The sequence below is a fragment of the Myxine glutinosa genome, chromosome 9 (genome assembly GCF_964187855.1).
Source record: "Myxine glutinosa chromosome 9, kmMyxGlut1.1, whole genome shotgun sequence".
Lineage (NCBI taxonomy): Eukaryota > Metazoa > Chordata > Myxini > Myxiniformes > Myxinidae > Myxine > Myxine glutinosa.
Genome location: NC_136269.1, coordinates 137,906,383 through 138,026,382, shown reverse-complemented (window position 1 = coordinate 138,026,382; position 120,000 = coordinate 137,906,383). Strand labels below are relative to the sequence as shown.

Genomic DNA, 120,000 nt, shown 5'->3' with positions numbered 1-120,000 from the left:
CGCTTTGTTGCGTAGGCGTGGCCGATGTGAGACGAGCGGAGCTGAGCGCGTTACGAGCTGACCGCCATTACGGTACGTAATTCGATTTCTTATGCGCATTATTTCTCCCAATTCAGTCAGAGCGAAGGGCGGAAGCGAAGAGCGTTGTTTTTTTTGTTTACGGGCGTACGGGCGGGGTAGAGCGTACGGGTAGCGTTTTTTTTTTTTTTGGCAAGGAACGGGCACCCACGTACGGGCAATGCCCTAGTATAACAAATATCATGAAACATTTACATTTTGTAGTCCATTGTATAATTTAAATAAACATAAATGCAAATTTCGCATGTGGAAAAAGTAAGTACACCCCTACATTTATCACGACTTCAAATACCTAAAATTAGAATCAGGTGCACCAGCTCAGGTGCAAATGATTAGAACATCGTTAGAGAGGATCTTGGAGGAACCTGTCTTATTTAAACCTCAGACATTTAGTTTGGTTTGCTCTTTGTTGTTGAAGTGTGCGGCGTCACCATGCCTAGATCAAAAGAGCTCTCTGAGGCCTTCAGAAAGAAGGTTATGGATGCCTACGAGTCTGGAAAGGGATTTAAAAAGATCTCCAATCAATTTGAAATCGATCATTCGACTGTCCGGAAGATCATCTACAAGTGGAGAAGATTCCAAACAACTGCCAACTTGTTCAGGCCAGGCCGCCCCAGCAAGTTCAGCCCGAGAGCAGACCGCAAGATGCTGAAAGAAGTCTCTAAGAACCCCAGAATGACATCACGGGACCTACAGGTAGCTCTTGCCACTGTTGATGTCAAAGTGCACGAGTCTACCATTAGAAAGAGGCTGCACAAATTTGATCTACATGGGAGGTGTGCCAGGAGGAAACCTTTGCTGTCCAGAAAGAACATCAGGGCAAGACTAAAGTTTGTAAATGAACACCTAGGCAAAGACCAGAACTTCTGGAACAATGTGCTCTGGGCAGATGAGTCAAAGTTAGAGCTATTTGGCCAAAGTACCAGAAAACATGTTTGGCGAAAACCAAAGACACCATTTGACCACAAGAACCTGATACCAACTGTAAAGCATGGTGGTGGAAATATTATGGCTTGGGGCAGCTTTGCTGCATCAGGGCCTGGGCAGCCCACCATCATGGAATCCACTATGAATTCTTCATTGTACCAGAGGGTGCTTGAGGATAATGTGAGGCCATCTGTCGGAGAGTTGAAGCTCAACCGAAGGTGGACCTTGCAACATGACAATGACCCTAAACATACCAGTAAATCCACCAAGGAATGGCTGAAAAGAAAGAAATGGAGGGTTCTGGAATTGCCAAGTTAAAGCCCGGATCTAAATCCCATCGAGATGTTGTGGGGGGATTTGAAACGAGCTGTGCATGCAAGAAACCCCTCAAACATCGCACAGCTGAAAGAATTCTGCATGGAGGAGTGGGCAAAAATTTCTCCCAGTCGATGTCAGAGACTGGCAGACAGTTATAAGAAACGCCCACTTGAGGCTGTTTCTGCCAAAGGGGGCAATACCACCCATTAGAGCCAAGGGTGTACTTACTTTTTCCACATGCCAAACTTGCATTTATGTTCATTTAAATTATATAATGGACTACAAAATGTAAATGTTTCATGATATTTGTTATATTATATCACCTTTATCTATCAATATTGTTGAAATGAAGATCAAATAGCTGTATGTTGAAATATGTTAAAAAATTCAAAACTTTACATGGGGTGTACTTACTTTTTCACGTGACTGTATACATACACACCCATACACACACATACACACACATATACACACATATACATACATACACACACATTCATACATACATACACACACATACACATACACATACACACATATACATACACACATATACATACATACATACATACACACACATACACACACATACACACATATACATACATACATACACACACATACACACACACACACACACACACACACATACACACATACATACATACATACACACATATACATACATCCACACATAGATCGATATATCATGGTGTCACGGGTTGGCGAGGTCGATCATGGTGACACGGGTGTGCGAGAATCGATCATGGCATGACGGGTGCAGGACATAGCTCCAAATAAATAAACAAACTAGATTCTACTCATAGAATACATAGTCCACAACTCTTCTGTTTAAGGTTTTCTTTTTCTTTGATCCAATGTGCATGCCAGACCACGTGATCGATGATGTCATCTTTATCAAACCGTATTTCCCATGGGTACTTGATCAATTATTAAAGATTCGTATTGATCGTCGAAGCGGTTAATCCCACTCTCTCTCTTCAATCCCACTCCTCCCTCCAGGTCTTTAAAACAGCTGTTCACCAACATCTCTTATCTTTCCCCTTCCAAAACCTTGATCTTATCTACCCCCGTTAATACACCCCAGATCCACTCTTTCAATCTCCGACTGCATTCCTGAAATTCCTAGTTGTCAATTTGTTTTATACTCAGTTCCCCTTCCCCTCTTCCTCCCCCCCAGCTCTCTCCTTTTAACAGATCTCCCGATGTCCCTGTTCTCTGCTGTTTTACTTGTGTGCTTCCCTCTCTCTCCCCATATTGTCTCCTCCTCCCTTTATTATGTTTGATGTGTCCGTTTATGTTTTTTGTGTTTTATGTGCTAATGTGTGTTTAATGTCCTCGCTCTTACACGAGCCTCGATCTTGCAGACAAAAAGCAAAACCAAAAAAATAACCGGTTTCAGAGAAGAGGATTTAAAAAGATTTTTGCTTAGATCCAATATGGCTGCCACACCACGTAACTGATGACATCATAATTTACCTTCCCCAATATAATTGTTGCGTAATTTCAATCTGATCGGACGAAGCGTTGCACTTGTCAAATTATGACGTCATAATTATGGCACCAATGACGTCATCGTTAACAACACTTATTCCCCATGCGGAGTTCTTTACAATGAGCCACGTTTCAATTTTTTCCATGGAGCGGTTTCGGAGATATGGAAGTGACCCGTCTGTCAACATTCGCTGGCAGACATTAAAGATCGCAAGTTGCTCATGAAGAGTGGGCGTGTTATCGCCGGCACCCTAAAAAGAATTACAAATTCCTGCCGTAACCAGCAGATGGCATAGCATCAGTGGCACAGCTACATCCTCCGCAGCCAATGATGTTAACCCCACAGCCTCGTGCTACATAAGAAGGAACAAAACGAGAAAGACGTCATGCAGAGCACGATACTTGCAAAATGCACCCCACGCCAAAATAAAAAGTGGACATGGATACATCAAATGGTCCATTTCATTAAGATTAAAATTGACCATCTTAATCAAAGCTCGGGTCAATCGGATTAAAGTTGATTTTTCAGATGAAAATTGATGATTTTAGAAGTTTGACCTTGAGTTGACCTTTGACCTTTTGACCTCAAACATAGTTGCTTTTCCAATTCCATGATGTACTATGCAATTGCTCTTTAATTTTTAAGGTTAATCAGATGAAAATTGATGATTTTAGATTGACCTTAATTTGACCTTTGACCTCAAAAAAGTTGGTTTCCCCATTTAGTAACCCCATATGCAAATGTTCGATTTTCAAGTCAATCAGATGAAAAATGACAATTTTAGAACTTTGACCTCAAGATGACCTTTGACCTGAAAATCAATAGGGTTCTTCCTTATGACCAACTGTGCCATTTGGTGAAGTTTCGTGAAGATCGGTTTAAAATTGTGACCTGTAGGCAAGTATAAGTGAGCAGACAGACAAACACACAAACCGGAGTTATCAACATACTTGCAAAAAAAAAAAATGTTGCCAAGTAATAACGCACAAGACCAATCAATATACGAGAAAAATCTTCGATTTTCCAAGTAATAACTTTGTGGGCTTCTCAACTTTAACATCCTGGACCGACCAAATTGCAAACCTGCTCCAAAGCCAGTTGCAGACCAGGCATTCTCCATCAATCCTTGGAAACATTTGAACTATTCAAAGTTGACGAGGCGTTTATCTGTAGTAAAGTGGGAGTACTGAAATTCCCCGTGGAATGGTGCCCCAAGCATCACATCCGTCTTCCCTGGATTCCAAATTCCCAACATCAATCGGCATTTCCAGTGATGAGGCCGAAGCACCACGTCTGTCTCGCATGACACGCAATTGGTGGTCACTCTGGTTCTTGCCAACTTTCCTTCAATCTAGATTCCTCTTCTCTCCTCTGACCGTCCCCAATAATTTCAGAAGGGACACATTCCTCACCCCCTCCACCACCTTCCTTTCTCTTTCTACTTCAACTTCAAAATTCCAGGCCATCGCCACACCTCATCTGTTCTCCTGCAAGTGGAACCGCTTTCCCGAGTCCATTCAAAGCCACTCTTCCCTACAGGGTGTCAAGCAGGTTGTGTACCATCATCTCACAACATCCCCCACCTGTACCCATGGTCCCACCATCTCACAACATTCCCCATCGGTACCCATGATCCCAACATCTCACAACATCTCCCATCTGTACCCATGATCCCACCATCTCACAACATCCCCCATCTGTACCCATGGTCCCACCATCTCACAACATCCCCCATCTGTACCCATGATCCCACCATCTCACAACATCCCCCACCTGTACCCATGGTCCCAACATCTCACAACATCCCCCACCTGTACCCATGATCCCACCATCTCACAACATCCCCCACCTGTACCCACGATCCCACAACATCCCCCATCTGTACCCATGATCCCACCATCTCACAACATCCCCCATCTGTACCCATGGTCCCACCATCTCACAACATCCCCCATCTGTACCCACGATCCCACCATCTCGCAACATCCCCCACCTGTACCCACGATCCCGCAACATCCCCCACCTGTACCCACGATCCCACCATCTCGCAACATCCCCCACCTGTACCCATGATCCCACCATATAACATTCCCCATCCGTACCCATGATCCCACCATATCACAACATCTCCCTTCCGTACCCATGATCCCACCATCTCACAACATCCCCCATCCATTCTCATGATGTTGTCTACCCCCCTTAACCAACCCCCTTATTTGCTGGTTCCTGTGTTTTCTCACTCTTTTCCTTGCTTGGTGTCCGGTTGTTTCCCCACTTTAGCAGCATCAGTTCCTATACCCCTCGTCAGCCTCCTCTTCCATGAACTTCATCCTTGTGAACATAAACATAGGGGCAATACCCCTGGCACTCACCTGGTAAAATAAACAGTACACTGCACTGACGAAAAGTATTTTAAACCAATTTCAATGATTGCTAGAAGACAGAGCAGCATGTAGAATCATATGCACATGATCATAAGACTTTAAACAAACAAAAAAATTCCAATTTTGGGGGCAACCCCCGCCTCCCTCCCCCAATCCCGTATACCTCCTCAGACACCAATTTTTCTAATGCCTTGAACAAACATTGGTACATCACGGGTGATGAAGTTTGTGGTGAAGTTTCATCGAAATTTCATGTGTAGTTTCTGAGAAGAGAGCAAATACCTATTTAGGGGGGCAACCCCCCCTTAAACTCCCAAAGGGGCAGATTTTTTTTTAATTCCAAGAACAAACATGGGCACAGCACGGGTGGTGAAGGTTGTGGTCAAGTTTAATCGAAATTGTTTGTGTAGTTTCAGAGAAGAAAGCAAATTGGTACTCTGACAAACCCGACGTGATCTGCTTAACAGAAACTTTCCTCCTTCATGATGTCTGATTCCTTGGTATCTCTCCCAGGTTACTCCCTCCTCCGGCCGGTATGATAGACCTGAGCCTCGTCCTGGACGTGGGGTTGCTATCTTTATCAAAAACTCTCTTCCTCACTCGCCCTGCACTGCCCTCTCTCCACCTCACCCCCAGGAATACCTTTGGCTACGGCTTCCCCTTCGCTCCCACCTCTTGTTCATATGTGTGCTGTACCGTCCACCAAACAGTGATGACTCCATCTACATCTCGCTGTCTGACAATATGGACCAACTTCTATCTACCCATCCCAACTCTCTCTTCCTCATATGTGGTGATTTCAATTGTCACCATGCCAGTTGGCTGGGTGTGGGTACCTCTCTCACCAGCCATGGCTCTTCAGCAAAGGACTTCTGAGACTCACTGGGACTGACACAATCTGTCAATTTCCCGACCCGGATCTCAATCAACGGAGCATCTTCTCTTCTGGACTTGGTTATGACTAACTTCCCTGAAATTGTCTGCTGCTCTTCTTCTGCTCCAATCGGCTCATCTGATCATGTGCTTGTTAAAGTGGCCATCTCTCTGACCATTCTCAGAGAGCCTCCTCAGCGTCGACGAGTCTGGCATTTCACTCAGGCCAACTGGCACGGTCTTCAAGCAGCCATCAATCATCTGGACTGGTCTCCCATCTCTACCGCCTCTGACATCAACTCATCCTGGGAATTCTTCTAAAGTAAATTGCTCTCTCTCATGCACAGATTTATCCCATCTCGTCTTAAGTTGTCATACCCTTCCTCCCGTCCATGGTACACGGCATCTTGTGGTGAGGCTGTTGCCCAGAAACAACTTGCTTTCGTCTCCTGGAAAGCAACTCCAACAGAAGGAAATCTCATTTGCTTTCACAAAGCCCGAAACAAGTGTGTGTCCACCCTCAGGAGAGCCAGGAAACAATATCTCTCCGTTCTCAAGACCGAACTCTCTTATCTGTCTCCCTCTTCCAAATCCTGGTGGCGTCTGGTCAAATCCGTTTCTGGTGTTTGTTCCCCTTCCATCCCCTCCCTTACCTCAAACGGCTACACAGCTGACTCCGCACATGAAAAAGCTGAATGCCTCAACTCTGTTTGCCTCTAAATCTTGTGTCCCAAACCCATCCCTCTCTGTACCCACCGTACCCAGCTGCTCCTGGACTCTGTGTCCTTTCCTCCTGACAAGGTGGAAAAGTTTCTGTCAACCCTCGACTCTGATTCTGCAACTGGACCTGACGGCATCAGTCCATGGGTCCTAAAATCCTGTTCTTCCGCTCTTTCACTCCCTCTCTCTGTTCTCTTCACCCTCTCTTTTGCTCAAGATCATCTGCCATCTGCTTGGAAATCAGCCAACATCACCGCTTTGCACAAAAAAGGTGCAAAAACAGATCCTAGCAACTACAGACCAATCAGCCTTATCCCAATTATCAGCAAAGTCATTGAATCCATCATTGCTTCAGATATGAAATCTTTCCTCTTCTCCAATGGCTTGATCTCTGATCATCAATTTGGTTTCAACCTGGTCACTCTACTCTGGACATGCTGCTTCTGCTTTCTCAACAATGGATGGAGGTCCTCAATGCCAAATAGGAAATTAGAGCTGTCTCCCTTGACATATCACGTGCCTTCGATACGGTCTGGCACCCCGCTCTGCTCACCAAACTCTCCTCCTTTGGTATCCATGGAAATCTCCACGCATGGCTGGCGGACTTCCTCTCTAGTCATAGTCAACGTGTGGCCCTGAATGGGTTTCTCTCATCTCCTCTTCCTGTTCAGGCTGGAGTTCCCTAAGGCAGTGTTCTGGGCCCTGTGCTTTTTCTGGTCTTCATCAATGATCTCTCTGACTCTCTTGAAAATCCTCTCTATCTCTTTGCTGATGACTCTACTCTCTGTCGCTCCATTCCTCATCCCTCAGATCGGCAGTCTGTAGCCTCCTCAATCTCTGCAGACCTGGACAAAATCACAGACTGGGCAAACAAGTGGAACATGTCTTTCAATCCTGACAAATCTCACACTCTTACAATGTCTCTCCGAAAAGACCGACTGGACAACCCTCCCATCCACTTTCTGAATAATCCTCTCCAAGAAGTTCTGTCACTCAAGCTTTTGGGTCTCACTATCTGCCATGATCTTTCCTGGGAAAACCACATTTCAAATCTGGCCTCCAAAGCCAGTCGCCGACTGGGCATCCTCCGTCGTGCGAAGTCCTTCCTTGGCACACCTGAGCTCCTCACCACATACAAGGCTTTCATCCGCAGCTCAATGGAATACTGCTCTCCCCTCTGGGCTGGTGCTCCTGCCTCACACCTAGCTCGTCTTCACGCTGTTGAAACCAAAGCGTTCAGAATCATTGGAATCTCCCGCGTTCAGAATCATTGGAATCCAAGGGCCTTTCACTCACTCACCGCAGGCAGGTGGGTGGTCTTTCCGTCTTCTACCGACTCCTCTCTGGCCTTGCCCCCCCAGCTCTCTCTGGGCTCTGTCCCCCAAATATTCCTACAGGTCGCACAAGATCTGCCTGCAACCCTCTTATGGTTAAACTGCCAAAATCAAGACTCTCTGCTCAACTTCACTCCTTCATTCCACTTTTCTCCTGCCTCTGGAACAAACTCCCTCACTCTCTTCAATCCCACTCCACCCTCCAGGTCTTTAAAACAGCTGTTCACCACCATCTCTTATCTTCCCCCATCCATAAACTTGATCTTTTCTACCCCCGCCAATTTCACCCCAAATCCACTTTTTTGAAATACCAACTTCTGTCCTGGAAGTCCTTGGTGTCCTTGTGTTTTATACTTCTCCCCCCTTCCCACGCCTCCTCCCCCCAAGCCCTCTCCCTCTCACACATCTCCATGCTCTCAAATGTTATGTTTGTGTGCTTCCCCTTCTCTCCCCATCTTGTCTTCCGCTCCCTCTTTTTATATATTTTGTTTGTCTGGTTGATTTGTTTGTGAAATAAATGTTCGCTCTTTCGCGAGACTCGATTCAGTATACAAAAAAAAGAAAAGAAAAAAAAGAAAAGAATTTGGCCCCGTAGACTCCCTTACTTTGGGGGGTTAAACCTGGACTCACTTTGGCCCCGTAGACTCCCTTATACTTCGATTTTCTTAGTGCTGTGACCAAACTTCGGTACATCATGGGGAATGAAGGTTGTGGTCAAGTTTCATCGAAATAGTGTTTGTAGTTTCAGAGTAAAAAGCTAATTCCTATTTTGGGGGGTCAAATCTGGATCCACTTTGACCCCGGTAAACCCCCTTAGACCCCGATTTTTTTTTAATGCCGTGAACAAACTTTACTCACAACACAACAAATATCATTTGTGCCAAGTTTGGTCACAATCCCATCAGCGGTTTCGGAGAAGAAGTTGCAAGTGTTTACGGACGGACGGACGGACGGACAACGCGTCATCGCATAAGCTCCCCTGACCTTCGTTCCAGGTGAGCTAAAAAGAAAGAAATACTCCTAAGATTATTTAATTTTGTTTATTAATAAAAGTTCAGTTCAAATTTGAAGGAGAATTCCTGCCATGTTGTTGTTGACATAATGAAGTGCGGTGCAGGAAAGTTGAAGACACCAAAAACATTTTATTATTATTTAATTTCTATTGCAATCCTTGCGAGAAAACAAAGAAAGTTCACCGTAACGCACAGTTCACCTGAAAAGCCCCAATGTACATCGGCGAAAGTTCAAAATGTCAATTATGATGTGCGGCGTGTCTACGAGCATTCTGTCAGGGGCGTCCACATGACTCGGGCCTTCCCGCAAGGCAATTCAAAATGGCGATCCAAAAATAAAAGGACGGGCTACAAAGCGCACGGTGCGCGTCGCAATCATTCTTCTCTTTGTACATACTTGCGGGTCGAGTTCACGAAGAATTGAAGGACACAACGCCTTGCACGCGGACGGGTGCGTGTACGTCATCACATCTTTACGGTCGCAAGGCCCCGTCACTACAAGCCCTCACGTATTGCATTGCGAATTAAAGTGACATGTCCAACTTTTCCTACATCAATAATCTGCTCGATTGGTACCAACGCCGTGGAAAATTACGATTTATGGCACCCCAGATGATTATATGCACCGGTGTTATAGATCAAACCAACCCCCAAAGCTACTGCAGTCTCTCTTATACCAGGCACTCGTATCTCAGCGATTCCTATACAAATTAGCTTTGTTGCTCCATTTTAAAATAGCTCGTCTCCACAAATGGCATCTGTGTTGTCGGCAGCGCATGTCCGCTCATGGGTCAGGTGAAAGGGCAGGTCGGTGTCCTCCATCTCGATGTACGCTTCGTCGATGTACCCGAAAAGGGAATGAGAGGCCTGACGATCCGGCGACAGGAGCAACTCGACGGTTTCTTTCCAGTGCTCAAAGCAAATGGACGAACTCTGTGGGGAGGAGGTCGGCAGGGAGGAGAGATAAAAAGGGTCAAAATCAAGTTATTTAAAATTAAAAAACTCATACGAACTTACATTTCTGATTAAAAACAAACAAACAAAACAAGAAATAAGTCGTGCCTAGCACGATATGTGTGAAATCCCTAAAATAAGTTGTTGGCCTATGTTGCCCTCAAAAATACTTGGTGGTTGAATTGTGACCAGATATGCAAATCCTCTTCAAATTTCAAGTTAATTAGATGAAAATTGAGGATTTTAGAAATTTGGCCTATGTTGACCTTTTGGCCTATGTTGACCTTTTGGCCTATGTTGACCTTTTGGCCTATGTTGCCCTCAAAAATACTTGGTGGTTGAATTCAGTGACCAGATATGCAAATCCTCTTCAAATGTCAAGGCAATCGGATGAAAATTGAAGATTTTAGAAATTCGACAAAGTTGGTGACCTTTTGGCCAATGTTGACCGATTCACCTTTTGACCCCAAAACAATAGGCTTCTTGCTCATGACCAACTCCACCATTTGGTAAAGTTTCGTGAAGGTCGGGTGAAAATTGTGACCTGTAGGCGACCGACAGTCAAACAGACAGTCAAACAGACAGACAGTCAAACAGACAGACAGTCAAGCAGACAGACAGTCAAGCAGACAGACAGTCAAGCAGACAGACAGTCAAGCAGACAGACAGTCAAACAGACAGACAGTCAAACAGACAGACAGAATAACACACAATACCAACTAATATGCTTGAAAAATCTTTGATTTTCGCAAGTAACAAATAAGACGTCGTGCATTACTTGCAAAATCCATCCCCTCCTCCCACCCCAGGAAAACAGATGCCATGGTGACATCAAATTGTCCATTTCATTAACATTAAAATTGATGATGTTAATCATAGCTCGGGTCAATCAGATGAAAATTGATGATTTTAGAAGTTTGACCTCAAGATGACCTTTGACGTCAAAATCCCCCCAAAAAATCTTCCTTATGACCAACTCCACCATTTGGTGAAGTTTCGTGAAAATCGGTTTAAAATTGTGACCTGTAGGCAATTGACAGACAAACAAACAAACAAGAAGCCGTTATGCGGAGCATGATACTTGCAAAATCCGCCCCCACCCCCCCAAGAAAAAAAATTCCATTGATACAGCAAATTGTCCATTTCATCAAGATAAAAATTGGCAATCTTGATCAAAGCTCGGGTCAACAGGAAGAAAAGTGACGATTTTTCAGATGAAAAATGATGATTTTGTAAGGTTGACCTTGAGTTGACCTTTGACCTTTTGACCTAAAAAATAGTTAGTTTCCCTATTTAGTGACTCAATGTGCAAATGCTGTTCAATTTTCAAGTCAATCGGATGAAAATTGAGGATTTTAAAAACTTGGCCTATGTTGACCTCAAAAATAGTTGGTGGTTGAATTCAGTGACCATATATGTAAATCCTCTTAGAATTTCAAGTCAATCAAATGAAAATTGGTGATTTTTGAAATTCGGCCGATGTTGACCTTTTGGCCTATGTTCACCTAAAATATAATTTGTGGTTGAATCCAGTGACTAGATATATGCAAGTCATCTTCAAATTTCAAGTCAATCGGATGAAAATTGAGGATTTTAGAAATTTGGCAAAGTTGGTGACCTTTGGCCTATGTTGACATTTTGACCTTTTGACCCCAAAAACAATTGGCTTCTCAATTGGGACGACCTATACAACTTGGTGAAGCTTCGTGACGATCGGTTTAGAATTGTGACCTGTAGGCCGGTGACAAACAAACAGACAGACAGACAGAACCAGAAACGCAACCGACCAATATACTTGAAAAATCTTCGATTTTGCAAGTAACAGACAGACAGACAGAGAATAACGCACAAGACCAACCAATATAGTTGAAAAATCTTACATTTTGGAAGTAAAAAAAATAAAAAAATAAAACCAACAAATATTCTCTGAACATCTTACTCCTCCTGCAAGTCATGCGTTATCATGCCAAAATGTGTTCTCATCAAGTCACCTGTCAATCAGATAATGTGTCATCATCAAATCATATGATGACAACTTTCGATAGCCATGCCCCAAGATCTTGCAAACAGACTTCAACAACAACATGTGTGAGCTCAAGAAGTGAGGAAGTCAAATCACGCACATTTCCCCAGTTTTCGTTCACAGTGATCTTCACAGATAAAATCTGTCTGGTTGAGTATGATATATAATCTGAAACCAAAATACCACCATTGATATGATATCCCTAGCCGACGAAACACGCCCAACGTCCGACGTATTGAAATAGACTGATCCAACTAACCATAAACATTTCAGGACGTTATTAGTTATGGGGATTAGTTTTGGAAAAGTGGAACAAAACTTCAAATAGCCCCCCTCCAGGCTTCCCCCCCTTCCTTCCCACCCCCCCCCCCCCCCCTGACAATTTAACATCCTTCCTCCCTCTGTGCTATTCTAGAAGTTCCAATATGCCTTCTTAGAGTCAGAAAAATGATTGAATATCATATGTGCATGTGCGAAAGTAACAACTATACACAAAGAATTAAGTTAAGCACCCCTACACAAAGAATTAAGTTAAGCACCCCCTAATATATATTCTTTGTGTATATGTATACATTGGCATATATTCTAAGGTATGTGAGATCAAATAATGATTGGTATGACATTAGCAATTATCCATTGATGAAATGCAGATGAGTGCACGCATCTGTGACGCCCATCGCTCGTGCAGCACGTGTTATCATCCACGTGGTCGTGATTTTCTGTAAATGCACTATCATCACGGGTTATTGCAAGTCACGCCTGAGCTCGTGTGGGGGTTACATGGTCATTTTCTCGTAATGGTGGCTCGTAGACGGTTGGCGGACGGAGAAAGATGGCGGATAATAGGCATGATCGAGTCCGGAATGTCCAGAAAAGCTGTAGCTCGAACGTTTGGTTACCACCATTCGGTGATCAGTCGGTTGGTGCAGAAACACCAGGAAACGGATGCGGTGAAGGACCGCCCAAGGTCTGGAAGACCTCGCGTGACAACAGTCCACCAAGATAGAGCGCTTTTGAGACTGGTGCGACGATATCCCTTCGCCTCGAGCCATTTCCTGAAGGACAACTGGCTGCCCAACAGAAGGCTATGTCACCGTACCATGAGGAACCGCCTGAAATCGGCCGGTTTAAGGTCAAGACGAGTGATCAAGCGTCCAAGGCTACTCGAACGACATCAGAGGGAGCGTTTGGCATGGTGCCTAGCGCGACGTGGATGGAACATCCGGTCTTGGAGGCGAGTTCATTGGTCGGATGAAAGCCGGTTCTTGCTGTACGTGACAGATGGGCGTGTTCGGGTGTGGCGCCACAAAAACACCGCGTATGCACCTAAAAACATTCAACCAACGGTACCCTTTGGTGGTGGCTCGATTATGGTCTGGGGATGCTTCTCCCATGACTGTAAATTGGACCTGATAACTGTGCGAGGTAACCTCAACGGAGAGCGATATGCCGAGGAAATCCTGAATACCACCGTAATCCCGCACTTCGATGACCACACCCTCGCCAGCAGACCCATCTTCATGGATGACAACGCCAGGCCTCACCGTGCGAGACGCGTCCGAGCCTTGCTGGAGCAAGGTGCTGTGACAACCATCCCCTGGCCTGCGTACAGTCCTGACCTGAACCCCCTCGAGCACGTTTGGGACATGTTGGGACGACAAATTGCGAAGATGGTCCCTCCAATAGCCAATCTGGATGAATTGGAACGTGCATTACATCGGGAATGGAACAACCTGCCACAGCAACGTATACGACGGCTTACAGGGTCTATGAGACGTAGGGTTGAGTCAGTGATCCGATCACGTGGGTCCTACACACGTTATTGACGCAAAGATCGCTAGAGGTCTTCTCAGAACAATGACTGTACGTTAGAAAACATAAACGTCATCCACACTGTCCGTGATGGACCTATAGCTCCATACTTAAATTGAGGTGAAAATATGCCTAAAATTCCCAAAAAATTTCACCTTAAATTATTCAGAATAAAATATTGAAAACGGCATGATTGTTATGTTTTTATGTGACCATAATATCACTTCTCCAGAAAATATAGCAATATCATGGGTATATTACACTGTTTTGACGACAACAGACTTGTAATGTGCGAGGTTGTAAAAAAACGGGGGGGGTGCTTAACTTAATTCTTTGTGTATATATATTGATCCCTCCTTCCCTCCCGCCCCCCACCCTCCCTCACACTTGGTGTGTGATTTTGAAGGCGATTGGTTACACCTGAGCTGATATACAATCCCTATTATAAGGGAGGTGGCTATTATAAGGGAGGTGAATATCCAACCAAGATATTCTAGTTTTGTACTTTTAATTAATTTTCAGAAATTTGTAAAATTTGTTTTTCACTTGGAAGTTGTCGGTTACGATGTGTTCGGATGGACTGGAAAGGTGGAAAAAGACTGATTTAATGAATCTTAATTCCAGGCTATAAAGTAACATAAGGTGAAAATTTTGAAAGGGGGTGTAGACTTTCTATAGGCACCGTGTATGTATGTGTATGTGTGTATATATATATATATATATATATACTTGGCATTTAATATGGAATATTTTTTTTGTGGGGGTGAACTTACTTTTCAAGATGACTTAGAACCAAAAGTTGAAATTATTCTAGATTTTGTTAATGTGACCTTTAAAAGAAACAAAAAGCACATTTGACATTTCGAAACAAATAAATTGATCCTTGAAAGTGATGTAAACTGATATCAAACTCAATTCATGGAGAGTATTGTGTTAAAGTTCCGGGTTCGGTTGCGAGAGTACGCTGGCGTTGCATATTCGCCGCTTCTCCGACTGGATGGATGTACAGGGTCTGCTTCTACTTTTCTGACCTGACATCTCACACCTGTCCTGCCTTTTCACACCCGCACGTGCCGCGTGTTCTCCGGCTGGATAACGGAATCTGCTTTTGATGGTACGGAATACGGAATCGAAAGGCCCGCTCCCGTTGTTTGTGGCCGTGGCCTTGTTTGCCGGTGGCCTTGTGGTCTTGGTGGCCTTGTTTGCCGCTGTGGTCTTGATTAGCGGCTGCAGTCGTTTGCCGCTGCGTTTGCCGCTTTGCCTCCTCGACCTTGGCCTCGTACTCGTCCCTTCGCTCCTGCCTGGCATGGCTCTGAAGTACTCCGCCGCAAGGCTTCTTCTGCTCAATACCCGCTCCACCCCATCATGCATCTCTGCCATCAAATCAAATGGACTCCTCCGACGACCCAGGTACATTCACCGTGGCTCCGGTCACAAGTTTGTTTATTTGCAATCAGGTCACTCCATCCCCGTCCTCTGGTCGGCTCAGCGCACTCTCACTCTTCGTCCCAGCGCACCTGGTCACAGCAACCCACACGATCGCACCTCCTGCCTACGAACCCTGGCTAAATCACCTGAATTCATCCCTGCTGTTCAAAACAACATCAAGCTCACCCTGTTCAACACCCGGTCCCTCAACAATAAATGCCTCATCCTGAACGAATACATCCTGGATAACAAACTGGACTTTCTCTGTCTCACCGAAACCTGGCAACAACCTCTGGACTACTACACACTCAACCTCACCACACCCAATGGATATTCCTACGTCAATAAACCACGCTCGGAGGGCCGAGGTGGTGGAATTGCCGTTATCCACCGTCAAGACATCAAGACCAACCTCATCTCCATCTCATCTGCTCCATCATTTGAACACCTGGCTTTAAAACTCTCTGGTCACACGCAGTCAGTCATGGCTGTCGTCTACCGCCCTCCCAAACCACACCCATCATTCCTGTCTGACTTCTCCTACTTTCTGACCCAGCTATGTTCCCTCTCCCCCTCAATCCTCCTCCTTGGTGATTTCAATATCCACATGGACTCCACTGACTCCACAATAACCACTGACTTCACTGATTTACTCACCTGCTTTAACCTCACTCAACATGTCGACTTTCCTACCCATATCCGTGGTCACATTTTGGACCTTGTCTGCTCCACTGGATTAAATTTGCACCATCTCTATGGCTCCGACCTCACCCTCTCTGACCACTTAGCCATCACTCTGACCATCAACATCCCCGCCCCAACACCAAGGCATTATCGCACAATCAACTTCCGTAAGCTAAACGCTCTTTCACCTACCTCATTCTCATCCACCCTCTCTGAAAAAATGTCCACTTCTCCCTTCATTGACCTCCACACCCCTTCCGACCTCACTGACTACTACAACCACACTCTCTCCTCCTGCCTTGACCAGCTTGCGCCTGTAAAAACCAAAACAGTTTCTTTCACCCATTCTGCTCCCTGGTTTACCCCTGAACTCCACCTGATGAAAACTCGTGCTCGCCAACTTGAAAGACTCCGCAATAAAACGGGTCTCACAGTTCACTCCCAAGCCTACAAGGACCACATACAACACTACAAAGATGCCCTCTCCCGCGCCCGCCCTGCCTACTACTCTCAAATTATCCACTCTGGCTCCGGAAACCCAAAAGCACTCTTCTCGACAATAAACAAACTCCTCCGCCCCCTGAACACCACCACCCAGTCATTCACAGTAGACAACTGCATCTCCTTCCTCTCTTTCTTCCAACGCAAAATTGACAACATCTACAACAGCTTGACCACCGCCGCACCCGCTCCCCCTCCAACCACCTGCCCCCCCTTGTCCTGCCATCCCCTGTCTCGGTTCTCCCCAATCTCTCCTACTGACCTCTCTGAACTCCTCATAGGAATGAAAACTGCCACCTGCACTCTTGACCCCATCCCCTCCAGCTTTGTCAAGGCCTCCCTCCCTGCTCTCTCTCCACTTATCATTGCAACAATAAACTCCTCCCTGTCTACAGGCATCGTCCCACCTTCCCTCAAAATTGCTGCTGTTACCCCCATTCTAAAAAAACCTGGTCTAAACCCTGACACCCTAAACAACTTCAGACCCATCTCCAACCTACCCTTTCTGTCAAAAGTTTTGGAACGCGCTGTAGCCACTCAACTCAAACATCATCTCTCTGCCAATAACCTGTATGAAACATTCCAATCCGGATTCCGCTCCAACCACAGTACTGAAACTGCTCTCCTCAAAATCACCAACGACCTTCTCCTCTCCTCTGACGCTGGCAACCTCAACATTCTCGTCCTCCTCGACCTCAGCGCTGCCTTTGACACCATCGATCACACTATCTTCCTCACCCGACTTGAATCCACCTTTAACGTCACCGGCACTGCCCTCTCTTGGATTAAATCATACCTCTCTGACAGATGCCAGTTCATCTCCATCAATAACTGCAAATCCCCCACTGCTCCCCTCCCCCAAGGTGTCCCCCAAGGTTCAGTTCTTGGCCCCCTCCTCTTCATCCTTTACCTGTCCCCGCTCGGTCACTTAATCCGCCGTCATGGTCTCCAATTCCACTGCTTCGCCGATGACATCCAGCTTTTCATCTCCACCAAGTCCGTCTCCACCGACACCCACTCTATCCTGACAAACTGCATCACTGAAATAAAATCCTGGCTTCAAATCAACTTCCTCAAGCTTAACTGTGATAAATCTGAAGTAATCATCATTGGCCCAAAAACGCTCACAAAATCCACCCATAACTTTGCCCTCAACATCGACGGTATCCCAGTATCCACCTCCCCTCACATCCGGAATCTTGGCGTCATCTTTGACCAAACCCTTTCCTTCGACAAATACACTAAACAGATCACAAAGTCAGCCTTCTTTCACCTGAAAAACATTGCCCGTCTCCGCTCATCCCTCTCCTCCACGGCTGCAGAAACCCTCATCCACGCCTTCATCACCTCCCGTCTGGACTACTGCAATAGCCTCCTCTATGGTTCACCCTCAAAAATCACCAATAAACTCCAATACATTCAGAACTCCGCTGCCCGTCTACTCACTCATTCCCGGACCCGTGACCACATCACCCCCGTCCTTTACAAGCTTCACTGGCTCCCCATCCCCCAGAGAATCCAGTACAAAATCCTCCTCTTGACATACAAAGCCCTCCATAACCTGGCCCCATCCTACCTGGCTGACCTCCTCTCCAGACACACTCCCACCCGCAACCTCCGCTCTGCTGGTACCAACCTCCTGACCCCCTCCATCCGGACCAAATTCAGATCCTGGGGGGACAGGGCCTTCTCCATCGCTGCTCCCACCCTCTGGAACTCACTACCTCACACCATCAGAGACTCCTCCTCACTCACCACATTCAAAACATCACTAAAGACCCACCTGTTCAACGCTGCATTCAACATTCAACCCACAGCATTTAACCCCTGACTATCTCTTCTCCTTCTCCCTCCTTTTGCTTTAAATATTTCCCTATTGATTCTTGTCTTTTTGCAATTGTTGTTTTCATGTATTGTTATGCATTATGTTTTCCACTCTGTCAAAGCGCCTTTGGGCTTCTGGAAAAGCGCTATACAAAATAAATGAATTATTATTATTATTATTATTATTAAACTTCTGTACGTTTTCCAGAAGTATCTCTTTATTTTGCACATTAGCCAAAATGTTTTTACAAAAACAAAAGTTAAATTACGACTGGGATTACGGACAGTAAAATTACAGTTCAGTACTTCGTGTAACCCCCACGAGCATTCAGGAGAGCACGTACACATTGAGGCATGCTGTTCACGAGATTTGCCAAGGTTTGGACAGGAATCGCTTGCCATGCAGTGACAATAGCCTGCTGCAATTCACGCACAGAGGTCGGCTGCTGGTCCAAGTTGTCGATTTGATGCGTTAATTTTGCCCACAAGTTCTCTATCGGATTCATATCCGGGGACATGGCAGGCCACTCCATATGCTCTACACCACGGTCAGCAAGAAAGTGTTGGATCATGCGAGCACGATGAGGCCGTGCATTGTCATCTTGGAAGACAGAGTTTCCTCGAAAGGCTGCACGAGCAAATGGAAGCAATGTTTCTTCCAGAATGGCCCTGTACTTGAACTGGTTCAGGTTTCCATTCAGAACAACCAGGTCAGTTTTGCCCCCTGCATGAAAAGCAGCCCAAACGGTCACCCCACCACCTCCAGCTTGGACTCCTGGCACTATACAATCTTTGTTGTAAGCTTCATGCACTTGTCTGCGCACTCGGATGCGGCCATCTTGACGATAGACCAGAAATCTAGACTCGTCACTGAAGATCACATGATTCCAGTGTCCTGGCTGCCATTGACGGTGCTCTCTGGCCCACTGCAATCGGCGCTGGCGGTGTTGTCTGGTCAGGCGTGGCTTTCTCAGGGGACGCCTGGCACGATAGCCTGCTTGAACCAGTCGTTGGTTGACTAGCCTTCTGGATACAGGCACATTTGTCAGTTGCTGCCACTCAGCCCTAAGCCGATTAACTGACTTGGTACGGCCATTGCGGACTAACCGGTGCAGCTGGCGATCATCCCTCCTTGTGGTTCTGCGGGGACGTCCTGGCCTCCGTATTGGAGTAGGGACACCCCTCTGAGCATTTCGTTTCAGGATCTTTGACACCTGACCTTGAGCGATGCCATACTGCCGAGCAATAGCACGCTGTTTCATGCCGTAATTTCGTAAAGCCACCACTCCATGACAAACAGCATTGTCGAGTTGACGGACCATCTCCAGAGGAAGCGGCAATAACTTTTGGAGACATGCAGCAGTTGTTTTCCAATAATACAGAACGCAACAACCCTTGTATACCTGACTGTGAAGCCAATCATCAAATGCACCTGTCCGTACATTTTGCCACGCCACCTGTGATATAATCCTGTTGTTGACTTCTTGCTGCGACAGACAAATCAGTGACATGGTTCTTTTAACAAATAAATCACCAAATTGTAAAATAAACTCACCAGATTGATATACCGAGTTAAGAAAGTAAACCCAAGTCAAGAAAAAAAAAAAAAAATCCATATTAAATGCCAAGTCTGTGTGTGTGTGTATATATATATATATTGTTACGTGGTCCCCTCGGTGAATACCTGGTCTCGGTGACCCCCGGACCGTGAGAGGAACTTCGCCAGAAAGCTGTATTATATATGCGCTTTCGCCACGCAATCCATATGAATTTCACCCAAGAGACAACTGATGTTCAAGGATATATTTCAATGGTAATGATACCATACAATTTCAATGACACAACCACGGAGATTTTCCCCGAGCAATCAACAATACACAACCATCAACAATTCCCAATCCACAATCAATTCCCTATGATTAAGATGGCCATCTTATATATGTGTGTCCCGGTGAGTACTCACGACCCCCTTTTGGTCTCGGTCCCGCACAATGTCTCTGGGCCCCCCCTGACCAAGATGATGGTCGGCGTCGCCGCACTCGGGCGGTTGAACGAACCCCGGGTGGACGTGTTTCCACCGGGCAGGTATCGTACCGCTACCAGGCACCCCGGCTGCAGCCCCTCGTGGCCACGCGAAGCGGATACGGGAAAGCAAGCCAAAAGCCCCACGCCGCTTGCAAGGCGTGTTAGGCCCCCACGGGCGACCCGTACGCGTCTTTTAGACGGTGTCGCGAACGGCGCCAAACGCTGGGTCGGTGCACGGCCACACGACAGTTTGACGTCCACCGGGCAGGTATCCGTCCCGGTAACTCCTCTCGCCAGACAGGCTCGGGAACGCCGCTTTTCCACACGGCTCAATCAATCCCCCCTTTTCGTCGGAGCCGGGCGAGGAAAGAGAAGAATACTCGTCCCTTTTCTTCCTCGTGTCCCTTCCTCTTCCGTTTCCGGTCACTTCCGTTTCCGGCCACTTTTCAGCAGGGCTCCTGACCCTCCAACCACAACAACCCTTAATCTACTAAACATGGATAAGCAAAGACCTGAATGGTAATTCACATACATTCACATAAATATGTAACACTCCCCCCCTTCAAGAAAGAAAGTTTGAACCCAGCGAAAACTTTCTTTGCCGGCCAATTTGGAGAAACAAACCAGATAACTCAACCCCCCCACATTATCAGTTCCCCCCGGGCACAGTTATTACTTAAAAATAAAGCAACCAAAATTTCACCACCACCCCTCCAGATTACTCACTCTGGACTAAGCACCAGCAACGACATTGTCCCTGCCAAATCAAACTCCATCTCATGACCCTCTGACTTTGACCGTCAGTTTCTTGTGAATGAAGGTTAAGGGGTTGATCAAAGATCCAAAGTTAAGCCACTCGATAGCACTTTTTCCGGGAGGCCAAGCCGAGTATTCACTACATGGATGCCTTTAGGAACGGAGAGTTCACGGTTAGTCCGTGCAGGAAAGTTCTCTACATGGGCGCCTTGAGGAACGTGGAGTTCACGGTTAGTCCGTGCATGAAAGTTCACTACATGGACGCCTTTAGGAACGGCGTTCACGGTTAATCCGTGTAGGAATCTTGGCTCGGCGGCTCCGCCGCATTCAGTGCTTCAACTTCTCAGAACTTCCCTAATACTTAGGGTGGGACCACTTGTCCCTGTAGTCCCCTGAATAGCGGTCTCCTTCTCGGCCACTACTTTGCCAATCCTTCCTTCGGGAGCGGCCGTAACTCAGGGAGCCTCCATAATAATATTGATTGCGGCCACCACCAAAACTACCGCCCAGTTGTCCTCTCCTGTAGACCTCTCGACGCCTACGAAATGCCTTCCCTACTGTTATGGTCCGACCCTCCAAATCCTTGCCATTCCAATTCTTCTCTGCCTCTCTGGCGTCTTTTGTGCTGGCAAACGTGACAAAGCCGAACCCTCTTGACTGTTGCGTTTCCCAGTCTCTTACCAACCGCACTTCCACCAGCGGCCCATATCTGTTGAAGACAGAGGTCAGAACTTCTTCCTCTGTTTTGAAGTTCAGTCCCCCTACAAATAACTTGGCCCTTTTGTCGCCATCCCGAGCTGGTGTGGCGTTATTTTCCCTGCTGGGCTCTTTACCAACCCTCAGGTTACCATAAACTTGACCCCCGGCCAAATCATTCCCGATAACCACAGATACACCCTCTACAGGAAGCGTGGCTTGTAAACCGACGGTGACCGGTCCTGACACCAAATCGGACTCCAAATGGATGACATGAAGGGGAGCACTAACACCGCCCCCGATCCCCTGTAAACGAACACTATCCCCCTTTGCCGTCTCCTCGGACCATGGCAAAATGCCTTCAAGCATTAAAGATTGATGTGCCCCTGTGTCCCTCAATATCCTAACCGGTTTCCGGTTAGTCGAGGCTCCATCCCGTGACACAAACCCCTCTGAAATAAATGGTTGGTAACCCTTTTGATGGCGATTTCTCACAATGGCCATTGCGTTTGGAGTCGTAGTAGTCGGACTCCGCTCTGGGTCTTCGCTTTTCATGCGGTAACAACTGGACATCAAGTGTCCAGGTTTCTTGCAAAAAGCGCAAGTAGGCCCGGAGGAAAAACTCGTGGTCTGCCTCGGGCCCCCCGAACTATAAGTTTGTCTTGGGCCCGCATCCCTCTGATTTCGAACAGGTGGGGTATCATAGTTGTCCCCATAATCATCTCGAGGCCGCCGCCATGTATGGTCGTTCTCCGCACCTGCTGTTCCATAACTCCCCTGCTGAAGTCTAGGCGAGGAGTTAGGTTTGTGGACCCCTATTCGGTGGGTTAAAGCATAATCATCTGCCATGGTGGCTGCGTCCCACAACTTTGGCACTTTCTTTTCCTGCAGGTACACTTTGATGTCGTCGTGGACACACTGCTGGAATTCCTCCACCAGGATCAAGTCCCGCAATGTTTCGAAGTCTTTCCCGACTCCTTTTGACTCACACCACCGATCAAACATGTTTTCTTTCACTCTGGCAAACTCCACATGGGTCTCACTCTCCCTCTTCCTGGCATTCCTGAATTTTTGCCTGTAAGCTTCCGGAACCAACTCATACGCTTTGAGGATGTGCGTCTTCAGTACCTCATAATCTGCACATTGGTCCATTGGTAGCGCTGAATAAATTTCCTGAGCTTTCCCCACCAGCACACTTTGCACGAGTATGGTCCAGGCCTCCTCCGGCCAGTTTAATTGTCGAGCCACTTTCTCAAAGTGTGGAAAAAAATTCGCGACTTCTTTTTCACTGAACGGTGGAACCAGCCTCACATGTCTGCCCACATCCCAGGTTTTCTGGTTAGGTGTCGACCCCGTCAGCAAGGGTGGTGCCTCTCCCCGTTCTCTCATTAACTCCAGCTCCTTGAATTTGATTTCTTGCTGAAGCTCCATGTCACGTTCCTTTAATTCCCTTTCCGCTTTTCTCTCCTCTGCTTCGAGGTCCCTTGCAGCTCTCCTCTCCTCCGCTTTTCTCCCTTCTAACCTTTCCTGGAGTTCTCGTTCCACTCTCCTTTCCTCTGCTTCTGCTTTCCTTTCTTCTTCTTTTAACCTTTCCTGGAGTTCTCGTTCCACTCTCCTTTCCTCTGCTTGCTTCTCTTCTCTCCTCTCTTCTGCTTTCCTTTCCTCTTCTGCTCTTTCCTTTTCTGCTTTCCTTTCTTCTTCTTTAATCCGTTCCTGGCTCCGTAATTGCAACTCCAGTTTCCGGAGCTCAACATCTTCTGGTTCTTCGGGTAGCCACTCCCAGGCTAACTCGTCCCATGTTCCTAATCCCACCATAGATTGTATCACCGTGGCCTGCAACTCTGCCTTCCTCAAATTAGTTCGGACCTCCAAGTTAAAATGTTTGGCCAATTTCAAGAGGTCCGACTTTAGCAACGCTCGGAACTGTGCCTCACTTGGGGTTACCACAAAGTTCTGTGCCACAAACGCCATGGTGCCTATCGTTAACACCTGTTAACCTTCACCCAAGACTTTACCCCAATTTCTCAAAAAAATATTTACCAATTAATAATTAATTAATAAATTTTAATTAATAAAAAATTATTATTTTATTATGTTATACAATTTTAGATCCCGGACGTAGACCCAATTGCGAAACCGCAAATCGTAATTTGGACGAGCCCCCAATTCTGTTACGTGGTCCCCTCGGTGAATACCTGGTCTCGGTGACCCCCGGACCGTGAGAGGAACTTCGCCAGAAAGCTGTATTATATATGCGCTTTCGCCACGCAATCCATATGAATTTCACCCAAGAGACAACTGATGTTCAAGGATATATTTCAATGGTAATGATACCATACAATTTCAATGACACAACCACGGAGATTTTCCCCGAGCAATCAACAATACACAACCATCAACAATTCCCAATCCACAATCAATTCCCTATGATTAAGATGGCCATCTTATATATGTGTGTCCCGGTGAGTACTCACGACCCCCTTTTGGTCTCGGTCCCGCACAATGTCTCTGGGCCCCCCCTGACCAAGATGATGGTCGGCGTCGCCGCACTCGGGCGGTTGAACGAACCCCGGGTGGACGTGTTTCCACCGGGCAGGTATCGTACCGCTACCAGGCACCCCGGCTGCAGCCCCTCGTGGCCACGCGAAGCGGATACGGGAAAGCAAGCCAAAAGCCCCACGCCGCTTGCAAGGCGTGTTAGGCCCCCACGGGCGACCCGTACGCGTCTTTTAGACGGTGTCGCGAACGGCGCCAAACGCTGGGTCGGTGCACGGCCACACGACAGTTTGAAGTCCACCGGGCAGGTATCCGTCCCGGTAACTCCTCTCGCCAGACAGGCTCGGGAACGCCGCTTTTCCACACGGCTCAATCAATCCCCCCTTTTCGTCGGAGCCGGGCGAGGAAAGAGAAGAATACTCGTCCCTTTTCTTCCTCGTGTCCCTTCCTCTTCCGTTTCCGGTCACTTCCGTTTCCAGCCACTTTTCAGCAGGGCTCCTGACCCTCCAACTACAACAACCCTTAATCTACTAAACATGGATAAGCAAAGACCTGAATGGTAATTCACATACATTCACATAAATATGTAACAATATACATATATATATATATATATATATATATATATATATATATATATATATATATATATATATATATATATATATATATATATATATATATATATATATATATATATATATATATGTATATATATATATATATATATATACAGTGAAACCTTGACTTACGAGTGCACCAACTTACGAGTTTTCCGAGATACGAGCCGTCGCTCGGGCGGTTTTTTGCTTTGAGATGCGAGCCGAGATCTGAGTTACGAGCTTACGCCACCCGCCACCAGGTGGCCCAACGAGCGTTCCGGTCACGTGGTTATCTTGCCGTGCAAGCATCTCTGCCGTATATCGCTGCTGCTTTGTTTTCGCATGTTGGTTATTTTGGAAAATTTCTTAGTTTTAACCATGGGTCCTAAGAAATTGAGTGCCAAGGGCAGTACTGAGAAGAAGAAGAGGCTGATGTGCTTGGATATAAAACATGCAATCGTCGAAAAACATGAGCGAGGTGTGCGTGTTGTCGACTTGGCGAGGCAGTATGATCGTAGTACTTCTACGATATGTACGATTTTGAAGCAGAAGGAGTCGATAAAGGCTATAACGCCAGCCAAGGGCGTTACCATTATTTCAAAGCTCCGGACCTCTATCCATGAAGAGATGGAGAATTTTCGAAACATTTTGAAAGGGAGGAAGAAACAAACCTCGTTGGACAGGTTTTTATTGAAACGCCCTGCAAGTGACAGCGAGGAAAGTGTGGCGAAAAGGGCAAAAGTTATCTCCTCCACCTCCGCCAGCATCTTCGTCTGATCTTCAAGGTAAATACACTGTAGCGCGATGCTGCGCGCGCTAATGCTTACGCAAGGAGCAAGCGGACAACGCGGTTCATACAAGTCTTTATTCAAACTGCAGCACTAAGCTGCTCAAGGCTGCGCGCCCCGTCTATATCCTGAGGCCACGCCTCTCTCCCCGGCGTGGCCCACCCCCACTTGGTGTGCGGGGTGATGTCACCACGTCAGTGCTTTCGTGTCCGCCACAACACTTAATAAAACCAGTTTATTTCTTTACATTGAAGGAGTCTGGACTCCAGCAGAATACGGATAAAAGGATGGCAAGGCACAAACTCGTCCGAGAAGATGTTTATTCGTAAAACCAACTCGGGAACACTAAAAAGCCCGTTTATCGGGCTGCCTTATAAAGCAAAACCAAAATCCCAAACCGAAACCGAAAGCCACGCCTCTCAAGCGAGGCGTGCTTCGTGGTCACGTGATCCACAGGTGTAGCTCATTATACCCGCACGCGCGGGACGCTTTGGCGGTCACGTGACCAGCCACTCTGGCGCCGGGGATCCCCGCCGGTGACGTCACCGGCTGGAGCAAGGAGATTCTGATGCCGGTCTTGCTTGGGGGACCCATGGGTCGCTACAACATTCTCTTTTATTATGAACAGTATATACGAGGTCGTGCTTGTTTATACATTATTTGTTATTTATAAAGTACCTTTTTCTTATTTAAAAACACGTAACAAAAAAAATTGGTGTGGTTTTTTGGGGGCTGGAACGGATTAATAGCATTTCAATGCCTTTTAATGGGGAAATTCAATTTGAGAAACGAGCAAATTGAGTTACGAGCTCGGTCACAGAACGAATTAAACTCGTAAGTCAAGGTTTCACTGTATGTATGTATGTATGTGTATGTGTATGTGTATATATATATATATATATATATATATATATATATATATATATATATATATATATATATATATATATATATATATATATATATATATATATATATATACACACAAAGACATCCAGGTTGGCCAAGCATTTATAAGATGTGTTGATGTGAAGAGCAAAGGCAAGTCGAGAGATTCGAAAAGGCCTTACGTTCTCTAAAGACGTGCTGTCCTTGTCCTTGCTGAGGTAGTGAGATTTCCAAAATCTCAGCAAACTGTGGAAGTTCCCAAGTATATATCCTGGCTTGTTCTGCGCATATTCCTTTTCTCGCAGGGCGTTCAGGTATACCGGAAGCTCACCTTTACGCGACGCCAGCATGAGGAACACGAGGCTGGTGTTGAGACAACTCACATTCTCCTGTTCACCACACGTAACAACAATTGCAAATGCTATTAAAACGTGGGGAAAAAAGAAAATCACTTTATCGTGCTGGGCAAAAGGTGGGATTGGCAATGACTGTTTGGCTCATGACGTTCTGCACTTGTACCTGTTTTATAAAGCAGCACATGAAAACAAGCAAGCATATTCACATGACGGAGCGCACCGTCCAGAGTGGGCAAATCGAGCTGCAGATCCCATTTGCATGAGGACACAATCGGTGTGTTCACTCATTTTAAATCTCAATGACTCAGGTAAAGGTCACCATGTTATTCTACGGCAACAGCTCTGCCAACCAGAAGACGCCCAACGAGGAGCTACCTTGTACAGTAATACCCCGGTTTACGTTATCACATTATTAATACCACTTCTCAATCTGCGTCCCCTCAACTCGCACTTACGTCATTTTAAAAGCCAAATCTTTTCTTCGAGCGTTTTCAGAACTTACAAGACCGATAAAGACATCAAAATACATTGCCAAATACCAAATTGGGAGATTGTAAATCGCCAAAGGAACTACTGTACTTTACTTTGTACATCTACAGTAAAGTATGTAAAACGTAAAAATGTGAAACGTACGCTAGTGTAGATTGGCTAAGAGGCATTTGTAAAATTGTTACCCAAAAAGTGAAATTAGATGTTTTTCATCGAATGGATGCCGGTGAACCGGTTATCTTATTATAATTCACCAAATGTCCGTCCGTCCATCTGTCTGTCTGTCCGTTCGAAGGTACCGCAAAAACGGCTGAATCGATCGCAACGATATTTTGGGTGGGTAATCCTAGGACCCCCTGGAGTAAAATAGGCTATATTGTTTTTCCAATTTTCCAGTTTTTCCAAACACGATGGAATAATATTTATCGACCGATCGATCAATCGAATATTTACCATTATTTATTTACCGATGGAATAATATTGAGGAAGTTAGGAGTGGAGGAATGGTTGATCAGAGTAGTGATGGCAATGTACAAAAGAGCGCGCACAGCTGTAAGAACGAAGGACGGGAACAGTGGTGAGTTTGAGGTGAAGGTGGGAGTGCATCAGGGGTCGGTACTAAGTCCACTACTATTTGTAGCTGTGATGGAGGTGCTAGCTCAGAACGTAAAGGAGGGTTTACCGTGGGAGTTGTTGTATGCAGATGATCTGGTGTTGATTGCAGAAAGTATGGATGGACTGAAGGAGAAGATGAACAAGTGGAAGGAATGTATGGAGACAAAAGGTCTGAAGGTGAATATCGGAAAAACGAAGGTGATGGCAAGTGGTAAAGCATGTGGTGAGGTGGAAAGAACTGGGAAGTGGCCGTGTGCTGTGTTGCAGGAAGGGTGTCGGAGTGAATTCCATTCAATGTACAATGTGCACTGAGTGGGTTCATCAAAAATGTAGTGGTTTGAGAGGGTCATTAACCAGTGTGGCAGCTATATTCAAGTGTAAGGTGTGCACAGACTCAGAGGGAGCTGCAGATGGAGGAAATGTTGAGTTGGATCTTGGAGATGGCATGAAGCTGGAAGGTGTGAAAACATTTTGTTACCTCGGAGACATGCTGAATGGAGATGGTGGATCAGACTCGGCAACGGTTGCTCGAGTGAGATGTGCATGGAAGAAGTTTCGGGAACTGAGTGGCGTGCTGACGAGGAGGCGCGTGTCGTTGAAGCTGAAGGGAAAGGTGTATGCTGCATGTGTGAGAGGTGTTATGATTTATGGGAGTGAGAGATGGGTAATGAACGTAGAGCAGCAACGAAGGCTGGAAAGGGTGGAAATGCGAATGGTTCGGTGGATGTGTGGAGTATCGTTGAGAGAGCGGAAGACAAATGATAAATTGCGAAAGATGATGGGAATAGAGCCTGTGATGGATGCGGTGAAGAGCAACAGGTTGAGATGGTTTGGTCATGTGTTGAGGAAGGATGAAAGTGACTGGTTGAGAAGAGTGATGGAAATGAACGTAGAAGGAAGTAGAGGACGGGGAAGACCGAGAAAGACTTGGCTAAAGATGGTCGAAGAAGAAATGCGGGCGAGGGGGTTAACAAGGGGAGATACAGAAAATAGGGCAAAATGGAGAACATTGTCACGGGGACCGCAAGGCTAACCCCCGCTCTTGCAGGGAAGATGGCCTTAAAATGCCTGTTGTTGTTATTGTTGTTGATATGAACAGTGATGTGGCTTTTGTTGAAATTCTACGTACCAGGAGAGAGTAGATCAACTCCTGATGAACTCTTCCAATATAAACGTGCGGCTCCGAAGTAAACACGGCAGCGTGTGCAAAGCGACTGGGAAACAGGTGTAGCGGCCGCTTCCGTTTTGCAGAATTCAATCATTTTTAAAAATGAGCGCCATGCACTGATGTTTATATGAATCGTTTAAAATAAAAAAAGCCTTCAATTTCTGATATTTTTCCTTTTCATTTGGGCTTCACAATTGAAGTCCCGCCCATAGGGCGGGTAACGTTGCTAGTTAATGTAATCGGCTTATTCAGTTTGCCTCCGACTACGATGGTACCATCTACAAAAATGCCGACGTTTATTGAAGGAGGAAGGATAAAGGGCATCACCAACTTTGACCGCTTCCTCAACAGGTTTATTTTCATATAAATACTAGCAAAGGTACCCGGTATTTCCGAGCAATGTAGCGCCCCTCCTTCCACCCCATCCCCTCCCTCCTCCCAACCCATCCCCCCTCCCTCCGGACTGACGGGAATTCTAAGGGGGTGGGCAGAGAAAAAGAGGGGAAAGAGAGAGGGAGAGAGAGAGAGGAGGGAGGAAGAGCGAGGAGGAGTGTGTGAGTGAGGAGAGGGGTGATGAGGAGGGAGCGAGGAAGCGGTGGTGAAGGCAAAGGTACCCGGCAAAGCCGGGTCCCTTCTCCCACCTCTCCCTCTCTTCTCCCACCGCACTCCCACTCCTTCTCCTTCTCCTCCCTCCTCCCTCCTCCCAAAGGAATCCCAGCCGCCCCCCTCCCAGAGAGAGAGAGAGAGAAAGAGAGAGAGAGAAAGAGAGAGAGAGGGATTCAGATGAGATCCGGAGGGAGAGAGGTGAGAGACAGCAGTCAGAGTGGGTAGGAGGTGAGGGGGGTTGAGAGAGAGGAGGAGAGAGAGAGAAGAAGGGTGGGAGAGCGACACCTCACGACATGTCACTACACTGTACACTCCAGGAGGGAGGAGGGGTGCGATGAGGAAGGGTGGGAGTGAGAGAAAGAGAGAGAGAGTGAGGAGGGGAGAGAGGAAGGAGAGGGGAAGTGAAGAGTTGGAGGGGAGAGAGGGGAGGGAGGGGTAACAAGGATGGGGTGGGGCAGAGAGAAAGAGGTGGGAAAGAGGTGGGAAAGAGAAGGGGGCGAGGAAGAGGGGGAGAGAGAGAGGGGAGAGGGAGAGAGAATCCAGCAGATGTGACGCCCAATTTAATGTCCACCACCCTGCCTGTGAAACACCAGGATGACAGTTTATAGCTGGGTCGGAATTCTAATCAAGGCTAAATGTCTGAGAGTGAGCGTGTATACATCTCGGCCATGGTGTGGGGATTAATTACTTTGTAACCACTGAAAACATTTTTCAATTTTCTCTTGAACTCGTAGTTCACTTGTCCCATTGCTTTGCTCATTCTAATCCTAATTTATTTTGCTTTCCTAGCTCCAGGGATGTCCCCACGGAGAACCAAACTGCAGTGTCGCCATAGAAACTTGCATAGATCGAAGCTTGTAGAGTGCTAGAAAAGTGGCTTAAGCACTCAAGCAAGCACTACAACGAAACGGTCCACCCATTGGTTAGCTGAATATGGAGAAGGAGGAATCTTTTTAAGTTTTATGGCATTTTCAGAGCCGCAATGCTCCACATACGCCACGTGCCAAGCCCAGACATAACAGGTGAACGAAGGAGCCTTTATGCAATCCATAATACTATATGGATTTCCCCCTCTCTTAAAAATCTCAACCGGTTTGCAGAGTCGGGAATGCTTCTGGTTCAAATGGCCGAAAATGGTCGGCAGATCCGACATGCCAATCCCCACCTATTTAATACTTTGAAATAGATGCAATCTGTGTCTGTCATATAAACGGAATTTTAAAAACAGATGGTTCAAATCTTCGGGTTTCCTACAAGTATCGTAGGTCCCAGTGGAGCGACACTATATTCTATGGAGGTATAAGTTAAGACGACAGAGCAGGAGGGATGACAGCCTTTCTTAAATATATACGCTTAAACAAATAAGTTTATACGCTCAATTATAAGAATTGGTATTTTCTTGTAATTTTCAGATTTCACTCCAGATTTTGCAGGTTATTTCGTCCACCAGGTCTGATACTCAAATCAGAAGTCAGATTTCGATTATATACTTTAACCCGTGAGAGGCCATCATGGAAAATCACATTATATAAAGCATAACATCGCTCCAAGCTCCTAATTTGAAAACTAGCACCTACAAAAGCGACGTATACAGCGATTCGTAGGTATGAAGATCAGACATTCAATGACGTGTGAAGAAAGTGAAAAAAAAAAAAATTTGAGCACTTAATTCTGCAGAAACCATGGCGGTTATGCTCCAAGGCAAAGTGTATTTGAGGAGGTGGAAACAAAGCTCAAGACCCCTGCGAGGTATAGCGGGCTGACCAAGGATAAAGCCTGTTTTTGTTTTAATTTAATAATCCAGTTAATTATCTTCAAAAGGGTGTTTAATGTTATTCAAACACCCAATTTCCATTCATGCACTCCTTTCGAGTTACCTTAGTTTGCATGCAAAGTTTCGGGCCTCTATGTTTCATGGATTTAGAGTTATGGAGTTATGGAGGACGGACGCGCACACACACACACACACACACACACACACACACACAATTGTAGATGCCAGGTAATTGGTTTTCACCCCTCAGACCAATGGGGTATTGTCGTCATGGATGTCGTCCGGGCGGGCGGGCAGGCGTCCGTCAACTTTTGGTTTCTGTCAATTTCAAGAACGGCTTGTCCGATTAAATCAATTTTTGCAGTGTGTGTTGGGGTTGAGTAGGGGAAGGTTCCTTTCGAAAATGGGCGCGCTGCGATTTTCAATATGGCCGCCACGGCAGCCATCTTGAAATTGGTTTCCATCAATTTCGAGCAGAATGGCTTGTCCGATTAAATCCATGTTTGCAGTGTGTGTTGGGGTTGAGTAGAGGAAGGTGCCTTTTGAAAATGGGTGCGCTGCGATTTTCAATATGGCCGCCACGGTTTCCTTTCAACATGCATGGGCTGAGGGGTTTCGCCCGCCTTGCGGTGCTATTTATTTTATATGCATGTGTACTTGAATATAACCGTCATTGATAAAAAAAGATCAATATCGGTAAAAAGCGAAATATAATGCATCCCCCGCTTATTCCATTAATTACTATGAGAATAAATCTTTGATTTACGTCATTTCGATATTTGTCGCACTCCTCAGGAACGCATCACCGATATAAACTGGGGTCGTGCAGTATTATTAATTCTGCACAACGAAAAAAATTTAACACCATTTAAACAGGTTACCTTTTTAAGCTCGGAATCGTTTAGCACGGCAGACTCAAAGAGTCACAAGCTAAACATTCAATGGAGATCAAAATGAATGAATGAATGAATGATCGTTTTTTAAGGCCATTTTTTCCCCGCTACAGCAGGGGTTAGCCTTGCGGGCTCCATGACCTCATGGTTCCCTTTTTGAGGCAATGTTTTTACGACCGGATGCCAACCCTTAGTCACCACTTACGATGCGCAGGGATACGGTGTACCTATTCTAAATCAGGGTACACACCGGGATCATCCATCCCAGCAAGCTGGTACTCAATTTGCCGACCTCGGAAGGATGACAGGCTGAGTCAACCCCCCTGGCGTTAGTTCAGCGATCGACTGGGATTCGAACTCAGGATCCTAGGATCCCAAGCCAGCACCCTAACCACTAAGCCAACACCAAGCTAAATGGAGATCAAAATGAAAGACATTTCCCTAACTGACTTATAATTCCTAATGATGGCACAGGGACAGCAGTGAAAGTTAAAATTCCGAAGGGAAAAGTTCAAGTCCGCAAATTGGCATAATTGTGCACCTGACACGTCTGCGTATTACGATTACTCTGATTGGGACGAAGACGAGCGATCAAAAGATTTCTCCAGAAGAGCTAACCTGTGTGAGGATCTCCACTCGGACAATTCCAATGAGCCTGATGAGGAAGGACAGTTGGTTGTCGATGCTTGCCATGAACGTCAGCAGTCGACAGGAGGTCATGACGTCAAACACTGCACACAAGCGACATATCCGACGATGAGGACAAACTACAGATCGCCCAATTTGCATCAATATATGACTGCGCTGCCGCGCAGTCGTAGTCCAAAATGCTTTAAAACCGACGTTCTGTACTTCACCTTCAAAATTGTCCAACTTGCCCAGGAAGCGTTCGAGAGAGAGTGCCACGCAGCGGATAAACATGTTGGAATCCACCAAGGAACTGTTCAACTGTTGCATGAACACGCCAAACTGCAAATACGAGTGAAAAGTACCGTTTGCATGCGTAGTCATGTTCGTGATACACCACCATGCATACAAAGATGGAAATTAAGACTCTCAAGCGTTTTCCTTTGATCAAAGGGGACAAACAAATACAACAGCAACCAACAAACCAAAACAATACGAACAATGCAAGCGAGTAAGTGAAGAGCTTCACTTTGCTGTTGTTGGGGTTCTTGTTGTGGGTCGATTTTTTAAACAGCTGCCACACCACACCCATATCTGTCGCTCGACTTCACCCACCTTTGTACAGAGACAAAATTATATGGCTGCCATATTGTTTCCTGGTGTGCCTAACGCAGGCCTGCAGGCCACTTATACACTGCCTGGGTTTGTTGTGTCATATTTCCATTGGCTTCGTTTGGGCCGTGCGTTATTGACAATGAGTGACTAACGTGGAAGGAAAAGACGTCCAAAGCGTTCGGAATCCGAGTCAATTCTTTATCCCAACCACTACCAACCAAAGCTGCTCGTCTCACTTCCGGTTGCATACGGTTCCGGAATACCCTCGATCATCTCGAACTGAAGCATATTTACATATTAAAACATGAAAGACAAAATGATGACGCTACAGGACCCTGGGAAATCGAATCATATGTCAACAGTAAGGTTTCATCAAGCCCGTCGGAACTAATGGTGAGGTGTCAGGCTAATTATTTAACAGTGTATTAAATGTGTTTCCCAATCGTGCTGTTCATCTCTTAAGAGAGCTTTAAATGCGCATTTCCCAGTCGGCCCGTTACCGGATTTTGTTGCAGGTTGTGTGACCACAGTGCGGTCATTCTTGTTTGTATACAAAGTAAAGGCTCGTGGAAGAGGTAGAACACTGAACATATCAGGACAGGACAGAGACAGAGACAGAGACAGAGACAGAGAGAGAGAGAGAGAGAGAGAGACAGCAGCAGGGTTGAAGGACAAAATAGAGAGAGACTTGGACAAATGAGGGAAGTGTGGAAGCACACGAGGTAGACAAGATGGATAAGGCAGCAAACCCTCAGGAAGGAAAAACTGGAAATTTGGAAGGTGGGATTGTGGTGAAAAGGGGATGGGGGTTAACGGGGATAGAAAATATCGTGGTTTGGGATGGGTGACGACTTGGCGTTCCGATTAATGGCTGCACGCAAATGTTCTCTTCCAATAAGAAAGTCCATGGTTATGATTGAAATAGTCAAATACAACTGGTGTACAGGTATAAAAGCAGATTCACTGTGAATACACGTCTCACCCTCTCTTCCGTAGCTACGCACTTGTAGAACTTCCGGAAGGCTTTCACGTTGAACTTCATGAGCTCACCGAGCAGGTCGAAGTTGCTCTGCAGGATGTCCCTTTTGCAGGATTCGTTGTCTATGATGCACGAGACGATGTGCTGAGTGTACATAGGAAAAGGAAGGGTGGGGAGGAAGTACAGAGACTATTTTACAAAACGTGGCACAATAATCGAATGTGTAGATGTTTTTTAACAAGCTACCGAATGAAACATTCGTCTCTAACTTCGACCCTTTAGTCTTTGTGATCAAACACAGACTCTGTACATGTGTTTCACCGTTTTTAACTCTTGAACCAGTGGCACATCTTTCAATCAATCACTCACACAATACCTGGATACAAAATACTACTTAGATGCTCGGACCGACAATGTCACAACGTGCTCTCCCCAAAGCCATGAGGAAGTGATGATCGTTTTACATAACATCAACTGCGTTTCCACTCACAGTGTCGATAGCCATGTTTTGCACAACCCCCCAGCAGACCTCAACAACATACTAAGATACGGTGTCCTGCTTCAAGGACAAACGGAAGCATGGTTAAATTACACAGCCTCAAAACGACCAAAACAGTGGTTAAATAAATGGACGTTGCACGTACCTCCAGCAATCCCAAATTCAGGAGAAACATCTGGTCCACAAAGGAGGTTTCCCCCCTGAGGAAACTCTCCACAGCTCGAGCCAACCAAAACCTGTCAGGGTGAGCCAGCACAGTTCTGTAGTGTACAAGTTGGGTGCGTGATAAACCTTAAGCTTTTACCTATTAGGCAACACTTCCGCTGGAAAATCGAACTTATGAGAGCAGATTGGGAGAGGGAAGGGGAGCAGGGGAGCAAGATGAGAGAGGGAGGAGGGGAAAGCACAGGTGGAGAATGTGCGGCGTTGGGTTTTTTTTTTTTACCTGATATGCCTCCACCATACTCACACCTTCACAACCCCTACTCCACCACTTCTCTTCTTACCTGTCTTGACCAAACCCACCCTCATCAATAGGTCCTAACGATTCCTCACTTCCCCCATCATGTACCTGCATTCCATCCTCATTTACAAAAACCATAATTCCTTTTTAAAATAAATCTGCATTGGACACAAACGATCTTCCAACTTCGACTTCTTCCTCTTTTACCTCTAATTTCCAGGATTTGAGAACATTCTAATGCCAATTATCTTCTGGAGTACATACACCTGAATTTCCTTTTGGAACCCTCCCAGTCGGATTTACATAGCACTGAGACTGCCCATCTGAAGGTCACAGACGACCAAGTGCCGTTAGACTCCAAATGCTTCTGCCCTATAAGTTGCTTTTGACACAGACGACAACACTTGACCATCACCAGTTCTGTTCTTCAATTAATTATTTAAATATTATATTACAGATTGTGTATCCACTGCAAACAATGGCGGCTATCAATTGTTCATCAAACCCACTTCATCTACCTGTCAATGCTCCTCAAGGATCTCTCATTGATCCGTTCTTGCTCTACAGGCACTTGGTACAATTTTATGGAATTTCAGCATTAGCTTCCATGTCCATAGTGATGATATCCAGAACTACTGTCCATTGAATCTAATGAAGTACTTGATCACTTCAACAACTTTGAAGTCTTGTCTCAGAAATTCAAAAACAGGATGTCCAAGAATACTCTCGAACTCCCAAGACCGACACGCTTTTCCCTGGCCCTTCAACAAGCTTCAACCACAGACTAAAACTACAGGATCGCTTACTGATGTCTGCCTCCACAGTGTAAAATTTAGATGAGGACAACGATCCCAAATTCTTCCTGTATTCCACACAAGCTGAAATCCATAAATCGATATATGTGATGTTTAGGTTACCGCAACTCACTGTTAGCAGGCGGTACCTGCCTCTCAAGCGCTTGTAACTCATTCAGAATATGGCAACCAGATTTGTAGTTAAAACTCTTAAATTTGATTTAATCCCTCCAAATCTAAAATAACAAGCATTCTGAATATTGCGCTGCAATACATGTCCCCTACCGGCAGTCTGTCGTCTGGAAAACTGTTGGGGAAATTACCAAGAGTTATTTACCCACAGGTTCTGAATCGTTCCCAATCGCTAATTACCTCAGGATGGGCTCACCTGTGATTCACACTCGGGACTTCGATTTATACACCTTGCAGACAGGTCAGCAGAAGCACGAGAAAATAAGTTGTTGATAAAGAACCTTTCAAGTTGCTAAATATCAGTAATTTATTATATTTTCCGGTTCACGATCAATGATCGATGTGTGTATATATATATATATATATATGTTGCTCGGCTTGGCTCCGCACCTCACGAAAGCGCGCGCTGTATCATGCTTTTGACGTTCGCGAGACGAGGCTGAGGGCGCGCGGTGCGGCTTGAGGAGAACTCAAGAATAAACAAGAGATATCCATTTTTAAAATATTTTCGTTTAATTAACGATATCTGCCAAATCACGTGCCCTATCGCAAATTCCAAAAGGACATTTTAGTCGACTGACATGCTGAACAGATCTGTGAAGTTTCCCCTTGATTGGATCAAAAATGACAGAGGAGCTCGGTTTTAAAGGTTCATGCTTAAAAACGTCATAACTCTGAAACCATGCGACGCATGACGTATGACGTATGACTTTTTTGTTCGTCATGGGTATGCGATTCTGCCTGCAAAGTTTGGCTTCGATCTGTTCAGCCGTTGCAGAGAAAAAGGGGTTTTCGTGTTTTCACAAAAAAACAATATGGAGGGCGAACCACGTGACCTGTGACGTCATAATTACCATTAAAATATTCTACAGACCTAGTCCCCCCTATGGTGAATATTTGATCTCAATCAGTCCTATTATTGCAGAGAAAATCTTTTTTAAAGGAAATTAAAACTTAAAATGGCACTGAGTTAAGGATCAGAATTATCAGAATTCCCAAAGTTCAAAGTGCCATAACTTTGTCGAAAATGATCGAAACGTCGTGAAGTTCGAACTCGATCTGTAACTAATCATGAGGAAACCATGTGCCAAGTTTGAAATCATTAGCATTAAGAGTTTAGAAAAAAAGTCCGGAAAACTGTTCTTTGCGTGATGGACTGACAGACGGACAGACTGACGGACGGAGGGACGGCGTGCAAACCTATAGTCCCCTCCGGTGTACACCGGTAGGGGACTAAAAATAAGCTTCCTGGCTCCCAATATACCTTTCCAGACACTTAGGACCTTCCCCTTTTCAAAAAGCCAATGTTTTACTTCCTCAGAAACTCTAAGACTATTCTCTCTTTCTTCACTTTTCTATCAATGCAGATCTTTTATTTAAGGCCTGGCCTCGATGAGGACAATATAGTCCAAGAATGGAGCCTTCAACATAAAAAAAAAAAAAAAACACCGATGTATTTACTCAAAGATATTGCTGAAATCCTACTGTGTGAAAATAAATTAGTTCCTGCCCACATCATCATACCTCACAACCCTGGAAGAACTCAACGTTCCAACAACAGGGAATCTCCTGGCAATTCCTTGCATTCGGATAAAGACTTTTCGCGACAGAATTCTTCAGACACTCTCCTCAACTGTGGAACTCTCTGCCTTTTAAAATTCGCAGTCTCATCAATCCGGTTATTCAAAAACCCAACTTTTCACCAGTGCTTCTTCTTGACTTCCGCTCTAATCTCTTTCGTTTTTTTTTTTTGTTTTTTTTTGTATACTGAATCGAGGCTCGTGAAAGAAGCACCTGAGATTTTACTTCGAAATAAAAATGCATACAAAGAAATTGACGGATTGAAGTTTGAACACTTTGTGCAAACTCGTTACACATTTGCTCACTTACAACTATGAAGAAATCGTGCAAATACAAAATGGTCGCGTTCTTTAGAATCAGAGGCATTGTCCCATACTGTATTGATGATATCTACACTCAAACTCTGAGCTCACCTGAAAGCAGAACTCGGCGGCTTGTTCTTCATCACCTCAATCAGTTTTTTAAGGAGTCCTTTCTCCCCTCGACAAACAAGCAGCCTGAAAATAATCACAACTCGAACGACATGCACACAGAACAGGCAGCGACAATTAAATGATAAAAGGCCCAACATGATATTGAGATGCCAAAGTAAATGCTTTACCTGTCAATGTCTTGGAGAGCCTTGGATTCAGGGATGTTCTCACTAGCAGCGATCGTACTCAGCTCGGAAAGTTCCTCCTTGTTTAACAGCAAGTACTTATTCCTGACACACAAACACGGGATGTGAGAGCCTAGAATACGTAAAAACAGCCGACTTTTTCGAATTATATTGTTACGTGGAAGGAGGGAGGGGGTCCATAGCTAGAGTATGGTAAGTGTAACATGGTCCATGCATTTCGAGGTTTATAGATTTCAAGGATTGCTATGTTTCTTGTAAAATGTGACACTAAGGGGCAGCATATGTAATTTGTAGACGGAGCAGACAGAGTAAGGTTGTAAAATGTCTGACCTTAGGTCAGGTGAGCAATTGGAAGTCTCAAGGCATATAGAAGCAGCTCATTAGGACAGTCACAATCTGTCTGGCCAATGCGTGCAAGCCATGAAATTGGCTGTGGAGCCCGAAAGAAGACAGGAAGACCATTTTTTATTGGGCATGATTTTCCACATGATTTTGCGTGCCCCCTCATTCCTGTCTGTGCCAGTTGATCGCTTCGTTCTTACCGTTTGTGATAGCGTCTCGTCAACCCTCTTCCTTGTAATTTTCTTTATAATAAACACCTTTATAATTATAAGAAACATCTTCCTGCCCTTTGCTTCTTGTGCGCTTTCCGCCACCCATTTCGGTTTTCATTGAATGATCCTTGGGGAATGATAACCACAAGTTAAAATAACTGAATGCAGTAAGAGATTGTTTCCCAAATCCGCAGAGGCATTTCCTCAGATAGCAACGCTCTTTTTCTTGACATTTTACCTCAGTTCATTCATCTATGCAGCTTTGCACACATTTACACGGCCTTGGTGTATAGTTTCAGCACCCTGGACAGATCAGGAAGCATCCCGTAACGCCATCAGCTCACTCACCCCTGGAACGAGGCATTCCAACCCCTGGAACGAGGAACGGGGCACGCAGACCAACGCGTGGGACGGACGCAGCCGAAGGAGATGAGAGGCATAGGTTCAAGTATGAGCTGAGGTCACGATCGCTTCCACAGAAGCAGTCGAAGGTTCGCTGGTGGTGGGGCAGCGTTTCAGATCCCCTGCTGTGTCTTTCATCGCCTCATTTCTTTCTTCCTCGAATCAAGATATCTGTCATTCTGTCCTTCCTTCATTCGGGTGTCCAAGATCCATTTTTCGTGCGCAGGCACTAAGTGAATGCTCCAAGTTTTGCCGTGTGGTAATGTCTGCCAAGTCCTAATATAAAATGTACATGTGTGTATAATGTGCTCGTGTAATTTCATGTATGATTTCGCTCACTATTTTCTGAGGTAACGATTCCCTTCTGCTTTTTTCTCTCGTTTGCGTTTCTCGTCATCATTCCCTTAATCATTTCCCTTGCTGTGTAATAAATTTATCCTGCTTGGGGTTGGTCCGAATAGTGTTCCCAATGGACAACTGGTCCAAATTACCAATGGTAATGGTAGCCCACGTAAGGTGGCACGTGGCGTGAGTTCGCTTGGCCGAATAATCAACTCCGCGTAGTCGCAGGCACGATTCCTCGTCTGTGAGGCTTGATTCACTGGCATGGTAATGCAAATTTGGGCACGAGGATTCAGCCCGAGTTAGGGATTGCAGTTTGTGTTCCTTGTGTCTCTGGACATGCCGTTCTTTTGGAGTTATCCAGAGGCGACGTCTGAAACAACATGTTTTATTACCCCCGTCACGAGAGTGGACGGAGGTCATGTTTTTATCCCTGCTGTCTGTCTGTGAGCAGGACATCTCAAAAAGTTATGGACGGATTCGGACGAAAGTTGGTGGATAGATTGGGTGTGTAACAAGGATGAATCGATTTGATTTTGGCAAAGATCTGGATCTTGATCCCAAACAAGAATTTCAGAATTTGTTAAAAAGAGAAAGAGAGAACCAAAAACGATACATGACAAGATATGACAAAACTTGGTGGACGAGTTGGTTAGGTTGACAAGAACAAGCCGATTAGACTTTGGTTCAGGTCTGAATCCAGACCCGGCCTATCATTGGGATACAAAACGTAAACTGTTCATAAACAAAACGTAAATTGGTGGAGGAATGCGCTCTACCGAGTGCTATTCTAATTTACACCTTTACTAACAAATTGACATCTTTTTTTTCTGACAAAATTATGCCAATCTACAATCTACCGACGCCTGTGGTATACGACAATGTTGGCCTGTGGCCTGTCACCTCGCCCTTCTACGAGACACGACTTTGTGTACATTAAAGGTATTCAAAAACAAGTGTGCATATGGACAGAGGCGATTCACTGTTCCATATAATAAAAATAGTGGCCGGTAGTTTATGTACACCTGCCACCACCGGCTGTTATTTTTGCAGAATTAGAAAAAGAAAATACACGATTTTATAATTTGTTTGGAAAAAGAAGAATTAAATTATGAACTTGTCCTGTGTAAACTTTGATCTCCTTTTGTTGAGTTATTGTTATTTGTCAAACCCCTCATTAGAATCCTGCCTGTTTAAAGATGGGGATTTATTACTTTGGTATGGACCCACTTGGCTCCATGCTGAATGCCAAGAAGCAGCATGAATAACCTCACCAAACAAGCAAATTTAACAGAATAATTCATACCAAAAATAAAATAGAAAAAAAAAAACTTGGAAAAAGAAGGGAAAAATCGGGATGTCAACGACAAAAGTGGATTTTAAAGGTAGGCCTACACTTATACATTGATGACTGGTACCATTTATTAACTAACTAGAAAGACAACAAGGCTAACTGTGAAACATATAAATAATATCTTAATAAGAAAGATAAAGTGTAAATGTCGATCAAATAATCCTTTTCGAATCAAATATTAAAATTGAAGCAACAAGAGTTACCATTTTACAATATGAGCAGTAATCTAACGACGCGTTGAATTAACATTCCGACGAATCCCAGAAACCTCTGCGGTTGGTCCTTATTCTGAAATTTTAAAGTGAATCTTCACCACTGAGAGATTGGGTATGACATTAAAAAAAGTTGTGGACGAGTTATGACAAAACTAGGTGGATGAGTTGGTTAGGCGACAAGAACAAGGCGATTAGATTTTGGTTCATGTTGGATCTAGATCCCACCTATCAGTGGGATACAACCCGTAAACTGTTCAACTTGGTGGAGGTTGCGCTCTACGGAGTGCTGTTCTAGTTCATAGTTGAGTTCGGAATTAGATTCTGAATGGGCAGCTCAAATACAGGTGTGCCACCTTTGTCCCCATTATGTCAGACCTGCACCAACTCTTAGTATACAAAACAGATTTACATTTCTGTTATTACAATTTTTATTTTATTTTTTTTATAGATTTCGTCATCCCATAGTCAAATATATTGTTGGACACACCTCTCATACTGCCCTCCCTACTCTCACCAACCCCTCTTCCTCCCGGAACCAGATTAGCTCCTTCATTCAGTCACTATCCCCATAAATGAAGAATTTGAGCACTGTACAAGTGAACAGAAGGGAAAGCGAGAATTGATCCTGAAAAGCAATTGAAGAATCAAATGGAAGACGTACTTAAGTCACAAAATAACACTTTGCAAAATTATTACAGACATGGATTGTTACCAAACTGTAGATGGAGTTCCTGGTTCCAACTCATTTTGCCTAAAAATATGACTTAAGTACTTCTTCCATTCAGGTCTTCAATTGCTTTTGTAAACAAGAGGATATGATTATCAGGTTGGGTGTTCATTAATATACAATACACGATTAAGGATGATTAATCTATTCCATTTCACATATCATATCCACAGCCCGACCGCCACAAGACCGGCCACCGGCTCGCCCGTAACCGCCACCCCGGTTGCCCGTCCTTACTCGTGATGGTCACTGAAGCTGTGCAGTAGACGTAGAAACTGGATATTTAGAGCCACCTCCTGGTGAACAGACATAACAAAAATGTGATGAACACGTCATCCTTCAGTGATAAAAACACGATAGCAAGTGGCATGTATAGAGGTGAATGCTCCCGTAAGAGCAGGATAACAGAAGGTAAAAGGAAAACTCATGAACAACAGGGCAGAGAGAAAGTAGTGGACAAAAGGTGCAGACAGAAGTAAAAACAAGGTACAGAGGGATGCAAAACACAACGAGGCAGAAGAGGACAGGCAGGTAGGGTGAACGCAACTAGACATGAGGCAAATGGAGTATATACAGCAAAAAAAAAGTTACAGGTGAACAGAAGGGAACGGTGAGTGAGAATTGAAAAGACAACGGAAAGACACGTCATGATTGGATGGCGGCCATCTTTAAAAACAAGACCAGGACGCAGAGAGCTCACCGGGTTACAATCACAGTTGTGAAGCGGGAGCGGTTGTGCAGATTCCTTCCATATAAGCTCATCAAACAGGTCGTTAAGGCCGGGGATGAGTTGGAATTGCGAAAGCAGCTTGTGCACCTGTCACGCACAACACACGATACACAACCATTAAGGTAGGTTTACGGAAACATGCGCGCACGACGCACAGAGGGCGAGCATGGATGGTCACAGCTCTGGAAGTACCTGGTCCCGACGCTTGCCGGTGAGGAGCACAATGAGCACGTACAACACCTCCACCTTGCAAATCACCTCGTGCATTGCTCGCATGGACTGTGGCAATGCATCACGCACCTGGCCCTCAAACTGCAACACCAGATCTGTCACAACAGAGAAAGCAATGTCACAGGAAAGTAACAAAAACAAGCAAAACCTACACCATGCAAATAAACAGACCAATGTCAACTATCGGGAACACTGCTTTGCTTCGGATCCAAATATTCCAGAAACCGAGGAATCAAATCTTCAATTGTGCTGCTTTCATCCGGATTTGAACCCACAATCTCTGGGCTGCCCATCCAATGTGCTCACCACAAAAAAGGAAGTTAAACGTGGCGATACTAATTATCTTTCAAGCAAATTATAATCTTGCTATAATTCACCAAATGTCCGTCTGTCCGTTCGAAGGTCAACCGATCGCAGAAGGTCAAAAAACCGCTCAACCGATCGCAACTATATTTTGGGTGGGTAATTCTGGGACCCCCCCTGGAGTAAAATAGGCTATATTGTTTTTCCAATTTTCCAGTTTTTCCAAACACGATGGAATAATATTTACCGATATGAACAATGATGTGGCTTTTGTTGAAATTCTACAAATACTGTTTATTCTACGTACCAGGAGACAGTAGATCGACTCCTGACGAACTCTTCCTATATAAACGTGTGGCTCCGAAGTAACATGGCAGCGTGTGCAAAGCAACTGAGAAACAGGTGTCGCGGCCGCTTCCGTGTTAGATTCGGCGCGCACTCTTCACACATAAATGTGCGACTGAGAAAGATGTGTTGCGTCCACTTCCGTTTTGCCGAATTCAATCTTTTTTTCAAAATGGGCACCATGTACTATTTAGATTTGATGATTTGCGTGTGATATGATTCAACAGATGTTTATATAAATTGTTTAAAATTTAAAAAAGCCTTCAATTTCTGATATTTTGCCTTTTCATTTGGGCCTCCCAATTGAAACCCGGCCCGTAGGGCGGGTACCGTTGCTAGTCATTTAAATCTGTAAAAACCTTGAGGCACGAGGTCAACAGTGAGCCCTCCATTAGGCATTAGTTGGTGAATTAGTAATAACTAGTATAGGTACCCATGGAAATTCCAACATAGGGAAATTCCAACGCATGAAAATTCCAACCCGCGGAAATTCCAACCCACGGAAATTTCAACCCACGGAAATTACAACCCACAGAAATTACAACCCACAGAAAGTACAACCCGTGGAAATTCCACGCAATGTAAAATGTGGCTTTAACAATGTCTTTGCCGATGATGTTCCCTGTGATCTCGTCGCACTGTGTAGCGGTCGCAGGCAGTCAGGCTGCACCAATGACTTGTTTTTGAGGAGTGCGATTGCACTCGCAATTTTTATTTTCGATGAGAGTTATTGATCGCGTGCTTGGGAACACATTTGTATTCCTGTGAGTAGTGTAATAATGTTGCTTCTGGGACACCTCCGTTTAACATGGGAAATCCCTATCTAATGTCATTTACCCCCTTGTCTTTTTCAAAAATCATAAACACCTCTATTTCTCCCACCCTCATCTTTATAAACCTTTTGTCTGTAGTACCTATCCTTAATGTTGTTCATTAGACCACTCAAACACTACAAATATTTGTTTTCTCTTATAGACCTATCATCCTTCTTCTACATATCATCTGGCAGATTAATCTTTGACCCATTCACTTCCATATTAATTCTTTCCCTCCCTCATTGACCCTAAACACCTATATTTCTCTCACCCTGTTCTTTACGAACCTTCTAACCTTTTGACATGTTATCCTTATTCATTAGACCACTTAAACACCTGTGATCCTTCTGACCTCATGGACCTTTTAACCTTTTACTCTTAATATCATCTGGTGAATATAACCCACTCAAACAACGACCCTACAAATATTTGTTTATGCGTGGGAAATAATTTAATTCTCCTACAACTCTCTTCACCATCTAATATATTAACAATAAATATGTTTGAGTTTGGTTCTTTATTAAGATATTTTAACTGAGCTAAGATAAAATGGTAAACCTCCCTCAATGTTCTTATTTGAGCGCCTCCAGTGCCACACACTTTTTGGTAGGCTCTGCCCACCTTTTGTTAAGCTCCGTCCACTTTTTGGAAAAACCCCGCCCACTTTTTGGTAAGCCACGCCCACCTTTTACTAAGCCCGCCCACTTTTTGTTAAGCCACGCCCACTTTTTGCTATGCCCCGCCCACTTTTGCTAAGCTCCGCCCACTTTTGCTAAGTCCCACCCACTTTATAAACTCTTCAGCATTGTATCATTTCCAGGTAATACATAACATCATTTTCAGGGAATTTCCATCACATCATTTCCAGTTAAGACACGCCCAGGGAATTTCCACAGGAAATGACACACACCCAGCCCTTCTTATAAAAGGCACCGACCACACAGGCTTTTTCAAACACGCTTTCTGCTTCACTTGAGAATGGACTCCTATGCCGAAATGGAATGGGATAACTTTGCTATTCCTTGGAGTCCTACTACCTGTGTAGCGCTCAACCTTCAGATTGATGAACTGGACTCGAACCTCTTGTCGATGGAGGAAATTGTATCTGAGCTACGAAATGAAAATTCTACTTTTAACACAACTTGGGATAAAGTTATTTTTTTGTTTGAAGATCTTTTGAACAACCAAGACCCACAGAACGAGTTCTACCTTGATGACCCAGCCAAAGAGTTATACCTTGGAGATCCACAAAATCCTGAAAAAGAGTTCTACCATGATGATACTTATTGTGAGTTATCAAAACAAAACCCACTGAACGAGTTCTACCTTGATGACCCAGCCAAAGAGTTATACCTTGGAGACTCACTAAATTTGGGAAAAACAAATTATGAGGTCTGCCTAGATGGTTCTAACTGTGGAGCCTACCTTGGAGACTCACTAAATTTGGGAAAAACAAATTATGAGGTCTGCCTAGATGGTTCTAACTGTGGAGCCTACCTTGGAGACTCACTAAATTTGGGAAAAACAAATTATGAGGTCTGCCTAGATGGTTCTAACTGTGGAGCCTACCTTGGAGACTCACTAAATTTGGGAAAAACAAATTATGAGGTCTGCCTAGATGGTTCTAACTGTGGAGCCTACCTTGGAGACTCACTAAATTTGGGAAAAACAAATTATGAGGTCTGCCTAGATGGTTCTAACTGTGGAGCCTACCTTGGAGACTCACTAAATTTCATAAAATTAGGAAAAGAGTTTTACCTTGGAGACTTTGAAAACTGGTTTCGTTTTGGAGACTCTGAATGGGGGTTTTGTTTTGATAACTCGGAATGTGATACCTATCTTGGAGACTCAACAGGATTGTGGTTATACCTTGGGAACTTGGAAAGTTGGTTTTATTTTGGAGACTCTACCTGTGGGGTACATCTTGGAGACTCTTTGCATTCTAAAGCAATGAACAATGTTCTTTGTTTAATGACGCTTGATTTAAGCAATATCAAGAAAGTTCGAGGAAGAAAATGCTGGAAAATTCTTTCTTCCCATTTCTACTTCTTCAAACTTGAAAGCCTTGAAAGACAGAATTGGAGGAAGAGGAAAAAAAATAAAAATGAAATACGTATTTAAAAAAAGAAGAAAAAAAAAGAAATACGTATTTTTAAAAAAGAAGAAAAAAAAAGATTATGTTAGGGTTAGGGTGGGATTTTGAATGTGAGGGTTAGGGATTAGGTTGGGTTAGGGATGGAGTTGGGTTAGGGATGGGGTTGGGTTAGGGTTGGGATTTTGAATGTGAGGGTTAGGGTTGGGATTGGGTTAGGGATGGGGTTGGGTTAGGGTTGGGATTTTGAATGTGAGGGTTAGGGTTGGGGTTGGGTTAGGGATGGGGTTGGGTTAGGGATGGGGTTGGGTTAGGGATGGGGTTGGGTTAGGGATGGGGTTGGGTTAGGGATGGGGTTGGGTTAGGGATGGGGTTGGGTTAGGGATGGGGTTGGGTTAGGGATGGGGTTGGGTTAGGGATGGGGTTGGGTTGGGGATGGGGTTGGGTTGGGGATGGGGTTGGGTTAGGGATGGGGTTGGGTTAGGGATGGGGTTGGGTTGGGGATGGGGTTGGGTTAGGGATGGGGTTGGGTTAGGGATGGGTTGGGTTAGGGATGGGTTTGGGTTGGGGATGGGGTTGGGTTAGGGATGGGGTTGGGTTAGGGTTTGTATATTATTATGACTCACTCACACATACACACACACAAAAGTTAAGCCCCAACTGAAAAGTTGAGGGATTCTGTGTTTGGGGTTCACAGATTTAAAAACGTATCCCCATTATACACATACAAAAGTTAAGCCCCAACTGAAAAGTTGAGGGATTCTGTGTTTGGGGTTCACAGGTTTAAAAACGTATCCCCATTATACACACACAAAAGTTAAGCCCCAACTGAAAAGTTGAGGGATTCTGTGTTTGGGGTTCACAGGTTTAAAAACGTATCCCCATTATACACACACAAAAGTTAAGCCCCAACTGAAAAGTTGAGGGATTCTGTGTTTGGGGTTCACAGATTTAAAAACGTATCCCCATTGTACACACAAACAAAAGTTAAGCCCCAACTGAAAAGTTGAGGGATTCTGTGTTTGTGGTTCACAGATTTAAAAACGTATCCCCATTACATTTTATTTATTTATTTATTATTTTCAAGGGTATTATCTGCTTACTTGTGTTTTTTGTAATTCTTGCGAGTAAAATGAACCCAAGATTTCTTCTCCATTTAAATCATATAATTTGTAGGTCCAAGGAGCTGTATCCATTACATCAATGATTTTAAATAATTCACGAGTCCATTTTTGTGTATAACCTTTCTCAAAATGACTTTTCCATTTGTATATCCTTACAATATCACCAACTTTAAACTTGGGCTTTCTCAAATTAATCTCCTTTTCATATTCTAATTTTGTAAATGTTTCCGATGGTTTTGATTTTGTTGATGAATGAACTGTATTATTGTAATTATCTACAATATCCTGAATTAAATACACCCATTTTTGAGAACCGAGTTCTGTGAATTTTTTATATAATTTCTCTTTCAAAGTACGATTAAAACGCTCAATAACAACTGCCTTTCCTTCATTAAAGGTGCTGTATAATTTAATACCCTTCCCCTTAAGAAATTTCATGAATATTTTGTTATAGAACTCTGTTCCCTCATCAGTCCATAACTTCTTTGGTTTCCTTTTATCCCGATCAAATATTAGCTTAAAGGCTAACATTAAAGTATCACCCCTTTTATTTTTTAAAGGGACAACCCAGGCAAATCTACTCCTCAAATCAATAACGGTTAAAGCATACCTGTATCCCCTGTCATTATTCAATTCAATTAAATCAGCGGACCATATGTGGTCGGTGTATTTAGAATAAACCTTCCTTCTTTTAAACTTTGTGATTATAGGTTTGTGTAATTCTTCAGCCAAAAGCTCCTCAGTCTTGATGACATCATTAGAGCCTAATAGTTTTTTGAGGAATAACCAAGACCAAGTTTCAATTTAGCATTTATCAAATTTCTCACAATAAACCTATCAACTTTCTCTCTCAACGTTGGATTTTGTATCAAAGACAAATTATACAACATTTCGCTGTCGGCTTTATGTTTTTCAGTCAACGTAGTGGTTTTCCCATAAGCAATATCATGCTTCATACACACTTCGTCAACCCTATTTGTAGGTTTAGACCAAGGTTTAGGATTGTCAGCCTCATCTAATCTTTTATCCAAGTTTGTTCCTGGACCACAGAAAGAATACCCTGGAAGGTGTAATTCCCCTGGAATTCCAGTTGTTGTAAATTTACTTCCTGACAGAAACTTTTGTATGTCTCCTCCTCTTTTAGGAGAGATGAATTGGCACTTTTTAGAGCCACATACTTGACATATTCCTTTTTGATAAACTCTATTATTTTTAGCTTTAACATAAGAGATATTTTTAGATTTAGTTTTCTTTTTACATTTGAGACAATAACTCATATTTATTTATCAGAAAAATTCCGACAGAGTATCAAAACCTTTTTGGTTTTCAACATACACATTTCAATCTTTATTTTTAAAACATAAAGAATCCTAAGGAATGCCTTCACTCTCTCCTCCATTTATTTACAAATAAAAACTAACTAAAGTCAATGACACCAACATCATCAATCACATAATCTTTTCCTTCTTCTTCTTCTTCTTCTTCACCACTTTCTCGTTTAAATCTCTGAAATTGAAGACATTGACGTTCTTATTTTTGAAACCATTATCTTCATAAGAGTTGTTAATTCTTTAATTTCCTCTTCGGTGCGTTGAGATTGATTTATTTGCTTTAATACACTCAATCTTTTATGAATCTCAGTGATTTCCATCTTTTTATATTTTTCCTCCCTCTCTCTTTGCTCCCTCTCCTCCTCCTCCATTTTCTCCCTCTCCTCCTTCTCCTTTTTCTCCCTTTTCTCCCTTTCCTCCTTCTCCCTTTTCTCCCTTTCCTCCTTCTCCTTTTTCTCCCTTTCCTCCTTCTCCTTTTTCTCCCTCTCCTCCTTCTCCTCCTTTTTCTCCCTCTCCTCCTTCTCCTCCCTCTCCCTTTCCTCCTTCTCCTTTTTCTCTCTTTCCTCCTTCTCTTCTTCAACTCCTTCCTCATCCCTTGCTACCCTTGAGTTTGAACCCCAAAGAATATTATACATATACTCATCTGGATTTTGAGATATTCTTGTATCTATAATTATTTTTCTCATAATAGGATACCAATAAGATTTGTTGACGATTTCTAAAAGAGTTTTATATTTCATAACTTTGAGAAGTTCATTTTTATTTAATATTTTAAACAAGTCTCTATTTGTGGGTTTAACAATATCAGTATAAGGCCAGTTTTTTATGACAAAATTCCCATGTATATGCTCCAAATCATAAGGTATGTAATACCGAGCACCCTTTTCTTGTAGGTATCCTTGAATACAAAAATTATAATTCTCTTGTAGTCTTCTTCCTGCCATTTATGTATCAGAAATATATGTGAGATTAATATTATGACAGGTAATACCACCCCATCTTCCCACTACCAAATCGGTTTGTATTCCTCGGCTTTCTATCCTTATCTCATTACCTTCCTTCTTTGTCATGCGAACCATCGCTATACTATCATATATTTTTATTTTCTTAAAATCACGTATTTGTTGTTTACTAATTGTACTTCCACATAAATCCTTATCTTCACCAAGTGGATAATATTCTTCTTTACGAGACTGATTTAAATCATGTAGGTCTTCTATGTTTATTGAAAAAGACCAATTATACCCTAAATCAGGCATATCATACCCCCATTTATTAATTCGCATATTAACTAAATGTCCTTCTTTATAAAATTTAATTGTAAGCAGGTAGTTAAATTCAATGAGGAAAGGTGTATGGTCAGTATAACCAGGTGTTGTGGTTGTAAATTTTACTTGTTTCACAAAACGTGCTGTTTTCTTTAAAGATATATATTGTGATAAATCACTGAATCTAATCAAGTCATTCGCATCTGTAGGGTTTGGATAATTGATTAATTTATAAGTATTCTTCATATTAATATTTTTACTTACACTATATTTTTGTCGTTCAGCCTGTGCCTTTGTATAATAATTTGATAAATCAATATCCTGAGAGGATTTTCCAAAGATAGAACCATCTTTTCCAACATAGGTCATTTATATTAGATAAAAAATGATATCATAAAAATTTTCATTATTGTTGAGTTGAAATAATACATATAAACATAATTGGCCACAACATTTAGAATTAATTTCTTGAACTTGGAATGTTTGATAAACACCATTCTGTAAGAATTGTATTACTTCAACAGGTGGTGGCATACCATAACTATCAAAATAATATTTATCCTGACTATTATGAATACAAACCCAATGAGAACCATTCTGTGTGTCTAAATTCATAATAATATTCTTTGTATTCTTATTTATATGTGTTAATTCATCTCTCATACAAATAACCACATTATCAATTTTTAGTGTTTTACAATACTTAGCTAGTTCTATATTTGACGTTGTATTCTTTCCAAATTGTTTAAACCATTTATCCATTTATTTATGAGAAAGATACAATCCATTACCCCGTTTAGTTAGTTTAACACCCGCTTGAGCGATAGAGGAAAGCATATCTCCAACCAACAATCTAGCTTTATCAGGTAGACTTTCAAGTTTTTGAGCAAAATCTACAATTACACCACTTCCACTAATTTGTTTCTCCAACTCCTTGTTATGTCTTTCCAATTCTTTTTGAGCTTTTAGTTGTGCCTTCCTTTCGTTAGCAGTTTTTACCGCTGCTGAAATACCACCAGTCAATGCTCCCGCCGCACTTAAACCAGCAAATAAAGGAATTAGAAACGGGAGAAATCCTCCTCTTGACTCGTCTATTGAATATTTCTTTAACATAGGTTTCGTCATTTTAATTTTAAGTGATCCAACATCATTTAGTGTTTTTACTTGTGTGTGTGTGAGTAAAACATCAATTCTTACAGCTCCTTTTCTTTGAATTGTATTAACATTAATAATACAAGGCTTTTGATTTTGAATACAAGATGTTAATTTATTAAGATTGATTTGATTAACATATACCCCAACCATTTATTTATGAGAAAAAACCTATGTGATATTAATCATAACACCATTATCTGTATTAATCTGTAATTCTGTTTCCTCCAAAAGCAAACAATATGCATTAACCTCTTCACTCTCCCCTCTTTCAATGTATAGAGAAGTATCCACTCGATTAGACTTTATAGTTTCCTTTTGAGAACTCAGGTCAATTGCGTAGATTGTATAAAGTTTTTGAAACGCAACCATATCCAAAATAGGATCATTATTACCATTACTTTCACACACCTTTTGGTAGGACTTGTAGGCTTCCGCATAATCATTTTTTTCCCAATCAATTTCCAATCTATCTCGCGGATAAAATGTGCCATCAAGAGAAACCCGAAGTTGTTTCACCTTTGCATTATCACTCAGGGCATTATTCTTATTAGTACCGTCCTCTCCATCTGGTTTTTTAAAAATGAGCCAGAGGTATCGTGGCTTTCCTTGAAGAACACCTAAATTCCAAGTGTAGGTAGTGTGTTCCAGTTTAACGTGTTGACATCTTCTTTTAAGGTATGATACATTTAGCGGTTTCTTTGAGTTAAGTCTTCTATTTAACATCTCTTCCGTTTTAAGATTAGGAGTATATTCACTGATATACCAACACAAATCATTAATAACAAATTTATTATTTTCTCCAAAAGCATTTTCATCCCCAAAAAGCAATCTATTTACATTATCATTCCTTTGTAGTTGAAATCTAATTTTAAGCCCATACAAAACTTTATCATAATCACAAAATCCAAATATACCTTTCAGAGGTACTGCTACGGTAAAACTATTCTCAGCTTTTGCGTCATCATTATACATTGACTTCCTTTGACTATAACCAGGGTCTGCGTTTGTACCCGTTGACATATCAGGAATAAAACCCTCAACAGCTCCCTTACCCATTCTATCACTAAACGAATATAGTGTAAATTTCATCATTTCAGATGTAGCAGAGACATAATCAACCGCTTCAACCTCTTGTGTTCCAATATACAGGCGGACACTGTCAAACATTTTCCAGAAGAAATCATTTACGAGTGTAGCATTAGTATTATTCGCAGCCTTAGTGAATTTAAATTTACACAGCAAGAAACTATCAGCTATATTCAAGTAAGTTTGTTGATTATTTATTTCAAAACTTTTTGTTCCGTTTGAATTCCAGTCTGTTCCTGTTATAGCATTTACCTTAAAATAGTCTTCCTTTTTAGTGGAGTTTGAAATGATAATCGTATCATCCAAATCATAGATACTATCAATCGCTTCCATACTTGTATTTATATAGCATTAAAATTGTTGAAACCCTGACCCAAGTATTTTAATGATTTTTTGTCGTTCTTGTGAAGATAGTTGAGTTTTACCTTTTTTTATTTCTTTGATTGCTTGTAATTTATGAGACTCCTTTTGAGCATCTTTTATACTCTTTATAGCACCCGCAACGGAGCCCACGGCAGAAGCAGTTGAACCAATTAGGTCTTTATGTTTAAGGATGGTTGAACCAATACCCATTAGAGTATCAATTATCCCATCTCCTTTATTTCGAAATTGATGACCTACACCTCGTTGTCTCTTAGGTTTATAGTATCCTCTACCCACATACCTTGTATAGTCTGGTGAAAGGAACATGCCCTCCCCTGTAATTATTTTATATTTTCCCAACTCGTGTTTTCTCACAATAACCATTATTTATTTATTGAAAAACTTCACGTAGGTGAATTCTGATGGATATAATTTCATCATTAAAGGATATCATACGATTATCTTGGTCGGTTATCCTAAAATTTACTCTGTATATGGTTTTTCCTGACACAGGTAAATAGACAAGATTTTTTGGTTCCATATTAAATTTATAACCAATCGGGGTTGAGTATGCACTGAATGAAAATATTGTATTTGTTCTTATTCCATCGTTATAAGCACCATCAATCAAATCACAATGAATTAATACTGAATTTATACCGGAGGATATTTGGATAACATTATCACTGTAAAACGTCCCGTTATTTTCAATCTTTTTTGAAGAGAAACCCAATAGCTCTCTAAACGAATTTTCAATCGTGAAATCAACTTTATAATTATTTTTAAGTTTAATAGTTGATTTTGAAGTGTGTTTTTGAATATCTATTACAATATTTTTTGGTTCATCACCTTTTTCTTTCATAAGGCGAGAGACTTCTGAAGATATTTGAGAAATCTCGTAAGCTCCAGGTGAAACGGTTATAGTTTTATATCCACTTCCTGGATTATAACTAAACTTGTTGTTTTTCTCTGTGATATTAAAAAGGGTATTGTAAGTTTCCATTGACAACAAAGATGCCTCATATGAGGTAAGGGGGTCAAGTTGTAGTGGGTAAGGGAATGAAGCTGTGTAATCGCTCGTTGTGAAATTAAAACTAAGAATTGTGCTTCTCATCTTATTTAATATCTAATAAAATATATTTGTATTGACATTTATTAATTATTTTCATGTTCATCAACTGATCTAAAATGGCTGAGGATTCATTAAAACAATTGTTGTTTCCAGCCTTCTTACTACCTAACAACAATAATAGCCTATTAACTAATTGTGATGGGTCATTTGGAAGAAAACTAACACCCGAACCAAGCTTACTTAAAGCATCAATAATATGTTTCTCCTTCTCATTCTTCTTACTTTTACCAGCAACAGAAACTCCATAATCAAGTGCATTTAGCAACTCAATATATACCCTATCTTCCTCTCTTTCCATATCAAGTGGTTCCTCAAAATATTTTGAACCGCTGAATCCGGGGTTTGTTAGAAGAAACATTAATCTTGGAGTTAATTTAACATTTGGTTGAGTAGAACTCAAGAACATCAATTCATCATTAAATATCAATACCTTTTCTTCCACAAGATGAAACACTGCTGGTTCTTCTGTTGGAATGAGACCTGCTCTGGTTTTTGAACCCGCCGAATATTCATTGTTTTGAAGAGCTTCCACAACATAATTAGGGGGTTGATTTACCTCCTCAAGTTTCCGAAATAATCCCTCGTCATCATATTCTAATTCACCAAGTTCTTGTTTTGTTATCTGACTAAAATCTTTGAGCATTTGAAGTTTTTTCGGAGTAAATTCTACCGTGGGAACTGTAGGGTGTTGAGTTTTCAAAAGTGGTTTAAAGAATTTCTCTTGTTTTCTTTCAAAGGCTTCTTCACCAGTTAGTTTCTGTCTCCGTTTCTTCTTTATCTCTTCCTGTTGTTTAACAACTTTTGAAACTAATTGTTGATGTTCCTTAAACTTTCTTTCTCTTTCTTCAGTATTCATTTTCTGTATTTATTTATTGAAAAATATCATTTAGTATCTCATCTTGTTTCACAACAATATATTTATATTTTCCAATCGTGTGTTTCATATAATTTTCAAATTCTTTTTTACTACATAACGTAGAGCAATTATCTCTCCAAAAATTATTTACATCTATTGAATTTAACTTAAATAAAATAAAAGTATTGGCATTGTTTCTTATTGAGCGTCGAGGGAGTTGAAAATATGATTGACTAAGATATATACAATTACAAGAAGAATGTCTCCCTCTTGTATAGTAGCTATCCATTACTGTTTGGTTTCTCTCATTAACACAATCATCAAAGATGACAAGGTTCTTTTTTGATTTATCTAAATCTTGAGGTGAAGGTATATCATCCGTATTATCACTGAGAATACAAGTTATGGGTTTCGATTTTGATTTCTGTGTATCACAAAATAATTGTATTATATCATCAATATTATAATCATTTAGTTTGTTTTGAAGTTTAAATAAACCGATAATGTCTTCCTTTTTAAGACCCGCATTAAAACCCTGTGAGAGTAGTTGATACTCGGGTTGAAAACTTGACTTTGTAAAAATTATTAAATTATCATAATCTAAAAAATTAGAACCAAGGAGCATCTTTAAAAGTAAACAGGTTTTTCCACATCCGCTTGAACCAACTATTAGACATCTCAATGAATTTGGAATGTTTTTATGGTTATTAAATTTTATCTTATTTTCCCAAACGGGTAAAAAATCATTCATTTATATATTTGGAAAACAAGTTATCCAACTTTTTTTGAGCTATTTGAGAAACTCTATATTTTATCCTGAGTTCGGGTTTAATTTCAAAATAATCCATTATTTTATTTATATAGTATCTTGTATTAACATTTCCATTAAAATTATTTTGAATAATAAATATCATTAAACCCTTATACATTTCCTCAATACAATTAGTCTCTTCCCTTGAAAGAAATGGTGTATTATCATCACAATACTTAACATTCATCTCTCTTATTAATCTTGTAAAGTAATTCATTTTTGGTTCTAATTTAAAAGAGTTATATATTTTTTTATATTTCCTATTATCATTAATTAAAATTAAATCACAGAAAATACATTGTTTATATGAATCCTCATCATTAAGCCCCACTCTATCACAAGCCGGACAATTCTCTAATTTATCATATGGAGAGTCTGGAAATTCTAAATATCCTTCAGAACTTATCATATTTATGTGGTAAATTTTTACTTAAACTAAACGCAAGTTTATTCATTAATAAATACAATGTTTCAAAGCACAAAAGACAAATTTCAATCAATCTCTACTTCGGTGGAAGATATAGAAAAATATGTCAAAGATGTTAAATTGAACAAAGATAAATATGGAAATTTTTGGGTAAAACCAGTTATGGAAAATAACATGAGCCCCTCTATTTCATTTAAAGGAAGAGCTCTAACTATACCTGGAAAGACATCCATTAAAGTAAATCTAACAAAAGTTTCTCCTCTACTCCTGGCAATTTATTCAAAGCTTGAAAAAGTGATTGACCACGATACTTTGAAAAAGAATGATAAGACCATTAATAATTCTAGAGGAGACATTTGTATTTTCTTTAATAATCCAAAGGGTGTAGATCTAAGTAAAATGAATGATGTTAATATTTCTGGTGAAATGTCATTTCGTTCTATGATAGTTAGAGATTATTTAAAGATAACTTTTGATATAAAAATTGTAGAGATTGAATCTGTTAATGAAAGAAAGTATATAGATATTGATGGGAATATTTTTCTTGCTAATTAAATATGAGTCAATACAGCAGTGAAGATTTTACTATTTCATTGAACTCAGACGATAGTGATGATAGTATTTCATTGAACTTGGACGATGGTGATGATAGTATTTCATTGAACACAGATGATAGTTATGATACTAATAGTTTGTGCTCAAATGATAGTTATGAGAGTAGCTTTATTGATGACTCTGAGTATGATTCTGAGTATTCATGTGATAGTTATGACTTAGATGATTCTGAGTGAAAAAGTGTTTTAGTTTAAGCACAGCGATATATATAAAACGGAGCTGTAAAGCTCAAAAGTGTTTTATTTTAAGCACAGTGATATATATAAAACACCACGTTTTCTCACGCTATAAATATGGTTTATTGTGATACTTGCGAGAAGGAAGTAAAATATTATAAACAACATATTCTCACCGCAAAACATACATACAACATTTTAAACAAACTTTCCCCTCTTCCACCTGAAACAAAACACTGTTCTACATGTAATAAAAATATCCTCAAGAAAGGCTTCAAAATACATCTTAAAACAAATCTACATTTATCAAATTTTATCACAACTAAAAACTCTGATGGAGCATTCAAAGGACATATTAAAATAAGAGTCTTTAACTTCAAACCTCCTGAACCAGAGTCTATAGTTGATGCTGTAGAAATAGTTAAACCTGCTGTTCAAACGTTGATTGAAAAAACACTAAAGGAAATGAAACCACTTAAATTTTATATGGGAGTAAAATTAGAAATGACAAAGGATGAAGGAGTTATAGATGCACCATACATGAGAACTGAGCCACACTTTATATCTTCATATCAAGATTTTAAAACATCAGGAGTCTATGATGAACTTATTAAACAAGAGCAAGATGTGGATAATTCAATCGTAGGAAGTGGATTCAATATAGGAAAAATTATTTACATAGACATTCATATTCTTAAATCAGATCCTCTAAAAGCTTCTTCTTACATTGATTTACCCAGTGTTATCAAAAATAGAAAAGCAGTTATCAATATCAAAAATAAAGACAATAAATGTTTTCTCTGGTCTATTTTAGCACACTTACATCCTCCACATTTTCATGATGAAAGAGTATCTCATTATAAAAAATATGAGAATACATTAAATACGAAAGATCTAAAGTTTCCGATGACTTTAAATGATATTCCTAAATTTGAAAAGATGAATAATTTATCAGTTAATGTTTATGGTCTAACAGAAACAAACAACATTCAGGTTTTAAAGCTTTCTGACAATTGTAAACAAACTCATATTAATCTTCTATATTTTAATTCAGACGAAAATTCACATTATACATACATCAAAGATATTGCTAAATTAATAAAACCACAAGTCTGTAAGAGAACAAATAAAATATATATTTGTTTGCGTTGTCTTAACTTCTTCAATTCACAAGAAAGATTAGATAAACATTCAAATTATTGTGGCGAACATAAATCAACGGTAATCAATATGCCTAAAGAAGGCTCAAAGATCACATTCAAAGATGAAAATAAAAAGATCAAACATCCATTTGTTATATATGCTGATTTTGAAAGTATTTTAGAAAAAATTGATACTGCTTCTCCAGATCCAAAAGAATCATACACAAATAAATATCAAAAACATACTCCTTGTGGTTTTTGTTATTATATCAAATCATCCGTTGGTGATAAATATAACAAGTTAGAGATGTATAGAGGCTCAAATACCCCAGAGGAGTTTGTGAAACGACTAGAAAAAGACTGTGTTCGATTAACCAAGATAATGAGAGAAACCAATAAACCAATGTCCTTAACAAGTAAAGAAAAAAGGGAATTTATAAAAAACAATGTCCGTCATATTTGTGAGGAGAAAATTGGTAAAGGTCTAAAGGTTAGAGACCATTGTCATCTCACTGGTAAATATAGAGGTCTGGCTCATCAAAGTTGTAATATTAATTATCAACTCCCCTCTTTCATTCCTGTCTTTCTTCATAACAACGCTCATTATGATACACATCTATTTATCAAGGAACTCTCAAAGACTTCTGGAAGTATCTCAGCAATTCCAAACACGGATCAGAAATACATTTCATTCACAAAAACAATTCACACATCTCCTATTACTCATATCAGATTTCTTGATACATTTAAATTCATGGCAAGTCCATTGGTTAACTTGGTTCAAAATCTAAAAGAGTTTCCATGTCTTTCAGAGTATTTTTTAGATAAAGATTTTCTAACACAAAAGGGAATTTACCCCTATGACTATATGGACTCATTTGAGAGATTCAATGAAACACAACTTCCTTCAAAAGAAAATTTCTATAACAAATTAAACAACAGTAATATATCTGATAAAGATTATGTACACGCACAAAATGTTTGGGAAAAATATAACATCAGGAATCTTGGCGAGTATCACGATTTGTATCTCAAAACTGATGTGCTTTTATTGGCCGATGTATTTGAAGCCTTTAGATCTGTTTGTCGCACTGGATATGGATTGGATCCTGCTCACTACTACACAGCACCTGGATTGGCCTGGAGTGCGATGTTGAAAATGACAAAACAAGATTTGGATTTGATAACCGATGTTGATATGCTTTTGATGATTGAAAAGGCAAAAAGAGGTGGAATTTCACAAGTCTGCTCGAGTAGATACGCAAAAGCAAATAACAAATATCTTCCAAATTATGATCCAACGAAAGAGAGTTCTTACTTGATGTACTATGACGCAAACAACCTGTATGGCTGGGCAATGTCTCAGGCTCTTCCTTATGGAAAACTTAGATGGGTAAAGGAAAAAGACTACAAAAACGTTTTACAAGATGTATGTATCTCTACACAAAAAGAATTGGATGAAGAAAAAGTTGGTTATTATTTTGAAATTGATTTAAAATATCCAGAGGAACTCCATAACCTACACAAAGATCTCCCATTTGCTTGTGAGAAAGAAAGTCCAAAGAAAGAATGGTTGAGTGATTATCAACGATCGTTTGATATAGGTGAATCAACAGAAAAATTACTTACTACATTATATAACAAGAAAAATTATGTTCTACACCAAAGAAATTTGCGACAATATTTATCAAAAGGTCTAAGAGTAGAGAAGATCCATAGGGTTCTAAAGTTCAATCAAAGTCATTGGTTAAAGGGGTACATTGATTTTAATACACAAAGAAGAACAGAGTCAAAAACAGATTTTGAGAAAGACTTTTATAAATTGATGAATAATGCGGTCTTTGGTAAGACTATGGAGAATGTGAGGAAAAGACAAAATATCAGATTATCAACATCTTGGGAACAAGCATCAAAATTAATTAATAGACCGAGTTTTACTCGAGCTGAGGTCTTTACTGAGAACTTTTGTGCGATCCATTTGATTAAAGAGAGTATTGAAATGAACAAACCTATTTATATTGGGACAACAATTCTTGATTTATCAAAGTCATTAATGTATGATTACTTTTATAATAACTTGAGGAAGAAATATCAAAATGATGTTAATCTACTTTATATGGATACAGATAGTTTTATTTTGAAAATTAATACCAACGATGTTTATTCAGACATGAAAAGAGACATTAATATCTATGACACGAGTAATTACAGTCCAGAGAGTGAGTTGTTCTCTTCTAAAAATAAAAAGGTGATTGGAAAGTTCAAGGATGAATTAGGAGGAAATGTCATGAGTGAATTTGTGGGATTGAGGTCTAAGGCTTATGCTTATAAATACATTGTGAATAACGTTGAAAAAACTGATAAGAAATTAAAAGGTGTAAAGAAAAATGTCATTAAAGAAACAATAAACTTTAAGGATTATTATAACTGTTTAACAACAAAGAAAGAAGAGTTTAGAGAGATTAATGGAATAAGAAGTTATAAACATCAATTATATTCAGAAGAGGTGAATAAGAAAGCATTGGGGGCTTTTGATGATAAGAGGTTTATTTTAGAAAATGGAATTGATAGTCTCCCTTATGGTTATATAAGTATATAAGTGATAAGATATATATAAGTGATAAGATATATATAAGTGATAAGATATATATAAGTGATAAGTTAAAAAGGGGGGGTTGGGGATTTTAACGGGCTACCGCCGCCTTTTTTACTATTATATAAATGATAGAACCAAGTATCAACCAGACTAAAGAGTGGAGGTGTAATCAACCTTGGTATATAAATGGAAAACATAATGAATGTGAAAAATATCAAATAGGTATAATTGAAAAGGCAACTGGTAAAAAAATTCACAAAACAAATAAGAGAATTAATTTAAATACCGGTGAATTGGGTAAAAAAGATGGAAATATTTTTGAGTGGACGGAAAACTTTGATGGTTGTCAGGAAAATATATACTTTAATTTAAAAATGGTATGTGGCACTGGAGGTGCTCAAACAAGAACATTGAGGGAGGTTTACCATTTTATCTTAGCTCAGTTAAAATATCTTAATAAAGAACCAAACTCAATCATCTTTTTTGTTAATATATTAGATGGTGAAGAGAGTGGCAAGAGAATTAAATTATTTCCCACGCATAAACAAATATTTGTAGGGTCGTTGTTTGAGTGGGTTATATTCACCAGATGATATTAAGAGTAAACGGTTAAAAGGTCCATGAGGTCAGAAGGATCACAGGTGTTTAAGTGGTCTAATGAATAAGGATAACATGTCAAAAGGTTAGAAGGTTCGTAAAGAACAGGGTGAGAGAAATATAGGTGTTTAGGGTCAATGAGGGAGGGAAAGAATTAATATGGAAGTGAATGGGTCAAAGATTAATCTGCCAGATGATATGTAGAAGAAGGATGATAGGTCTATAAGAGAAAACAAATATTTGTAGTGTTTGAGTGGTCTAATGAACAACATTAAGGATAGGTACTACAGACAAAAGGTTTATAAAGATGAGGGTGGGAGAAATAGAGGTGTTTATGATTTTTGAAAAAGACAAGGGGGTAAATGACATTAGATAGGGATTTCCCATGTTAAACGGAGGTGTCCCAGAAGCAACATTATTACACTACTCCTGTGTTTAGAAAAAAATTGTTAAAATTGCGCATATTCGGGGGCTGACAAGATGGCCTAGAGGTACACGCACTCTTCTCTAACCTGTCTATCATGGGTTTGAATCCTGACCTAGTTACAAACTGTCAACCCAGTGTTTCACAGGCTGGTCGATTCATCAATGTGTGTGCCATCCCTAGGATGAACATTAAACTTGGCGTCCCCCATCTGTCAGAATGTGTTGGTGGATGATAAAAATCCCATGGTGTCCTTCACGAAGAGTCGGTGAGCTATCGCCAACACCATGGCTATATTCCAAATTCCTGCCCTAACCAGCCGAGGGCATTGCATCAGCCACACCCTCGGCCAATGATGATACCCCACAGCCTTGTGGTGCATACAAATGAAGAAGAATGCATCTTCGTCACGTTCACCACTGAAAGCTAGCAAAATATATTACAGAAAGCACCCTTTCAGAAAAAAAAATTGGTACAGAAAAAGCAAAAAAATTCCACTTCTGCCACACATGTACAGTCAGTTATTTATATAGTGGATACTTTCGATTTACAAACTAATTTTCCTGCAAGGTAGAGAAGGCGCACTTTTATACATGCTGAATCACAATGGCAAAGCAGTGACGTGGGCTACGTAAGCACCATGTAGTAGTTTACTTGAGTAAATGAGTAAAAGTTTCCAGCATCCTGGAAATCAGCTAACATTACCGCTTTACACAAAAAAGGTGCAAAAACAGATCCTTGCAACTACAGACCAATCAGCCTGCTCCCAATTATCAGCAAAGTCATGGAATCCATCATTGCTTCGGATATGAAATCTTTCCTCTTCTCCAATGGCTTGATCTCTGATCATCAATTTGGTTTCAGACCAGGTCACTCTACTCTGGACATGCTGCTTCTGCTGTCTCAACAATGGATGGAGGTCCTGAATGCCAAACAGGAAATCAGAGCTGTCTCCCTTGACATATCAAGGGCCTTTGATACGGTCTGGCACCCAGCTCTGCTCACCAAACTCTCCTCCTATGGTATCCATGGAAATCTCCATGCATGGCTTGCGGACTTCCTCTCTGGTCGTAGTCAACGTGTGGCCCTGAATGGATTTCTCTCATCTCCCCTTCCTGTTCAGGCTGGAGTTCCCCAAGGAAGTGTGCTGGGCCCTGTGCTTTTTCTGGTCTTTATCAATGATCTCTCTGACTCTCTGGAAAATCCTCTCTATCTCTTTGCTGATGACTCCACTCTCTGCCGCTCCATTCCTCTTCCCTCAGATAGGCAGTCTGCAGCCTCCTCACTCTCTGAAGACCTGGACAAAATCACAGACTGGTCAAACAAGTGGAACATGTCTTTCAATCCTGCCAAATCTCACTCTCTTACTATGTCTCTCCGAAAAGATCGACTGGACAACCCTCCCATCTACTTTCTCAACAATCCTCTCCAAGAAGTTCTGTCACTCAAGCTTTTGGGTCTCACTATCTGCCATGATCTTTCTTGGGAAAACCACATTTCCAAGCTGGCCTCCAAAGCCAGTCGCCGACTGGGCATCCTCCGTCGTGCGAAGTCCTTCCTCGGCACACCTGAGCTCCTCACCACATACAAGGCTTTCATCCGCAGCTCAATGGAATACTGTTCTCCCCTATGGGCTGGTGCTCCTGCCTCACACCTGGCTCGGCTTCACGCTGTTGAATCCAAAGCTTTCAAAATCATTGGAATCTCCCGCGATGAAGCTATCTCTGAGGGCCTTTCACTCACTCACCGCAGGCAGGTAGGTGGTCTTTCTGTCTTCTACCGACTCCTCTCCGGCCTTGCTCCCCCAGCTCTCTCCGTGCTCTGTCCCCCAAATATTCCTACAGGTCGCACAAGATCTGCCAGCAACCCTCTGATGGTTAAACTGCCGAAATCTCGGCTCTCTGCTCACCTTCACTCTTTCATTCCTCTTTTCTCCCGCCTGTGGAACAAACTCCCACACTCCCTTCAATCCCTCTCCTCCCTCCAGGTCTTTAAAACAGCTGTTCACCACCATCTCTTATCTTCCCCCATCCATAACCTTGATCTTTTCTACCCCCACTAATTCACCCCAGATCCACCTTGTTTGAAATTCCAACTTATTTCCTGGAAATCCTGGCAGTGTCCATATGTTTATACCTCTCCCACCCCCCCCCCCCTTCACATGCCTCCCTCCCTTCACATGCCTCCCCCCTTCACATGCCTCCCCCCCAAAGCCCTCTCCCTCCCACAGATCTCTCGATGTCTCCATGTCTCTCGGTCCCTGCTCTCAAATGTTGTTTGTGTCCTTCCCCCTCTCTCCCCATCTTGTCTACCGCTCCCGATGTTATTTGTTTTATGTGTCTGTTTGTCTTTCTGTGTGATTAATTTTCGCTCTTTCACGAGCCTCGATCTTGTATACAAAAAAAAAAAAAAAAAAAAAAAAAAAAAAAAAAAAATGCAATCAATCTTGCAAAAAAAAAAAAAAAAAAAAAAAAAAAATCCAGCACAGCCATTTGCAACTCTTGCAGATTTTACAAACTCGAGTCTCTGCCATTATTACACACGCGTCACTCGTCCCTCATCTTATTTCAGACAATGTGACCCTCGGACATTATTGGTTTCCAAAGTTATACCAAGGTCCAATTCACAATCTCGCGAGACATGTCCCGTGGAAATTCGGTGGAATTAACTCTCAAGTGATTATGCACAGGCCACTTGCGAGGAATGATCCTAAAATAATTATCTTCTTCGTGATCAATTTACAAGAGGGAGAATGGCTTTGCAATACGTGTCCTCTACCAGTCCCAATAAATGTTCTTGTTCCAAGAAAAAAAGGGAACAACTCCCTGAAAAATTGGCGAAACATCCCGAAACTCAAACGTTTTCTGTAACTTGTCATCATAAAGCCATGTACCAAGTTTCAGTTGAATATGTTAGAGGTTAAGGAAAACAAGGTGCAGAAAATCACAGGTGTGACAGACAAACGGAGATCAAACATATAGTCCCCTCCAGGTAGGGGAATAATAACCATTACTCTCACACCGTGAGGTGCATAGGAGCTGCCGAGGCAGTTTCATTGGCTAAGGAATACAATCCCTGGATGGATCAACACTCCGACGCAGGAAACTCGAATGGCTTATTACCCCCAGTAGGCCGGTACTCATTTTGCCGACCTGGGAAGGATGACAGGCTCAGTCAACCCACCTGGCGTTATTTCAACGGAATGACAGGGGCTCAAACTCAACACCCAAATATCTTAAGCCAGCAACCTTGACCGTTAAGCCAACATCAAACATATACATAAATAGAACACTAAAATTAAAAAACGAATAAACTTTTAATTCACAATCTCGGGCGATGACGGAATCTCACGATAGTTTACGTGACAGGTGTATTATTATATGGGGGATTAAAAGCAATTATTTTGGAAAAAGATTGTGACGACAACGTGGTCAGTGCTGAACAAGTTGGTTAACAAAACACGAGTTACAGTCACGTGAAAAAGTAAGTACACCCCATGTAAAGTTTTGACTTTTTCAACATATTTCAACATACAGCTATTTGATCTTCATTTCAACAATATTGATAGATAAAGGTGATATAATATAACAAATATCATGAAACATTTACATTTTGTAGTCCATTGTATAATTTAAATAAACATAAATGCAAATTTTTCATGTGGAAAAAGTACACCCCGACATTTATCACCACTTCAAATACCTAATATTAGAATCAGGTGCACCAGCTCAGGTGCAAATGATTAGAACATCGTTAGAGAGGATCTTGGAGGAACCTGTCTTATTTAAACCTGACATTTAGTTTGGTTTGCTCTTTGTTGTTGAAGTGTGCGGTTCACCATGCCCAGATTAAAAGCTCTCTGAGGCCTTCAGAAGGAAGGTTATAGATGCCTACGAGTCTGGGAAGGGATTTAAAAATCTCCAAACAATTTGAAATCAATCATTCGACTGTTCGGAAGATCATCTACAAGTGGAGAAGATTCCAAACAACTGCCAACTTGTTCAGGCCGAGAGTAGACCGCAAGATGCTGAAAGAAGTCTCGAAGAACCCCAGAATGTCATCACGGGATGTACAGGTAGCTCTTGCCACTGTTGATGTCAAAGTGCACGAGTCTACCATTAGAAAGAGGCTGCACAAATTTGATCTACATGGGAGGTGTGCCAGGAGGAAACCGCTGCTGTCCAGAAAGAACATCAGGGCAAGACTAAAGTTTGCCAATGAACACCTAGGCATAGACCAGCACTTCTGGAACAATGTGCTCTGGACAGATGAGTCAAAGGTAGAGCTATTTGGCCACAGTATCAGAAGACATGTTTGGCGAAAACCAAAGGCAGCATTTGACCACAAAAACCTGATACCAATTGTAAAGCATGGTGGTGGAAATATTATGGTTTGGGGCAGCTTTGCTGCATCAGGGCCTGGGCAGCTCACCATCATAGAATCCACTATGAATTCTTCATTGTACCAGAGGGTGCTTAAGGATAATGTGAGGCCATCTGTCGGAGAATTGAAGCTCAACCGAAGGTGGACCTTGCCACATGACAATGACCCCAAACATACCAGTAAATCCACCAAGGAATGGCTGAAAAGAAAGAAATGGAGGGTTCTGAAATGGCCAAGTCAAAGCTCGGATCTAAATCCCATCGAGATGTTGTGGGGGGATTTGAAACGAGCTGTGCATGCAAGAAACCCCTCAAACATCCCACAGCTGAAAGAATTCTGCATGGAGGAGTGGGCAGAAATTTCTCCCAGTCGATGTTAGAGACTGGTCGACAGTTATAAGAAACGCCTACTTGAGGTTGTTTCTGCCAAAGCGGGCAATACCACCTATTAGAGCCAAGGCTGTACTTACTTTTTCCACATGCAAAATTTGCATTTATGTTTATTTAAATTATACAATGGACTACAAAATGTAAATGTTTCATGATATTTGTTCTATGATATCACCTTTATCTATCAATATTGTTGAAATGAAGATCAAATAGCTGTATGTTGAAATATGTTGAAAAAGTCAAAAGTTTACATGAGGTGTACTTACTTTTTCACGTGACTATGATTATAATATTAACATCAATCCTGGCAATACAATCACAAGCACACCTATCCATAGAAAAAATAATAATTGCTAGAGTATTCAAGGCTCATTGCACACCTTTAAGCTCAAGTCTTTTTACGGCGTAGCCCATCGGGCAAAGCCGTCTAGAACAGTTTGTCCGTATGTATGTATGTATGTATGTATGTATGTATGTATGTATGTATGTATGTATGTCCCATCAAACGTATACCAATCAGAGCTGAGAATCTGGCTACATGACAGGGTGATGTAAATACATCTGATGTCATTACGGCGTACAACGGCTGACTCTCCACCCTCCGCCATTTTGATTTATATGCCGTTCATGCCGAACATATCGTCGAACTTGTGATATATCACAATCGCCATGCTCTACCTTTACGTTTTCATTCAGTGTAAAACACAAACAAACCGATTGTTAAAATGACCATCAAATATCAAAAGAATCGGCGTTACAGCTCTTCCAACAAAACGGTACGGTATGTATAAGGCCTTAGGCGTTATGCCGCACCTTCGGACCGCTTCGGACAAATTAAGCCCAGGTTTCTTAATACAGTAGTGTATCGTTTCAGTAGTTTCGTTTTCGTAGTAATAATAATAATATAGTAAATATGACCATAATACTTTAATCCCAATGTCATGAATACAAAGTTGATGGATTGAAGCGGTGTATGGTTCATTAATCAATGATGAGCAATGTTCGGCACCGATATTAATAATCGCAGTATTAACGGAGAATAAAAGTAAGGAATTTGTCTCGGTTTTTTAAATGGTAATCTAATTTTTGAAATCTTACTATAATTCACCAAATGTCCGTCCATCTGTCTGTTCGAAGGTACCATAAAAACTGCTGAACCGATAACGATATTTTGGGTGGATAATCCTGGGATCTCCAGGAGTAAAAAAGGCTATTTAGTTTTCCCAATTTCAGCTTTAGTCTCCAGCATTCTCAGGTTTGGACTCACGCATAACATTCGCGTTCGCATAACGTTCATAGTTCTCATTGTGACGATGTTGTTTTCCCGGGTGCTGCACAAACGGCTGCACCGATCGCTGCACAGCTGCACTGATCGAACTCGGTGACCTCGGACAAAGACCTTTTATAAGGACACGGGTTGAATCCCTGCTTGGGAGAATTCTAACCCATTTCAACTGAAGGAAACACGTATCGGGAATACATACAACATAGCGATTGTGAACACGATTAGTTTAATCTCCACATGAGAGAATTCAACATAGCTATTTGGGCGGTGAATACGCTAACAGATCACTGTCTCCATCGATCTTGCCAAGGCCGTAACAGCTATCGGCTCAAATCCTTTTAACTGTTGATTTGGAAGTTTTTACAATGAAGGAAACACGTATCGGGAGTACATACGACATCGGGAGGACTAACTGCACGAGTCTTCAGAATCAAGCTTAAATCTGTCATGGCGGATCTGAAGAGCAGAATGCTTGGAGAAGTGGTGGGCTGCTTCGGCATGAAGGAGGATCAGAAACGTGGACTCCCACACTGCCACATCCTGCTGATACCTGCTCCCGCATGACATTATTTTCCCGGGTGCCGCACAAACGGCTGCACCGATCGAGATTTAACGGATGTTTATATAAATCGTTTAAAAGAAAAAAAAGCCTTCAATTTCTGATATCTAGCCTTTTAATTTGGGCCTCCCAATTGAAGCCCCGCCCATAGGGCGGGTACCGTTGCTAGTAATAATAATGTTATGTTAATATTATAGTAAATCTAATCGTAACACTAATCCCTTTATAGTGACTGCAAACGTACTGGAAGACAAAATAAATCATCTTCTACATATTAAAGTAGCGGCAGTTTTGTGTCCATTACGTCATTACGTTTACGATGTCATTACGACGGCTGACTCCACCAACCGATATTTTAATTTACTAGTAGGCCTACACCCGCAAAGGGTCAAAGAGCTGCAGCAAAGGGTCATTCCTCTTTGGGGTATATAGATTACAGTTGATCTATGGAGGGTTCTCAAGAACATTGGGTGTGTTCATTTACTAAGTTTCTTGTGGAGAGATCGTCAAGTCGTTGAAGCATTCGAGCAAGCATTCCATTCAAAACAGTTAAGGAACGGCTGGCTTGGCAAGCGTTAGCTAGCAGCTTGGTAAATGTTGCACACCTCCAACCATTGTGGGGTATGTAGATTACAGTAGATCTCCGCTCAGTTCTGCAAGTAAAACTTACCTCACGGATGTCGGGATTCCTCCAAATTTCTTTGTTTCATGTCATAAACAACATTAGCGACTTTGAAAAGCTAATAATATGCGTTTGTGGTTTATAATATTTTACAAGCCCAGCTATGCCACTGTTAGACTTTTGGTCTTGTTTATTTCAGCTCAGTTCTTTTAAGCAAATGAAAATCCGACCGATATTCAATAAAGTCAGTGCACATTGAAAAATAATTGCTTGGCTCATTGTTCTGTGCCAGTGCTACGACTAATTCTTGCCATTTGTCTCGCCGTCCTCCTCCAAGAGTGTGTTCAGGGGTGCCATTTCCATCCACGTGATCAAGTGCTCCAGCTCTTGCAGGAATGTTAACGAGTTTGATGATGTGGGTGCTTTCTGCGTGGCCAACTCGCAAAGGCGTTTCACAAAGCCAGGGATATTCAGGAGTGTAGCTGCACACGTCATAGGAAACACCAAGTGGAACATCAGCTGAAAGACAGCACGATCAATACGATTTGTACCTACTTCAACCCTTGGAATTGTAAGTCCACGTTAAAAACAGGTGTTCTGGCCAATGAGTGAGCATCAAAAGGGATAAAATGGGCCAATGGTAATAGCACACATATATCACCCACAAACCAACTGGGCACCTCATGTCTGAAGTGAGAGAGCAGATGGCGTGCGGCTTTTATTGGTGTGTACTCACACTGGTTGAGATCGGCGGAACTTGGGCCCGCATGCCTGCGCTGCTGTTCATTCTGAGCCAGCAATGTGTGATTGTCGTCGCCGGAAGACTCCAGCTCCGAGACCATGATGGAGACGGCCCGACAGAAGTTCGCAAACTGGTGCTGGTCCAACTTGGACACAAGACGCACCAAGTCTGGTACCTCTTCGAGAAGCACCATCTCCTGCTTGTGAAATGAAGGCTTTGCATTAACCAACTGGGTCGGAAAAGGCTTCTCGCATGAAAAGAGCATACATAGCCTTTTATGCTGACGAATCACAGGGACACGTCTAACTCTCAGATATCTTGTATGACAAGAAGATAACACTAAAGTAGAGCCCGAAAGAGATAGATAGGAGGAGGTGCAAATGGATCGGGATAAGTTTAACACCAGAAGTCTGGTTATCCTCATAGCCAAATATTCACAAATGCAGTTCAATAACAACCAAAATATTCAAAAATAGCAAACTAAACTGAGTTCAGAAACATATTGAACCGCTAATCTCATTCCAGCCAATCCCCATGCACCCAGCCAATGATAGTTCCAAAAGAAGAATACAAAAAGAAACAAATAAAAACACACAAATAATAATCTGCCCAGTATCATGGAATTCAGGAATTTTGGATGTCGATTTGTCAAAATGCAAAACAAACAAAAGCATTAAAGGGCTAATGTACAAAGCTAAATCATTACAAAGCCTCCACTGATAATCTGATAAATAAAGCTCTTACTAACGTCTCACTGATTAACTGATATTAATATTCGCAACCTTCCAGGTGTCGTAAAAAAACTGAAAATTGGCGTGCCAAAGGACATTGAAGCCGGTGTACCGGGGAAAAAAAAAATCACAGAACCGTCGGAAAGCGTCTATAAATGAAATTTACGTTACAAAAAATCGTAAACGCATACGTTAATAAAAACCTCAATCAATATCTAGCATTTGAAAATTGTAACTTGTATAACTGTAATATGACTTAAGTACTTGACAATAATGTCCGTAAATGAAAATGGAAAAAGCAAGCCGTGCCACCAATCACAATGCAAGTTCTCACAAACATCCTGGAGCAAAATGATGTTTTATTCAATAATAAACTCTCCACAGATCACCAGCTCCAACAGTGGGTGAGGAGGGAGCTAAAGGCAGTGGTTGAACTGTGGAAGGGACAAAAAAACAACTTGAAAGAAAACTTTACGGTGAAAGAGAAGAACCATACCTAGCCAGAATATAAACTGGGAGATTGGTGCTTCATAGGCAGAACAATTAATCACAAAGTACGCCAATCCCTTGGATGGACGTTAAGCCGGGTGTCCCATCTGCTAGCATTAGTCTATGGACGCTAAAGATCTCATGGTGTTGTTCGTATAGAAGAGGTGAGTGTATCACCGGCACCCTGAACAAATTACAAATTGCTGCCACCTTCAAACAAATGTCAAGCCTAGTCAGTAGCCTTGTGAAAAGTTTGGGACAACCAAAATTGTGGGTGGGGGGGGGGGGAAGTTAAGGGTTGTGGGGTAGTTTTGAACAAATGCCACAGAAGAAGAATTTGCAAGTGCTACAAGAATTTGGCAATGCAGACCATGCATTAGAATCACAAACTCTCGTGGAAAGGACGAGAGGAGGCTGAAGGAAAAGAACTGTCGTGTACTGACACCCAGAAAGATTTTTTTAAAACTAGAACGGCAATCTTCTACATCGCAATGTCAACCGATATGTCTCCACCTACATTATTACATCATTATACATACAGTGCCTTCAGAAAGTATTCAACCCCCTGGACTTTTCACATTTTGTGTTACAGCCTGAGTTTAATTGAGGTTTTTGGTCACTGATCTACACATAATACCCCATAATGTCACCGTGGAAATATTGTTTTTTTAGAACTTTTGACAAAATAATTTAAAATGAAAATCTCAAATGTTTTGAGTCAATAAGTATTCAACCCCTTTGCTATGACACTCCAAATGATGCTGAGGTGCATCCAATTTCCTTTGATCATCCGTGAGGGGGGCCACGGTGCCCAAAAACGGCCAACCCCTGCTCTGCGGGGAAAAATGGCCTCTAAAGGTGGTTCTTTCTATCCTTGAGATATCTCCACAAATTGAATCAAGCCCACCTGTGACAAATTCAATTGATTGGACATGATTTACAAAGAAACACACCTTTCTATACAAGGTCCCACAGTTGACAGTGCATGACAAAGCAGAAACTCTACCATGGAGTCCAAGGAACTGTCCGAAGAACTCAGAGATCGATTTGTGTGGAGGCATAGATCAGGGGAAGGGTACAAAACAATTTCTGGTGTGTTGAAAGTTCCCAAGAGCACAGTGAGCTCCATCATTAGGAAATGGAATATGGAACTACACGGACTCTTCCTAGAACTGACTGAGCAACCGGGCAAGAAGGACCTTCGTCAGGGAAGTGACCAAGAACCCAAAGACAGAACTACAGAGTTCCTTGGCTGAGATGGGAGAACTTGCTGGAAGGACAACAGTCTCTGCAGCCCTTCACAAATCTAGGCTTTATGGGAGAGTGGCCAGATCGAAACTGCTCCTGAGAAAAAGGCACATGATAGCACACCTGGAGTTTGCAAAAAGGCACATGAAAGATTCTGAGAGCATTAAGCAATAGATTCTGTGGTCTGATGAGACAAAAATTGATCTCTTTGGCCTGAATGCAAAGCGCTACATCCTGCGGAAAGTGAGCACAGTTCTTCACCCATCTACACCATTCCCACCGTGAAGCATGGTGGTGGCAGCATCATGCTATGGGGATGCTTTTCAGCAGCACGGACTGTGAGACTTGTAAGGATAGAGGGAACAATGAATGGAGCCAAATACAGGAAAATCCTTGAGGAGAACCTGCTTTAGTGTGCAAAATACCTAAGACTGTGGTGAAGATTTATGTTCCAACAGGACAATGAGGCCAAAAGCAACATTGGAATGGCTTCAGAACAAGAATGTGAAAGTCCTTGAGTGGCCCAGCCAAAGACCAAACTTAAATCCCATTGAGAATCTGTGGGAAAACCTTGAAGTTTGCTGTTCACCGACACTCCCCATCTAAACTGACAGAGCTTGAGCAAATCTGGAAGGAAGAATGGGAGAAACTCCCCAAATCCAGATGTGCAAAGCCGATACAAACATACCCAAGAACGCTCGAAGCTGTAACCGCTGCCAAAGGCACTTCTACAAAGTATTGACCCAGGGGGTTGAATACTTATATAAATTCGATATTTCTGTATTTCACTTTCAATAAATTTGTAACAATTTCTTAAAACATGTTTCTACTTTGTCATTATGGGGTATTTTGTGTAGATCGGTGATAAAAAAAATTAAATTTAATCCATCTTCAATTCAGGCTGTAACACAACAAAACGTGAAAAAGTCTAAGGAGTGTGAATACTTTCTGAAGGCACTGTACTTATACAAAGTTCGATTTAAATCCCTTCAGTTGTTCCCATGTATGACATGTATTACCCAACATGGCATCTGTCCTTTGATGCAGAAATCTAATCTCTTCATCATAATATATACTTATACCAAGTTTGGTCAGAATCCCATCACTGGTTCACAAGTTATCGTGGTAAAAGGTTTTGTACCTGACAGAACATCTGACCTTTGACCTCTTGACCCCAAAATCTAATCAGTTAATATTTACATCATTATACATACCTGCACCAAGTTTGAATGTGATCCGTTCAGCCATTCTCAAGTTATAGACCTATTACAGACTTTGACCTTTGACCCCTAGACCCCAAAATCACAAAGTTCACCTTTGCATCGCAATACATACTTGTACCAACTTTGGTCAGAATCCAATCACTGGTTGACAAATTATCGTGATAACAGTATTTTTACTTAACATGACCTCTGACTTTGTGACCCCAAACTCTAACCAGTTCATCTTCACCTCATTATACATACCTGCACCAAGTTCGACTAAGATCCCTTCGGCCGTTCTTAAGTTATCGCAGTAACGAAATAATTGTAACTTAACATGACCTTTGACCTCTTGACCCCAAAACCTGGTCAGGTCATCGTTGCATCATAATACATACTTGTACCAACTTTGGTCAGAATCCCATCACTGGTTCACAAGTTATCGTGATAACAGGGTTTTTACCTAACATGACCTTTGACCTCATGACCCCAACATCTAATCAGTTCATCTTTACCTCATTATACATACCTGCGCCAAGGTTGACTAAAATCCCTTCAGCCATTCTCAAGTTATCGCGCTAATGAAAACCTATCACAGACAGACGGACGGAAGGACAACCTGAAAACATAATGCCTCCAGCGACTTTGTCGGCGGAGGCATTAAAAAAAACTATAATATTGCACAGTATTGCATCAAAGGCCTCCCCAATTCTTACTGAGGCCTAACCCAAGTTACTCAACACCTTAAAACACATCACTTCGATTAACCAACCTGGTTCATAGACTTCAGATAACCAACCAAAACATCTCACCTTCTTTGCACACAAAACATCCTCCATGACAGCAGTTGCTTGCAGGTAAGCACGCTTCTCGGAGAGCAAAGAAAACAGGAACGTGACAAAGTCTGACCTCTCAGAGAGTCGCCGTGCCACGCCCTCAGTCTGCAGGCACACAGGTGAACTCAGAACTCAGAACTCTTAAATCTCATAACTCCTGTAGAAACGTGACAAACTATAATGCCACTCGACAGAGCGCATAGCCCGCCAGGCTGAACAGTTTACATTTTGTATCCAACAGATAGGTCTGATATGGATCCAGACCTGAACCAAAATCTAATCGGCTTGTTGTTGTCACCTACCCAACTAATCTACCAAGTTTTGTCATAATGTATCCATAACTTTGAGATATCGCACAATTTTTCGTTTTTGGCCCCATCTCTCAATTGTGAAGAATCACTTTTTAAAAATTGATTGTATCTGGATCCAGATCTTCACCAAAACGAATCAATTCATCATTGTCACGCCCAACCAGTCCATCAAATTTCGTCCAAATACGTCCATAACTTTTTGAGTTATCCTGCTCAAAGACAACAAACAGAAAATCAATCAGAGCGACGCTGGTGTGGCGTATATCCTGGTCATTTATCCAATTGCTTCACTACGCCCCCAGTGGTGTTTGTAATAGAGGACATGGATTTGTCCCCCCATTGGAGGAAGACCCTCTCGTGTTCAGGCCGTTGGTGCTCCTACGGTCGACAGCGAGTGCCCCGGAAGCATTGACGGAAAGAGAATGACAATCGTATGTGTGGGAAGATTGCATGCTTGGTCAGGGTCGCCGATAGCTCAGATGGCAGAGCACTGGTACGGTTTTCCAGAGAACCTGGGATTGATTCCGAGCCGGGGCATGTAATTTTCCCACATATATCAATTTAATTATTTAATCCTGTTCATTAATCTCAATAAACTAACGAAATTAGTATGCTGGATCGAACTTAAAATTCATTAATTCACTCTATCTTCAAATGTTAAAGGATCTTTTAAAACATTTCACGATCGGGAGCCGCATACAGATCCCGACCAAAATGTGTGTTGCTCCCCTTGGCCGGTCACTTACATACACCAAAAATTCAAAACAATTACTTCAAAACTGTGGACAAAAATCGTGTGACAAACAGACAAAAATCAGATGCTACAGATCGACATACTTGGATTTTTTTTTTTTTCCAAGTAACAAATAGACAGACAGGGGTGCAAACATAACCTCTGTCTACCTTTGGGGACAGAGGTAACAAAACGTACATAGATGCAGGCACAGTGCAACGTCTCCAAGGCAGTTTTCGTCAAATAATCTTGTACTGGGGGGGGGGGGGGGGGGGGGGGGAAAAAAAAAAAAACTTGTTATATATTAAAACCGATTTTAAAGACTTTATACAATTGAATAATTTTGAATGTCAATATTAATGAAAAATTTACAAATACGATAATTTTTGACTCGGAGAATTCATCGCTTAATAGAGTAAAATCCTGTTACGTTTCAATTACCCAAATGGTGAGAAAGAAGTCGTCTCCACATCAGGAACACGCAATGATTTTAATGCAAAAATGAACACAAGAATACCAAGAAAGAGCAATCAGAGATTGCAGAGCCTCGCCAGGAAGTGTTTGTGTGGTTTTGTCCTTTGGGTCTTTTGGGTCCTCGGAGTCTTTTGCATCCTCAGGGTCCTTAATGGCGTTAGGGTTCTGGAGGATCTTAGACCGTCTTTAGGTTATAAAGGGTCTTTGAGTTTGAAAAGGCTCTGAAGGGTTTAGGGATCTTGGGGTTGTAAGGGATCTGAAGGGTTTTTGCATTCTGAAGGGTCTAATGTAATTAATACGCATACTCACGTTCTCGTGGCACATTGTAATGGACGAAGCTCTCGCGGACCCAAATGCAATATCCTCGCTTCTGGCGAGTGTAATAAATAACTAGCACTGCATTGAATATCTAATAAATAGACAAAAGTCAATCCCTTAACTACTCCAGGCATACAGCTGATCAAAAGCACTTACACGAAATATATATACAGTATATATAAAAAGCTGCACAGCAAACTCAGAGGTAAGTGGGAAGACAGACAGACTTAGCAAGACCGATTTGCAGCTTTTAAAAACATTTCTCTTTACACTGACTCAGCGTGTGGCGAGACAAGACTTTGTACACTCACAATCCTCAGACACACACATTAAAAAGTTCATGCGCATCCCAAGTCCACCCTATTTCCAAGGCAGCTGTAATACATCCTGTGGACTGGAAATTGTAGGAAAAATTCGTCAAAACAAGACATTTACGATTAGGACTATTCAATCTACTATATAAGAGAGCTGTTGGCCTGTGTGTTGCCATTTTTCTCAACGATGGCTGAACAGATCTTAGTCAAACTTTCAGAGGTTCATCAGTGAGTGCCTGGGATTTGTTTGGATAAAAATAAAAATTAAAAACATCGTGCTATTGTGCCTAAGCCTTTTTGATTAATGACAGTTATATACAAGTACACATTCGCATAAATAAATACAAAACAATCACCAGACATTTGAACACAAATCATAAAAACAATACCGGAAGCGGTCGAAGTTGCTGGTAAGGCGTCTTCTTCTTCCTGACGTCATCATACTCAACTCAGAAACATGATCAACGACACATTCACCAGCATATATTCAACAAAAAGGTAAAATGATGATTTTACATTTGTGATGGATTCTGATTTGGATGCAATTGCTTTTCCATTATATTTACCCTCATTTCAAATATGCTAATATTTCTTTTTCGCTTGAGCAACGCCGGGTACTCCAGGTATAAACGCTTATGTACTACTTTACTTGGGGTACAAATACAAATACAAATTTGTCTGGGGGGGTAACATAGGCGATGTGGCCGCGGCCTCATTCGGGGATGTGGGGGACCGGGAGAGGGTCGTAAATTGTCTATGTAAATGTGTACCGTGTAGCGCCACCTGCTTTTACTCCTTCCCTTCCCCCAAAACGGAGGGGCCTGTCAAAGCCACTCCTCACCTCTCCTTCCCCTCCCCCTTCTATTCCCCCCACTTCCTTCCTCAACCCTCACTCCCCTCCCTCTCCCCACAACGCTGGGTACTCCTCCTAGTGTGAAATAAAGAATCAATTACTTCAGTGGGATAAGGAAGGATTTTTTTTGGACCATTTTGAATCATTTGACCATTTCAATATTACGGATCACTCTGAAAAAAACAAAGCATCAAGTACAGTAGCAGCAGCCCACATCCTGCAGAGTCATTGGTATAAACATCTGGGGACTTGTGTCTCTGTTTTGGAGATATCTCTCACACTAGTCGAGCAGCAACTCGACAGTCATTTCGAATGACATTTCCATCAGCATTTCGTAAATGTAAACCACCAATCGGCAACCTGATGGACAGGCACATATCTCACCGCACAAAAAGGGGACAAAAACAAATATGCTTAACCCACAGGCGATACTTCTTGGGATTCATCTTCAAAAGGCTCTTCTCGTCTATCACGAAAATAACTTCCAGTTACAAGTAAAGTCATCAAATCTATAATTGCAAGTGACATCACGTCTTTCCTCATCTCGAGCAGTCCGACCTCAGATCATACATTTGGATTCCTTCCCCCTCATTTAGCTTTGGATTCGTTTCTGATCGTTCAACAATAGATAAAGGCCCAGAATCTCAAACAAAGGATCAGAGTTGTGTCGCTGCATGGACATTCAACAGAGGCATGGCACTCTGCTTGCTAAGCTAGTTGCCGATGACATTCAACGCCACCTTCATTCCTGCTTGCTCACTTCCTCCATTCATGCAGTCAGCGTACCACTCTCAACAGTACCTATATTCAGTCTAACTCCCAATGGTGGGGAGAGTGCCTAAAGGTGGCATCTTGGCCCCAGGTTTGTTCCACATACATAAACAGTTTATTATACCTCATCTGCAAAGTCTGACTTCCCTCAAACCTAGTCTTGGGGCTGAGGCTTGTTATGACACATGGTGGCCTATCTCAATGACAGACCAGCTGCAGCTGCTGCCCTCTTTGTTGACATGGTAGGGATTCGAGCCTGCTGGACACCTGGAACATGTCATTCAATCCTGGCAAGCTAGGATATAAAAATAGATCCCAGTCATCTCTTGAGGTTGTAGTTCAGACCTCTGCTGATTTTTGGAGACTCACCTGGGAGCACCCATGATCACTTGGGAGGCCGCCTGATATGAAACTGAAGAGTCTAAGAACGGGCATCCCGTGGATCATCAAGTAGAAGGGCTGCATCGGGTTTCAGAGCAATCCGTTAGTAAATAAGGGAAATAAAGGACAAGTAGGGATCCTAAGTTTCAGGGGGTAACATCCCGTCCCCACCCTCCCCGGGAATCCACATGATCCAAATTCGAAAAATACGAAATCGGAAGATGCAAGACCGAGCAATCCTATGGACCATAGAGTAGAAGGGCTGTATCATGTTTCAGAGAAATTGGTTGGTAAATAAGGAAAGAGTAGGGATCCGAAGTTTGGGGGCTAACCCCTTGCTGGAAGCCCGCATGATCCGGAATCGAAGCCTGAGTGATTGTGCAAGCTACTGTCTTGTATTCATGTATCAAGTTTCACAAAACAATCCGCTGGAGACAAGGGAAGAGCAAACGTAGCAAAAAGTTAACGGAAGGACAGATGGACAGACAGATATCCAGACATCATGCCCCATTTTATAAGTTCACATCTTCCAGAATCAAGATGAGGTGACCTGAAAATGGGCCTCAGAGAATTTGGAGGAGTCTGAGACACTCAACAATAAAAACAAGACCGAAAGTTTAACAGACCAATCAATCTGTGACATTGATTATGACAAAAGAATAAAATGGTTATGTTGATGCAACATATATTAAAAACAGAATTTTATTTTCTTTGAATCCTTCAGCATGCAAATTATGAACAGCTGTACCCCCTTCAATAGACAGCTATATATATATATATATATATATATATATATATATATATATATATATATATATATATATATATATATATATATATATATATTGTTACAGACGCGGTTGTGGATGTTGGTTTACCGAGCGGTTTGGTATGACCGCGTCTGCACAGTTTACCCGATTATACTCGAACGTTGGCCGAGTCGCGCTACGCTAAATCAATTGAGGAAAGGACACAACGGCTGGGTTAAAATGACACGACACCAAGGGTACAGTTCTCAAGACCTCCGGAGGAGGTTATAATATATCGGAACGTTAGATTACAAGGACAAGAGAGACAGCATAGGAAGATAGGCACTTAATCACGGTCTTATAGTAACCCCGACAGACGACAGATAAACGGGACAAGACTGACTCACACGGGGATTGATGGCAAGGAAGGGCAGGTAGTCGAGGCTCAAGGTGCACTCTTGGCTCAGGGACAGAATCGACCCGGTCCGGTCCAGAGATGCGGGAGGTCTCGTCGCGCTGGAGGTGGCGTCTGGTTCTCCTTCGTGGCTGAGGCGCATCTGACGTCACGTCCGGTAAGTCGCTGCGTATCTCCGGCGGGGAGTGACACGCCCTCGGCTCGTTAGCTCCGCCCCAGATGGAATCGGCCCGCCGCTTCTTATTGGGTGCTGGGGGTTACCGGGCTCCGCCCTTGACGAGGAGCTGACAGCCAGCCCCTTCGTGGTAGCCCCGTAACCTGGAGGTAACCTGGAGCACATGGGCAATGGCGGCTAACCGAGCCGGAGTGAGGACGCACACTCCCCGCGTGCTGTTGTTGTAGTTGTTGTTTCATGAGGAAGATGGGAGGAGGTATGGGGAGGTCCTAAACTCACTACTGGTGCCATACAATCACATTCTGGTGCAACGAAGAGTCAGAATTAATGGAAACGAGTCCTTAACTGACATAGACTAAGAATAACTAGCAAGAGGTCCTAAAGTTGTCTACGTGAGATGCGGTGGACCTGGGCACGACATTTAATGGGGGAAAAAGGGGAAGGTCGGTTCTACAGAGTGTTGTTTACAGACAATGGGACTAGGGAATGGGGGATTGGGGATAGTTGGGGAGTATTGGGGGAAATAGGGGAATATTTACAAGCGGATATGGAGGCCAAATCCCATATCCGCAACAATATATATATATATATATATACACTACAGGTCAAAAGTTTTAGAACACCTCAATTTTTCCAGTTTTTATTGAAATTTACTCAGTTTAATGTCTCAATCTACTCTGAAATTAAGCACAGAACAAATAAACAATTGTAGATAAAAAAGAAATCATAGAATAATTTTGTTTCACAAAATTTAATTTACATTTTTGACTCAGCAAAGTAGCCACCTTTTGCAGACATAACCGCCGAACACACTCGTGGCATTCTTTCTACAATGGAAATCAAATATTGTTTGGGAATTTCTTCCCAACACTGTTGCAGAAGTTCCCACAAATGTGTTGCACTTGTAGGTTGCTTTGTTTGCACCCTTCTGTCCAGTTCATCCCAAACCAGCTCGATGGGGTTTAAGTCTGGAGACTGTGCTGGCCATTCCATGATTTGAAGCCTACCGTCTTGTTCTTTTCCTCGAAGGTAGTTTTGACATAGCCTGGAGGTGTGTTTAGGGTCATTATCTTGCTGTAAGGTGAACTCCTGACCAACTAGGCCAGGGGTTCTTAACCTTTTTCCCTGTCAAGACCCCCAACGGATTGCCAACGATGTCCCCATACCCCCTTTGCCAGACTGTTGACTGACCAAAGCGCACCGAAGCTCCGCATAACTAGGGGGGACTGGGGCCATGTCCCCCTAGAATTTTTATGATTTCTAGGTGCTCTGTGGTGCATTCTGAGGGGTGTTTTTACTTTAATTGCCTATTTTTTTGGATGAAAATTGGTAACTTATTACCCAGAAAATGGGCCAAGTTCGGGGATCCGTGCATGATTACCAGTCCCATTAGGTTCCAGTGTGACTTCAAAATATCTCAATAGCTTAGTTTTACATATGGATAATTAGGAACAGAACAGGAAAGAAAATCATTAGGATTTTATCCCTATTTATTTCTTTGCGTGTTAACAAAGAAACAAAACAAACTAAACGAAACTAAAACAAGTTTATATTTCATTGAATTTATTACAATTTATTATTATAATTTATTACGAGTCCCATACCCCCAGATTTTGGTCTCCATACCCCCAAGGGGAATGGATACCCCAGGTTAAGAACCCCAGAACTAGGCGTATACCAGAGGGTATTGCCTGGCGCTGCAAAATGCTGTGGTAGCCCTTTTGGTTCAGGGTGCCAGTCACTCTGTGCAAGTCGCCGACTCTGGATCCAGCAAAAGAGCCCCAGCCCATCACGCTTCCTCCTCCATGTTTGACAGTTGGTGTCACACACTGAGGAACCATCCTTTCGCCTACTCGACGGCGTACAAAAACCCTGCGTGATGAACCAAAGATTCATAAACCAAAGATTCACAAGTCCATAAGACCTTCTTCCAGTCTTCAGTAGTCCACTGGCGGTGCTTCATGGCCTAAGCAAGCCTATTTTTCTTATTTTGCCATCTTAACAATGGCTTTCTTACTGCCACGCGACCTGTCAAACCTGCAGCTCGAAATCTTCTCTTCACAGTTGAAACTGAGACTTGCTTACTTTGACCAGTGTTAAGCTGTGCTTGAAGCTGTTGTCCTGTGAGCTGCCGATCATGCAAGCTGTTGACTCTCAGAAACTTGTCTTCTGATTCTGTTGTGGCTTTGGGTCTGCCAGACCTCTTCCTGTCAGAGTTTCCTCCAGTTTCCAATATACTACTTCCTGCAGTGCAATATTGTCCAAATAATGCTTCAGAGGGTGTAATAACAGTCTGTTCCAATACTGCTTTTATACAGACAGGGGGTTTGTAATTAAGTAATCAGCAGAGGTTGGGACACCTGTAGGAATTGTTTGCATCAACTTTCAAGGCGTAATTTACTTACATTGCTGCATAACAGCAGTAAGTTGTTAACCCATTCCATGTTCCCTGAAGAAGGCCTTTTTTGCAATATAACTGTACAATTTACATTATTTTCCCGTTTTTGCTAACCTAAACTTTTCTTTTTTTTTTTTACCTCGAGCAGTTTACTGCTTACCTTTGTACCATTGTACCATTTCAGGTTATTCACTGGACTTGAATTGCTTAAATTTCAATAAAAACTGGAAAAAGTGAGGTGTTCTAAAACGTTTGACCAGTAGTGTATAGTCATGTGAAAAAGTAAGTACACCCCATGTAAAGTTTTGACTTTAACATATTTCAACATACAGCAATTTGATCTTCATTTCAACAATATTGATAGATAAAGGTGATATTATACAACAAATATCATGAAACATTTACATTTTGTAGTCCATTGTATAATTTAAATAAACATAAATGCAAATTTTGCATGTGGAAAAAGTAAGTACACCCTTGGCTCTAATAGGTGGTATTGCCCCCTTTGGCAGAAACAACCTCAAGTAGGCATTTCTTATAACTGTCTACCAGTCTCTGACATTGACTGGGAGAAATTTTTGCCCACTCCTCCATGCAGCATTCTTTCAGCTGTGCGATGTTTGAGGGGTTTCTTGCATGCACAGCTCGTTTCAAATCCCCCCACAACATCTCGATGGAATTTAGATCCGGGCTTTGACTTGGCCATTCCAGAACCCTCCATTTCTTTCTTTTCAGCCATTCCTTGGTGGATTTACTGGTATGTTTAGGGTCATTGTCATGTTGCAAGGTCCACCTTTGGTTGAGCTTCAACTCTGACAGATGGCCTCACATCATCCTCAAGCACCCTCTGGTACAATGAAGAATTAATGGTGGATTCCATGATGGTGGGCTGCCCAGGCCCTGATGCAGCAAAGCTGCCCCAAACCATAATATTTCCACCACCATGCTTTACAGTTGGTATCAGGTTCTTGTGGTCAAATGCTGTCGTTGGTTTTCACCAAACATGTCTTCTGGTACTGTGGCCAAATAGCTCTACCTTTGACTCATCTGTCCAGAGCACATTGTTCCAGAAGTGCTGGTCTTTGCCTAGGTGTTCATTGGCAAGCTTTAGTCTTGCCCTGATGTTCTTTCTGGACAGCAAAGCTTTCCTCCTGGCACACCTCCCATGTAGATCAAATTTGTGCAGCCTCTTTCTAATGGTAGACTCGTGCACTTTGACATCAACAGTGGCAACAGCTACCTGTAGGTCGCGTGATGACATTCTGGGGTTTTTAGAGACTTCTTTCAGCATCTTGCGGTCTGCTCTCGGGCTGAACTTGCTGGGGCGGCCTGGCCTGAACAAGTTGGCAGTTATTTGGAATCTTCTCCACTTGTAGATGATCTTCCGGACAGTCAAATGATTGATTTCAAATTGTTTGGAGATCTTTTTAAATCCCTTCCGAGACTCGTAGGCATCTATAACCTTCTTTCTGAAGGCCCCAGAGAGCTCTCTTGATCTAGGCATGGTGATGCCGCACACTTCAACAACAAAGAGTAATCCAAACTAAATGTCTGAGGTTTAATTAAGACAGGTTACTCCAATGTCCTCTCTAACGATGTTCTAAACATTTGCACCTGAGCTGGTGCACCTGATTCTAATTTGAGGTATTTGAAGCCATGATAAATGTAGGGGTGTACTTACTTCTTCCACATGCGAAATTTGCATTTATGTTTATTTAAATTATACAATGGACTACAAAATGTAAATGTTTCATGATATTTGTTATATTATATCACCTTTATCCATCAATATTGTTGAAATGAACATCAAATAGCTGTATGTTGAAATATGTTGAAAAAGTCAAAACTTTACATGGGGTGTACTTACTTTTTCACGAGACTGTATATATACACACATGGACAGGTGTATATACACACATGGACAGGTGTATATACACACATGGACAGCTGTAATCCCCCCCAAACCCCCCCCCCCCCCCCCCCAACCCAACACCACTTGTAGTGGACCCGAAACCCGTGTTGATAACAATATCTTCCTTCCAAGATACGTATTCAAAAAAAGAACAACAATTAAGTGTCAAGTGAAGCCATATCTATTAATTCAACCAAAGATTATTTTCTGTGTGTGTAGCCCTTTAACAGTACGTCCAACACGCGCTGAAATGCTACTTACTGCGTCGGTGGAGTTTCACATGGGGAAGCAGTGATGGCCTCATTATGATCTCTACGACGAGCTGGAAAGCACCAGTACAGTTAGCAACAGGAACATCCGAACCGCTAATGAAAAGTAAAAAAATAAATAATGGAGCCCGAGAGCAATTCCAACCTCGACACCGCCAAACATATCGAAGATGTCAGAGTTGACAAACTTGGCAGGTTGTGAAGGAGCACCATCTGCAGGTGCCATGTCCATTCCTTCTGGATTGAGCAGGTCATGCAGTTCCTGTGGAATGTTGAGTGGCCACTTTATCAAACATTGCTGAGCACAACATCAAGTAAAATAAATTAAAACTGAAAGAATCATTCATGCCAGATAATACACTGGATTAACTGAAGCGACAACCCAGAATTATACAATAGATGGGGTCAACAAAGCGGTGATCAAACTACGCTAAACACTGCAGTGGAAAGAGGCTGAAGTTTTGGGAGTTAATCCTCCGTCCGTTGGTACAAAAGTGTGAGACGGGATTCAGAGAAGCACACACCATAGCTACATCAATGATAAGGATGTTTGTGGGGTGGCAAAGACTCATTTTGACGTCTCATCAGAGAGGGTTAAAGAGTCACAAGTCAAAGCGAACGAGACTTGGAAAAAGGGGGAAAATAAGGAAACAACAAAGAAAAAAAAGTGGTGGGAGGGGAGGAGGAGAACAGAGATGATAGAGATTTTTAAAAGGATAGAAAGAAAAATAAGAAAATGTGAGAACAAAGGGGGAGAAAAAGGGAAGAGGGGAGATAAAATAAAAAGAAAAAGTAAAGAGAAAAAAAATGAAAAGTTGCAAGAGACACGAGGTCGAAGTGCATGATAAGTGCTCGTTAATCTCATGGGGGGGCCAAGTCCCAAATCTGAAGATTACATTTTTCCCTGTTCGATTGTCCATAGGAGCGAACTGGAGACAAATGCTGGAGTCTGCCATGTGACGGAATGAATGGGGAAGATTGAAGTATCGAGTGATTGGCTTGGAGAGATCTGCGTTGTTGGGTCGTACATCAAGTAAATCTAAATTCTACATACACACTATTTGAATTGCAAACCTCACGTAAAGCCCTCATTTGCAAACATTTCACATTACTCAGGAACGTTGAGCAATTTGATAAACTACAAATCAAGAATATTTCCTAGCAAAATGACCAACTCCCCCTCACACACACCCATTGCTATTTGAATTAAAGCAAAGAATAACAGTGACCAGATGGGATTAATTACATTGAGGGTGTCCATGCATGTGCGATAGTTGATGTTGTGAGGTTCGCTGTTCTCGTGCAAACAGCGCAGCAGCTGTGGAATATTGTGCCATCTTTTCCTGTCCTTGAGTACGCGCACACCTTCTGGAATCTGGAGCAGTATGTATGCATACGAGCAAGTAAAAACAAATATACACATAGGCAGGTATATACACACATAGGCAGGTATATATATACAGTCACGTGAAAAAGTAAGTACACCCGATGTAAAGTTTTGACTTTATCAACATATTTCAACATACAGCTATTTGATCTTCATTTCAACAATATTGAGAGTTAAAGGTGATATAATATAACAAATATCATGAAACATTTCCATTTTGTCATCCATTGTATAATTTAAATAAACATAAATGCAAATTTCGCATGTGGAAAAAGTAAGTGCACCCTTGGCTCTAATCAGTGGTATTGTCCCCTTTGGCAGAAACAACCTCAAGTAGGCGTTTCTTATAACTGTCTGCCAGTCTCTGACATCGACTGGGAGAAATTTTTGCCCACTCCTCCATGCAGAATTCTTTCAGCTGTGCGATGTTTGAGGGGTTTCTTGCATGCACAGCTTGTTTCAAATCCCCCCACAACATCTCGATGGGATTTAGATCCGGGCTTTGACTTGGCAATTCCAGAACCCTACATTTCTTTCTTTTCTGCCATTCCTTGGTGGATTTACTGGTATGTTTAGGGTCATTGTCATGTTGCAAGGTCCACCTTCGGTTGAGCTTCAACTTTTCGACAGATGGCCTCAAATTATCCTCAAGCACCCTCTGGTACAATGAAGAATTCATAGTGGATTCTATGATGGTGAGCTGCCCAGGCCCTGATGCAGCAAAGCTGCCCCAAACCATAATATTTCCACCATCATGCTTTACAGTTGGTATCAGGTTCTTGTGGTCAAATGCAGTCTTTGGTTTTCGCCAAACATGTCTTCTGCTACTATGGCCAAATAGTTCTACCTTTGACTCATCTGTCCAGGGCACATTGTTCCAGAAGTGCTGGTCTTTGCCAAGGTGTTCATTGGCAAACTTTGTCTTGCACTGATGTTCTTTCTGGACAGCAAAGGTTTCCTCCTGGCACACCTTCCATGTAGATCAAATTTGTGCAGCCTCTTTCTAATGCTAGATTCGTGCACTTTGACATCAACAGTGGCAAGAGCTACCTGTAGGTCCCGTGATGACATTCTGGGGTTGTTATTGACTTCTTTCAGCATCTTGCGGTCTGCTCTCGGGCTGAACTTACTGGGGCGGCCTGGCCTGAACAAGTTGGCAGTTGTTTGGAATCTTCTCCACTTGTAGATGATCTTCCGGACAGTCGAATGATTGATTTCAAATTGTTGGGAGATCTCTTTAAATCCCTTCCCAGACTCATAGGCATCTATAACCTTCTTTCTGAAGGCCTCAGAGAGCTATTTTGATCTCGGCATGGTGACGCTGCACAGTTCAACAACAAAGAGCAAACCAAACCAAATGTCTGAGGTTTAAATAAGACAGGTTCCTCCAAGATCCTCTCCAACGATGTTCTGATCCTGAGCAATATTGATCCTGATCACCTGAGCTGGTGCACCTGATTGAAATGTTGAAACGGTTGAAATGAAGGTCGAAATGCGACGGTTGAAATGAAGATCAAATAGCTGTATGTTGAAATATGTTGAAAAAGTCAGAACTTTACATCGTGTGTACTTACTTTTTCACATGACTGTATATACACATAGGCAGGTATATATACACATAGTCAGGTATATATACACACATAGGCAGGTATATATATACACATAGGCAGGTATATAAATACACATAGGCAGGTATATAATATATATATATATATATATATATATATATATATAGATATATATATATATATATATATATATATATATATATATATATATATATATATATATATATATATATATATATATATATATATATATCTATCTATCTATATATATATATATATATATATCTATCTATCTATAATTCCAGTAATCTCTGTGTGTATGTATGTATGTATGTATGTATGTATGTATGTATGTATGTATGTCTGTGACCGCTGTTTCTCGACAACCACGGGTCCGATATACTTTAAACTTGCCAGGTATATTGCTGGGGACCCGAGGATGTGCCTTTTCAAGGTTTCATATTAATCGGAGAAGTAGTTACCGAGCTATGTCCAAAAAACGATTCAACCAATCAGAGAGCAGCGAGCTATCACGTGTGCCGAACGTGGCGAACAGACTCTGCCTCGGACGGCACATTTGAGAGCGTATTCATTTATTTCACGTTGGCAAACTATGTTGCCGTTAAACTATGTTTTAAAACTAATTACGTGCACGCTATGGCGATTTCTTTACCAAACTCCGCAAGCCGTTCGCTTTGGACCAAACCATTTCATGTAAATAGAGGGGGGGGATTGTCACCGTACTCGCAAGCCGTTCGCTTTGGACCAAACCATTTCATGTAAATAGAGGGGGGGGATTGTCACCGTACTCGCAAGCCGTTCGCTTTGGACCAAACCATTTCATGTAAATAGAGGGGGGGGGATATAATTTTAGATATATATATATAGTACGGGCATGCCCTAGTATATATACACACAGACAGGTATATATATATACACAGACAGGTATATATATATACACAGACAGGTATATATATATACACAGACAGGTATATATATATATATATATATATATACACAGACAGGTATATATATATATACACAGACAGGTATATATATATATATATATATATACACAGACAGGTATATATATATATATATATATATACACAGACAGGTATATATATATATATATATATATACACAGACAGGTATATATATATATATATATATACACAGACAGGTATATATATATATATATATACACAGACAGGTATATATATACACAGACAGGTATATATATACACAGACAGGTATATATATACACAGACAGGTATATATATACACAGACAGGTATATATATACACAGACAGGTATATATATACACAGACAGGTATATATATATATACACAGACAGGTATATATATATATATACACAGACAGGTATATATATATACACAGACAGGTATATATATATACACAGACAGGTATATATATATACACAGACAGGTATATATATATACACAGACAGGTATATATATATACACAGACAGGTATATATATACACAGACAGGTATATATATACACAGACAGGTATATATATACACAGACAGGTATATATATACACAGACAGGTTTATATATACACAGACAGGTATATATATATACACAGACAGGTATATATACACAGACAGGTATATATACACAGACAGGTATATATACACAGACAGGTATATATACAGAGACAGGTATATATACACAGACAGGTATATAATATATACACAGACAGGTATATATACACAGACAGGTGTATATACACAGACAGGTGTATATATACAGACAGGTGTATATATACAGACAGGTGTATATATACACAGACAGGTGTATATATACACAGACAGGTGTATATATACACAGACAGGTGTATATATACACAGACAGGTGTATATATACACAGACAGGTGTATATATACACAGACAGGTGTATATATACACAGACAGGTGTATATATACACAGACAGGTGTATATATACACAGACAGGTGTATATATACACAGACAGGTATATATATACACAGACAGGTGTATATATACACAGACAGGTATATATATACACAGACAGGTATATATATACACAGACAGGTATATATATACACAGACAGGTATATATATACAACAACACAACAACATGCATTTTAAGGCCATGTTCCCTGCTAGAGCGGGGGTTAGCCTTGCGGTCCCCATGACAATCTTCTCCATTTTGCCCTATTTTCTGCATCTCTCCTTGTTAACCCCCTTGCCCGCATTTCTTCTTCCACCATCTTTAGCCAAGTCTTTCTCGGTGTTCCCCGTCCTCTACTTCCTTCTACATTAACTTCCATCACTCTTCTCAACCAGTCACTTTCATCCTTCCTCAATACATGACCAAACCATCTCAACCTGTTCCTCTTCACAGCATCAATCACAGGCAATATTCCCATCATCTTTCGCAATTCATCATTTGTCTTCCTCTCTCTCAACGATACTCCGCACATCCATCGAACCATTCGCATTTCCACCCTTTCCAGCCTTCGTTGCTGCTCTGCGTTCATTACCCATGTCTCGCTCCCATAAATCATAACACTTCTCACACATGCAGCATACACCTTTCCCTTCAGCTTCAGCGACACTCTCCTCCTCATCAGCACGCCACTCAGTTCCCGAAACTTCTTCCATGCACATCTCACTCGAGCAACCGTTGCCGAGTCTGATCCACCTTCTCCATTCAGCATGTCTCCGAGGTAGCAAAATGTTTTCACACCTTCCAGCTTCACGCCGTCTCCAGGATCCAACTCAACATTTCCTCCATCTGCAGCTCCCTCTGTGCACACCTTACATTTGAATGTAGCTGCCACACTGGTTAATGACCCTCTCAGACCACTACATTTTTGATGAACCCACTCAGCACACATTGTACATTGAATGGAGTTCACTCCGACACCCTTCCTACACACAGCACACGGCCACTTCCCAGTTCTTTCCACCTCACCACATGCTTTACCACTTGCCATCACCTTTGTCTTTCCGATATTCACCTTCAGACCTTTTGTCTCCATACATTCCTTCCACTTGTTCATCTTTTCCTTCAGTCCATCCATACTTTCCGCAATCAACACCAGATCATCTGCATACAACAACTCCCATGGTAAACCCTCCTTTACGGTCTGAGCCAGCACCTCCATCACAGCTACAAATAGTAGTGGACTTAGTACCGACCCCTGATGCACTCCCACCTTCACCTCAAACTCACCACTGTTCCCGTCCTTCGTCCTTACAGCTGTGCGTGCTCTTTTGTACATTGCCATCACTACTCTGATCAACCATTCCTCCACTCCTAACTTCCTCAATGCCCATGTCAATACTTTGCGTGGAACCCTATCGAATGCTTTCTCCAGATCAACAAACCCAAAAAACAACTTCTTCCTCTTATCCATGTACTTCTCCTGCAACTGCCTCACAATGAAAAGCGCGTCTGTCGTTCCTCTTCCTGGCATAAATCCAAACTGCATTTCGTCGATCTTCACTTTCTTCCTTATCCTCCTCTCCAACACCCTTTCCAATACCTTCATTCCATGCTCCAATAACTTTATCGCTCGGTACGAGCCACACTCCAGAGGGTCACCTTTCCCCTTGTATAGAGGGACGAGGGTACTCAGTTCCCAATCCACTGGAATGCGGCCTTCTTTCACCACCAGATTACAGATCTCTGTCATTCTCTTCACACCCCAACTTCCTGCTGCCTTCAACATATCTCCCACAACTCCCGTCGGCCCTCCCGCAGACAGGTATATATATACACAGCCAAGTATATAAATATATATATACACAGACAGGTATATGTACAGCTCAAAAGTATTGTTAATTAACGAATGTCACGAACTTCCCAGTTTAGTCCATTAGTAAGTAAAGGATCCAAACCTGGGACAGGCCGGTGAACCTCGTCTCGCCTCGCCTCGCACTGTCCAGACGTAACACCACGTTAGCGCAGCCTTGGGGTCCCAGAGCCGGCATCCCGTCCGAGCTTCCCAGGAGGTCCGAACGAGGAACCACCCGCCTCGTCTTCCCGGCCATAGCCATTGCCGAGACGTGAAGTGAAAGTCACGAGTTGAAATCACCACAGGAAATGTCTTTCGGCAATCATCGCAGTCATTTCTCCTCACATTTTCCTCACAAACCCACCTGATCAGGCTCGTCTAAAACATTTTAAACTTTTATATTCTTTACCATTACGACACACGACTTGATAACGCGCCTTCCGAACCGCCGTCGTAAATATCGTCCTTCACAAACGACGAACGTAAAACACATACGTCACTTGTTGTTGTTGTTGTTTTTTGCAAATTTTCTAACGTCTTCCTCAATAACTCAAATCCATACACACGATTCTAAATTCAATGAACTAAACTTCCATCGAATATTCCGAGAAATGTCCAGGATGTATACTGGTTCGAGTTAGTTTATTTTTAAGTGTAAATAAGAATAATCCTTCAAATGACTGGGTCGCGTACGACGTTGTCATGACAACGGGAAATAAGAGGTTGCGACGAGTGAGGCGCAGAGTACGGGATACAAGTCAGTCGGACATACAGCGATATGGGTCAGTAATTATAAGGACGGAACGCCAGACATGGGAAGAGCAAAAATATTTTAACAAAGTCAATTAGAGGCTGGAGCCCGTGTTTTTTTTTATCAGAAGTCATGGATCCTGTCACCCTGACTCTGAGCGACCAAGACTTCAACTTCAAGATCGCGATGGAGGAACCCAACGTGATCGTCTCTCATTCCGTGGACTCCAGTGACCCACAGGAGCGGGTCGCGGCTCGTCGCCTCAGAGTCAGAGCTAAGCTGGAGGCGCGAAAACAGTGGGTCTTTTGTTCACCCCACGCTATCTCTATCTATTTCGGTGTACGTCGCGGTCTCTCAATAATATAATTTACAGTTATGTACAAAGTAGTGATTTTATCCTTTCAAATATGGTTTATATCTATGCATAGTCAGTGTTCCCACAAATCTATGACGTGTTTCGTTTATTTCCACGTCAAGCCCGCGAGATTCGTGAGTGGAGGTGGACGGCGGAGTATATCAATATGTAAGCTTGAACCGGCTCTGTGTGATGATATGTAAGCTTGAACTGGATCTGTGTGATGCTATGTAAGCTTGAACTGGATACGTGTGGGTGGATATGTGTAAGCTTGGACTGGATCTGTGTGATGTGTAAGCTTGGACTGGATCTGTGTGGTTATGTGTAAGCTTGAACTGCATCCATGTGTGTGGAGGATGTGTAAGCGTAAACTGGATTTGTGGTGATGTGTAAGCTTGAACGTGATCTGTGTGTGTGGAGGATGTGTAAGCTTGAACTGGATCTGTGTGTGGAGGATGTGTAAGCTTGAACTGGATCTGTGTGGTGCTGTGTAAGCTTGAACTAGATATGTGTGAGGATGTATAAGCTTGAACTGGATCTGTGTTGGTGGAGGATGTGTACGCTTGAACTGGATCTGTGTGGTGCTGTGTAAGCTTGAACTAGATCTGTGAGGATGTATAAGCTTGAACTGGATCTGTGTGGGTGGAGGATGTGTAAGCTTGAACTGGATCTGTGTGGGTAGAGGATGTGTAAGCTTGAACTAGATCTGTCTGATGATATGTAAGCTTGAACTGGATCTGTGTGTTGCTGTGTAAGCTTGAACTAAATATGTGTGGGTAGAGATGCATAAGCTTGAACTGGATCTGTCTGATATGTAAGCTTGAATTGGATCTGTCTGATGATATGTAAGCTTGAACTGGATCTGTGTGGTGCTGTGTAAGCTTGAACTGGATATGTGTGGGGAGAGAGGTGTAAGCTTGAACTGGATATGTGTGGGTGGAGATGTGTAAGCTTGAACTGGATCTGTGTTTGTGGAGGATGTGTAAGCTTGAACTGGATCTGTGTGTTGCTGTGTAAGCTTGAACTGGATCTGTGTGAGGATGCGTAAGCTTGAGCTGGATCTGTGTGTGTGGAGATGTGTAAGCTTGAACTGGATCTGTGTGGGTGGAGACTGGAGATGTGTCAGCTTGAACTGGATCTGTGGGTGGAGGATGTGTAAGCTTGAACTAAATATGTGTGGGTAGAGATGCGTAAGCTTGAACTGGATCTGTCTGATATGTAAGCTTGAATTGGATCTGTCTGATTATATGTAAGCTTGAACTGGATCTGTGTGGTGCTGTGTAAGCTTGAACTGGATATGTGTGGGTAGAGAGGTGTAAGCTTGAACTGGATATGTGTGGGTGGGGATGTGTAAGCTTGAACTGGATCTGTTTTTGTGGAGGATGTGTAAGCTTGAACTGGATTTGTGGGGATGTGTAAGCTTGAACTGGATCTGTGTGGGGATGTGTAAGCTTGAACTGGATCTGTGTGTGGGTGGAGATGTGTAAGCTTGAACTGGATCTGTGTGGGTGGAGGATGTGAAAGCTTGAACTGGATTTGTGGGGATGTGTAAGCTTGAACTGGATCTGTGTGGGGATGTGTAAGCTTGAACTGCATCTGTGTGTGGGTGGAGATGTGTAAGCTTGAACTGGATCTGTGTGGGTGGAGATGTGTAAACGTGAACTGGATTTGTGTGGGTGGAGATGTGTAAGCTTGAACTGGATATGTGTGGGTAGAGATGTGTAAGCTTGATCTGGATATGTGTGGGTGGAGATGTGTAAGGTTGAACTGGATCTCTGTGAGCGGAGGATGTGTAAGCGTGAATCGGATCGGTGTGAGGATGTGTAAGCTTGAACTGGATCTGTGTGAGGATGCGTAAGCTTGAGCTGGATCTGTGTGTGTGGAGATGTGTAAGCTTCGACTGGAATGGCAATGGTGAAAGATAAAATTGATTTTACCTGAAGGTGATGTGACTGGAATGTGATGAGCGGAAGTGATTCCAGACATACAGAACCAACACATGTACGATGAAGTGGGGCTGTCCCATTGGCGGTCACTAAGTAGGGATTTGCCCCATTTGTCTACCGGTCAAAATTGTGATAAAATGGAGATGGGAACGGAAAGTAAAAAGGATGTGACTGAAGATTATAATTGAGGGACCCAGAGTCAGTTGTAATGTTGGAGAACATTGATGAGGATCCAGAAAAATTGTCGACAACGAGGTCGAGTTTGAAGACTGAGTGCGTTGTTCCGCTGCTTGAGGATCCCATGGCCATGTGAGCTGCTCGGGGCATTTGTTGTGGTTCGTTGCTGCTTGTTTGCTCATTCGACCTGAATAGCCCAGCTCAGCTGAGAGCCGGTTTCGATTGAAGTTTGAACCGTTGCTACTGCTGAGCCCTGCAAGCCTCGGAACTTCAAAACTTCAAAAATTGATCCGGCATCGGTGGTGTAATGATTCGAGCTTCCACTCTGAAACCCTGGCCAATACCATACCAAAGACTTCAAAAATGACATGCCCTGCTTCCTTACCTGACGCTCAGCATTTCAAAAGGACAGAGCACAGACAAACAAGCCTAGGTTAGCAATACAAGTGCAAGGTTTTATGGGCCTCGAGGCCTCTCCTGTGTCAGAATTCCTTGTAAGGCATCTCGTGTAATAATAAAAAGTTCTTTCCTCACCTGCAAACTTTATATTCGAAGAGGGAATCTGGGCCAATGCCAGGAGCCGTGTGACACTCACTCCCCATCCACCTTTCTCTTCTAGTCCAGGGTTCTACAAGGATGAGCCGCAGGTGGGAACAGATGCAACAGGAAATTTGTGTAGTGAGATGCAGTGGCAGTTCAGAGAAAGGTTTGCTTCCGTACCGTGGAGTTGGATTCCCGATGGACGGGAGCTGTCAGAGCTACATTGCCATCAGAGGGGGACCGACGGAGTCCGAGGGCACGAGTTATTGGCTCGGATTGGAGATGTGACCCTGGGCGCGACTGTTTGCCGGCCCTCAGCACCTCGGAGACCAACTCCTGCCTCATTGCCATGAGTTTGCCATTCCATTCCGTCCCATTATTTCCTTATCATTCCCCCCCTCCCCCCCCCCCCCCCCCACCCCTTGCAGATCATTTCTTTCTTTCCTTATGGGCAGCACTGCTGAAAGACTGGAGGGAGGAGCACAACACAGGTTATCATTGTACGTTACTTTTAGTGCTTGAAATGTTTTCCTTCTACCATATAAAACACAATGTCTGTTTGTGTTTGTACACATATCTGATGTCTGTCCCCCTTCATAAGGGTAGGTTTTAATGGTTTTGAGTTAGTGTTTTCGGAGGGATTTCAGTGGGGTTTTAATGGGCAATCTTTGAACACCCAAAAGACCTAAAAGACCCCAAGGACCCAAAATACCTGAATACCCAAAAGACCACGAGGACCCAAAATACCCCGAAGTTCCCGAAAACTGAAAAGACCCCAAAACCCCTTAACCCTTTGAGTACGGATGACGTCCAGTGCCGCAACCCGCGAAAAAGTTTTGTGTACGGATGACGTTACTACACGTCATCGACTATACCTATAAATAGATCGTCAGTACGTGGTTGCATTCCCGTAATGCCAAATTAATCCCGTACCAGAGGTATTTTTATCAAAAAAAAATCCTGTACTCAAAGGGTTAAAGATTCGAAATACCCCAAATACCCCGAGGACCCAAAAGACTCAGAGAACGCGAAAGACCTGAGGACACAAAAGACCTGGAGGACCCAGAAGACCCAAAAGACCCAGAGGACTGAAACTACCCAAAATACCCTGAGAACCCAGTGGACCTGAACTTCAGATATCTGATGTTTGTCCCCCTACATAAGGGTAGGTTTTAAAGGTTTTGAATTGGTGTTTTAGGAGGGATTTCAGTGGGGTTTTAACGGGCAATCTTTGAACACACAAAAGATCTAAAAGACTCCAAGGATCAAAAAGACCACAAGGACCCAAAATTCCTGAATACCCACAAAGACTGCAAAGACCCAAAATACCCCAAAGTTCCCAAAGACTAAAAAGACCCCAAAGCCCCTTAAAGATTCCAAATACCCAAAATACGCCGAGGACCCAAAAGACCTGAGGACCCAAAAGACCCGGAGGACCCCGAAGACCCAAAAACATTCTCCAATAACCCAGAGGACTGAAACTACCTAAAAGACCCCGAGAACCCAGTGGACCCAAAATACCCCAACGACGCAAAAGAACCAGAGGACCCAAAAGTCCCTGAGGACCCAAAATACCTCAAGGACCCAACAGATACCGAGGATTCAAAAGACCCAAAAGAACAGCAATTACATCTCTTCTATTGGAATTGTACTTGGTGTACAGAAGGTGTACAGAAGTTCTAACTACATCATGTTACCTCTCATATCAAGCAGAACGTTTTTGTAAAAGGAGTTTTGAGTCTCTGATTGCACGGTTTGTTCTCGTGTTCTGATCTGAATCATGGTCATGTGTGAATTTCAACAAAACAAAACCTCAATATCAACACTCGACTAGCTTAATGTAAGCATTTAATCACGAATTGACTGTTGGATATTGTTCGTTACAGTTGGTGTTTTGAAATGCTGTATTTGGATCTGAGTTCCTGGAAGGTTTTTTTAATTTACCCGAGAGACCTTATTGTACAGCATCGCATTGGGAATCCTTTTGTGTTTGTACTCTGTAATAATTATCAGACCTAAACTCTGAAGCAATTGTAATTACAAGTGATATTTTTGATTGAACGAGTTTTACATTTAAATAATGTAAATAATGGGGGAGTTGGTGGGAGTATTTCCAAACATTCGTTGTGGACTTTTTGTGATGACTAGTAATGCAGCTGAAAGCTAAAGCAGAATCCTGCTCAATGTGGCCAAGGTGCTTACATTAACCGGGCCAAGGTGCTTACATTAACCGGGCCAAGGTGCTTACATTAACCTATTTCCAGATGCGGAATTCAGAACAGAGTCGTCTTTGGTCTCAAAGTATCCACGTGCATTTGAGTAAGGGGTCACGATTCATGGACCAAGCTGTGAAGTTTTCTTGTTCTCAAAGTTTTGTTCCAAGGGTTCTTTTTGGGATTGTCACTGAAACGCGGACAGCCTCTAACTGTAGATCAGACATGAACCAGTGCCATGTCCATGAACATGAACCATGATCAGACATTAACCGTGCGTGTGTGTGTGTGTGTGTGTGTGCGTGCGTGCGTGCGTGCACATGTTTTGCAGAGCACACATGAACCAGCACCATGTTCAACCTCAGATAGAACTGGAGGAAAAGCGAACCTGCAGCCAGCAGCAGTTGGAAGCCAGTGAGCAGGTAAGAGCAATGTTTCTGTCATTGCTTACTCAACCAGAAACCTAAACTTCCCATATTTGATCTGCTAGACCACCATTCCTGCCATGCTCTGACATGCAGCGGCTGCTCCGTTTATCGTGGGACGGTGTGGAATTGGTGACAAACGTGGAAAGGGCATTGATGTCGCGGGAGGCCGAGCGGCGTCAGAAAGAGGCACAGGCTCGCAGAGACAGGTAATGAGTAGGACAACCTATTTATAAATTGTGCTATGTAAGGTTACGCTCGTATACCTTGTATGTTGGGTCTGATTTACCACTGCATGTTTGGGGCTTATATCAGTAAGGTACCATCAAAAGGAAATAAATATCCAGCTGTTCTGCACCTGCTTCTAAGTGTATCAATCCTCACTGGGAGTGAAAATAGCTAATATCAATGGGATATGAACGAGGATATGGTAGCACAAACCTGGTGCACGAGCACAGTAGGAAAATCCTCCAATCCAAAATTATCCACAAGATAAAAAAAGACCAGCAGATCAACACCTATGTTTATTGGAAACTCAAAATGTCTAACAAGTTGCTTACGGATTGGCTGTTAAGATGCAGCAGTTCATCTGACTGGGTGTCGGCCACAAAATTAATTGGGATTCCCAGAGCTGTTGTAGTGCTAATAAATGTACCTGCTTCTGAGTCAATTTTATGCCTATGATTTTATGCCCTTTTTTTTTTTTTTTTGTATACAACATCGAGGCTCGTGTAAGAGCTAACATTAATGACAAAAAAAAACAAAAAAAAAAACGGACACGTAAGACGAAATAAAGGGAGCGGGAGACAAGATAGGGAGAGAGGGGAAAGCACACAAGTACAACATTTGAGAGCAGGGACATCAGGAGATCTGTGGGAGGGAGAGGGCTTGGGGGGGAGGCGTGGGAAGGGGGTGGAAGAGGTTAAAAAAAAAACACATGGACACTGCTAGGACTTCCAGGAAAGAAGTCGGTATACAAATGGTAAAATTCTTAGCTTTGGTAGCGTGGAGAGCTGGCAAAAACAAACCGGAAGCGGGGCCTCCACCAATCAATTTTATGCCTATGATCCCATCGATGATGGCCAAGAGACTGGCAACTGAGAGTGGTAAATGTCTCATAACTTGGTTAGACCAGTCGGTTCTGCTTTGTTTGCATCACACCTTTCAGGATCGAGAAACTGCAAGCGGAAGCACAGGAGGGGCAGGAGCACTTTGAAACGATATCTCGCACGTGGTGTACCTCTGAGAAGTTGAACGTTTCCCAAGATCTCCACAGCGCTCTGTGCAATCAGCAGCAAGAGTGCCTCAAGTTCATCGGAAGGAAGAACCACATGATAGGCGAGTTGCACCAGGTGTGTGAATGTTGTAATACTTCTGTCGTCCGTCACCTCGTCGTGCAACAGTGCATAAAATTGATTCCTGGATCATTGTCGTACTTGGTGGTGTCGAGGGTGTAACTCGATGGTTGATGTGCGGCCTATGGTAAATGGGCATGCGGCGTTCTGACATGTTCAATAGGACTCCAAATGGGTGTCATCATTGTGTGTCATCGAGACAGTCAAAAGATCTTTATCACACATCCATACCAAAAGCCAAGTCTTTCTCGGTCTTCCCCGTCCTCTACTTCCTTCTACATTCATTTCCATCACTCTTCTCAACCAGTCACTTTCATCCTTCCTCAACACATGACCAAACCATCCTGGTGCTGGCTTAGCAGTTAGGGTCCTGGCTTGGGATCCTAGGATCCTGGGTTCGAATCCCGGTCGATCGCTGAATTAACACCAGGGTGGTTGACTCAGCCTGTTCATCCTTCTGAGGTCGGCAAATTGAGTACCAGTTCACTGGTGATTCCCTGTGTGTGGCAAGAGGTGACTAACAGGGTTGATGGCAGGAAGGGCATCCGGCTGTAAAAGATTGCTTCAAAAAGGCAGGAAGGGCATCCGGCTGTAAAAGATTGCTTCAAAAAGGGGACCACGGTGCCCAAAAAAGGCCAACCCCTGCTCTGCGGGGAAAAATGGCCTCGAAAGGTGGTTCTTCTTCTTTCATACCAAAGGTACCTACTAGTCCTACCTCTATTCCTAATGTTTCGGGGTAATAATAATGAGTTTCCTGACAAGAAAATTCAACGCAGGAGGAGGCTATTAGGCCCATCAAAGCCTGTGCTGTTATTACCAACCTATGGTGTTTGTCCATTCTCTATCCTTTTAAAATGCTATAATCATCAAGCGAGGAAGCAGCAGGTACCATTTTTAGGTCATCTCATTTCGATTCTCGAAGAGATGAACTTATAAAATGGGTCGTGGTGTCTGGATGTCCGTCAATCCATCCGGCCAACTATCCATCCGTTAACTTCGTGCTATTTTTGCGACTCCTCCCTTTCACCTGGCTGATTGTTCTGAAAGGTGACACATGAATACAAGGTGGTAGCGCACACAATCAATCAGGCTTCGATTTCGGATCATGGGGCCTCCCAGGTGGGGTTACCGCCTGAAACTTTGGATTCCTACTTATCCTTTGTTTACCAACTGATTTCTCTGAACCCCGATACAGCCCTTCTCCTCAATGGTCCGCAGGATCATTCGATCTCATATGTTTCGATTTCGGATCATGGTGGTTCCCGGGGGTTGGGGGGGGGGGGGCGTGGGGATGTTACCCCCTGAAACTTCAGATCCCTACTCATTCCTTATTTGCCAACCGATTGGTCTGAAACTCGATAGAGCCCTTCTACTCAATGGTCCGCTGGATCGCTCAGTCTAAGATTCTTCGATTTCGTAACAGGTGGCCGGCCTCCCAGGTGATCATGGGGGCTCCCAGGGAGTCCCTCAAAATCAGCAGAGGTGTGAACTACATCCTCAAGAGATGACCGTCATCCCACTTGGGGCGATGACTCGACCAGGCCTTTAACCACCGACATCCCAGACTAGGAGCGGACACTCTAACCATTACGCCACTGAAGCCCTGGTAATAATAATGTGAGTTCCCTTTCAAGGAACTTTGACATAGAAGGATGCCATTAGTCCGCTCCTTTCCTATTTCATCTTCAAGCGCTGCATGACGTCATCTCCAGGTACCGAAGGGGGCCCGGCGATGACGCATGCTGAAAGGGAGTACTCTGTTTTCACTCCAGTTGTTTGTTTTCTTGTTTGTTTGTCCGGGCGATATCTCAGCCATCCTTTGAGCTAGGAAACTGAAATTTGGGCACAATAGTGAGCAAGTCCTTTGGCAAATAGTCTTTTTTGTTTTTTGATTAATCAATTAATTGATTAGTTACTTGATTATTATCGATTAATTAAGTTAGACCCTGGTGTTGGTTTAGCGGTTAGGGTGCCGGCTTGGGATACCTAGGATCCTGGGTTCGAATCCCGGTCGATCGCTGAATTAACGCCAGGGGGGTTGACTCAGCCTGTCATCCTTCTGAGGTCGGCAAATTGAGTACCAGCTTGCTGGGATGAATGATCACGGTGTGTACCCCGGCTTAGAATAGGTACACCGTATCCCTGCACATTGAAGAGCGTGACCAAGGGTTGGCATCAGGAAGGGCATCCGGCCATAAAAACATTGCCTCAAACAGGGAACCACGATTGTCATGGGGCCCGCAAGGCTAACCCCCGCTCTAGCGGGGAAAATGGCCTTAAAACGATCATTCATTCATTCATTCATTCATTCAATTAAGTACTTATCTATTTCCTTTCGCTTCTGGACATTATTTCAGGCACCTTTTGAGTTCGGAAGCTGATATTTGGACACGACAATGACCAAGTGATTTGGCTGTAAAGGGTATGTTTTATTTATCGATTAATCAATTCATCGATTTATTATTTATTGTTTCATCAATTAATTATTTAATTTTTTATTGATCAATTTAATTAATTTTCTAAAAGTTACAGCTTCGGATGAAACACTGGTGGTTGAGGTATGCTATTAGCCAATTGATTAAGAAATTATTTTACGATTATTGTTTATTGATTTTATTTATGTAATTAATCAATCAATTATTGTACACCTTTCCCTCGCAATACCTCTCCCTCACCAATCAATCAATTATTGTACACCTCTCCCTCCCAATACCGTCCCTTTCTTTCTTTCTTTGCATGGCGGTATCGCTGGGTGCCGAAGGCGACCCGGCAATGCCACCCTGGAGGATGTTGTTTATTTACTTGGCATGGGGCGGTGTACTTTGAATGTATCTGTACTTGTTCCATATCCCTTTTAAATGCTATAAGCATCAAGTGAGGAAGCAGCACGTACCATTTTTAATCGTACCTGGCAGGAGTAATGCCCTGTCGGTGGATTAAGGGGTCTTACTCCTATTAAGAGGAGTGGTCCCAATTGTATGACCATGCATTGTGGCCCCTCGGGGGCATGATGCATGCGTTTGAATGACCATGTGCTTCCCCCATGGGGTTGAGGCGCATGTGTATTGTTATTGGGACAGCCTTGTTGACGTTGTGCCTTGACCATGGGGTCAAGGTGCACGTCCAAGGCTGTTCAATTGTTTGGCTTTTTACCTTTTTTCATGTAAAAAAGGCAGGCCTTAGTGCTGGCCCAATAAGCACCATTTTTAAAGTCTTTGGTATGACTCGGTCAGGGCTGGAGTCAATCCACCCATCTATCAGACTCAGAGTGGATGTTCTGAATATAACATCACATTATATTTGTCCCAATACATGGATTTCCTGCAGGATTCATTGTATGACATAGAAACAAGTGTCCATGATTGAAGGTTTAAAATGGGCGCTTGAACACTCCCTCATACCGTGAATACAAATTGCCTGACTGTGCTTGGCAGGAGCTGAGCATGCGTGATGAGTCCTTTGTGCAATGCTTGAAGCAACAGGCCGAGGATATAACATTGATCATTGAACGTTCAGAGCATCGTACACAGGACATGATGTTCGCCCAGCAAGAGGAACTGGAAACTATTGAGGTAACGATGGCTGAGTGTTCATCCCCATAAACCTCTTTGCACCTTCTGCATCATCGCCTAATTGTCGTCGAACATCTGTGCGACTGAAATACCGCAGTGTGGCTTTGTCTGCAGAAGGCATTTGAAAAAGAGCGGCAGGACTTCCTGTTGGCTAACGAGCAAGAGTGGGAGCAGCAGATGAAGAGTCTGCAAAAGTGTAAGGTAGGGGAGCAGAAAGAATGAATGAATGAAGCCTGGAGTGAGTAACGGTATATCTTTCCAGTTGGTGCAGCCAGGGCAGCAGAGGGGGAGCACAAACACCAACGTGCATGACAACAACAAAATTAAGGGCCTCGTTGTTTTGCTTAAACTTTGCTTTAAGTGGGAAGCATGGGGATTTGCGATGATGTGCCGTCGACTTCACTCTAGTTTCAATTACATTTGTAATTGATCCAAATTTGAGAAGAAAGCAACTTTCTGGGGTTGAGAAACATACTGTGTTATGCAAGGTGGGGTGAGTAGTTGTGAACTCAGAGATGTGCACACTCCAACATGGTGAGCAGGAGGAACACACAAGAAAGCTGGCTATGCGTGTTGAGGAACATCAGCAGGCAATGAATGAACTCCGATATGAAGAGTTTGAAGGTCTTGCTGAAGTTAGAACTCGACTTCTCACTAACATACAGGTGGGGAATTAGTTCCTGATGATAAAAGCAACCCATGTATTTGTATTTAGGATAGTCCATAATAATCCACAAACCTCTTCCTCTACATCATCCAACAGAAACTGGAAGAGCAGATCCAGCAAATGCGAGTGACATTCCAGATGAACCAGGATAAGCTGGATTACAACCTGCATATCCTTCGAAAACAAGACCAGGAGGACAATGCGATATTCTCCCAGCAGAAGCGCAAGCGCAACAGGTTGTGTATTGCACAAGATATTTGTCTTATTATCCCGTACGTCACGCAGTGAGAGACGGGGTTTTGCAATCGAGTGTGTGTGTGTGTGTGTGCCTGAATATAGAGGGGACTAATTACTAATTGGGTCAAAGGGCAAAGTCACAGTGAGTACTGCACAGATGAGCCTTATTCACCCGTCCGCCATGCAGCGCAAGACGGCCGAGTTCTGTAATCGCCTCCGTATTTATTCCTTTACCTTTTGAGCTTTTATCATTAAATTTTCAACTAACTTTTATTCATTCTTCCCAGGTATCTTGCTTTATTTCGTTTATCCTATTTCCTGTCCTTGCTTCAACAATATTCACTACTAGCAGAAGTACCCGGAATTGCCGGGTGGGGGAGGGGAGGGGGAAGGGGAGGCGAGGGGAATGGGGGGGGGAGGGGAGGAGAGGGGGGAAATGGAGGGGAGGGGAGGGGGTAGGTTGGAGGGGGAAGGGGAGGGGGGAAGGGTAGGGGGAGGAGGGAAGGGGAGGAGGGAAGGGGAGGGGAAAGGGGAGGACGGAGGGGGGAGAGGGAGGGGGAGGGAAGGGGAGGGAGAGGGGGGAGGGGGAAGGGGAGGGGAGGAAGGGGAGGGCCAGTCAACAATGACGTTGCAGTTCTCATGGGAGGAGAGCAGCACAACAATCGCGACATCGTCCTGCATCTTCGCAACAACAGCACGAAGCGGATTTTGGAGACTCACCAATCCTGTGATGCCCTCCAGTACCGGCGTTGCCGGGCGGGGGAAGGGAGGGGGAAAGGGGAGGCGAGGGGAACGGGGGGAGAGGGAGGGTGAGGGGGAGGAGGGAAGGGGAGGGGGAATGGGATGGAGGGAAGGGTAGGGGGAGGGGGAGGGGAAGGGGAGGACGGAAGGGGGAGGGGAGGGAAGGGGAGGGAGAGAGGGGAGGGGGAAGGGGAGGGGAGGAAGGGGAGGGCCAGTCAACAATGACGTTGCAGTTCTCATGGGAGGAGAGCAGCACAACAATCGCGACATCGTCCTGCATCTTCGCAACAACAGCACGAAGCGGATTTTGGAGACTCACCGATCCTGTGACGCCCTCCAGTACCGGCGTTGCCGGGCGGGGGAAGGGAGACCCGTACATTCCCAACCTGTACATTCGCTCTCTCGACTCAAGCTCACTCGGACAAAAGCCTCGCACAAATTACACCGTGAAGGCCCAATGGCCATGTCTATGCCACAAATCAAGTACGTGAGCGAGTCTGGCGCACTGAATTGAAAATATATAGAACGCTCATACTCCGTGAAAAGTGTAGCTGCCGTGTCGCCATCTTGGTTAACACGACTCGACCAACTCGCTTCGTGGATCTCGTTTGTTTTGAACGTGTCCCAGAATTTAAAAGCGAGACAACTGTTAAAATGCCATTTTGTGCGGCAATAAACTGCTTCAATCGGTTAAGCAAGGGTTGTGAAAAGACGTTTCACAGCTGTCTCAAAGACGTTTAATTCTTATCGCACAAAATCGACAAAAATCGACACAAAACACGATCGCACAAAAGGTGAAAAAACGCAATTGCTTTTCGCTCTGAATTACGTGCAAAAGTGTGACGGAAATCACCATCGCCCCGCATCAAGTGCCAACCAAGATGGCGCCTGGTAGCTGCATCTCCACCTATGTGGTGTGAATGGCAATGGTCATTCTATATATTTTCCGTTCAGTGGTCTGGCAGCGAGGATGGAACATCACGTGATCGCTCTGAGCGAATCAGCGAGCTGCTCTGGCACCGGCTGAGATTCCTTGTATAATGTTCCTCGCTGAAATGCGCTGAGGTAAATATGAATAAAAAATATGGATCTCGTCAAATATTTTTAGGTAGGCCATGTCCTTCCCAGGCTCAATGGCAATGTCTATGCCAAAAATCAAGCACGTGAGCCTCTCCGTTTAGGAGTCTATCGGTAACACACACACACACACACACACAAACTGTGTTTTATTTATATAGATTTCCTCTCCTCGCTTCAAAAAATCAAAGCAAACAAACAAAAAAACTTTATTTTTTCACTCCATAACGATTCTCATTTCTACTTGAATTTCCTTCTACTTCTGGTTCTACATTTCCCCCTTCCTCCCCACCCCAACATCTCCAAACATCTCCAAACTTTGCTCAACTTCTCCAAACTGAATCTACATGAAATGTAAATGCATCTTCTTTTAAAATCATTTTTAAAATGCATTTCAACCTTGTATCTCCTTCAGAAATGCTACATGTGTTCTTCTTCTACACCATAACATATGTATCTTATTCCTCTTCAGAATAGTTTTCTTTCAGAGTAGTTTGTCAGAGCTGGGCGCTTGGTCCACCAACAATTCCTCCCTCCCACCCCCCAACTGCACATACACGTCGCGCTTCTCTGTGCCTTCAACAGGGATTTTTAGATAAGCATATACCCCCACCCCACCCTTCAAAGCTTAATGTCCCGCCCTTTCTGCAACCTTCCTCACCCCACCCTCTCAATGCTTCCCTCTCACCCCACCCCATAACTGCTTCCCCATTACCCCATACACTCAAACCTTCCCCCTCACCCAATCCCGCAAAGCCTCACCTTTCCCTCGCAAAGCCTCCCCCACAACCCGCACACTCCCAATGTCTCCCCCTTTTCCTAACTTTGTGGACATCAAGCATCTGGGGTCTCCACTCTAACCTGACAGATCTCTTATTCCAGGCTGCTGCTGATAAACCAGACATAATCTGTTTAACAGAATCCTTCCTCTCACACGATGCCTCTGACTCTTTAGTGTCTCTCCCTGGTTTATTATCTCCTCTGATTTGATAGGCCCAAGCCACCAATTTGAAAGGCCTTTTCACCCTATCATTTGACCAAGGTCATCTTCCATCTGCTTGGAAATCATCCAACATCACTGCATTCCATAAAAAGGTGCAAAAATGGATTCCCATAACTACAGACCGATCAGCTTACTTCCAATCATCAGCAAGGACATGAAATCCATCATTGCAGTTCATATGAAATCCTTCCTTTTCTCTAACAACTTCATCTCGTTTCACCAATTTGGATTCAGACCAGGTGCTTCTACTTTTTTTTTTTCTTTTTTTTTTTTGTATACAAGATCGAGGCTCGTGAAAGAGCGAACATTAATCACACAGAAAGACAAACAGACACATAAAACAAATAACATCGGGAGCGGTAGACAAGATGGGGAGAGAGGGGGAAGGACACAAACACAACATTTGAGAGCAGGGACCGAGAGACATGGAGACATCGAGAGATCTGTGGGAGGGAGAGGGCTTTGGGGGGGAGGCATGGGAAGGGGGGGGGGGGGTGGGAGAGGTATAAAACATATGGACACTGCCAGGACTTCCAGGAAAGAAGTTGGAATTTCAAGCAAGGTGGATCTGGGGTGAATTAGTGGGGGTAGAAAAGATCAAGGTTTTGGATGGGGGAAGATAAGAGATGGTGGTGAACAGCTGTTTTAAAGACCTGGAGGGAGGAGTGGGATTGAAGGGAGTGTTGGAGTTTGTTCCAGAGGCGGGAGAAAAGAGGAATGAAAGAGTGAAGGTGAGCAGAGAGCCGAGATTTCGGCAGTTTAACCATCAGAGGGTTGCTGGCAGATCTTGTGCGACCTGTAGGAATATTTGGGGGACAGAGCACAGAGAGGGCTGGGGGAGCAAGGCCGGAGAGGAGTCGGTAGAAGACAGAAAGACCACCTACCTGCTTGCGGTGAGTGAGTGAAAGGCCCTCAGAGATAGCTTCATCGCGGGAGATTCCAATGATTCTGAAAGCTTTGGATTCAACAGCGTGAAGCCGAGCCAGGTGTGAGGCCCATAGGGGAGAACAGTATTCCATTGAGCTGCGGATGAAAGCCTTGTATGTGGTGAGGAGCTCAGGTGTGCCTAGGAAGGACTTCGCACGACGGAGGATGCCCAGTCGGCGACTGGCTTTGGAGGCCAGCTTGGAAATGTGGTTTTCCCAAGAAAGATCATGGCAGATAGTGAGACCCAAAAGCTTGAGCGACAGAACTTCTTGGAGAGGATTGTTGAGAAAGTAGATGGGAGGGTTGTCCAGTCGATCTTTTCGGAGAGACATAGTAAGAGTGTGAGATTTGTCAGGATTGAAAGACATGTTCCACTTGTTTGACCAGTCTGTGATTTTGTCCAGGTCTTCAGAGAGTGAGGAGGCTGCAGACTGCCGATCTGAGGGAAGAGGAATGGAGCGGCAGAGAGTGGAGTCATCAGCAAAGAGATAGAGAGGATTTTCCAGAGAGTCGGAGAGATCATTGATAAAGACCAGAAAAATCACAGGGCCCAGCACACTGCCTTGGGGAACTCCAGCCTGAAAAGGAAGGGGAGATGAGAGAAATCCATTCAGGGCCACACGTTGACTGCGACCAGAGAGGAAGTCTGCAAGCCATGCATGGAGATTTCCATGGATACCATAGGAGGAGAGTTTGGTGAGCAGAGCTGGGTGCCAGACCGTATCGAAGGCACGTGATATGTCAAGGGAGACAGCTCTGATTTCCTGTTTGGCATTGAGGACCTCCATCCATTGTTGAGACAGCAGAAGCGGCATGTCCAGAGTAGAGTGACCTGGTCTGAAACCAAATTGATGATCAGAGATCAAGCCATTGGAGAAGAGGAAAGATTTCATATCCGAAGCAATGGATTCCATGACTTTGCTGATAATTGGGAGCAGGCTGATTGGTCTGTAGTTGCAAGGATCTGTTTTTGCACCTTTTTTGTGTAAAGCGGTAATGTTTGCTGATTTCCAGGATGCTGGCAGATGACCTTGAGCAAAAGATAGGGTGAAAAGAACAGAGAGAGGGTGAGATAGAGCGGCAGAGCAGGATTTTAGGACCCGTGGGCTGATGCCGTCTGGTCCAGTTGCAGAATCAGAGTCGAGGTTTGACAAAAACTCCTCCACCTTGTCAGGAGAGAAGGACACAGAGTCCAGGAGCAGTTGGGTTCGACTGGGAAAGGTGGGAACAGAGAGAGATGGGTTTGGGACTAAGGATTTTGAGGCAAACACAGAGTTGAGGCATTCGGCTTTGTCACGTGCGATGTCAACTGTGTGGCCATTTGAGGTAAGGGAGGGGATGGAGGGGGAACAAACACCAGAAACGGATTTGACCAGATGCCACCAGGATTTGGAGGAAGGAGACAGGTTTGAGAGTTCATTCTTGAGTGAGGAGAGATAGTGCTTCCTGGCACTCCTGAGGGTAGACACACACTTGTTCCGAGCTTGGTGGAAGGAACTGAGATTGCCTTCAGTTGGATTAGCCTTCCAGGAGGCAAAGGCAAGTTGTTTCAGGGCAACTGCCTCACCACAAGATTCAGTGTACCATGGACGGGAGGAAGGGTAAGACAACTGAAGGCGAGATGGGATAAATCTGTGCATGAGAGAGATCAGTTTGCTTTGGAAGAATTCCCAGGAAGAATTGATGTCAGAGGCAGTGGAGATGGGAGACCAATCCAGACGATTGATGGCTGCTTGAAGACCGTCCCAGTCGGCCTGAGTGAAATGCCAGACTCGTCGATGCTGAAGAGGCTCTCTGAGAATGGCCAGAGAGATGTCCACTTTGACAAGCACATGATCAGAAGAACCGATTGGAGCAGAGGAAGAGCAGCAGACATTAGCAGGGAAGTTTGTCATAACCAAGTCTGGAAGAGAAGATACTCCATTGGCTGAGATCCGGATCGGGAAATTGACAGATTGTGTCAATCCCAGTGAGTCACAGAAGTCCTTTGCTGAGGTGCCATGACTGGTGAGAGAGGAACCCACACCCAACCAGGTGGCATGATGACAGTTAAAGTCACCACATATGAGGAAGAGAGAGTTGGGATGAGTGGATAGAAGTTGGTCCATGTTGTCAGACAGTGAAATGTAGATGGAGTCATCACTGTTTGGGGGACGGTACAGAACACATATGAACAAAAGGTGGGAGCGGAGAGGAAGCCGTAGCCAGAGGTACTCCTGGGGGTGAGGAGGAGAGAGGGCAGTGCAAGGAGAGTGAGGAAGAGAGTTTTTGATAAAGATAGCCACCCCACCACCAGGCCGAGGCTCAGGTCTATCATACCGGAGGAGGGAGTAACCAGGAAGAGATATTAAGGAATCAGAGACTTCTTGAAGGAGGAAAGTCTCTGTTAAGCAGATCAAGTCTGGATTGTCAGAAGCAACCTGTATGGAGAGATCAGTCAGGTTTGAGCGAAGGCCCCGGATGTTTGAGGTCCATACCGTTAATGAAGAGAGAGGGGGAGCATCGGGTACAGGACAGGGGAGGGGAGGAGTAGGGTAAGATGAAGGATGAGAGGGGGAGGTAGGGAGAGCAGTTGATAGTGTGTCAGAGATTGCAGAAGAGTTCCAAGAAAGGGAAGGATGAGGAGGATGAAAGGTTTGATGGTGAAGGGATGAGGCACAGTGAGGGGTTGTTTGAGGGGGGGCAGAGGAAAGTAGAAGGTTGGGGGGGGGGTGGAGGTATGAGATAGAAGGGAGACGAAGTGCTGAGGAGGCAGCTTTGAGGAGGAGGGGGGAGGAGGGAGAATTGGAGAGGAACGGTATGGGGGGAGATTTGAATGGGAGGGGTTGGGGGGGAGTTTTGAAGGGGAGGAGTGAGGGGGGAGTTTAGGAGGGGAGGGGCAAGGGGGGAGTTTAGGAGGGAAGGGGCAAGGGGGAAGTTTAGAAGTGGAGGGGCAAGGGGGGAGTTTAGGAGTGTAGGGGCAAGGGGGGGATTTGGAGGGGAGGGGCAAGGGGGGAGTTTAGGAGGGGAGGGGCAAGGGGGGAGTTCAGGAGTGGAGGGGCAAGGCGGAGGATTTGGAGGGGAGGGGCAAGGGGGGAGTTTAGGAGGGGAAGGGCAAGGGGGGAGTTCAGGAGTGGAGGGGCAAGGGGGGAGTTTAAGAGTGGAGGGGCAAGGGGGAGTTTAGGAGTGTAGGTGCAAGGGGGGGGGATTTGGATGGGAGGGGCAAGAGGGGAGTTTAGAAAGTGGATGATTAATGAAAGACAAACATTGATAACAACTTGGGTTTGATGTGATTTTCAAGTTTGCAATCCGATTCAGAACGTGGAGGAGGGATGGAATGAATGTGAATTTAGACCATGTAGTGAGGGAGACCTATAAGATATTGAATTTCTTTTTTTTGAAGTGGAATGAGTTGGAGAGGAAATTGAGAAAAGCCTTTTAAATAGGAAGAAAAACAGCGTGTTGTAATATACCACTGAATAAAACACTGAAGGGGAAAGGTTAAACATATTTAAATAATATTTAAACAGAACCGTGAACAATCATATATGCACAAAATATCAACGGGGGGAGAGCCGAGAGGGACCTCCACGAGTCACGTGAACAGGGCAAATGGTGGATGGCAAGGAGATAATGGGGGCGGGGCAAACAGCACACCTGGACAGAAAATACAGGATGAGACAACACAGTACACGTGGAGAAAGGAAAATAAATGTTTTTGGTTTGTTTTTTTTGTTTTTTTTTTGGGGGGGGGGGGGGCGGTGGGGATTTAGAACGTTAGACAGAGTATTGTGTTCGGGGTAGAAGGGAAAAAACTAAGAGCCAAGCAAAACACGCTTAAGTTAACAAACACCGACGGGGGTACAACTACAAGGCCGCACACGAGGAACAGAACACGATTAATTAATTACGAGTTACAGGAAAATCAAACCAAAACTAACTATAATCAAACAATAACGCATGGACGATAAAATAACGAGTTGAAATTTGACAATATATCTGGGGAAATGGGGGAGAAACACGTGGTCGAAGAACGAACGAACGAATAAGAATGAATAAACGAATGAGAACAGAGAAGGAAATGTTTGTTTTTTTGTTTTTTTTGAGTTGAGATTTACATAAGGAAGTAGGCTGTGGGGTGAAAAGACTGGGAAAACAGAGAACGAAAGTTATTGGATCACAAACGACGGACCGCTGAGAGAAAGACAAAGCCTCAAGGTTGTACAGTGTACACTGTACAAGGCCTCAAGACACGACACGAATTAACACGATTTTCAATACAGGTATGAAAGATTTGCACCGAAAATCTTCGTCGGGACACAATATACGTACAATACACCATAAAATAAATACAGTTATAACGAAAATACAAATGGGAACAATTACTTAACTTCGATTTCGATGGAGAGCGTGGAGAGCAACGAATAAACGAACCCTCGCCAGCAAGACCGGAAACGGAAGTCCAATCTTGGACATGATGCTTCTACTCACCCAACAATGGATGTAGGCCCTCAATGTCAGACATGAGATCAGGTCCGTGTCTCTGGACATACTGTATCTCGTGCTTTCAATACAATCTAGCATCTCGCCTTACTCTCCAAACTCTCTGCCTTTGGCATCCAACGCCAACTCCACACATGGCTTACTGACTTCCTCTACTCTTGTCGCCAATGTGTGGCTCTTAATGAAATCCTTTCATCTCCTCTCTCTGTAAAGGCTGGAGTGCTCCAATGCATTATTGTGGGCCCAGTCCTATTCCTAATATTCAACAATGATTTCTCTGACTCTCTGGAAAATCCCCTTTATCTATTTGCTGATGACTGCACCTCTGCCATGACATCCTTCAGACAGGCAGGCTGCAGCCTCTTCACATTCTTCAGACATTCACAAAATCACAACACCCCTCCATCTACTTTCCTAACAATCCTCTTGATGAAGTTCAGTCATTCAAACTTCTCACTATCGGCCATGATCTTTCTTTGACAATCCACATTTCAAAGATGGCCTCCAAAGCCAGCTCTCCGCTCTGGCCTGGTTCCTTTACCTCACATCTTGCTCAGCATTTTTCATTTTGAGATACCTTCTAGTTTCTACTTGGTTTGTTTTTGCAATGAAGTTCATCATGAGACTTGAAAACAGACAAGAAAACATACCAGCCCATTTCTCTCCCAAGCATTCTGCCAGTAACCCACGTCTCTCCCAAGCATTCTGCCAGTAACCCACGTCTCAACCAAGCATTCTGCCAGTAACGCACTTCTCTCCCAAGCATTCTGCCAGTAACCCACGTCTCAACCAAGCATTCTGCCAGTAACCCACTTCTCTCCCAAGCATTCTGCCAGTAACCCACGTCTCAACCAAGCATTCTGCCAGTAACGCACTTCTCTCCCAAGCATTCTGCCAGTAACCCACTTCTCGCCCAAGCATTCTGCCAGTAACCCACTTCTCTCCCAAGCATTCTGCCAGTAACCCACTTCTCTCCCAAGCATTCTGCCAGTAACCCACTTCTCTCCCAAGCATTCTGCCAGTAACCCACGTCTCTCCCAAGCATTCTGCCAGTAACGCACTTCTCTCCCAAGCATTCTGCCAGCAACCCATGTCTCTCCCAAGCATTCTGCCAGTAACCCACGTCTCTCCCAAGCATTCTGCCAGTAACGCACTTCTCTCCCAAGCATTCTGCCAGTAACGCACTTCTCTCCCAAGCATTCTGCCAGTAACGCACTTCTCTCCCAAGCATTCTGCCAGTAACCCACTTCTCTCACAAGCATTCTGCCAGTAACCCACTTCTCTCACAAGCATTCTGCCAGCAACCCACGTCTCTCCCAAGCATTCTGCCAGTAACCCACTTCTCTCCCAAGCATTCTGCCATTAACGCACTTCTCTCCCAAGCATTCTGCCAGAAACCCACTTCTCTCACAAGCATTCTGCCAGTAACCCACTTCTCTCACAAGCATTCTGCCAGCAACCCACGTCTCTCCCAAGCATTCTGCCAGTAACCCACTTCTCTCCCAAGCATTCTGCCAGTAACCCACTTCTCTCCCAAGCATTCTGCCAGAAACGCACTTCTCTCCCAAGCAGTCTGCCGGTAACGCACTTCTCTCCCAAGCATTCTGCCAGTAACCCACTTCTCTCCCAAGCATTCTGCCATTAACGCACTTCTCTCCCAAGCATTCTGCCAGAAACGCACTTCTCTCCCAAGCAGTCTGCCGGTAACGCACTTCTCTCCCAAGCATTCTGCCAGTAACCCACTTCTCTCCCAAGCATTCTGCCAGTAACCCACTTCTCTCCCAAGCATTCTGCCAGTAACCCACTTCTCTCCCAAGCATTCTGCCAGAAACGCACTTCTCTCCCAAGCATTCTGCCAGTAACCCACTTCTCTCCCAATCATTCTGCCAGTAACACACTTCTCTCCCAAGCATTCTGCCAGTAACGCACTTCTCTCCCAAGCATTCTGCCAGTAACGCACTTCTCTCCCAAGCATTCTGCCAGTAAGGCACTTCTCTCCCAAGCATTCTGCCAGTAACGCACTTCTCTCCCAAGGATTCTGCCAGTAACGCACTTCTCTCCCAAGCATTCTGCCAGTAACGCACTTCTCTCCCAAGCAGTCTGCCAGTAACGCACTTCTCTCCCAAGGATTCTGCCAGTAATGCACTTCTCTCCCAAGCATTCTGCCAGTAACGCACTTCTCTCCCAAGCATTCTGCCAGTAACGCACTTCTCTCCCAATCATTCTGCCAGTAACCCACTTCTCTCCCAATCATTCTGCCAGTAACACACTTCTCTCCCAAGCATTCTGCCAGTAACGCACTTCTCTCCCAAGCATTCTGCCAGTAAGGCACTTCTCTCCCAAGCATTCTGCCAGTAACGCACTTCTCTCCCAAGCATTCTGCCAGTAACGCACTTCTCTCCCAAGGATTCTGCCAGTAACGCACTTCTCTCCCAAGCATTCTGCCAGTAACGCACTTCTCTCCCAAGCATTCTGCCAGTAACGCACTTCTCTCCCAAGCATTCTGCCAGTAACCCACTTCTCTCCCAAGCATTCTGCCAGTAACCCACTTCTCTCCCAAGCATTCTGCCAGTAACCCACTTCTCTCCCAAGCATTCTGCCAGTAACCCACTTCTCTCCCAAGCATTCTGCCAGTAACGCACTTCTCTTGCAAGTGTTGTACTTATGTAAACTAAAAATGTATTCGGCGGGTAAATGAGAACGGTACATTGTGACCTGTAGGCGAGTGACATACTGTACATACAGACAGACAGACAAACACACAGACAGAATAACGCACAAGACCAACCAATATACTTGAAAAATCTTAAATTTTCGCAAGTAACAGACAGACAGAGAGGGGTGAAAACATAGCCTCCATCCACCTTTGGTGGCGGAGGTAACTAGAAGGGCACTCAGTGGAGTGCGTACCCCTGCTAGGCTGAACAGTTTACGTCTTGTATCCCACTGATAGGCCAGATATGGATTCGGACCTGAACCAAAATCTAATTGGCTTGTTCTAGTCACCTTACCAACTCATCCACCTGGTTTTGTCACCAGTCGTCCACAACATTTTGAAAAACATGTTATATATATCCTTTTTGACCCGATCACTCAATGGTGAAGAATCACTTCAGAATTATAAAATTCTCGTGTCCTGATCCGCATTCGGATCTTCACCAAAATCGAATGCATTCGTCCTTGTCACACACACAGTGTCCACCAAATTTCGTCCGAATCCGTCCATAACCTTTTGAGATATTGTGTTATATTGTGGCGGACACCACCACGCTACAATATATCAGTTTTAGCCCTATCACTCAATGGTGAAGAATCACTTAAAAATTCTCTGATCCGGATCCGGATTCGAATCTGCACCAAAATCGAATCAATTCTTCCTTGTCACACACTCGACCTATTCACAAAGTTTGTTCTGAATTTGTCCACAACTTTTTAAGGAATCGTGCTGTTTAACATTTTTGCCCTATCTCTCAATGGTGAAGAATCACTTAATTCTCGGATCCAGATCCGGATCTTCACCAAAATCGAATCGTTTTGTCCCTGTCAGATACCCAAACTCTCCACCAAATTTCGTCCGAATCTGTCCACAACATTTTGAGATATCGTGTTTACAGATAAACAGACAGACAGATAGGGGTGGAAACATAACCTCCATCCACCATAACTGCACTGCAGGATAACACATGTACCAGGATAACACATGTACCAGGATAACACATGTACCAGGATAACACATGTACCAGGATAACACATGTACCAGGATAACACATGTACCACACCGCAAAGTACAATTAACACCAGAAAGAGAAGGTCTGCGCATTCAAGAATCAAGCGTGGATCTCCTCGAGCCAGTGTGCCGAGCCCCATCCTATTCCTTACATTCATCAACGATCTCACTGAATCTCTGGAAAATCCTCTTGATCTCTTTGTTGATGACTCCACCCTTTGCTGTGACATCCCTCACCTCTGAGATAGGCAGGTGGCAGCTTCTTCCTTCTCTGCAAACATTGATAGAATCACAACCTGATCAAACTCTTGGAATATGTCTTTCACCAGCAACTCTCTTCTGGTGAAACTCCCAAAATCCCGGATCGCTGGTCACCTCCACTCATTCGTTCTTACCCACATCCTTTGTTTGCCCATCTCCATCTATTTGGTCCCTCTGTCCTGCTGTTGGCGTTTCCCCCTCATCTTTATCCGTTATGTGTTTTTTTTTTTTACAAGATCGAGGCTCGTGTAAGAGCTAACATCAATCACAAAAAAATAAAACGGACACACAAAACATACAATAAAGGGAGCGGGAGATAATAAGGGGAGAAAGAGGGAAGCACACATGTACAACAGTAGAGAACAGGGACATCGGGCGATCTGTGGGAGGGAGAGGACTTGGTGGGAAGAGGCATGGGAATGGGGGGGTGGGGCGGGGAGGAGATAAAACACACACACACAAAACTCTAGCCTTTCCACGAGCCTTGGCTTTGTATAAATAAAAAAAAGAATTCGTAAATCATAATGATTTATACACACACAACCCACACCTTCCCAATGTGTGCACATTTCCAATCCCCCCAAACTGCCGACTTATATATCAAATACTTCATCTCCGTGTGTTGTGTGTTCTTTTTCTGATTGTACAGTTACTAGGGCATTGCCCGTACTATATCTATATCTAAAACTAGCAGAGGTACCCGGCTTTGCACGGGAGTGGGAGGAGGAGGGGAGGGGGAAGAGGAGGGGAGGGGAACGGGGGGGAGGGGGGAGGGGGAAGCGGGGGAGGAGGAGGGGAGGGGGAAGAGGAGGGGAGGGGAATGGGGGGGGAGGGGGGAGGGGGGGAGGGGAAGGGGGGGAGGGAAGGGTGCGGGGGGTGCCCAGGGGAAGAAGGGCCCCTCCCCTCCCCCTCCCCCCCCTTTCCCCTCCCCCCCTCCCCTCCCCCTTCCCCCTCCCCCTCCCCCATCCCCCTCCCCTCCCCCCTCCCATCCCCTTCCCCCTCGTTCCCCTCCCCTTCTCTTCCCCCTCCCCTCCTCCTCCCCCTTCACACCAGGGGGGTTGACTCAGCCTGTCATCCCACCGAGGTCGGAAGTCGGAACTCATTGTCGTCAAATAAATGTAGCCTGTATGTTTCACTCTTTGTCACATGCCGTTGGTCCCATGTCAATCGGATGAAGTTGAAAAATTAACGTTACGAAGGTTCTCTGGGACGTACTGATTCCGAATAATGAAGTTGAAAAATTAACGTTCCGAAATACGCTAATTACGCTAACAGAAGCGCTGGAGGGAGCACTGCGCTCCCTCCCTTAGATTCCCTCCCTCTTCTGCTAGCGCTAATTACGCGTAACACACTAATTTTAAAACCCGAAGTTGTTTTAATTTTAAGGTGTGCTGTAGTCAGAAGCGCTAGAAGCGCTGCGCTCCCTCCCTTCGAATCCCTCTCTCTTCTGCTAGTGCTAATTATGCGTAATACGCTAATTTTAAAACCCGAAATTTTTTAAATTTTATGTCTCCGTGACATTCCTGGGACCATCCCGAGTCGAACAGTACTTGCCGCTCGCAAATCCGTCCACGGGTTCTCGAGATCTTAGAGATTGTAGACACATACATACATAGACACATACATAGATCAGGATACAGACACAGAGGCCAACTCTACTTTATATATATAGAGGTACCCGGCTTTGCACGGGAGTGGGTTACTTTGGGCCAGTGGGTTACTTTACATTAATGAGTAAATGTTTTTAACTCACCTGTTATTTGGGTTGTAGGCGTTCTGGTAGACGGTAGTAAGGTTGTCGGCAGTAGCTGTGTTCTAGGCTGGCTGCTAGACGTTAGTGGGGTTGGAGGTGGGCTGGTAGACGATAGATGGTGTCTGTCGGCGGGCTGGTTTGATACATATCGCAATCCATAATTATGGAGTGGGGCTGGCAAAAGACACATAGAATACTCCCTTGCCCTCTCCCGAGCAACGCCTGGCACCTCCTGTAGTCAATATATCAGTTCTACAGGGCCTCTGTGTAAACAACGTTCCGCGTTTTACTTTCGGGTGCCAAGATGGTAAGTTTTTCTTTGCTGGAAGTGCGAGAGGCCGCCACATACAGCTGACCATGGGTGAAGCAAGGCACGGACAGGTCCACTCCAATGGCCTTGAATGTCTGACCTTGTGATTTGTTGATTGTTATAGAAAAACATGGCTTGCATGGAAACTGGAGGCGACGAAACTGGAAAGGCAGCTCTGAATCTGATGGCATAAGTGGTATTCTGGGCAGAAGGATGACTTCACTTTTGTATGGCCCACAGGAAATGGTGGCCTCGATAACATTGGCATGAAGGCGGGTGACAAAGCAGCGAGTGCCATTGGTGGTCTTTGGTGGCTCCATGTTTCGGAGTATCATGATTGGGACACCGATCTTGAGAATCAGAATGTGTGGCGGCATTCCTGACAGCTCAATGGAGTTGAGCAGTTCAACGGGGTAGGTGACTGCCTCATCATCACAGATGGCACTGTCAACAGACTTGTACCTTCTCTCCTCACCAGGAAACTCAGACATGAGCCAGGTATTGAGCTTACTCACATTGGTGTTCAGAGGAGAGAGAATTGCTCGCTCAGCCAGCCACTCATGATTGTGAGCATTGGCAACCAAACATGGGTACACATCAGCCTTGAGCTCCTCCAATGTCTTCACAACCTTCCCCAGCCCAGTAGGGATTGTGATGGTGTCTGGTGCAGCTGTTAATGGGATCTGTCCATTGCCAACTTCCAGGAGCATTTTGGAAAAGTCAGCTGCCCCTTGATCCCCAGACAAATGCGTTCGCATGTTCCTTGTTAGGTGTTTGACAGTCACATGACGCCAGAGGTCGGAAGTTTTTAGACTGGCATTCACAATGTTGGCCCTTGTGCCCCTCTTGACCACAGGCAAGATCTGGCGGAAATCTCCACAGAGCAGCGTGGGTATGCCTCCCATGGGTCTGTGCACGCCTGTTATGTCCTGTAAAGTGCGGTCTACAGCTTCATACGCTGATTTGTGGGTCATTGGTGCTTCGTCCACAATGATGACAGCTGCATCGTTTATGACCCTGGCCAAGGCTGTGCCACGCTTGATGCCACATGTTGCTTGCTCCTTGGTGTGGGCGTCAAGTGGAATTTTGAATGTGCTGTGTAGTGTCCGCCCACCCTGGAGCAGTGTTGCAGCAATGCCACTGGATGCAGTTGCAAGGGCGATCTTTCCTTGGGATCGGATATGTTTGAGGATGGCATTGATGACGAAACTCTTGCCTGTGCCACCTGGCGCATCCAAGAAGATTATGTTACTGTGCCTCATGCCACTGTTGACGCTACCTTGTTCGACCAGTTGAAGGACTGCATTGTAGACATCACGCTGGTCATCAGTCAGCTGTTCAAGGAGATCATTGGCCTGAATTGTCAACTGATCTTGGTCATAATCTACCTCTCTGAAGTACTCCCTTGCGAGCCTCTCATCTGTGCCCCTCTGTGGTATTGGGAAGTCATACGAACTGAGAACACTGCCACCCATCAGCAACACCTTGTCCTCAAGTGCGCAGAGTGCCAGGTTGTAAACCTCATCATTGTAGCAAGCCGCAACATTACCAATATGGCGACGGTGCTGGAATAGGTAGTCTTCGGATAGCAGGTTACGAAAGTCCTCCCAGAGTGCACGTGGATTGCTGGGGAAGCAGCTGGTGAGAATGATGGCCAATAGGCTCCTGAGGTTTGATGCTGACTGGCTGATTCCTGCTTCCTCCATAGCAAGGTGAAGATGCTGGTCATTTTCCAAGAGTCCTCTTGCCAGGCATGCTTCACGGAAGGACAATTCTTGACCATCTACACTTCTCATGGCATTGAAGGAAGTGGGACCACATATGTCAGTCAGAAGGAGGCGAACGTAGTAGCAGTCGCCTTGCCGTGGACTGATGCTGTACATGCGGCCAATAGCTGAAACTTCGTGGACAGTAAAATGTCCTCTAACAACCACGCCTCCTTGCTTGCGCCTGGTCCACTTCTTGCTTGACTTATCCCAGGTGTAGTACTGTGGCACCTCATGGTACTTGAGTGTCTTGGCGAAATCATCATGGCTGCAGAGATCAAAGAAA

At 43.2% G+C, this 120,000-nt stretch overlaps 2 protein-coding genes across 4 annotated transcripts; one reads left to right on the top strand and one right to left on the bottom strand.

Moving 5' to 3' along the window:
* Positions 1–9,286: 9,286 nt before the first annotated feature.
* Positions 9,287–91,935, bottom strand: TRPC4AP (transient receptor potential cation channel subfamily C member 4 associated protein). Of its 2 annotated transcripts, none has more exons than XM_068102995.2 (19): positions 91,533–91,935; positions 85,929–86,057; positions 84,828–84,944; positions 84,675–84,735; positions 75,852–75,907; positions 74,586–74,714; positions 70,098–70,302; positions 69,673–69,843; positions 43,427–43,560; positions 43,205–43,321; positions 42,742–42,800; positions 38,893–38,994; positions 38,705–38,788; positions 35,407–35,497; positions 34,766–34,906; positions 33,399–33,510; positions 33,160–33,272; positions 26,823–27,029; positions 9,287–10,096 (listed from the first exon to the last, which is right to left on the bottom strand). In XM_068102995.2, exons 1-19 carry the CDS (start codon positions 91,689–91,691, stop codon positions 9,893–9,895), a joined length of 2,391 nt encoding a protein of 796 aa, XP_067959096.2. In that variant the 5' UTR covers positions 91,692–91,935; the 3' UTR covers positions 9,287–9,892. The 2 variants fall into 2 exon arrangements, with proteins under 2 accessions (XP_067959096.2, XP_067959097.2); XM_068102996.2 differs by having other exon boundaries at positions 70,098–70,299.
* Positions 91,936–92,041: 106 nt separating this feature from the next.
* On the top strand, positions 92,042–103,934 carry LOC137417194 (dynein regulatory complex protein 1-like). Of its 2 annotated transcripts, XM_078784991.1 has the most exons (9): positions 92,042–92,476; positions 95,627–95,698; positions 97,743–97,833; positions 97,933–98,045; positions 99,005–99,188; positions 102,626–102,763; positions 102,878–102,964; positions 103,306–103,428; positions 103,527–103,934. In XM_078784991.1, the coding sequence occupies exons 1-9, from the start codon at positions 92,313–92,315 to the stop codon at positions 103,716–103,718; spliced, it is 1,164 nt and encodes a 387-aa protein (XP_078641117.1). In that variant the 5' UTR covers positions 92,042–92,312; the 3' UTR covers positions 103,719–103,934. The 2 variants fall into 2 exon arrangements, with proteins under 2 accessions (XP_078641117.1, XP_078641118.1); XM_078784992.1 differs by lacking the exon at positions 95,627–95,698.
* The last annotated feature ends 16,066 nt before the right edge of the window (positions 103,935–120,000 follow it).

What these genes read in the sequence shown, in the direction of transcription:
- TRPC4AP (XM_068102995.2), bottom strand. Translation starts at nt 91,691, where the DNA reads ATGGCTATGGCCGGGAAGACGAGGCGGGTGGTTCCTCGTTCGGACCTC. An exon ending in CCGGCAAGCGTCGGGACCAG is followed by an intron (nt 43,322 to 43,426) that starts GTACTTCCAGAG and finishes TGTGCGTGACAG; the next exon opens with GTGCACAAGCTGCTTTCGCA. An exon ending in GCGTAGCTACGGAAGAGAGG is followed by an intron (nt 33,511 to 34,765) that starts GTGAGACGTGTA and finishes TCGTATTTGCAG; the next exon opens with TTTGGCGTGTTCATGCAACA.
- LOC137417194 (XM_078784991.1), top strand. Translation starts at nt 92,313, where the DNA reads ATGGATCCTGTCACCCTGACTCTGAGCGACCAAGACTTCAACTTCAAG. An exon ending in AAGCTGGAGGCGCGAAAACA is followed by an intron (nt 92,477 to 95,626) that starts GTGGGTCTTTTG and finishes CACCCCTTGCAG; the next exon opens with ATCATTTCTTTCTTTCCTTA. An exon ending in GCACAGGCTCGCAGAGACAG is followed by an intron (nt 98,046 to 99,004) that starts GTAATGAGTAGG and finishes CACACCTTTCAG; the next exon opens with GATCGAGAAACTGCAAGCGG.